This window comes from Rhea pennata, chromosome 3 (assembly GCF_028389875.1).
Source record: "Rhea pennata isolate bPtePen1 chromosome 3, bPtePen1.pri, whole genome shotgun sequence".
Taxonomy (NCBI): Eukaryota; Metazoa; Chordata; class Aves; order Rheiformes; family Rheidae; genus Rhea; species Rhea pennata.
The window spans coordinates 11,952,875-12,076,528 of NC_084665.1; the positions used below are offsets into that span (position 1 = coordinate 11,952,875).

The window sequence follows — 123,654 nt, forward strand, 5'->3', positions numbered from 1 at the left end:
ATCCTTCTGAAGCTTTGCAGTTCCACAGCAAATACGTACCTTATACTATTTATTTACAGGAAGAAAGATAGGGGGATGCACAAAATCCTACACTAAATCAAAGAGCTTTTGCTTTTGAACTGAAGCGACAAACGCCCACAGAGGAAAGACAATTCTTTAACCTGCTCCACAAAATCTTTCCATCCATCCTTCTAACTTCAGCAGCGACAGAAGAACCAGAAAAATCTGGCGAGTTTGAGCAAAAAAAGCCCCAGATCTCTGAGACTTGAATGCTGGACAGACTGCACAAGGCAACAGAAGGAATGACATTAGGTCAAAAGCCACAAAATACCAGGAACTAGAGGAACGGGAAACCTTTCAGCAATAGGTCTTTTACAGTAAAGTTGCAATCAAAATGTAGCTACTCAGCTAAGTACAAAACTAAACTAAAAAAAAAAAAAAAAAAAGTTTTGTCCCCTTACTCCTCATGCTTTTGCTGATAGCCAGAGTCTGTCATCAGACGCAGATGAGTAGTAGGCCTTATAAACAGCTTTTTCACTATTCCACTGGTTACTTCCCCTTGTACCATTGTAGGGTAAAATATTGACCGCCGCTGATACAGTGGCTGATGGAACAGAATAAGAAGGGCTTTTAAAAACCTCACAGAAATACTAGTAATTTTAGCTCCTGACACCACTGTATGGGAGTTGTTGAGCATTTCAGGAAGTGTCTGACCAGTAATAACTATCCTACGGCAGAGTGGCCGATCTTAATTGACAGGCCTCCATGCATCTTGTAATCAAAGTTTCTTGACCTCACTTTGAGTTCACATCTTTGACTGTGAGAAATTGCCTATTTTTCAACCAGAATGATACTCCCCAGAAAACATACTTAGAAAGAGTTGAGTTTGTACTCATTTTATATGAAAACAGCAACTTCCAAAACAAAGGTATGGGACAAAAAAAAAAACCACACTGTGACTTCGAGAAAAATCCTGCCCTGCATATGCTTACTGATGTTCCCCATTTGGAAAAACTTGTATTTTTAACACCGCTCAATTAGCACCGGGTAGTGAGCTGTAAGCTGTCATTAGAGGTTGCCAAATGAGCCAATGTCTCTTGTGTAAGTAAGTAAATAGGGGTATGAGTGTTGAACAAACAAACAAATAGAGCGTGCAGGGATATCTTTTGGCCTCCAGAGCAGTGCTGGTCAGTGGAGTGGGAGTTGAAAGAAACTTGTTATTTTCTGCCTGTTTTTGCACCAGACATCAGTACTGTTTCAGCCAGGGTGCCTCAGTTCCCTATCTAGAATAGTGAAATTGGTTTAATTACCTGTTTCCTCAGACACTGGGAGATGATTCTGCTGGTAGAATAGTCTCTTGTAGTAATATTCAAGAAACACAGCATGAAGGAAATTCAGCCTCCAAACGAATTACTCTAGTTAGGGAGACTCCCATACATTTCAGGCAAACATTGACCCATGCAAAGTTGAGAGGTGTATAAACAAAGCACTGGTGAGTAAGCAGACAGTCAACCAGAGTAGGAGAGAAGAAGAAACAGAGTTATAATTGTGGTCATATTGCGAGGGGAGGGGTCCTTGTGTTATAAGAGGTGATATTTGGTATATGACCAACAGATATTAAGAATATATTAGCAAGTTTGCTGATGACACAAACCTGGGAGGAGTGGCTGATACCCCAGAGGGCTGTGCTGCCATTCAGAGGGACCTCAACAAGCTGAGGAAATGGGCAGAGGAGAACTTCATGAAGTTCAACAAGGGCAAGTGCAGGGTCCTGCAGCTGGGGGAGAATAACCCCATGCACCAGGATAGGCTGGGGGCTGACCTGCTGGAGAGCAGCTCTGCGGAGAAGGACCTGGGAGTGCTGGTGGACAACAAGTTAACCATGAGCCAGCAACGTGCCCTTGTGGCCAAGAACACCAGTGGTGTGGTGGGCTGTGTTAGAAAGAACGCTGTTCAGCCTGGAGAGGAGAAGGCTTGGGGAGGGAGGGGGAATATCTTGTCGATGTGTATAAGCATCCGAAGGGAGGGTGCAAAGGGGACAGGGCCAGACTCTTCTCAGTGGTGCCCACTGACAGGGTGAGAGGCAAAGGGTGCAAAGTGAAAGACAGAAAGGTCTGTCTGACTCTAAGGAGAAACTTGTTTCCTGGGAGGGTGACCGAGCACTGGAGCAGGTTGCCCGGAGAGACTGTGCCGTCACCATCCTTGGAGATATTAAAAGGCTGTCTGCACACGGTCCTGGGCAGTCTGCTCTGGGTGACCTTCCCAGAGCAGGGTGGTTGGACTAGATGATCTCTGACAGTCCCTTTCTGCGTCAAGCATGTTGTGCACGTGACATCAACAGGCAGGGAACCTCTTAGGTGATGTCACCTCTTATCAGTGTCCTTGACCTTTACCCAAAGAGCCAGGCAGTCCTATCTGGTCCTTTCCAGGTCTGCCCTGCTAGTATCATTAGTGTTCACTTGCAAGAGGAGTAGTGAGTAGTATTCAGAGGGCCCAGCCAGGCTTGGCAATCCCTCCTCAACACGCTGAATGCGAGACCCCAGCAAGCAGCAAACCCCCTTTGACAGCAAGGGAGGGCAGCAGATAGACTATGCCCCCTGCAGCAAGGGGTTTCCCGCTGCTAATGCTCACCCTTTCCTCTTACCCAGCTCCAGAGGCTGCGGAGTCTCAGAGAGTATCCAGCAGATACCTTTCTCATGCTGCTCTGTCTGTTGACCTCCTCTCACACATCTCCTTGACTTGGCAACACGCTTCCTGCTAGCAGGGAGACCCTCAGCCCCAGTGAGAGGCCCCGGACACCCCTGCAGCCCGAGACCTGCAGAGCTGTGTCTCTTCCTTGTGAAGCTCCACCTGAGACGAAGCTTCAGATGCTGCCAGGACAGCTGCATGGCCCTGACGTGTGGTAGCGTGTCACCACTATAACTGAGGACAGAAATCAATGGTATCGATGTCAAGAGGTATCAATGCCTACCGCGAACAAAATCAGTCTTGAGACTGCCTCAGTATTAATCCTTATAGGTAGGCACCAATACCTTTCAATGTCAGCAGGCAGCTATATCTATTGGCCTCTAGACTGATTTTGATACCGGTATCAAGAGGCATTGACGCTTATCAATTTCCGTATGTATTGATAGGTAATGAGAGCAGTAGGTATCAATACCTATCAATAACTATGGATATTGATACCCATTGATAGGCATTGATACTTTCCAATCTCAATATCTATATCTATATATATATGTATATGTATATGTATATACATACATATATATGTGTAGGTATGTATATAAGTGTATACATGTATAGGTATTTATATATATATGTACATACACATTCTCATGATATCAGCAGTTTAGAAGTAAATACACATATATGTTTAGTACTGCCAGTCCGTGGATTCAAGACTATGAATATGGCAATAATAGTCCTGCCAGCATGGGTAGCAGGGTGGATCATAGGTTTCCAAATTTTTCCTAGCAGATTTGGAAAGAGTGAGGGTACAAGGAGAGTAAATGCTTGCAGGAATATGGGCTGGGTGGTCTGGATTGTTAAAATAGGTTTGCAAATTCTTTTTTTTTTTTTTAAACAGTGTGATTGTTTTACCTGTGCAAACTATACAAATTATTGGCCAGCCCGTGCACACTGATGTCAAATATCCGCTCTGCAATGAAGCCCTGGAAGGCTGAATGAAAAGTAGACTTGCAACACCTGTTGGATGGTGGCCATCACCAGTGGAGCTCAGATGAACTTCCCAGCACTTGTATACAACAACAAAAATACCCGGTTCTCCCTCACTCCCCTCCTCCAAACTGCCCACAAAAGCCTACCAGAATTTCTTCTAAAATTAAAATCTTACTCATACACAAAGGGCAAAAAAAGGATGTTTAGGAAAGTACACAACATTATGATGTACACAGTATTGGGAAGAACTCGTACTTGTTTCTGTGTGGGCAATAGGACAGTTCAGCCAGGGGTATGTTCCTTGCTGGTCTCTGGGACCTGTTACAGCTGAACAGCTACTTATGGTAGCTGAGTCTGCTGAAAAAATTCACCCAAAAAAAGCTTCCCATTCTTGCAGCCTTCCTCACCTTCTTACCTGATCTTCACCCCAAATCTGAAATGGTCAATTTAATTTTAAGTTTGATCACAAGCTCTTCTTGGCTGAGCTAGTTCTGTTAAGAAAGAATAGAACTTTAAATATTGAATTTTAATAAATTTAATTTTATGTTCACTATGGAGTGAAGAGAGAATTTAAAGCTTTCTCTTTCTTTTCTTTCTTTTTTCAATATAAAAGCAGTATTACATTAAACATCCATCAAAAGAGATACTGCTTTCATTAGTGTATTGTTACCATAAAATCTCTCTTAATGAGATTTTCTCTTATTCTCTCTTAATGAAGCTCTACAGAGCTTCTTACTGTGATTCTTGATTAGGCAGCAAGGGTGAAGAATATAAGAGATGTATAAGGTTTTTTTTTAAGTTATGATCTAACAGTAGAAATTAAGTAACAAACTATCCATTCCCTAACGAAATCCTCACTGCTGTGCCCTACTCTAAGAGACTCGTGCCTCAGAAGAAGGCTGTGAGGTTTCCTCCCCCCGAAGGATGCTTCTCCACGTAAAATGAATAGGCTCCTTCAAGCACAAAGCGGATCCTCAGGCAAGAACTGGATACAGGATTTATATTCCCTCCTGTTTGCAGAGGCTGTTGCCTTTCAGAGGTGAGACATTTACTTTCCATGGAGAGGAAGTTTCCCACCCCATGGGTAGATACCAGCTGGCCTCCAGGCTGCGTAAGCAGCAGCCCAGCAGGCCATCACGCATCTCCTCCGTCACTGGACCCCTCGTAACTGCTGCAAATTGCATGCAACCTGAGGACGGTTGGCCTGGTGTGACTCCGTAGCTCTGCTGACCAGCCCAGATGGGCACAGGTTTTGCCACGCAGCAAGGAGCCCAGTCTGGAAGCAGTCTCCCTGCATGAGCCAAAGTCATCATTCAAACAGAGTTTAACACTCACCCTCTCTATCCTCCTGAAAACTCTTCCTGCTTCTGCACCAGGGGCACGCTTTCGTTTAGCTAACCCAGGTTTCGCTTCTTGTCATAAGCTCCCAAAGGTCTCGTGCTTCGCAGAGGAGGCTGCTGCAATTAAAATACAGGAGCTGCACAACCAAGTGAGGGGTGGGTTTGTGTTGCCCCCTGGGGACCCTTGACAGCCCCTCATGTTTCCTGCTCTTTTCTGCACCCCAGGAGGGTACACAGCTCCATACTCCAACATGTTCACAAGTTAGTGACATTTCTGCAGGAGAGCACACAGAGCAATAGGCTGCCGTGGTTTAGCTGGTGAGGAAGCAATGATTTATAATAACATTTGAAACAGGTCATTAAATATGACCTCCTCATTGCAAACCCCATGCTGAGCAAGATATTTTCTTGTAAATGATTTACCAGTGAGCTTTTCATATGCCTGCCTAGTAGCTTTTCCATAACCAAAATCAGACTCTCAGACAGTTCCCAAGCTCCTTGTAGTGTCTCGGGAGTTTTTTCAAAATGGGAAGACACCCTAAGGCTGCTGAAATTTGGTTTGGGCAGCTAAGCAAAAAGGCAGGAATTGGGGCTTGTTCATTTTTTATTTACAGTAGAAGTAAACAAAGGACACAAATGACAAGAGGTTCTCTGATCTGAACTTCATGTGATTAGAAATACATGCCCAAAGCTTCTGAGGTGGAAGCAATTCAGTTGCAGTTTTCCTCTTTCCTCGTCTACAAGACACTGTTAACGTCATCTCCTCATTCTTCTCAAGTTGCCAGCACGTACTGTCTAGAAACTCACCCACTGATGTGGTTGACATTTGTCTCCTCACATTTCCCCAGTTCCTTTAGAAGCGTTAGTCCCGGTTCCCCGTAGCCTCAGCCATCTCCAGCTGCAGAAGAGCAGAGAATCCCCCAGGAGGCTGGAAATTACATGGCAGCATTAACCAGTTGGGAAATTATCCAGCAAACCTACCGTAGTTTTGCTGCAGGGAGCAGAACGCCCTCACCATCGGAGAGGCCGCGGTGAGGACCAGGGCAAGTGATTTCCCCAGTCCCTCCCTTTCCTTTTATTCCCAGAAGGAGTCCTGCTCCAGCAGAGAGACAAAATCATTAGGCTGCCACCTCAGTAAGTACTGATGAGCCTGCTGCGGTGTATTGCCAAACGCAGGATGGCTCCAGTGCTGTGACAATGGATATCTGGAAAAACGAGTTTGCTCTTCGGGAATTCAGTTGCCTTCTACATCATTTTCTCTGTCTGACCATTGCTAAACAACCCAAATCTCCAACTCCCCTCTGCCACAGGGGTGACACTGTTCTTCTCCTAACTTCCATCTGTAGGGTCAGCAGATTGCTGGTGCCACGGGGTGAGCCCTGTGCTTGCAGGACAGCCTCCAACTTCAGTGCCAGCTCCACATCCACGATTCTCCATCGCCTCTGAGGAGCAAGCCATGCTGGGCAGGTTTCTGCTGAGGCTGGCCTTCCTCATGGGGCGCTGGGAACTGCAGCCGAGGACATCTGAAATGAGGCAACGCAAGCCACGCTGAAGAATAAGAACAGGGCTGCCCAAGGGGGTTGGCACTCGCAAGGAAACCTCAGGTGCGGATGGCCTCTCCTCCTCTGCAATGAACCTTCTCTACCACAAGTCTATGGATGCACCTTTCCAGGATGGAGGTGGTGGAAGTCTGGAAGTCTGAAGTAATCACAGTGTTCGTATTTTGCCCATCGGGGTAGAGACCCTCTTCCTGCACCAGCGAGCAGAGCTCTCTTTCAACCTTCCTGTCCCCAGTTGTCCTGTCAAACTCCGGCCAATAAAAGAGAGGAAGTTCAGCACAGTGAAGATAAACAGCACATCTCCTCCACGTGCCAGCTGGTGAAGGCGGCGGTCCGTGCTGTGCAGGATACCAGCCTCACTAGGACCCTAAGCACTCCTCGCAGCGCCTGCCACTGGTGGGGCCCGCGTGCAACCACGGAGAGCCGTCGGTCCCCTGCTGCAGTTCCCTTCACCCCTCGGATATTCTGCTTCCGTGCAACTGGGCATCCAGCTGTTCGGAGACCCGTTCCTGTACTGACAAAGCGAGTCTCACGACAGCGAGACGGGACTGTCACCAGCTGGAATTTGCAGAAGGAAAAAAAAGAAGCTTTTGATTTTTGGCTAGGTGACAAGGTGAGTTCACCTGTACGGCATTTAGTAATGCTATGAGCATTTGAAAGGCCAGTGATTCTAATTCTGTTTTAGTGATGAGCATGATATTCATATTACGATAGGAAACTCTTAAGTATTTAGATTTTCTAAAAAATCATCCACACAGTATAACTCAGCAGTTTGGTTTCTTAGTCAACAGGAGGAGGTATTTCTGAAGACAAAAAAAATAGTTTAGAAAATCCATGAGTTATTCTAGTTTTTATATTCCATTTTTCCACTGTAAAGTCTACTTCATACATAAGTTATACTTAAGCCTATTTTAGAGGCACTTACAGTTTTACAACATCATATAGACCAATCCAAACTCCTGCTTAAGTCAATGGAAGCAATCTATTTTGAGTTATGTCAGCTCTGGGACAGCCCAAATTCTCCAAAGGATAAATAAAACCAGAGATAAGCAAACAAGCTACACAGTTCTGTTTTACTCTGTTTTTAAAGTATCGGTTTTTTATCTGTGTAACTAGAACTTTTCCTTCACAAATGAGGCTAGCTTATATTACATGCTGCATCTGATAGCATGAGAGACAAAATATTTGCATTCATTTATTTAGCAGAGTTCCTTTGCCTTTTTGCTTTTTCTGAAGGCAAAAAGAAAGGCCTCTGTCAAAAATCAGAAAATTTATTGTCATCATAAAGAGATGTCAGATGTCCCACAGGGAAGAGGACTTTTAAAGAATAAAGATTAAACATGTACAAAAAAATACAGCTTCATTCTTGCTTTAGGATCAAGCCACAAATAAAAAGTATCAATACTGGAAGCATCTAATATTTGATATCAAGTACTGGACACTCTCCAAGCCTGCCAACATCAACACAACGGCTGGAATAAGGCAACTTTTTCAAGAAGGTAGATAATTATTTCTTTGAAGTACAACATAGCATAAACTGTACAAGGGAAAAGTATTTGCTTGTAAGTGTGTTTGTAATCTTTTTTTTTTTTAACTAGGTCCAAAACAGAATAGTTACAGGTAACTGAAGCTGTCACTGTTGATGCCAACCTTATTCACCACGACCGAAAGCCGTGCTGCTCCACATACAGCTACAAATTTGAGCCCAAGACTATCAAACCACCAGGGAGATGACTGAATTTACTGGTGCTCAGTATTAGGTTCTCATTCAGGCTTTGCCCTGAACCTTAGATAAACAGCTCTAAAGTTGATCCAGACTCAAATGATACACAATCTTATCACAAATAAAAAAGTAATCTATTTTTTTTCTTAAAGAAAGATGTTTGTGTTGAACTCTAACCTCTCCATGCAATACAGAATTTGCGAAGACACTTTACCATCAGCATTTCCCATGCTTTGTAGCTAGCTAAGCTCCTTCATGAAGCCAGCTGAGGAGGCAGCCACACTCTCCACCCTGCGCATGCAGGGAACTTGCACAGCTGTCCCAGATCTTTTTTAATACATTGAGCAGGATATAAAGGTCTAATCCTGAGTATGCATTCCCAGTATCCCGGGAGAGATAACATAACGAGTCTTTGTATGAAGGTGTAACAGACTGATGCTCTGCCCAACTCCTGCGTGAGCCTTACTCACACCTCCATGCACAGGTGCACTTGCGACGAAGGGACAGGAAGGAAATACGGAGTAGCAAGATGTGATGTTACCAGATAACTTAGTTCCAAATACTGAAAGTTTGTCAAAATGTCTGTGTCACTGTCTGTAGTACCCCCCTGTGGCCAGGTCGGACATAGCAATCTCTGTGCTGCCCAAGGTACTTCATCCGTAGGGATATCCTTGCCACCCATGATGCTTCTTCATCCAGAGCCATCTTCATGTTGCCCATGGCATTTCTTCCTCCACAGCAATATCCCTGCTGCCCTGGACACATCTTCATTTATAGCAATCTCCATGTTGCCCATGGCACTTCTTCATCCACAGCAATCTCCGTGCCACCTCTAACACTTCTTCATGCGTAACAATCTCCATGCCACCCATAGTGCTTCATATGCAGCAATATGATTGCTGCTTGTGATACTTCTTCATTCATAGCAGTCTCCATGCTGCTTGCAACATTTCTCCATCCACAGCAATCTCCCTGCATGGCACTTTATCCCTAGCAATTTCCATGCCACTGGCAGCACATCATCACCATGGTTTCTGAGCACTCTTCTTGGTGGAGCACAGAGCTTTCCTCACACTGTGGGGATTCTGGAGTTACCTACAAGGGCCAGTTCCCCAGCGTGGGCCACATCAGCCCTTGGCTCCTCTGCTTCGTGCTGGAGAAAACCCACAGAAACCAGGGCCACCTCTCCTGCCAGCTCCCAGCCTGGTAGACTAGTAGGGATAGGTCCTGCCTGTCCCAGCATCTCCCTGGCTGCTCTGGCAGCTCCTCTCCAGCCCTCCCTGGACAGCAGGCAGGGCCCACAGGCTCTTCTCGGCTGCCCCACATGGCGGTGGCAGCTGTTTCCAGGGAGCCACCTTCTCAGAGGTAGGGTAGATGAGCAAAATCCCTATCAGCCCTTTGCAGGTTGTTGCTGGCTGCACACAGTATGGCAAGTCTGTGCTGTGAAACAGAAGGGAACTATATGAGGATACAAGATACCTTGGATTTCCCTCCCTGTTTCTGCCCACATATGAACAGTGGGACATGTGGTGCACTCAGCAGACACCTGCATTTCCAGCTTTCGTGAACCCTGAAGACACTGGTGAGCTCTGGGGTGCAAAAGATTTAGACAGTGGTTTTCAGAAGAGGGTCGCTGGTGCACCAAGACCTGTGTCAAATACACCATTCTCTTCATACTCCAAGTAGAAAAATCTCTTTGCTGTTGTTGCTGCTTCTGGATTTTGTGAAGAGATTTTTAATTTTTATTATTATTTTTTTTTTTGGCACAACGGTGAGGCAAGCAGAAGAAAAGCATGTAATTCTAATTAACAAACATAATGAGAGATGAATCATCTCCAGGCAGGAGACATTGTCTATTTACTATAGTAAAGCGAAAAATAAGTCTGTCAGCAAAGCTATATCCCAGAAAAAGGGGATCCTGGGGATTCTCCTTCTCTGAGTGTAAGAGTATTCTGTCCCAGAAGAGAAAAGTAAATCACTCTTTGACAGCACCTTAAGCACAGTAGGTTGGAGTCTCACAGGCTGTATTAACACTGCTGTCGTTGCAACTCAGTGTAAGGACTATGCACAGTTACCCCCACCCTGCTCCATAGGTGCCTGCGACGCTTCCCGACTAACCAGCTACATCCGTAACGTGCTCAGCACAGGGCACGTTTCAGCATGAGACCAAATCTCACACCTCCAGCTCAGCGATGACACAAAACTGGGAGGAGTGGCTGATACCCCAGAGGGCTGTGCTGCCATTCAGAGGGACCTCAACAAGCTGAGGAAATGGGCAGAGGAGAACTTCATGAAGTTCAACAAGCGCAAGTGCAGAGAAGTGCATGGGGGAGAATAACCCCATGCACCAGGACAGGCTGGAGGCTGACCCGCTGGAGAGCAGCTCTGCAGAGAAGGACCTGGGAGTGCTGGTGGATGACCAGTTAACCATGAGCCAGTAATGAAACCTGGGGGGCTGCATTAGGAAGAGCATTGCCAGGAGGTTGAGGTAGGTGATCCTCCCCCTCTATTCAGCCCTGGTGAGGCCACACCTGGAGTACTGGGTCCAGTTCTGGATTCCTAATACAGGAGGGACATGGAGCTCTGGGAGCAACTAAGATGATGGAGGGACTGGAGCATCTCTTGCATGAGAAAAGGAGAAGAGAGGTGAAACTGTTCAACCTGGAGAGGAGAAGGCTCGGGGAGGGAGGGGGAATATCTTGTCGATGTGTATAAGCAAAGAGGACAGGGCCAAACTCTTCTCAGTGGTGCCCACTGACAGGGTGAGAGGCAAAGGGTGCAAAGTGAAAGACAGAAAGGTCTGTCTGACTCTAAGGAGAAACTTGTTTCCTGGGAGGGTGACCGAGCACTGGAGCAGGTTGCCCGGAGAGACTGTGCCGTCACCATCCTTGGAGATATTAAAAGGCTGTCTGCACACGGTCCTGGGCAGTCTGCTCTGGGTGACCTTCCCAGAGCAGGGTGGTTGGACTAGATGATCTCTGACAGTCCCTTTCTGCGTCAAGCATGTTGTGCACGTGACATCAACAGGCAGGGAACCTCTTAGGTGATGTCACCTCTTATCAGTGTCCTTGACCTTTACCCAAAGAGCCAGGCAGTCCTATCTGGTCCTTTCCATTCAGTTGCCTTCTGCCCCTTGAATATTGCTCTTAACAGTAAACGTCATGCTTGGTTTCTGTTTGTCATTTATAGTTGGGATGTTCCTTATTTTTCAGTTCTCTGCTAATTTAGGTAACTTTTTTATGTTGACCAAGATTCTTGACGCTTATCTGAGAATAACTCCTTGATATGGAAAGAGAACACTCAAAATGGTGCGTTTCCTGCCCGTTCCTGTTCCTTTTCTCTGAGGAATCAACTGGATTGCAGTTCTTAATTTCAGTTGTAACATTTTCAAATCATCTATCATAAGGCAGTTTCTACTGTGCCATGGCGCTGTCTGTCTCTTGGTTTGCTTTCCTTCAGAGAAACTACATGACACGTTAATACAATAAACATGTGGTTTGAAACAATTTCCCTTCCCTCCTCAAACACAGTACTAGTTTCAAAGACCATCATGTCACAATGTTGACCATTAATTACCTCAAACCTTGGCATGCTTTTATCTCCCTAGAGGAGTTCACAGCCTTTTGAAAGGACTGGCCTCCAAACTTTAGAAACTATTTCTTCATCATATTGAGAACTGCACTTAATTAGACTTTATTCCTGTAAAATTAAACACAGAATGCTATTTTATAGATGTATCAAATTTTCCTCAAAAAATATGCACCATGCATTGTAGAAGTTACTTCCAAAGATGCATTGGAACAGAATAAGAGCAATATAAAACAGGAATAAGCACAGTGAGCACAACAAGGTGCAGTTTCATTTCATACCAGATCTGATTACCCGCAGACACCAGCCAAAAGGGGTTCTCCCAGTCCGTCCTCTCTGCTTTCAGCCATGTGCCCCCATGTTTCCTTCAGGTCAGATCTAACAGTCATGCAGCTGCAGGGCCCAAAAATTTGGTTCACTGATCCAAGAGAAAACTAACCTATGACAAAAAGGTATTTCTCTGCAAAATTTGACTTTCGGGTTTATTTTTGAAGCTAGTTCTAGGTGTAATTCATACAAGAGACAAGAGAGCTTGCTTTTAGCCACAGAAGGTAAAGGAGTGTATTTTTTAAATACAGAGAATTTGAATTCAACTTTAAATTTAATCATCTCCTCCGGTCTGTGGGTAGTGTGGCCTAGAGAGTTCTGGTATGGTATCATAGTATCTAGCTGCACAGGTAGAAGGACACAGCAAGTATTTTAAAGAAACCGTTCTAAAAATTGTAGCAATCCAAAATCAATGCTAACATTTGTACTACACAACATTATGTATCCCATATAATTTAAATGCATATATTCAAAGTGAAAAAATAGTTGTATAAATCATCACCTTGAGAAAATATATTTCAATCACAGAGTTCATTTTAGAACAAAATCAAAGCCTATTTTCATCAAATTATTTCCACAGAATATTCTTCAGTTTCAATCATCCACTTGACTCTTCAGTCCCCTTTTATCCCCAAGATATTTCTGAAAGTCAGCTAGTCAGTACCAACGCACAGTAGAGAACTTGCTGGTTTTCCCTCCTTGAAATGTCTTATTCAAACAGAAAGCATACCATTGCAACACTACAGAACCAACCGAGTCTCCACTACCTTTTCTTGTAAATCCAAAAATAACCGTTAGTCATCAAAACATCTTGCACAATCTATTTCGGAAGTCTCCAGTGTTGACTTTAAGTGACTAGTCATGTTTGACTCTCTAAAGATAAATACCTCCAACAGCGATGCCTTGGCTCCAATGAAGCTAATGGCTGAGCTCTTAGTGACTTCAGGGGAACGGTATCGCACTTCAAACATTTGCGTTGATGCAACGCTTTCTGAAAAATGCATTTTAATGACCTTGAAAGGCTTTTTGTTTTGGAAAGAGCGGTTTAGTGGTCTTTTTCTTTTATGTGTATGTGCATACTTATATCAGTGCAAATTAGGCTAAAAAACTGGGCAACTTTAGTGTAACAGATCATAGAATCATAGAATCAGTAAGGTTGGAAGGGACCTCTGGAGATCATCTAGTCCAACCTCCCTGCTCAGCAGGGTCACCTACAGCATGGTAGACAGGGTTGCATCCAGGCGGGCCTTGAAGATCTCCAGAGAAGGAGACTCCACAACCTCTCTGGGCAACCTCTTCCAGAGCTCTGTCCCTCTCACAGGGAAGAAATTCCCCCTCACGGTCAGGTAGAACTTCCTGTGCTTCAATTTCTGCCCATTGCCTCTTGTCCTGTTGCATGGGACAGCTGAAAAGAGTTTGTCCCTGTCCCGTTGACACCCTCCCTTCAGGTACTTGTACACATTGATCAGATCCCCCCTCAGTCTGCTCTTCCCCAGGCTGAACAGGCCCAGCTCTCGCAGCCGTTCCTCGCAGGGCAGGTGCTCCAGCCCTCCGGTCACCTTTGTAGCCCTACACTGGACTCTCTCGAGTAGCTCCATGTCTCTCTTGTAGTGGGGAGCCCAGAACTGGACACAGTACTTGAGGTGAGGCCTCCCCAGGGCTGAGGAGAGGGGCAGGATCACCTCCCTCGACCTACTGGCAACACTCTTCCTAATGCACCCCAGGAGACCATTGGCCTTCCTGGCCACAAGGGCACATTGCTGGCTCATGGTCAACTTGTCATCCACCAGCACTCCCAGGTCCTTCTCTGCAGAGCTGCTCTCCAGCAGGTCAGCCCCCAGATTGTACTGGTGCCTAGGGTTATTTCTCCCTAAGTGCAGGACTCTGCACTCGCCCTTGTTGAACCTCATGAGGTTCCTCTCCGCCCAGCTCTCCAGCCTGTCCAGGTCTCTCTGAATGGCACCACAGCCCTCTGGTGTGTCAGCCACTCCTCCCAGTTTGGTATCATCAGCAAACTTGCTGAGGAGGCACTCTGATCCCTCATCCAGGTCACTGATGAATAAGTTGAACAGGATGGGACCCAGCACTGAGCCTTGGGGGACCCCACTAGCCACAGGCCTCCAACTAGACTCCATGCCACTGATGACAACCCTCTGAGCTCTGCCTTTCAGCTAGTTCTCAATCCACCTCACTGTCCACTCGTCTAACCCACACTTCCTGACCTTCTCTGGGAGGATGTTACGGGAGACAGTGTCAAAAGCCTTGCTGAAGTCAAGGTCCGCAATGTCCACTGCTCTCCCCTCATCTACCCAGCCAGTCATTCCATCAGAGAAGGCTCTCAGATTGGGTAAGCAGGCTTTCCCCTTGGTGAATCCCTGCTGGCTACTCCTGATCACCTTCTTCTCCTCCATATGTCTGGAGATGACATCCAGAAGGAGCTGTTCCATCCCCTTTCCAGGGATGGAGGTGAGGCTGACTGGCCAATAGTTGCCTGGGTCCTCCTGCTTGCCCTTCTTGAAGACTGGAGTGACATTGGCTTTCTTCCAGTCCTCAGGCACCTCTCCGGTTCTCCAGGACCTTTCAAAGATGATGGAGAGCGGCCTGGCAACAACATCCACCAGCTGCCTCAGTACCTGTGGGTGCATCCCATCCGGGCCCATGGATTTGTGGATGTCTAGCCTGCCCAGAAGGCCTCTAATCCTATCCTCCTCAACCAAAGGAAAGTCTTCCCTTCTCCAGACTTTCTCCCTCACGTCCAGGCTGCAGGATTCCTGGGGGTTGCCCTTAGCAGTGAAGACTGAAGCAAAGAAGGCATTCAGTAATTCTGCCTTCTCTGTATCCCTTGTCACCAGGGCCCCTGCCCCATTCATAGTGGGCCCACGTTTTCCCCAGTCCTCCTCTTGCTGCTGATGTAGTTGAAAAAGCCCTTCCTGTTGTCCTTGACATCCCTTGCCAGACTCAATTCCAACTGGGCCTTGGCCTTCATCGCCGCATCTCTACACACTCTGGCTGCATTCCTGTAATCCTCCCAAGCAGCCTGTCCCCTCTTGCACATTCTGTGTACTTTCTTCTTCTGTCTGAATTTGGCCAGGAGCTCCTTGCTCACCCATGCAGGTCTCCTGCCCCTTTTGCTGCACTTCTTACTCATAGGGATGCACCACTCTTGAGCTTGGAGGAAGTGATGTTTGAATGCTAGCCAGCTCTCCTGGACCCCCCTTCCTTCTAGGGCCTTAACTCGTGGGATTCCTCCAATTAGGTCTCTGAAGAGCCCAAAGTCCGCTCTCCTGAAGTCCAGGGTTGCAATCCTGCTTGTTGCCTTACTTCTTTCCTGCAGGATCCTGACCTCCACCATCTCATGATCACTGCAGCCAAGGCTGCCCCCAGCCTTCACATCTCCAACCAATTCCTCTCTGTTGGTAAGAACAAGGTCCAGCAGGGCACCCTTTTTCGTAGGCTCCTCCACCATTTGTGACAAGAAATTATCATCAATGCACTGCAGGAGCCTCCTGGACTGCTTGTGCCTTGCTGTGTAGTCCCTCCAGGTGTCAGGGTGGTTGAAGTCCCCCATGAGAACCAGGTCCTGGGATCGTGAGGCTACCTCCAGCTGCCTATAGAAGGCCTCATCAACTCTCTCTTCCTGGTCAGGTGGCCTGGAGTAGACACCCACAGCAGTATCCCCTGTGTTAGCCTGCCCTTTGACCTTTACCCATAAGCTCTCAGCTGCCTCCTCCTCCTCCCTGCCTAGGCAGAGCTCTATGCCTTCCAGTTGCTCTCTCACACAAAGAGCAACTCCACCACCTCGCCTCCCTGGCCTGTCTTTCCTAAAAAGCACATATCCATCCATGGCAGCATTCCAGTCATGAGAGCTACCCCACCATGTCTCCGTGACTGCAATGAGATCATGGCCCTGCGACTGCACACAGATCTCCAGCTCCTCCTGTTTGTTCCCCATGCTGCATGCATTGCTGTACAGGCATTTCAGAGAGGTGGTCATGCCTGCAGGTTTCCCAGGGAGGGTGCACGAGGGTCGCTCATAGCCATGTCCCAAATGCACATCCCCAGCTGCATGCACCTGTTGGAGGCCCCCCAACCCAACTTGTGTTTTGTTGACTACCTTCTCTCTATGACACCCCCCCTCCTACCTAGTTTAAAGCCCTCTTTACTAGGCTGGCCAACCTGTTTGCAAAGGCAAATGTGCCCACTTGGTGAGGTGAATTCCCGTCTCTCCCTACCAGTTGTTGGTCTTCAAACCATGTTCCATGGTCATAAAATTCAAAACCCTGTTGCCAACACCAGCGGTGTAGCCAGTTGTTGATTTGGGAAATCTTCCTACTCCTCCTCCCATGCCTCCTCCAATCGGCAGGACCAATGAGAAGACCACCTGGGCTCCCAGACCCTTGACCACCATGCCCAAGGCCTTCAAAAAAGTCTTTGATTGTTTCCAGTTTGTTCTCTGTATTGTTAGCACCCACGTGAAAGAGCAGCAGAGGGTAGTAGTCTAATGAGTGGACAAGCCTTGGTAGCCGTTCAGACGCATCTTGTATCCTCGGCCCCAGCAGGCAGCAAACCTCTCTAGAGGAGGGGTCAGGTCAGCAGATAGGCACCTCTGCCCCCCTCAGCATGGAATCACCCACTACAACCCCTCGTTGCCTCTTCCAAGTGGTCACACAAGGCACAGGGTCAGACAGCTCAGTTGCTTCCCTTGAGGCCAGGTCCGGGTTCTCCTCATCCTGGAGTGCACTAAACATGTTCTTCAACTGTAGCTCCAAGTCTACAGGAGGACTAGGGGCCTTTCTTCTCTTTGTTCGAGAAGCAACTAGCTTCCAGCCTTCTTCGACAGTGCTGTGCTGTATTATTTCACCCTTCACAGAGTCCTCCAGCAGCTCCCCTGCTGCAGGGGACTGGGACTCCGGGAGCAGTACGGTCTCTGGGAACACCCTGTCTATCTCCTGCTCACGTTCTTCTATGCTTCGCAGCCTACTGACTTCATCCTGCAACTCTTTCACTTGAGGACACAAATCCTCAACAACAGCAGCACACCTCTTGCAGGAGGGCAGACCATCAGTCCAGGCCTTCTGGAGATGCTCCAAGCACTCCCTGCAGCCTGGGACCTGTAGGGCAGCATCTGCTGCAAGAGGCTCTGTCTGGGTTGAAGCTTCTGACACAGCTGATGTAGCAATTCCCACAGCTACAGGCAAATATGCTTTACGATGAGTTACAACCATGTTAGCAAAAGTGGGTGCTACTGGCACTGGAAGATGTCCTCTTGCACCTAACTGTGCTCCTCCTGTGCAAACTGCTGCGTCTGTCCACTGAGCTCTAGGAGCTGTGCTCCAGGCCTGGCTCTTAAATAGATCTCTCCCTACTATCAACCCCCAGGGTACTTGATCCACCCTAAACAAGGGCTACCTGTGTCAAAAGCCCCAACTCCTTCTATTCAGGGGCAAGGGGAGACTGCTCGTTAGTGGTAGCTACAGCCAGCTAGAGTGGGGGATGAGTGCTGGGCCTTCTTCCAGGAGAGATAATGGCTTCCTGTAGTTGCCCTTGCCCAGCTTCCCTTACCAGAGTCACTCTCTAGTCCCCTCATCCCACAAGGGTCAGCAGACCACAATGATGTCCAACACAGGCCCCAGAGGTTCAAGACAGAGCTGAGACAGTGCTGTGCAAATTGTAACATACTCTAGCTAATAGGCTGCAAGAGGGATTTTGAGATAAATTATGGGGGCTCCTACTCTGTCAGTGCCCCAGAAGTCTGACGGAAGAAGTACACCTGGGCAGCTTGCACAGCACCAGCCATGCCTATGGGCTGGCGTGGTCTAACACCTACCTTCCATCCTTCGCAGGCTCATACACACTACAGGGCGAGGACCGACACGGTAGCTTCACAGCCAGCTCCTGGCTGATTACAGCAGAGCAGGTCAGAGCCACCAGCCTTGCCACGGCTGCGGCGCTCGGCGCCAGCGCAGGCACGCCTGGAGCACTTCGCAAACACAGCCCTCTTACTTAGGGTATCGTGGTTAGGACACAAAGCCACAGGAAAGCAGATTTCACCGTATCTGTTCCTCATGTGTTTGCTAACTTATTTGGTTTGTTAGATACACGGAAGTCGGTAACGGGCAGACATTTACAATGTTCAAATCACTGTTAAGAGATCCTGAACATCTTTAAGGGACCTGTTCCCTAGGATACGAGGAAGATAAATGCTGAGTTACTCTAGGACCTTAAACAACACAACTCGGAGACCAAGCGCTCCCACGTGCTGGGATACTTTGCAATAGCACGAACAGTCAATAGCATGGCTGTTACAGCTGCTCCTGCAAGAACTCCCGTAAAAGATGAGCAGGAGGAAATAGGTAAGTTTTTATTAATCAATAGCTATGATCCGACACACTTTAGGAGTCCTTTACCACGAGCTATCAGTGATGTGAGTTTCCATGGAAAATCTCAACGCAGCTTCCTGCAAGCTGTAGGGTCTCGGCATCCCTGGGATTTTGGCCCTTAGCTGAAGTTTGAACTTGACTGAATATTATGGCAGATCTGGACTCTGAAAGGAGGCAACGACGCTTTTGTAACTCACCCACAAACCTTCTACCAAAGCACCTGCTATGTCTGGCAAAGGCATGTTCTCCTTCCTATCCAGTGGAGAAATTCTACTTTTGGCCTGACTTTCAAGTGCACAGCTTAGTAAACCAACACCTATAAATCCTGGCCAGGTAGAATATAACAGTTTATATTTGTTTTGTCTCTTCAAACATGCCTTGGAAGATGAACTTTATTCATATTGTGAATTATACACCAATTCTTAGCCAGATTTCTTTGAAGTTCTTTGAACAATTTCCTTTCTATTCTTTCCTTACAGACCACTTGGTTTCCCCTCTCTCCACTCTACTTTGATTCTTGTTCTCCCTTGACAGAGATATTCTTGGTTTACTCTGCTTTCTAAAAGGAGCCTTTATTTCCTTACACATTATAAACTTTCCCTCCAACTCTCCCCGTCCTCTCCTAGGCCTCTGCCTCCCAATCAAGCTGACCTTAAAAAAGAGGTTATTTCCTCAGTTATAGTTTACTTTGAAAGGTGCCTCTCTGCTGAATTAGAGGATGGGATTGCAGCCCTCTACACAGGTTCAAATATTGTTAGACAAATCTTTTGGAAGTGAAGAGACATTTTTGAAACAGGGCTGCATACAGACTGTAGATGCAGCTATTCTGCCCTCCTAAAGGAACAAGTCCAGTCATTTTCCTTACAGTAGCTCTGTGTTTGGTCGCAATGAACCACTTCTGGCTTTCTTTTTACAGCCTTTTTTACTGTAAATATTGAATCCTTCCTTCTCCTACAGATTTTACCACTAAGTGGTATTTTTTGCTCAACTCCTGCATGGCAGCCTCGGGGTCTTTCTCGCAAACCTCTGCAGTTTAACTGCATCCTTGAAAAAATTAGGAAAGAAACTATGTAAGATACGTGAGCATCAAAAATCTGTTCTAAAACTGTTAAGAAAAACAGATTTATACAACTTAAACAGCTACTTTGACAAATCATGGGGTAAAGAATGTAACCACTGCTTTTCAGTTAATAAGTCTCAAACAATTGCGCCATTATCTTATATGAACAAATATATTTACCTTGCTGTATCAAGTAATTGTAATTTAGGAATAGCTGTTATAAATTTAAAATGCATGTCAGTTCTGAAGTTCATTAGCAAACTTAGCAAGCCAAAAGAATTATGTTCATTTATGTATGCATTGCCTGAATGCATGCTGAAAAATAAACCCAAATATATTCTGAATTATATTTTTCCATAAGCTTATATAGAAGATACTTGTATATTACTCCAAACAGACTGTACTATGATGTAACTGCCTAAGAGAATTGATTTATAGATAAATCATCAAAATTGAAAAAATAAAAAATTTAATGCTGAATATTGAACTATGCAAGATGAATGTAGTATTAGCCTTTTTGTCTTAGCACTTACTTATTTGATGCTAAAGAAAGAAAAAAAAATTAAGGGTAGACAAAGCTAATCTGCCAAAGAGCTAAAAAAACATGTAGATAATATGTAAAGATAGCAAGGGCCAAGGGCGTTATCAAAAAACTTATTTGGGAAACTAAACAAATAGCTGGTCACTGTGTCGGGATCACTCACATATTTAAGTGTTTTGTCAAGTGGATCCACATAAACATTTCCATACATACAAGTGCTCAGCTTAAAAAGGCAACGGATCCACTCTTGTCACAAACTACGTGTTTTAACCAAACTATCTTCTATCGTATTTAAACAGAGCCAAGTTCCTCTTTTGAAGGGCTCTTGAAAGAAACTACAAAATAGAAAGAAAATTGAATAGTAAAGTTTGGCATACTCTACTGCTGTCTCTGAGCAGTTTTTAAATGCTCAGGCAATATACATTTTCAGATTCTTTTTTAACGGGGAAATCTATACCTACAAAGTATATTCACCTTGTTAAAAGGCAGAGTCCTGCAACATTTCGCAGTCTGAAGGTTTTCCTCGTTAGTGAAGATGACAGAAGCACCTCTTTAAAAAATGAAGGTTTGGAGGGAGGGAAAAAAAAAAAGAAAAGAAAAGAAAAAAGTGGATCTCAGAATTATACTCTTGCAATGTATTACAAACTGGCTACCTGTGAGACCTTTATATAGTACTAAACCCTGCTGCCAACGATTCTTCAGCATGTTGAGGTTGGACTATTTCATGTTTTAGGCAACACTCATCTCTGCTCCACAACTTCCCATCATTAATTCTGCACCTTCCTGCTCAAAACTGAGGTACAAAAATTGTCTGATCATATCATTATTATGCTCCACTGTGAAATATTGCACCTGTTTCAGCTATACTAAACAAAAACTTGGGTTTCTCTTTCTACTATTGCTGAGTCTTAACCTGCATTTTAGGTAGCAATAGCAGTTAACATAGCCTTGCTAATCACCCTGTGATTTAGCTTGGTTTCATCTTTCTCCGATGACTTCACCTACACCTCACCCACAAAAGCAGGTGTTGCATTAATTACAGATTGCATATACACTTAATTGTATATAATTATGACAATTATAGACTATTATAGATTAAAATATTTTTTCCAAGATACATATTACTTACTGTTAATGTTACATATTCTGAAGACTAGAAAAAGTATTTATTTGTCCATTTTTCAGAGGACATAAGTATGTAAAACTTGTGATATGAAGTGGAATATATAAGAGGTGGAAACACAGAGTATATTAAACTGCATAGACATGTGCAGTACTCCATGATTTTACAGTATTACAAACTGTTAGCTGTGACATGTACTGTGGTAGAAGACCAGCTACTCTGTTACCAACCTGTCTGCTATAAAATAACCTAGGCCATGTAATTACGTGTTTGAGTACAAAATCAAAAGCATTTCTAGTGTTTGTATTTGTGTGCATTTCATCTGGTTCCCCTTCCTTTACAATTTTAGCTGGCTCTTGCTGTAAACTGTATAATTACTTCTCAGACAGTATGTGCTTATGCTGGGGAAAAGGTTACTCATCACGTACAGGAGTTTCAGCTCCCTTCATTGCAAGGCATATCCATCTTCACCACTTTTGCTAGCCCTTCAAGCTCAAAATAGAACTTGCAGCAAGAACTTGCTTGTTAAAGCAGTGCAAGATTTTCCACTGGCTTAAGCAGGAAGTTGTGTTCCTGCCAGTCTACGTTACTACTAGTGCAGAAATCCAGGTATGCCAACACCATGCTCTTCTCAGGAGTACCCTAGGTAGAAAGTCACCACTGTACTTTGGTTGTGCTCTGTATCTTGCTTGTGATTCTGAGGACGGTAAGGTAGTAGAGCTCCTTTTCTTGTTTTTTCCCTCACCCAGACAGGAGGAGGAGAAGCTGGACAGTTAAGAGAGACACTGATGAAGTTCAAAAAGATGCAAAACACTTGGCTTCTTTAGGAAGGTATATAGTACCTAGTGGTAATTTAGTAATTATCAAGTAGCTGAGCAGGGTATTATATAGACATGGAAGCCAAGTAAAAGCAAAACATAGTATTTACTTTTTTATAATATACTGCAATATAAAAGTCATTTTGAGATAGTGTGGAAAGAATCATGCTGGAATCCAAATCTCCATAAGCACTGTATTCTGTACCATCAAGTTCTGAGCTACTGTCCATCAGTAGAGTTTCTCTTCACTTCATCAGACCAGCTTCTGGGTATAACTGCTAAGGATCCTGTCCAATATCTGAACACATTTTAGACAGATGCTTTCTATTCTTTTTTTTTTTTTTTCTGCATCCTGAAAAGCCCCCGTTATTGTTATCTACAAGAATTTATAGAAAAATCTTTGATTATAAAACAGTCTTCAAACACAAATTTTATCCTGAACCCATCTCAAAACAAAAAAGGAATCTTGAAATCTCCCACGGACTGTTATAGAGTATCTAAGTTACAAAATCAACATTTAAAAAAGACTATTTAAATGCTGAAGCTAGATTAACATTTTAAGTGACCTTTCCTGCTTAATCTACTTTTTGCTGCAGTGCCATACAGCTCCCAAACTTCTAAGAACAGAAATTAAATGAACTGCTATTTCAGATAATAGCAGTACGAACTCAGCCATACTTCAAAAAAATTCAAAAGGCTTCTATGCAGCTGCACTAGTCTAGGTTAGAAAACATTTCTTTCCACAGACAAGCTTGTACTGATGTCATTATTAGGAAAACAAAAAACAAACCAAAAAGCCCACCCCCCAAACACACACTTATGCACAAAGACAACATCTTAATGTATGCTGCAACAGTGAAAAGGGACTCAGTCTTTTAAAAAAAAAATTTATTAAGATTTTTATCCATGAAAGATTGGTACTACAATCAATGTAACCATTTAATCAGTCAAGTATGTCTGTTATAGGCAGGCACAACATTACAAAAAAGGCAAGTACAATGCCCAGTTAAGCAAATACAGTCTGAATATCTATTCATCCACTACTTCTGAAAACAGAATTATCAAATATCCACCAGGAAAAAAGATGAACTATTTTAGTTTCTCTTTGGCATACTTATCAGAACAATGGATTAATTACAAGAGTCTTCTATTGCTGCCAATGCTGTGAAGGAAAAAAAAAAAAAAAAAAAAAAGCATTGAACGGAAGATCGTCTGTCCGAATACCCTTTTAGGACTCAAGTGCTCTGGCGAACACGTCAGAACTGGTGAAAAAAGACGGTTCCACTGCCAGTGTTTTACAAGGCAGAGAAGGATTACATTGTCCTATAATGCAGTTTTGTTGAAGGTATAAAAAGAATTACAGTAAATTTATGCACAGTACATACATATTACACACAGTTATATAAATACCCATGCTGTGGCTGGACTTTAGGAAGTTGCTTTATCAATAAGAAAGCTAGTATCAGACCTCCCAACATCCATTTCATACACATTGCACTTCGCATCCAGTAATATGTTCATTTCTGTACCTCTCTCTCTCTCTCTCTCAAAAATAGATTTAAAACAGAAGCGAAGAATAATATCGAATCTTTCCATAAACTTTTCTTATTTACACCGTAGTATTCCATTATACATAAAGACTACATTACGATACATTATCTTCATATAGCTTTTTGTAATACATACAGCTTGAAGCTATTAACATCTTAGTTTGAAAACAGAGATATGACCTATAAGACTATTTAAAACAATTCTAGCTTTAATTTTGCTCTAGTTTGTTTCACTGAAACCATTCTTTGACCAAAAAAAAAAAAAAATCCTCCTTATTGGGGAGGAAAAAAACAACCCATGTTTAAACCACTATTGGATTTCCTTAAACCACGAAGAAGCTTAGAAACCATAATCGTTTTTGCATAATTATATAGCCACTTCAAAGGCCTGTTACTTTTAAATTTAGAACATGAATGACAATTGTGACCACATCTTTAAATTAATTGTTTTTCAATCTTCAGATATTTTTCAAAAACAGAACAATAAAAACATAATCATTAACCATACATGATCTTTGCAGAACTGGGAAGAGTTCCTGTTTTATTGGGGGAAAAAAATGAACACGCACACCCGCCCATTCGCAGAGCGAGAACATAAACTACAGCAGCACTTGTCTCATGGTGCACATGGTTGCAATACGGGGTATAAAACAAAGTAGAATTTCCAACAGCTGCTAAAACACAAAAGAATTTTGTACAAAAAAGTCATTCACATTCTCTACAGTGAAGTGAGGAATCAGCTGTTCGGCTCTCCGGGCTTTCCAGACGGCAAACGCCTCCTTCTATTGCCACGGACTGTCCTGCCACGGCCCCGGGAGGAAGTCTTGAGATGTGAGTCTGTGGCAAAATCAAGAGTATTATTGAGTGAGAAGAGTGGCAAAAATCACACAGGGCACAAAGCAAGCCCGCAAGTACGGAACAATTAAGTTGGTCCACGACAGAAGTCTGAGAGCAAATTACAAAGCAGTTTGAAAAGCTGCAAACAACTGGAAATCTTTTATTTTGCGTGCGTTAATGTTTAACACATGAAGAGAAGGGCCATGACAAATTTGTAGAAAAGATAAACCGGATGACCCAGTTCACTGAAACTAGAAGAAAGGGATATTCAGTGTGAAAACAAAAGCAAAATAACTGCGGAATTCCAAGGCCTGTCCCTGAGAGAGATTCAAGAAAGTTTAGTACTCCACACAGAAACAGAGCTTATAGAAACCCTAGACAGAAAAAAATACTTGACAGAGATGAACTCACACCTCAAAGCATAAGGCGATCTCAAAGCATAAGGCAATCACAGTGATCAGAATGCAAAGAAGAAATTTCTCTATACAGACTACCTAGCTGTGAACCTAAAAAAAAATCCAAAGGTTTCCACTAGGATATTTGTTGCCAAATGTCAAATAAATGAATACAAACAGCAACTGTGTTTCTCTTAATAGGTTTCTTTTCCATGGAGGACTGAGCTGTAAAAAGCAAGTTTTAAAAGCAAGCATTTGAGATGGCTCTGCAATATTTAGATCAGAAAACAAAAGCGTGTGTGTCTGCACACACACAGAAGTTCAGTTTGTTACTCTATTACACTCAGTGACACCAAAAAAAATCTGCAAAGAAATCTTCTATATTCTATGGTATGTTCAGTTGCTGCTGGGCAAAAGCATTCTCATAGTAAAAGATATTTTGGCTTACTGTTAAAAGTAATGATTTTTCCCCCCTACATGCAGCATTTTTATACTGTGAAAATTGCTTATGTTTTCTTCTGCACTGTTGATACGGAAATAGCGCAGTGCCATTTACAGATATATTGACTGTTCTCATACAGGGCCAAACGGCTAACGCGGTGTTTAGACAGAACAACAAAAGGAGTCAGAAGCAAGTTTCCACAAAGCGTTTCCAACTTTCAGAGCTGCTGAGTGGGCTCTGGCAACACTTAAAACAGCTTTAGGGCTACTCGAAAATGGAACAGGGCTGACAACTGCATTTCCAAGGGCTCGAGGCAGAAAGCGTCCGTGGCAGGGAACCACCAGCTCAGGCTATGCTCCAGCCACTGCTCCCACTGAAATAGGACGCTGGTCTGCGCTCCCCCCACCAGCTACACACTTCATCGAGTAACTCATTAACGCTTAGGCAATTCAATGCTTCAACCATTATTACATTAGAAACCGGGAATGACTCCCACTATGATACAGAACCCGCAGCAGTTAAGTTGCTGGCATGAAAAATTACAGCTTCCTCTAAGCGCAGCCAACTATATATTTAAGTTTTTGCATGTGCGTTATCCCATTTATAAGATTTAAGTGCTATGAAAGGTATAACTTCCAATAAATGGTGACAAAAACTGTGGATGTGAAAGTTCAGTGGGAATAGCTTGTATCAACTGAGTCGAAAGTTATTTGAGGCTGTAACCATAATTCACTGCATTTTGTATTTCAGAGAGCGAGTGTCTTTTAATTCCTTTCTTGATAAGGGTATCCTGGTGTCTGCTCTTAGGTGGTCTTGTTTTCAGTTGAGTTATAGAATGAGATTTAATTAAAAACATTTAAAGGTTTTAATTTTACTGGTAGAACTTTGATCTTTAGCTTTGCTGCTTGATACATGAACATCTTCCTACTTTTAGAACAATTTTGGTTACAATTGTGATTTACCACTTCAAGAAGAAAAGATTCCTTTCAAATCTGTTACAGTTCCCCTCAAATGTAGCTGACAATTTTTGGAGCTGTTATTTCATAGGTTGAAAAACAGACAGAGAGAGAAACAAGTGGAAGGGTGTTTCTCATTTTTAAGACAAAAAGTCTCAAGATATTTTTCCAGGCCCATGAAAATTTTGAAACGAAAAGTGGGATGGCATGACAGCGTAAAAGCATTGCAAAGGGGACAGAAACAACCTTTTCTCAGTAGAACAACGCCATTGACTGTTTAGTGAGATACCCCAGTCAGAGCAAATCAGTCTAATCTGAATCAGGCATCGCTTATAAGCGGGATCAGGCAGGCGGGGTTAATAACAGACCACAGTAGCAATACAATAAAAAGCACTGAAGCCCAAAGACTCCGCTCAGTAGCCCAAGACAGGAAACTTGTTACTCAGACAGAAGAAATCTTAGCACTATCTTGATTATCATTAATCTTTTTTTTTTTTTTTTTTTTTTTTTTTTTTTTTGTTATAACTACAACAGACATGATTTGTGCAAATTGGTTTTCTGGTCCAAGTTATGAATTAACTTTTTAACTTTTTACAGAAGTTTGGCTTATCCCATAACCAAGCAAATTCAAATGCCTAGCACATCCTGAAGTAATTGCTGGAGCAAAATAGAAGCAGTTATTGAATCCACATTAAACTTAAAAATTGTTATTTTAAATATTAGTTAAATATAATATCCCAATAAGATCTTGTGCAAGAAATGGAAAAAAATAATAATATAAGCAGGAGATAAGGAGATAGTCAAATATTTGTAATTTAAGCACAGCTTACTTGGCTATCTATTTATCTATGTATATCATACACACATTTATACATACGCAGATGAAGAAGTATGCATACTGCATACTTTGTATCATGGAGCAAATACTGTTGCTGTTCTACATTGACTACTTGATATTACTTTCACCAATAAATGCCTGTTATATAACAGGTAAGATGAAAAGATAAAATTGTCATGCCTTCATATAAATTCGCAAGTGAACTCTTATATCATCCTTATTCTTAGCCACAAGAATGAATTCTAGCAATTAATAACAAAGAACACGACATTTTTAAATGCAACCACAGAACTTATTTGTACAGTTTGTTACATTTTTATATTCCAACATCATATTTTACATTAAGTCTAGAATGTTCAGTAAATTATGAAAAACATAAAAAACAAACAAACAAACAACAACACTGGATGGCTTTTAATTGAATTATATTAGTCTGTCAGCTTCACAAGCTGAATGGACCCACATATGGGGGAAATCGTGCCTAGGAGCACAAAAACAGGAAAAGAAAAAATTTTCTTGAATTAATTCTTGACTCAGTTCCATGGAACTTTTTGGCAAACTTTATACTTTGGGCAAATTTTGTTCTTCTGGGGAAAGCTGTATACTAAGTGAAGATAGTTTGGGAATGAATGTCCAGATATCCGTAAAAATAAATCTTATCCATTCTGTCATAAATAGTGTCCCTGAAAAAAAATATGAGGTTGGTAAGGGGCCAGCAGAAGCATCGGTCCTGAGAGAATGGACTAGGAAAGAACCTAGTTACCCCAGATCTCTGCCTGTACATCAGAGGGGAAATCCCATGCCCAGTTTACAAGAGGAGAAAGATAAATGTTACACGAAATACTTGATTTTATTTTTTTCCTTTCTCCTTAAAAGCACAGTCAAGCTAACCACCCCTCAGCCACTGGTTCCTGCTCTATGTACCTGCCATCAGAAAGATTCCCCAACCCTCCTTTCCCCCTCACCGAATTAAAACCACACAGCAACCCAATGCTACAGACATTGCCCATGCAACACAAAACATCTCAGACTCCTATGTGCCCTGGAAAGCTTCCCACCACTCTGCAAGTCCAAAACAAATAGGTCACGCTGCCCTGGAACAGGTATTAACTACTACAGGGACAACATATGATTTCATCTTTTCACCAACTACATTTGATACACTTTTAAGTTACACATTTTTAGTATTACCTTCTTTTTAATATTACAAGTTGTGTCAAGACTTACTTTACTTCATGTCTCTTTGATAAAGATTCCAAAACAACCTCGAGGTAAACTAACATCAAGAATGAAGAACTCCTTTTCTTTTTTAAAAAATAAAGAAGTCTGTAAAGAGCTAGTCACCTCCTTTTATTCATATAAGAATATTAGTATGTCACGATAGCTTCATTTTTTTTTATTAAAAGCATAAATACTGTGTACAATGAATACCATGTTTAAGCCAAAAAACAGCGCTGCATGAGGAAATTGAAGTCTATCAACCACTGCCAAAAGGACAGAGTACAACTACCAGATGGCAGCACATTTAGTTCTTAAGCAAATCTAGGGAGTACTTCATGAGTTTTGGGTTTTCTTTCCTTTTTTTTTTTCCCCCTTTTTTTTCTTTCTTTCTTTTTTTTTATTATTACATTCTCAAGATGTCCCTTGGACAGGATAATTTATAAAACAACCTTTTTCCATTCATTATACTGCTGAGATGAAATATAATGAAACAGAGACCAAGGACATCATGTACTTAATTAAATTTGCTTTCTAGAACCTTACTTCTTAAAGAAAAAAAAAAAAAAAAAAAAAAAAAAAGAACACCATCCCCATATGATCTTTGGAAATTTGGTATCACTCAGAAGAGTACAAACTTTATAGATGGGTACACGCTCCCATCATGAGAACCATCTGTCCACTTACTCTCAACCTCTTTTCCAGGCAGCAATAGCCTGTTCTGGCAGCAACAGCCATCCTCTGCTGATCCCTCTCCTGGAAAGCTCTCCTCCATCACAGCTTGAACATGCACATGCCACATGACAGCAGAAGGTGCCTCGCAAAATAGCGGCAACTGGAAGCAGGCTGCTGCTATCAGAATAATTTACCCTACGTGCAATTCACTTTTGGAAGAACTTTCAAAAAAAGAGGGGTGCCAGACTGATTGCCCGTGTTGGCACAGGGCAGACATGCACACGGAACGTATCCAGCTCCCAGGTGGGGAGAATAGGGATTTTCAATACAAGTTGTTGAAGAAGCCAACAGTTTTCCAAGCTCAAATTCATTCTGTGGGTTAAATAAATTACTAAACACTATTTCTGTACCTAAAAACAATAGTATAATGCATTAGAAAGAAACAATTTTTAAGAAAGTCAAAAACTAAAGCATTTTCAAATAAATCATTCATATATAAAATGAAACATCTAAAACGATGCACCAACCAATATTCAGCTCTTTACTCCAGGTTTCTGTAGGGGTATTCTAAAATACTACCACATATTTTAAAATGTGATTTTTACTACTCAGAGTTGCAAATGTTAAGTCAGGTACTTGCATTTACATTCATATACCTAGATATGCAATCTCGTCCACTCTGTCCTAAGGTACAATAGTCAAATATGAGGAAAGTTTCAGAACTGGGGTTTATATAAGAACTCGGCCCCAGAACTTGAACTTGTTTTCCCATCTTCATTTCTGTGAAGATCTATGAGCCAAATATTTTAACTGGTATCTCAGCACTGAAGGTTATTTCCAGGTAGTATAAATACTGTATCTTTTATGAGAGAACCTGGTACTCTACTGTATGCAGAGTTCTTTTCAAGTAAGAATTTCTGAATTATTCCCTAATCTCCAGACAAGAGTGCAGATTAAAAGCAGAAGTATGTGACATATTCTTTTCCTGTCTTATGAACTTAAAAGAGCGTCTCTGTAGTGTGAAATGAATAAGTTATTTGACTTAGTGTTGCTGTTAACTAAAGCGACTCAGTAAGTTTTTCCACTAATTTTCAAAATAGAATTAGAAGTAAGATCCTTCCAAGATGTATTTCTTCACCCAGCAAGCACTGGGGGGTTGCCCTTCTCTTGACAAGGGATTTTCACAAACCTTACTACTCACAAGGTGAAATACAGAAGCTTGTTACCAGAAAATCCAACAGTGACCACTGTAATCAGTTTGTCATAATACCACTTTAGACATAGAGGAAAGTAATTTTGCTATATTGTCCAGTTAGTAAAGTTGATTAAAATCTCTCTGATAACAATACTTAACATCTCAACAGAAAGAGTGAACTGTAAATGGTCTCACTGTCCACTATATTTCTAAAAACTGGAAAATGAGATTTGTTTTGAAAGATGAAGTTTCGGTTTGCAATCACGACTCTCGGTGTAGAGACTGCAGTTGTCATTGATGGATGTTTGCAAACACAGCAACACGCAACAAAACACGTTCCACTACCGGCTCTCCCGATCTTGCAAAGCAACCAGAGTTTGGTTCATCAAAAAATGGAAAGAATGGTATATTGAGTTTGCAAAAAACTGCCATAAGATAAAGCTTAGTAATTTATGTTGTAAGGACAGAGTATAGGGCAAGTCAAAAAGACTTAAAATGGCAACCAAATCCTTGGTTTCCTTGGGTTAGCAAGGCTTTAAACACACATATTTAAACATTCCTGTTTAAAACAGTTTAGAAATGCAATATTGATCTGGAAACTGCCTTTTTTTAAAAAATCACAATTGATGAAAAAATATTATCGTTTCCAGGATAAAAATTGTTATGAAACTAATTTCAATCTTTCATTGTAGTAAATACTGAAGGAAAAGACAGCTAATTATGGTGAATTTTATTTACAACAGAAAACTTTTTTAAAATTTTCAGCTTAAGTTATAAATACATTTAGTACAATTTTGATATGTAAGAGTTAATCAGTGGGTGCAATAGCACTAATTTGCATCTAGTAAATATTCTGTTACCTTTTTTTTAAAGCACTGCTTCAATATATAGCACACACCGCTACAGAATTATGCCAGATTTATAAACGTATTAAGATAACAAACATGCATTAATTTAAATTGGAATTAAACAGCTAAATATTTTGCAAAACCTTGTTGCAAGGCAAAAAGGACTCCGTCAGGGTTAAAAAAAATTATATCAAATATGAAATTATTTTCTTGAGAACCCCACTTTAAATTTAGTATTTTCTACACGTTACCATAATTGATACTTCACATTTGTGTCCTGACCCTAACTCACACCTGCAGTTACAACATACCACAGGTACTTCCTGCAGGTTCCCAATGGTTTTCATTTCTGTATTGCAGACTCAGTCGTTGGTGGTCATGTGCTGTTTGGGGGGGGGGGGGGGGGGATTTTGCTTTTTACAACTTTATTTTGTTTCAGCTTCATATTACATATGATAAGAATACAGCGTCAATGGAAGACAACATCAAAAAAATACCAGAAACTGTGTGAACAACTGCAAGGTCCAAGTAGTTAACTGAGAGCACTAAAAGAACAGCTCAGACAAGCAGACTGTTTCCTCCCTACCAGTCTTTTCCCATCCTCCTCAAAAGCATATTTTTAAAATAAAATAAATAAATCTGCTGAGGAATACATGGAAGAGTGAAGCTGGTTATAAAAGCATGAAGAATTAAGTTTTATTTGAAAGCCTAATCAAAAACTAAATGGAGGAAAATTGCCAGCAGAAGTAAGAACCATGAACTGTCTATCCAGAAATCTATTAGTGACTAAACTGGGCTTAGTCAACATAACTTAGTAATAATTTAACTATTTTATTTTGGGAAAATAGACATGCAAGGCAATCAAGTAAGTTGTACCAGGTACAACCAGAGCATGTGTATGCTCACAAGTTAGCCTATGAAACTCCATTATAGTTCCCTAATTAAACAGGAGTTACACAGTAAATGTGTAACTACTGCCTTCATAAGAATCATACTATGCTGAAAAATTATTTCAAATACATACAGATAATGCAGGACTAAAAATGCATAGTGTTAATATTGAGTTTTGATTTTTTTTTTTCCTCTTGGAAGGAAGCGATCAGGCTTCAAAAACCACTGAAAACACATCTATTTTTAAGGAAAAATGTTATTCCTCATCACCAATTCTATGTTATTAAGGTAACAGCAGCAAGTGGAGATTCAGGAAAAAAGAAGTCCTATGGCACATCCTGCCAACCTATACTCCACGCACAACGTCAAGGGCAATGAGTGAGCAAATACTCTGCAGGTGCTGCTAGCGCTAAAAGGGCTCCAGCTTGAACGATCATGCAGATACACAACACTAAACATGCACAACAGCAGCACTTCTCAAAGGAAGATTGCCTTTGCCCTTAGCCAGGCTTTTCAAGAGGTGCCATTTGGACGTACACTGCAGGTGAACACTGCACTGTCACTTGAGAACGAAGAACTCCTTTTAGTGCCTCAGAGGGGAAAAGCAGACAGGGAACAAGGAGATGTGAGCATTGTGTAATTCAGAGGAGTCGAGTCACTTGTGACCTACCTGCTAACCTCCTTTCCTTCCAGCTCTCCATTTACACCTAAAATTCACAGTATGGCTGAACTCAAGGAGTCAGCTTTCCCCCTCTCAAATTATGTGGCAGAAAGTCTCAAAGCCCCTCATGCAAATTGACACTGTGAGACTGCTCTACCAAATGCTCTACCAAACTTTGTACATCACCAGTGAAGGTACGGATGGAGCTCCAGGAAGCAACACCACAGTCATTAGGCCAGAGATGTTTTCCCAGTGGCAACAACAAAATTACTTAAGCTCTCAAGGCATGACCTAGCTGCAACAGGAGGCTCTGCTGTGTCCAGAGAAAATGAAGACACCATACGAACCATGATGGACATTCAGAAGATCTTAACATAGCTAGGAAACCTGGGTTCCTTCAGCTCAGGCAGATAGTTTAGGAAAATTGGAACTGATTAATCGAAAGTTGTCAAAATATTCTTAAACAGGCCTGACCTCTGGTAACAGAGTGACCTTCTTACTTGATGATCTTAGCTAAGATCAGCTGCTGGATCTGTTATGGATTCATAAACAACATCTGGAAGGCTATTCTGTATCTCAGAAAAGGAAGAAAATTTGGGCAGGAGATCTAAAAGGGCTAAGAACTTGTCGAAGATCTTGAATTTATATCACGTAATTCATGAGTCAACATCACAGTGAGACAAAGGAACAAACAAACTTCCTCAGTTCATTAAGACATTTAACTTTCCAGTCCTTCAGTCTAGAAAACTTAACCTTTCCTGACACAATAGTTACCAGTACAAAAGGAGCAGGATAAGTGCAGGGGAAGTCCAAAGAGCAATATTTTCTATTGATTTTCACAACTGTAGGCAGAAACTTGCACAGAAGACTAGAATATTTAACAACTACCCCAATGGTTAGAAATGCTTGTATGTCAGACTACGTGACAACTGCACCATATACAGAAGGTAACGCAAGAGCATCCTTCAGGGGATCTTGGGAGGTTCATTCACCTCCCTGTGGAACAGGCCTGATGTGGAAGCAACGTAGACCAGACACCTTTGTGGAAAGCGTACCTTGACCCAAACAATTATTAGTCACAATGCAAACCTGTCCTCCGCCTCTTGCTGGCTCAGCCATTTTCTGCATTTAGGCTGGCAAGTGCGCTCTCAGGCCGCCCCATTCGTAGGTGAAACGGCAGCCTGTAGAACTCAGTCTTCTCGCAGCGTCTCCTAAATCTGTATGAAATAAGCCCTCATTGCAAGGCTTGTGCCAGATCAGTACTTGGAGAGCTCACAGTACAAAAAGCTAGAAGCACCATAGGACAGGATGTACATACCACTTCAAGTCTCTGGTCCCACTTTCCTGTTTCCCTTTTCTTTTTTTTCTTTTTTTTTTTTTTCAATGAGTTGCTGACAGTTAATTAGTTGAGTATGTTTCCGCCTCTCAAGCATGCAGTTTTTCTAGGCAAGCTGGTATCCAGCTTATAAGAGTCTAAGTGCCTTGGAAGAAAGGCCTCCAATATCGCCACAATCTTAGTGTGGGATTCAGGACCACCACTGACTATGTCCTAGTTTGAAAATGAATTAACTTCCAAAACACAAAGAATCACACTAAGATTACAAAGCAGGACCGTTTTGAACGTAGTGTGCATCTCTTTTCATAATTATGGTTCAAATATTAGAACGGTCTAATTCACAATACTACACACTTCAAAAACTTCTCACTCTAAAAATATTGCTGCAAATATATCCACTATTTTCTTCTTTATTAATACTAACCAGCTCAAAATCAGCCACTGTGACCATCCCCTGGTTTAAGAATAAAACTTGAGTCCTGAACTGGTGGAAGAAAAAAAACTGAAACTCTTTACCAATGCAGATGGAACAGAAAAACAAGATGCTTCTCTATAAGTTGCCTGACCATAAGTTTGCTATATATGCACCCATATACAAGTGATATTTTATATTTTATGAATCCTTACACAATTATTCTTTCATGGTAAGTACTCAAATTTAACTGCACCAAAACTGTTATTCTGAGGATTGTTCTTCTTTTTTCATTTCTTTTTTTTTCTTGAAATACATTGTGTTCTATTTCAAGCTCAGTTTTCCATCTATAACTGAGCACTAGTTGTAACAGAATAAAATTCCAGCTTTTATGACAGAAGACTTTTTGATCAATAGAAGTCAGCAGCATTTGTGGTTTTTCTCTGGAAAGCATTTGTGGCCACAGACTCAAAGGAGGAAGAAAGGGAGGGGGATTAACTCTTCAATGAAGGTCAAAAACATAATTTAAAAGTGAACCAGGCAGAGCAGCTGTTTCTGTCAGCACAATCAAAATTACCAGCTGAAGTATTTACCAGCAGTATGAAAACAATGTACACCAGATGTCAAATGTTGCAACTGTGAGTAGGAAAACATCTCTGGGCACGGCACTGTCATGCTAGTAGTCATTACCAGACAGATTTCATATTTACTAATTAGAGAGACACTATCAGGAGAAAAACAATAATATTTCCTCAGAAACAGCTTTTGAGCCTTACCATATAAGCCAGATGCAGGTGTACACATAATAATCATTTAACATTTCACATCCTAATAATTCTCCCTATTTCACTGTAAAGATAATATAATGAATTTTAAGTTGATTAATTAAGACCAGAACATCTGCAGCTGAGCTTGCTATAGTTTCACTGAGTTCAACCCGAGCTTTTAGGTTGGACCCTTTTCTAATAAAATCTAAAATAAATATTAAAAAAAATCCAAGTAATAACACACCTTATTCCACAAACAATTAACTAGAAAGAACTCTCTATATGTCAGGAAAGAGTACATCACTAATACCTCTACAAGCACTTCTTTCGCCAGCTGCTTTCTATCCTCCTTTTCCTTCTGAGGCATTCTTGTCTTTCCTTCTATCCATATTCACTCCTCAGATGAACTCAGCAGTTCCCAGTGCTTGGCCAGCATGTTATTCTGGTTTTGGTGTGTAAAATTATCTGATGCTGATTTCTTTCTTCTGTACATTCTTTCACTTATCTCATACACACCCTCTTTTATATTTGTGTCTCTAATGAAATCCAGTAAAAACAACAAAGCAAAACAAACCCAAATCCTTCTCTTTTCCAGTCCTCCACCCCTCCCACTGCTAATGACTGAAACTTCTTTCGCCGTTGAGACACAAGCAGCCATTTCTGTAGGCAGTCAGTAAATCAGGATCCTCACAAAAATTCTTTCTCTTTTCAGGGTTTAAAATTCACCCTTCTATAAACTCTGCCATCAAAACACTGGAAGTCTTCCTCTTATCTGCCAGGATCTCCTTGGTTGTCATCTCCTCCTGTAGTTCATGCAGAGTATTCCCGTAAATCCTTCCTTCCCATTATTTTAACGATATCAGTGAATCTTCCTCTTAATTAGTTCATTTTCCATTTTTTGTCACTTTCTGCAACAAGTTGTGACTAATCACTTTGTCCTGAATATACACAGCTGTACATTTATAAACATCTACAGAAGTTATTCTCTGCTTGCATTTCAACTTCTCCCATGATCTTATTGCCCAAATACCTTCCCTGAATGCAACAGTTGCTGAATCACACCACCTTCAGTACTATACTCCTGAGAACAGGTGGTTCCTCTCTTCCTTTTGGTTACTCATCACTATTTCATGTTAAGGTTTTTTTCCGGTTTCCACTGCTAAACTCAATTTTAACATTACATTATTTCTCTCATTCCCAATACAATTTTAATTAAACCCCAAGAAAATGAAAACATGGATGTCAATATCCGATCTGCTTATGATAGATGCTGTTCTAGGAACTAGCCCGAAGTTTTTATTTTATATCCACTCCTTTCTTCCTTGCTAATGCAACTGCTTTAGCCAAAAGAAGATATATCCACAGAGAAATACTGCATCACTCTAAATGGTCAACATAACTGAATCAAGCTGGACAAATTTATTCAAATACAGTAACTGTCAGGGAAGGCAATGGAAGTACATTAGTGTGTGGCATGTTTTCCTGATGTATTATGTATATTAGTGTAGGTTTATTAACTGCTACAATTGAAAAAATGGACAAGGCATTAGAAATGCTCTATCCATTTAATGGCTTATGCACTTTCTCCCTTCTCTTAAAAATTGGCATTCAATATATATTACACTCTATAAATTACCCTTAGCTTCTGCACTAATTCTCACGTATTCCAACCTATCCAGGGCTTACCTTAGCTTTGCCATCCTGTGCAGACATATATCCTACACACATGCTCTCAGTTGTATGGCTCCACAGAAATTCCACTAGAAAGAAAAATGCAACAAGTCACAAATAAATGAATTTGTTTCCAGAATAAGATGCAGTTTAACAAGATTGGAATCTTGAGGAACAATTAAACTTAGCTTAAAATATGGTCCGGGAAAGAAAAGAAAAAAAAAAAAACCACAACAAGATCTCACAAGACTTAAGAAGAATTACTCATTAGTATAATTTAATCTAAAAAAGAAACAGCTATCAAACAATCAACAATTTTTTTCTGTTATGTTTGCAGTCACATATTGTAAAATTATTACTCAGAAAGTGAAAGTTACTGAAGTAATATTGAGCCTTCAAGATGAGAAATCTATAAACTGCAATTATAGTTAAAATGTAGAGCAGACATTTAAAGAAGAGACCTGTTCCGCCCATAAAGGAAAAGCGGATACGATCAGCATTACTTGCTTTGAACCCAGACAAAAGCACACTACAACAGCGTAACCACCGACTGTGTATAAGCCTTCTGTCACATTGTAACACTACCTACAGCACAACCAGCCACAAGCAATTTGTCACACAGCTAAACAAAGTGTGTTATACGTGACCACAAAAGGGAGATTGGTGGTATAGCTGCACAAATGAGGCACAGAAAAACATGCCTAAGTAATAAAATCTGTAAGGTAAGACCCAAAGACACAGAGTAAGCAGGAAAGAGATCCGATGAAACCAAAATAATCCCAGAACAAGCAGGAGAGTTGTCTGATGGATCTAGAAAAATCCTGCACAATAAGCAAGAGAAATGTCTGGAGAACACAGAGCAAGTCCTGATCCCAAAAGTACAATAAATTATGTCAAGAACAGATGCAATCTCCTCCTTTCTTTCGGGAAGCAGAGGAAGAGCATGGAATATGATTATTGCTAGCTGTTAAAAGTAATACAAGAAACTAAATTACATAATTATTTTTCTGAAGATATTTCATCAAATTTTTATATATATTTTATATATAAATAATATATATATAATATTTAACATATATATATTCCTGCAATAAAGGCAGTTAGTTATTCTATATATAGCCAGACTCCTTCAGTACTGCATAACTTATCTTCAGTCAAAGCTACACAAACACTACATATGTAAAGTTGTACATTTACTCATTATATGCTATAGTGTAGTAAATTTCTGAGCTACATAAAAAATGTCTTTAAAAATATCTATGCTGTAAGAATCTTACTTCCATGGAAAGAAAACCAGAATCAACAAAAAACAGTCTTTACTTAGAAAAATCAATCAATGATATTCCATCAAATCAATGTACTGGGGTTTTCTTTGTTGGGTTTGAGGAAACAATACTGAACCTTCTCAACAGGAAAGTGTTTCCTTACATCAATGTCAAATATTAGATGAATACTAGATATTACTCTCACTTCCAAAGACAAGACATTGAAAGTTAAGCAGATCTTCTTTGCTCTTGTTTAATCCAACTTGCATTTTCATTTTCTTAACTCCTCTCTAGAGATAGGATTTATGCTGCAGGATACTCTCTCCTACATCAATAACATCACAGTTATTCCATTCCTGAATGTGAAAATAGTAAATCAAACTTGCAGCATTCTCTGCTGAGCAACCCTGTTTCCCGACTCAGGAGTCGGCACCATTTATTAGACAGTGTTGGCTTCCAAATAGTTGAAAGAAACACAAAGATGATTGTCAAAGGCTTCTAGAGGCAGTCAACTTCCTCAGAAATATTATTTTTTTTAATTAAAAACATTAATAACAGCATGAAATCTTCTCACCTGTAGCTTTTTTTTTTTTTTTTTTTTTTTTTTTTTAAAGAAAAGCTATTGGATTGCTAACTCCAAAAAATGTAACACACAAAAGCTATTTCTACATCCTTTTCCCAATCAAGCCTTCCAAAACCCCCAAGTCATCTGTCACTATTACCCTAGAATCACCAACAGAAGTGTTAAGGATTCACATCTCAAATCTCTGGTTCTTTGTAGCCATATAAACAAAACACTACAAAGAGGATGTATTGCTCTAGTATAAAAAGAAAGGCACCTTTGGGCAAATTTTTTTAAAAAAATACCTTTCTTCTACAGCTTGGCTCAACCAAATATGCAGTAGCTATAGAAGGCTGGAAGGGAACCGGGGATCCACTCACAACACACCACAGGGGATTCAAATTCTGTAGTAAGACTTTAATATTACGCTCAGTTACAAATCTAAGTAGTGCAGCATGAAAACTGCTCCTGACACTTTATCGTTTCAAAATAACTATTCTTATCCTATCCAGGGCTGACTATCACTTTAGGGAAGATCTTGGTAATCTCATTTTAGAATTCACATCACTCCCAACAGCTTGCACAGGAACTATTTGTGGAGCAAGACTTGAAACACTATGAATATTTAAATGTAGTTCTTCCTAGTATAAACACTTGCATTAAAAAAGTAATGGGTAGTTTATACTAGTTTACATTTTATTTAGGCAGAGTACTTAAAACAAGCAAACAAACAAAACCCCCAAAACATGCCCCCGACTCCACTTCCCACAAAAGACAATAGTGCATTTCTAGAGTTCTATTTTAAGAATTTTATCTTTCAAGTAATTTGTAATTCATGTTTATGACAGAAAAAAATAATTAAAATAGCTTAATGAACAGTAATAAAAATAGTTTAATTATAAAAATGTTCAAAAGGTAGCTAAAAACTGATCTTGTAATATTTAAGAGCACTTATCTACATCTTTTCTTCTACTACTCACATCATTTCCTAAGGAATTTGACTTTCAGTACTCACAAACATTTTAGCACCATTGAATGACAGATTTTTCTCACGATTTTTTGTATTTCATTTCATTGTACTTCAAATGATATTCACAAGACAGAAACAGGATCTAGCCTAACAGACACGAATACCTGAGGAGAATAAAGCTCAATCAACAAATAAAACTGATTCTGAAAATTTGATCATACAGATGCTACCAAAAAAAAGGGGGGGGGTGCAAACTGCCATAGCACCAAGAAGGAGGAATGGTATCAACACATATTTATTTTTCCCTAACCACAGCAGAATTTTCTCTTCAACTGTGTTAGCCCCAGATGCTGTTAAGAGAATTTTATTAATAAAAAGTATTATCCTTCAGACAGCTAGTACAGTCACAGTCTAGGTCTTAAGTCCACTGTTTCACTTGTGGGAAGCATTAGTGAACGCTGATTTTTTCAGGTCTTTATCAGCATGTTTCATGCTATATGAAAACATTACGGAACAGATATCGATCAAAAGCATAAAGCCCACATAAATTGGATTGCCAGGTACAGAAACATTAATTTTTTACTAACCATACTGAGCAAAATTATTGGCTAGAGTAGATCACATGACGGGAGGAATTAGACTCAAGTTGACAAACACAGAATTGTACACGAAATTTAAAGAAAATGTAAGTCAGTAAGGTGTAATATGGGAAAAAAAAAACCCAAAAGATAACATATACCTTATTGTGTGCAACTGCAATAATTTGACCCTAACCTCCTGATTAAGGAAGACAGGAATAAATACTGGAGTTTGTGTGGGTTAACCAATCACTAAGAATGTATCTACTGGCTCATCTTCAGCACTCACTACTGCAGGCTGCCTGTGAGCAGGCAAACTCGGACGACGCAGTGCTAGGATTTACTGGGACAAAAGCATTAATGAATTAAGAAAAGACGAGATACCTTTCTAAACAATAGCTCCTAAATTTAAAAGAAATTATCCAATTCAAAAATTACCAGGTGAGATTCTACAACCTGCCTTAATACACGGTCAGATTAGGCGATCAAATTTGCCACGTCAGATCTGAAAAAGATATAAAACCTACAACACCTTAAACTGAAAATTCATACGTCAAATCTGCAACGCTGTTGGCAGCTATTCATGAAACACTAGAGGAAACAATAACAGAACAGCGGTTTATGCAAAAGGACAACATTTCTAACTGGCAGCACAGAGAATTACATATATAATTCACAGTTCCATGTGACCCAATAGATAAGCAGAGAGCACTGACCAGACACGTGTGCCCACATTTGAGAAACCCCTCGGTAAAAGCCGTGGTACAAGTGGAATGCCAAAATAATTCACATGTCCCCAGTTCTCATTCCCTGCCTTGAAAGGGGAGGACTGTGTTTCCACCCACCTCTGCTAGCAGCCTACAGAGCTCAGTTTCCTCGCTGTTCGTTAACTAAGAAAAAACACGTGCCAGTTTACTACAACATGCTTGTTCTGCTGTAAATCAGTGAGGCTGATGACCACCTATTTTTCCTAGGACACAGACAGTGCTGAAAGGCTGTAAATCTCATACCCTTTTAAACCAGATAGCTATAGAGTCAAAAATCAGGTTTTTTGGTAGTCTCAATATAAAGAAGTACTCTGGTTGTGTACATACGCGAATAAAATTTGCGGCTTATCTGAACAGATTTTCCTGGGTATAACAAAAAACTTCTAACCATAAAACAACTTTCCTTCCAAATTTCAAGCCTATCTACCAAATATTCACATTTTGTCCCTCAGCAATGAGAAATAAAAAAATTTAGACAGCATTTTTGACACATAGGCCACTGAAAAGCAGTAAACAGTCATACAAATTTTTCTCAGCCAAAAATGTGATCCTTTGTATGAAGAACAAAACCCCTCCCATATCCCCCTACCAAACAACCATTACTTCTACATCGTGTTTTCAGAAAGACTCCACACATCCCTCAAAATCACATTTCTGCTCAGAAACAGCAACTTAGAAGGAATGGTCTTTCCACAGTTTTAACAAACAAGGCTAAAACTACTATTTCACTTTCTAAAGTTTTATTATTTCAAATGTTTTAAATTTATTTTTATTCTCTCAGTGGCTTTTAAACAATGGTAAACACATACATCTAATTTTTATTTCATCTTCTGCTTTGAGCTAGCATTTAGCCTAAAACAAAAATACATTAAAAATCCTTACCTAGTAAAGTTGGTTTTTCTTGTGAGGAGTCAGGCTCTGCTGCACATCTGCAAGACCGAAGAACGATCACACCTCCGAGCACACCATCTTCATTGGCTAGAAAAGGCGAACCTGGGCAAAATTATTGGGGAGAATCATTTGAAGAAAGGAATAGTTTTGGGGGAATTCTTTTTCTTATTTGACTTTCCTATCCTTCTCTTTGTCAGTAAGGGTTGAAAAGACTGTCAGATCACCTAGTGGTTTTACAGAAACCCTTTATTTCCCTATTGTTTCTAGTAAGTAATTTTCTAAAGAGATCTCATGGTTCATGAAAATTTAGACTTTCCTTGTATGACTGGCAAAGATAACACTGAAAATTGCCAAGACAGCTTTAAAATGGAAAACTGAATATTCATTATTTTGTTCAAAATAGAAAGGAAAACACCAGACTAAAGCAGGAAAAGTATTTAAACATAAAAATATTTAAACTTAGCAAGTGACATGTTGTGATCATCTTCACATCTTTTCTGGAGAAGTAACACAAAATTCTGAATTGGAAAATTTTAGAATCACATGATGTGAACCTTCTGTGCTTTATTTCTGTGGAAAACAGATATCTGAACATCTCAAACTCGAAACTCGGAACTGTCTGGATTTTAGCATGACTCAAATTCCCAGCACATTAATACCAGATCAAATATCACTCACACTGCAGGAAATGGCAAAACCCGGCCAGCTGGAGCCATTGCACTCCGATTTGAAACTGCTCTAGGAGACCTAGTGAACCTCAAGAGGCTACACACCAGTGAAACCCCTCTTCTGAAACAGACAGTAGATACACTGTATCAAAATTATCCTTTAGGCAAACCAGTCTAATGCAAATTAGAATTTTTTGTGAAATTTTGCTTTAGCATACAGTTCAAGTGAAAATAAAATACTTTTTTTCATGCTCTGTTCACAGCAGTCTGTGACATTTAATAACAATATTTGGAAATTAAATTTGTGAGTGCATAACCATTTGTTATTGGATCAAGAAAGATATAACCATGAAAAGAGGACTGTCAAGTTAAAAAGAACAAGGGGCTCTTAATATTTAGTTTCTTCTCTATTATAATTAATATAAAGATGGTCACATACGAAACAAATTAAGCAAAATTGGGTCACTTTAATAGTTTGCTCATTTTTCCCAAAGAGCACTTTGTATAGAGAATGAACAAACTGCTATGATAGCCTTCCTTGCTGTTTTATGAATATTGACAGAAAAGCCAAAGATATCCTACTTCTAAGTAGTTTTTTATTGTTAATTTAAGAATACAATCTGTCAGAAGCTGGAAAAGTTTTAAAGCTGTTGAATCAAGCTGAAGCATTCTTTTTCTTGTTTGTAATCTGAAATCAGATTCCTATAGTTTTAAATATAAGAAGAATAGTATGATTTAAATATGACTTAAAATGTCTTGAGCCACAAAGTTAAGTCTGTTCTTACACTTAAGTCCAAGTAGATTCTAGCTGCACATTTGTAACAAAACTGAAATACAATTACAAGCATTTCATATATTTCTTTTTTATTCTTTTAAATAAATTAATACACTACACCTAACACAGACACTGTGAAAGGCATTTCTAGCTACAAGAAGTTTAAAGCATATCTACAGCCCAGTCCGCCAATATTCCTTTGATTAGCCCACAGCTATTCCCATGACTCAAACTACTCCTTTAATACAAATTGTCACAACTAACAATAAAACTAACTTGAAGTCTTACTGTAAGAAAAACTACAAGTATTACCATGTTCTCTCTGAAGGTAACAGCAGTCATGTTCACAAGCAAAGCAAGGTGGTCATTACAGTAGAAGTCCATATTGTAGTCCAAACAAATCTAGCATGCTTAACAAACAATATTATTTGACCTAATATAAATAGAGATATCATCATTTAAGTGCTATTTGCTTTGCCCAAGAACTCTTACTAGGTGCTGATCACACCTCTTGAGTTACCACTCATCTACGGCAACCAAAGCCCTGTGAACCTAGAATACAGCTAATCATAGCACACGAGATAATAAAACAGAAAAATATATGTTACAGATGTCAGGCTTGGGAAGTTGGTAAGTTTTACCATTCAAATCTAAGTCTCCTACTTCAGCCTTTCCAAGACGTTAAATGTACCTTTTGTGCTTTTACTGCCTTAACCAAACACCAGCTAAGCGTGCGTTCAGATTCCCACAAGCAATTTGGGTGGGGGGGGGGGGAGTGCTTAGTAGCAGACATCCTTTAATCTCCATTTCAGAAACTTAGGTCCTTCAAAGACAACATCTTAACTGAAACTTGATCTGTCAACTTTACCTTATATTGAATTGCATAAATTATCCAGGCTATGAGCTATGCTGTGGTAAAAAATCACTGCAGAGAGACAAAAAAAAGTTACGATTTTTTTCTAGGCAGTATTTCTCCTCCTCTTTCTAGGGCTTGTCAATGATCATTTTATTGTGCTCACAAAAATACTAATAATCTCTTTAATTAGAATGGTTAAACACATTCTAATTCATAACACAGCAAATGAACCAGACAGCACATTTTAGGCCATACTCAAACACTAAGACTGTAGTAATGTGCAGAGAAAACAAAGAGTAACTACTGGATTACAGACTTCATGCCATTAATTTCTGGTTCCAGAAATGCTTACGTGGCCTTAATCTTTTTTTTTTTTTTTTTTTTTTTTTTTTTTTTTTTTTTTTTTTTAAGAGGTTTTCTTCCTTCCACACTCAGGAAAGAGGGCATGAAAGGAAAGTCTGTAAATAAACCAATCCCAAATCTCTTAATTTCTCTAATATTTTGGTCTGCTATGTCTCACCAACAACTGATCAAATTTTCAGTAACCTGAGCAACTTGCATATGCTATTCTATCTCTATTTAAGCTTCAAGAAAAGACATAGCTGTATACTTCTTGTGTGAAGAGCGGCAAAACATTTACTGTTACATTTTTATTAGATTCTTTTAATTTTTAGAGAATTTCTTTGCAATAAATTAACTTGAATTCTTAGGCAGAGTCTTAACACATTCTTCTATGCAATATTCCTATCCTACACATAGTAGAGGAGGGGGAAAAAAAGAAAAAAGGAAGAAACACTACATACTTCTTTCTAGAATAGCCTGCCATAATCTATAACTGTTTCCATTAGGCTGGCATTCTGCTATACCACTCTGATATGGTAACTTTGACCTTGTGTTTTTCCTGGCCAGTCTATGTCCAGAAACATTATTAATCTATTTTTCAGGTTTAAAAGAGAAAAATAAAACAAAACATGAATTCTTTTCAGTCAAATTCAGAATGAGAAAAGCAATCAGTCAGATTATGTACTGTACGAGCTTTTTTAAAAAAAAAAGTTTTAAAAATAATTTTTAAAGCATGAAAAGAGAAATTCTTAAGCTTTTAATTTCATCCCAAGAGATATACTACCTAAGAGACGTACACTCATGCTAAGAGGTGTACTACATGCAGAACTAAGACCATGAAAATCCAAATTCTGCAAATATTTATAGAATTTTGTACTTCAAACACACTCTTGGTCATATTGCCTTAAATGTATACGCAAGTGTGTGCCGAATCAAGTTAATGACTACATTATGTGGAAGCTTCACTTGCAAAACCCAAAGGCTTCGAATTCTGTGCTACAGACTAAATACCTAGAAGACTAATTCAGCCTCTCCTGAAACTAACGGTCACTCTAATGTAATTTCAACTAAGAAATTCAAAATCAGGATTAATTTAACAGTGTGAATAATAAAAGCATGGAAAAGTATACTTTCATCTTTAGTAATCATAAAACACACCAGATAAGCAAAGCAGACTAGCATCCTTGAGAATAACACAAGTTTAGCCAAACTTATTTTTGTTTTTTTTTAAAAAAACTTCTTGTAATAATGCACAGAGCCCCAAACTAGACCAGGCCCTACTGTACCAACTTTGTAAGGATCACACATAACCATAGTACTTGGCTCATACAGAAACAAACAACATGCCTTAGGGTAACTAGTAGTGGGGAATTAACATCTAAATGGTGGCAGTAAAAAACGGTTGCTTACAATAGTAATACTACAGTCACTATAGTAAATTCAGAGAGGCTGTTTCTCTCCCCTTAAAAATCAAAATTAAATAAACCAAACTCTAAACCAAATTAAATACATGCTAAATGGCACATTCTTTAAAACAAGTGAAAGCTTTTTATTCACCCAATCAAAGCAATTAAAAAAAAATAAAAGAAGGATTCAAAATTTTAAATGTTTTTTTAAAACAAAGATTTTTTTGACTATGCAGACTTATTACTGGGAATTACAGTTATGCTAAAGAATATATTTTAACACAGAATGCAGTGTAAACAAATAGTTCTGCATTAAGCAGAACACTACACAGCTGAATAGCATGCATCCATTATTAAACCTGTCAAAACAAAGGCACACACAAAAAAAAAATACTATGCTTCATTTTTAAACTAAATCCATGCAACATACACAGGATCTAATTTGAGTATTCTCAAAACGTCATGAATTCAAAGTTTAGGAACATATTTCATTAAATTTGTTCTAAAAATCCTTTTGTTATAGCCATGTCATCGAGAAGAAAGAGTAGCACAGACTTCTATACAAGATAACACTGTTAAGTACTGGTATTTTTTCATATACATTATATTTAATTACATTCAAACCGAAAGCAAAAGGTGTACCTGAAATTTTGCTATGTATACTAACATCATAATGGTTTCTCATTAGAAGGAGAAAATAATTTGGCTTCTCTGCTCCTGCATCATTTTTGCTTGCTGTCTTCCTAAAAGTGATCTTGCTATATAATTAAGAATTCAGCAAAAATTAAAATATATCTTCTAGTTGTACTTTTTTTACTGTAATAAAATATAATTGCCAGACAAAACTTTGAGCTAACAGCTTGCTAATGATAAAACTACAAAAATCTGGGCTATTAATAATGCCGGTTTAAGTCTCAGGAAATTCATTGTTCCTCCCTATTTACATAATGTGGAAGAATTTGGCATGAAAAAAGCCAAACCTGACAAACTATGGCATTAGCTAATAATATTAGCACTGACTGTTGGTCCGCATCGGAGAGAAGGAAGAGGAAAAAAAACCTCCAAGCTTTCAGTCTTAGTCCTCACCCCTCCCTAGTAACAAAGATTGCGTTCTACAAAACAAATTTGTTTTAGAAACACATTTCCCTCTGTTACTGTTATCTGACATGTGGAAAGTATTATCAAGTTTGTGTTTACGTATTTTGTTCCTTATTAATCTATAATAATCGTCTCTTAAAAACAAGCAGACGTATCCTCACGGCAACGCCACATCCACCGATCCGATCGAATTCTGCGCGAGCAGCCGTAGCTGAGCCCCACGGCTCAGCTTCAGCCTCAGAGCAGGGACACAGCACACGGATTTCACAAACGTTAAGGCAAGTACTTGCCTCAACGTTTAGCCTTGTTCCGGAGGAGCTACACCTACACGTAAAGAACAATTTTTGCTCTACATCTCTTCCAAGTTAAACTGCTCCCACGATTCAGAGTCCTCTAGAGCGTGGGAGCACGATGAATTGTTCATTTCCCATTCCCATACTTTTTTTTTTCCTCATTTGTTTGAAAGGACGGATCCAGCCTTGCACAGATTTGACACTAAACTGCAAAAGAAGTCTTTTATTTACACTTAACCAGCTGTTCATCAGATGTTTCACATTCATACACTTCCATAGCAGAAAAATCATTACCGGCTTCGCTGTCTATATTCATTTTCAAAGTCTTCAGAACTTTGGTCTAAACATTTCCTGTGGAGTGGTGTAAGCAATTACGTGTTTTACCAACTCCTAGTTTTAAGAAAGTGCAACTAAACAGTTCTGATTTTTATTGTGCTGTATTGAGTGAAATTCAGATCTTTTCTGTTCGGTAATCTGCAGTTCACCTACGCCACTGGACTTTGTCAGCTTTTGTACAGAATGTGTTGAAGTGAAGCCATTTGCTACTCCCTGCTTCTGTTATAAATCAGGTCCGGTTATAAACTTCAAATTAACATTTTAAATAAATATTAGAAGAATATATAAGCAATAAATGCAAGATTGTTGGTTAAATGTTTTAAGCAGAAGTATCTGAAATCAGACATTTCATTGTCTGATTATATTTTATTGTATGTCTATACTATAGACATTTATATTTTATGATAAATAAATTATTTGAAACATCTGTTTAGAGTAAGGTTGACTTTTAAAGAAGTTGCAAAAAGAACACCTGTACTTTCAAACTTTATAGATAAGATTTTAAGAAATTAAACAACTGAGGACAGTGAATCCCAATGTCCTTGTAAGGAGAAGCACAGGCAGGACTGAGACAAATCCTGGTATATTATCAACATGTTGTGTCATTTTTTCAGTTGCTTTTTAACTTACAAATAATGAAGAGGCACGTTCAACTCTGTCTACCACCAGATACAAATTTCTGAAAACTTAAAAGGGTGGTCTCATCAAATTCTTACTTAATATAGACGAAATACATTCTATGAAACTTTGGGATCACTTCATTCTTTTGTCAACTCTGTCTTCTGCGGGGAAAAAAAAAAAAAAAAGAGAGAGAGAGAGAGAAGCATGCTTCCCTCATGGTTCCCTCACCCTCAAACCACCAAGGACATTACAAAGCTTAGAGTTATACAGCACCTCAGTAGAGAAAGCAACACACCTCGTAACGGCAGTTGCTGGCAGTCTTAAAGCTCCTTAAGTATGAGGCCACCAACAAGCATAACCCATAATTGGGAATTTCATGTTCTATGATTCCTGATTGTCCAAACTCCTCCCAAGATACGTATTTGGCATGATATTTCTACAAGAAAATGTTTCAGTTTCATCACTCTATTATAAACTAGCCTTTTGCAACAATCTGCAGAGAAAGAAATCTCAGCAGAGGAAGTTGCAGAAATTTTGCTTTTTTTTCAAACATCAAAAAATAATAGAAAATTTTCATTTGAGCTATCAGTTAAGTTACACTTGAAACGTTCAAAAAACATGTTTAAATCTTTATTTTTCAAATTGCTAACAGCTACTCTATTTCATGCTGTTAACACAAAAATAATTACAAAGAAAGAATTCCCACACAGATGTGTTTTTTAGAACAACAAATATATTTGCTAGAATTATGTTCACTAGCTTTTGATAGAAACCAGAATAATACTTTGCTTATGGTGTTATGTATTATGATAAATGAGTAATAAATAATAAATGAATAATAATAAAGCACATTTCACACCTACTGTACAGAACAGATATCCTTACGACTACAGGGGTGGATAAAAATATTTTTTATATATTTGATTAGCAACTGTAAAAAATACGACTGTTAATACTATGGATATACCTTTAACCAGCATTCATAAGAAAGAAAAATGGATTTCAAATGTGATTGCCTATACGGTAAAGTTATTTTTCTTTTTTCCTGAATGTGCAAGACACATATGTATGTACATTTATGCCCATGCACATGCACTGGTATGTATGTGTGTAACACATAGTACTATAGGGTACATAGTACTAATGGCTGTGAAGTTACTACTGTGTAGCTTCCCATTCACGCAAGAGGTATGTTAGTAAAAGAAAGGACAAAGAAATGCAAGTTGCATTTTCAGCAATGTAATACAACTGATAATCTTACACCACTCTTTCCTCCTAGTAAAGTTTTTTCTGGCACAGGATAACATCATCTTTTGGCTACATAAATTCCGAAGAAATTAGAGCTAACTAGGTTCTTCATTTCAGAGTTTAACGTCATTTTAGGCCAATCTTCCTCAAATTACATGATTTCTTGAAAATTAAGATCCTTCATGTGCCCAGTATCATACCCAAGGGACACAGAAAACGGGTTTCAAGTGATTTCTTTCTACATTGATTTCTAAGGGAAATTAAATTCCTGCACTGTGTGTCCACTAGGCAGCCTCCTCATCCCAAATAACCTTTTTAACCTATTGGCGGAGGGAGGCTTCAAAAAAACCTAGACTTATGCATATTCAGTGAGGATTAGTAACTGGGTAGAGAAGAAAAATCCAAGTTATTATTTCCACTAAAGGAAAGTAGGTAGCACACAGTTGTTACATGTAGTATCACAAGAAGAGAGACGATCAATCAGCATACATTTCCTGGTAAACCATGTAGGGCATAAATAGCATTGCAGCACCATTGTATCACAGCACTTGTTCAGTATGACAGGACACACTGGGGAAAGCCTGATGCTTCTCAAGACATCTGTCTTCACAACGTTGGTAGGCAAGTCGTTGCATGCTTCAGCATTTCTATTTGCAATGATCATCCACAAATCGATGGGCCATAATGGGATGCACCCACGGGTACTGAGGGAGCTGGCGGATGTTGCTGCCAGGCTGCTCTCCATCATCTTTGAAAGGTCCTGGAGAACCGGAGAGGTGCCTGAGGACTGGAAGAAAGCCAATGTCACTCCAGTCTTCAAAAAGGGCAAGCAGGAGGACCCAGGCAACTATTGGCCAGTCAGCCTCACCTCCATCCCTGGAAAGGGGATGGAACAGCTCCTTCTGGATGTCATCTCCAGGCATATGGAGGAGAAGAAGGTGATCAGGAGTAGCCAGCAGGGATTCACCAAGGGGAAAGCCTGCTTAACCAATCTGAGAGCCTTCTATGATGGCATGACTGGCTGGGTAGATGAGGGGAGAGCAGTGGACATTGTGGACCTTGACTTCAGCAAGGCTTTTGACACTGTCTCCCATAACATCCTCCCAGAGAAGGTCAGGAAGTGTGGGTTAGATGAGTGGACCATGAGGTGGATTGAGAACTGGCTGAAAGGAAGAGCTCAGAGTGTCGCCATCAGCAGCAGAGTCTAGTTGGAGGTCTGGAGCTAGTGGGGTCCCCAAGGCTCAGTACTGGGTCCCATCCTGTTCAACTTATTCCTCAATGACCTAGATGAAGGTACAGAGTGGTGCCTCCTCAGCAAGTTTGTTGATGATACTAAACTAGGAGTGGCTGATACCCTAGAAGGCTGAGCTGCCATTCAGCCAGCAATGTGCCCTTGTAGCCAAGGAGGCCAATGGTCTCCTGGGGTGCATTAGGAAGAGTGTTGCCAGCAGGTCAACAGAGGTGATCCTGCCCCTCTACTCAGCTCTGGTGAGGTCACATCAAGTACTGTGTCTAATTCTGGGCTCCCCAGTACAAGAGAGACATGGAGCTACTGCAGAGAGTCCAGCAATGGGCTACAAAGATGATCAGAGGGCTGGAGCACCTGCCCTATGAGGAACGGCTGCGAGAGCTGGGCCTGTTCAGCCTGGGGAAGAGAAGACTGAGGGGGGGGGGTCTTATCAATGCCTAAAAATACCTTAAGGGCAGGGTCAAGAGGATGGGGCTGGACTCTTTTGAGTGATGCCAAGTAACAGGACACAGGCAAAGGGAATGAACTGAACCACAGGCAGTTCCGCCTGAATATGAGGAGGAATTTCTTTACTGTGAGAGGGACAGAGCACTGGAACAGGTTGCCCAGAGAGGTTATGGAGTCTCCTTCTCCGGAGATATTCAAAACCTGCCTGGATGTGATCCTGTCTAACACACTCTAGGTGACCCTGTTGGAGCAGGGAGGTTGAACCAGATGATCTCCAGAGGTCCCTTCCAACCTCAACCATTCTGTGATTCTGAATCCATGAACAACATTGGAACAAAAAACTGATCTTAGCAGACTCTACTTTCAAAATCAGGTGAGTGCCTCCAAGGAGTTATAAATATTTTTAGAACTACTCTCTCAACTACTGTCACATCTCTCAAATGAAATGACAATAACATAACAAAAGGCTAAGCAATAAATAAATAAATAAAAGTGCTGAATATCTGCCTTCTCTGAGAGATTATCCATTGCATTCTTTTTCCTACATCCTGGAAAGAATCTAAATCTTGCAAGAACTTAAGACTTTGTCTTCAGCTAGAACCCACCTTTAAATTTAGTTTTGTTTTCTACTAATTTCCCCAAAACTAACAGAAAATGGTTTTCTAGTATTAGAAAATTATCTTATTGTTATAAGCAGTAGTATACCTTGTTCATATGTAAATTGAAGTACAATTAAAAAAACAAGAATATAGAAAGATTTAAAAATATTTTTCTTCTGAAGGATAGAATATCAGATTCCATCCATGTTTTTCAGATCCTTATTTTAATGCTTTACAAGAAATTTTAAACTACAATTCATAACACAGCCATTGTTAATAGCCTAGATTTCCTGCCAGTGAGATGACACAGACATTTACTCTAAGTCTACATTCCACAAACTTGGCTACATTTTAAAGGAACGATGAGTAATAAAATCCTCTGTTCTTGTGTATGAAAGGTGTGTTTACCGAGTACCATTCTTGCACTGTGTACCAAGCTTCAGCATTCTTCTTCTGAAGATAACAATCCCAATTTGCAAAAGTCTAAACTTAATTTCTTTCACCTCCAATTCAATCATCAACCGTGCATTATCCATAATAAATTGACTCTCAGAAAGGATGAGAGAAGCACATCTGCCATTGGTTTTCTCACCACCTGCTGTTTAAACAGCTCTCACTCTTTAAGCCAGGCATTCCTTAGCAGGAAAGATTTTGAGGGCTCTGTGGATATACGAAGAGTTCTGTAAACAGGAAGCACCAATCTGATAGCAAAAGCCATCAAAATCAGATGTTTATCCCTCCAATACAAGTCAGTTACACTTTGACTTCTGACCAGCCACTTAAGCTCTCCTTTGTTAAAACTTTATTATTATTATTATTGGCTTGGTCTATTGTAACTCTAGCAAAAATTTAACTTGACTAAATTTAAGAAAGAGTATCAAGGATATAATCCATACCATTAGCAAGCCAGGCCCTTGCTATCCAGTTGTTTCACAACGTATCATACCATATATCCTAAGATACCAACTAACATATCAACTTTTACAAAAATTCACAGAAAAAAACCTACTTAGTATAAGCCTAACAGTGTAATGCATTTTTCAACTCTTTGCTTACATTAGCAAGAACTAAGTTTGCATTCTGTCTTCAGAATTTCCAAGATCTCCCAAAGTTACACTAATGGCTATAAATTTTCTAGTAGCAAGTCACATGTAAGCAGCAACATTTATCTTGATTTTGAGGTTTCCTCAACCAGTCTTCAATTAAGGGCAACTAAGGACAAACTAGAGTTTAGCTTTTCTAATCAAGACACAGAATTTAAGCAGTTCATCTACACAAAATGGGTGGGTGTATCTTTCCTCTTCCTTCGCCATTGCTCCAAAATACTCCTGGGAAAGGGTAATACGTATCTTAACTGTTAGATATGAAAAACCTGCAGTAGTAAATTTTTAAAAATATGAGTAAGATATATCACTAACTAAAACATGAAATTATAAAAGGGAATTATAAAACAATTTTCTTCATATTTTCTTAACATTAAGACAACCATTTTGATATTACCTCTCTCATCTCTTTCCATTTTCATCTTTGCAAGTTTTAAAAGATCCTTAGTAATTTCCAGTTTTCTCACTTAGCCTCCACTACCCCACAACTGATAGTTCCAGGTATATTCCAGGTATAACACAAAAAGCGTAGCAACATTCAGTATGTTATTCGCAAGCATTTTAAGTAAAAAAAAAAAATATATATATATATATATATATATGTATGTATGTATATACACACACACATATATATACACACACACACATATAAATATATATATATGCCACATTTAAAACATCTGCTACACCAACTTGTAGCAAAACGTATTCAATCTAAAAAAAAAATTTAAAGCAGCTTAAATAGTTCTTAACCTATTAACTACTTAACTTAAATAGTTAAATATGAAGTATAATTAAAGAATTATTTTAGCAGTAGCTTTCTCCTTTTTTTTGTCTGTGTTAATGTGAAATCCGATAAGAATATGTAAAATTTGTATTTTCTTTAGTATTCCTACAGCGATAGACTGTACTATAGATTTAGAGAGGATAAACTAAAAGAACTGATCTTCCCGAATTTAGGTCACATTCACACAACTTCAAAGTAGTACTACAAATCAGTGACGCTCTCACATGCATAAATCTTTCCTAAAGGCTCCTCTTGGGTATATAGTCCCTGATGTCATGCCACTATGCACTGCAGTAAGTGATTAAGTATGCAAAGTTACAACGGTGCAACGTAGATTATAATCTCTTTGGGGAAGATGCTGCAATTATTTTGTTCTGCATTTTTACAGCACCTATAAATGGCTAAAGTATAGTAGTAGATTATCAGGTACAGCCTTCTAACACAAAGGTGGCTTCTCCTCAAATGTTCAAATACAATGCTGTCAGAAACAGATGGATTCAACAATATAAATTGAAATAAATACATTGCAAAGTATTGGTTGACAAGACAGTGGTTCCTACACCAAGGCCCAAAAAAGCGAGCATATGTCCCTCTCAATTCTAATTAAAACACCATAAAAATATAGTTTGACAAAACAGCATGCAAGAAATGTTTCTGTTGTCCACACGAAATTTTGAAGGTCAAAGGTGTCTGTGAATATTAAAGCTTCAGGTAAACAACCAAAATATTTCCTGCTTCATCTGACTTTTGGGCATGCTGAAAAGTCCACCTTTTCTCTTATTTAAATAAGAAGAAAAGTATCTGAAGGGGTAAGCCTTGCCTTAGCAACGTTTATTAATGATTTTATTTTCATAGTTAACATATGCCCTCACAGTTAAGAGTATGCACATAACATTGTGAATGAAAGCACTATTCTAACTAATTTGAGATGGAACAAGTATGTACCTCTTGAAATAACAGTTTCACAAATCAGCAAACAAATAATGTGAAAATGGTACTAATTTTTTAACTGAAATCATTTTAACCCATTTTATTCCACTAGGATTGTTCTAAACATTTAGTTAGCATTTCAGAACACTTTGGTGATGATTTGATGCAATTCTACTACATTTCTCCTACCAAAAAAGTCATTAGATAGCATAAAAAATTAGTTTCAACAACTCCATAACAACTGCTGATAATCTGTTAATATATGAAGTTTCTAAAGACAATATATAAACCCAAGAGACTACAAGAACAATTATTTAGCTTTCAGTACTTGTTCATTTCACATTCTCCCTATGTCTCATTTACAATTTTTCTTAACTTTAAGTTCACCAAAACTGCAAAACCTGTTCCACAGCAAAAAGAGAAAAAGACTACAAACTATTCTGTAACGAAACACAAGTTTCATTAGTATATTTTCACCTGTTTAAACAAGAAGCCCAAACCATGCTCTTCTTTGTGCTAATTTCAGTTTGTCTGCATTTAAGAAAGCTGATTACTGCATGCTTTCCTTCAGGGCTAGTTTCTTCTAGTGAGTTAGCTAGAGGTCTGGTCCCAGACAGATTAGCTAATTTATCAGCTTTTCCAGGACCCTCTACAACTTTGAATTCCTAGACAGAACACACATCTCTACTGAATCTTATTGTCAAGTAATACTAGGCTGAGATTTAGACAGGCAATTCATTATAATAAAGAATTTTTTTAGAACAGCACTTTCAGAGGCTATACCACAAAGCAGCAATGAACACAAAGACACAGTCACAGCAAAACGCATATTCACGCTACACTCAACCAAGTGAAAGCTTTAAACTGTGCTTCAAAAATGTTAGACATTTTTGTCCAATAAATCAATGCAGGTCAACATATATTCCAGAAATCTCATTGGAATCTATGCTTCCAAATTTTATATTAATACAGGTATTATAAAACTTCATATACACATTTTGATTATAACTTAAAGGAAGAAAACAAAAAACTACTTTTACAAAAAAATAAATAAGCATAACAGGCATATAAACACTTATGTGTAATCCTTTCAAATTAAGAAAAAAATCCAGCATTTATCTTGTAATAATCTTCAGTGAAGACTAATTTCATCACACAAATAGCAATTCAGAATTTGTCTGTCCAAAGCACTCTAGAACATGAAGTGGGTTTTGATGTCTATTATATTTAAAATGGTTATATGATGAATAATTTTTGTTAATGCTGCTAAACCACCAATTCTAAAACATGCAACTGCACAACACAGCCAGGGATTCAGCCAGGAAATTCTTCCTTCAAACCCTTCTGAGTACTACATGACTCACATATGAAGTGAGACAGTTCCACAGGTTTTCCTTTAGATTTCTTACAATATTCTTCTGTAGTTTGATTTAACACTCCTTCAATGTAACACAATACTTAATCGAACTCCAGCTTACAACATAAGACTTTAAGAGTAATCACAGATGTAAGTATCTTCATTTTATTTAATATAGTTACTTGCATTTTAAATAATGTTTTATACTGTTTAGGTAACTTGGATCGTATACTTACCAATAAATTTGTTTTGCATAGTCTCTAGGAGAGCTTGGTGGGCATCTTCTGTTTGCAAAGCACATGAACATTCTCTGGCAAGTATGGTTCGTACAAGGTGCTCTCCACAACCTACAGAAATATTAGGACTAATCAAAATACAGATATCACTATGAAGCCAGTAACTATTTTGCAACGTCACAGGCAAAAAGAAAGCTGTATGACAGACATACGCAATATTTTTTTAAGAGAGCAATATTAAGTCATCTGAAAGTTCAACTATGCCAGCAGTTTCTCTCAGAACTTTACTGGAAGTTCTGCTGCACAGTCATAAACCAAAAGGTAAAAAGAGAAGAAACGGAGCAAAAGAGCAAGAAGAAACAATAAGACTGTCTCTGACTCTTTATCCAGACCCTGTAATTTTCTCTCAAATAATCCACTTACTAGTCATTCTCACAGGAACGATCCTTGGAAGCATTTCTTATTGTGAGTTATTGGCTCACAAAGCATATGACCAATGCACGCATTCACAGTTCACTATAGAAAATACTGTATCTTTTTAACAGCTTAATTTTATAAAAATCATATATTTAAATCAAGAATATCTAGAGATAGTGCCCCAGTAACTCCTTTGCGTGATGCCATCTACTATTTAATCCACCTGATTCAGCTTTTCATCAACGACAGAGTAATTGAATTTACCATGCAACTATGCTTTTTTGACAGAGTGCCTACTTGCCTGCTCTTGGGATTCCTGAGAAAAATTCCTATAATTTTTAAATGTTTGTCTTTAAGAAATCAAAAAAAACTTAAGCAAAACAACTACTTATTGCCTCAGAGCTTTCTGTAACTATCCCCTTACACCTGTCAATGACCAAGACAAAAAGGATATCATTTTTTTAGTGTTTTACTCTGCAGGAATACCTTTACACCTGCCATTTTTCTCCTGCACTCTTTTCCATTCCCATAACATTCTTTGGGGACATACAGCTGCAGTAAGACAGTAAGGTATATGTTTATCTGCTCAAAGTTCTCTTGGATAGGAAAATACATTGGTGATACCTTCTGGATGTATATAAAAGTCATTATGCTAGTAGGTCTTCCATTTGTTGACATTTTTGCTCAATTGCATATAAGCAAGCCAGAGAGAGGAGGTCTACCTGAGCACCAGTCTAGCTGAAATGTGTTATCTAGTTAGGAAAAACAAAAAAAAGATCAATGATTTTAATTACCTACATTTAGGTAATTGCAGTTTGGTCAGACTTGTAATTTAATAATATACCAGGGCCTAAAACTGCCTTAAACTCCAGAATATATAGAGAAAAGTCATATACCATCAACTCCCAATTATCTATATATTTCTCATTAACCAAAACAAAGATGCACTATGCTGGCTCCATACAGAAATCAGTTATAATCCAGCTGAATTTAGCTCAATTGCAGAGTTGCATAAATACATCTTTGCAGCTTCCAGAGACAGTTTACGACTGGAAACCCTCTAGCTGCTTTAATATGGCAAAGAGCTGGAGTTCGTAGGACATCAGACCTCAGCTGGCTTCAGACAAAGGCAGCTCAGTCACCATGGATAACTTTTACTTTACTGGAATTACTTGCAAGCCAGAACAGAGAGAACTGAGTGACTCTGGATGAAGCCAGTCTAGAGCTGGCACAAAGAAACAGCTAATAAATAAACCCAACTCAAACTGGCTCCAGTGTAGCCTGCTGCGTGTCTCTTCTCAGGGCTTCCCAATATTCCGAGTTTAGAGAACTTATTGGTTTGGACACAACATTGCACAAATACATGCAGGCAACTCAGGTTTAGTACTGGGTCTTTGAGCTCATCATAGACTTGCTTCTTGTTCTTGCCACCACTTTTAACTCCTAATTCATACAGTAACCTACTCCAGGAATCTATTTTTGGATTACTTATCACACAATGATACCCCTTCCCTCACAGGCAAAATGGTTTTAAAAACACTGTTCTTCCAAGATTGCCAAAACATCAGAAAAAAGAGATTCTATTCAACCTCCGCACCCCATTTCCATGATTAAAAAACAACAAAAATGCACTCATTAGAAGACAAAGAATAAGCACAAGAATTAGACTACTGAAAAATTGTGAACACTTGTCCCAAAAGCTCGCTATCTTCAATCACCAAAACTACATCTTAGTCTTCAGCTATGCACTCCTTCTGAGGGGCATTAATACAATTTAGTTAAACCGAAGCATTTGAAGCAGGCTACTTCAGCACTGAATCTACATACTGCTGGCAAAACAAAAAGACAGGAAGTTTCTTGTAGAGCAAGCCGATTGAGTAAAACACAGTTGTAAATTTAGAGGAAATAAAAGACCTAAATATTACAACAATTACATGGCAAAGGGAAGCACTCCTTGAGAACACAAGAAGTGTTTTTGTACAGACTGTCAACCTCTCAAACTACTGAGAAAAGTCTCCTGGTTAGAAGGATATTATCTTCTACAAGATCATGCAATACAATGCCTTCAACAGCTGCTTGCAAGAAGGTCTATTTTTTGCCTCATTGCTTCCATGCTAGAAAGCTTCTGGTCCCAATGTAATCGACAAATATCTAGTATTTACACAAGACAAAAATAATGCAAAAAAATGCAAAAACCACAAAGACTGCAAAATGCAGTTTGACGATAGACCACAATATGGCTATCACTTTTTTACTACGAGAATTTCATCATTATGAAATTTAGCTATAAAGAATAAAACTAAAAAAAGAATATGCTCTAGTAAAAAATTAGGAAGTTGATCTGTTCTTGAACAAAACCTGTAACATCTTTAAAGGTAAAATGCATACTCTGTGAGGTAAGAAGCACTGAGTTTATAATGTAAGTCAAGCAAATTAATAACAAAAATCAGAGTGAGCCTATGCATCTCTAAGTTGTAATAAAAAGAGACATTCAGAAATTTTAAGTAATTCCTAAACTGGCATCAAAAAGACAATAGGCATTTTTAGCATGATGTGGAATCTTATTTTCCCCCAGAGAATGATTTTATTGAACAGTTCCCATAACATCAAGTCTGCTAAAAAGAAAAAAAAAGAGAGAGAGAGAGAGAGAGAAAGGGGGAACAAACTTAAAATGGGCTCAGAGCAGGTGCAGCTCACTGATCTGATCCACGATGCACCACAAGAAAAACAGCCTTCAATTCTACTAACACATCACACATCTCTACATCCCCACAAAGTCATTTCTTTTTGTCATATTTATGTCAACCTATAAGGCTTACTGACTGCTGCTGGCAGTGCATGTAAAAATCTTTCAGCACATCATATGCCAGCTATCTGCAGGGACATATAACTAATAAACATAATCTCCCCTTGCACCCCCACTCCTCCTTCACCCTTCTCCTCTTCCCCCGTCTTGAAAAGAAAAATTTGTTACATCAGTTTTCAATGTAGGAATACCCATTTTTCAAAAAGACAGACAACTACGTAGTTTCACATTCTTTGCCCAGATTAAGACTGGGGAAAAGAATCACCATAATTATTCCGACAGACTTACTTTTCCTACTATCTCCAGTTAGAGCCAAATCCTAGAGTGTAAGCTGTCTGCAGGCTTAGCTATGGTCTCTATAGTCTCAAATTGAGAAAATGCTGTAGATAATACTAGGGCTAGACACAAAATAAGTGCATACAGAATCACCATAATTAAACCTGATTTATAACTTATGATATCAAGTTGCGAGTTCAAACTTATAGTTTCATTTACTTTTAACCTAACCGTCGGCATTAGCCAGTTTCTGAAAAATTTGAATTAACATGAATGAAAACAGTAACAATGAAAGATACTTTAGCAGATTTCCAAATCAGGCACATAAGCTAAAGAAAATGTAATTCCTATTCATTTGCTTAATTATCTTACATTATGCTCTGTTTAGCTATATGTATTATGATACTTTGCATCTTCTCACTGTAAAATAGTTAAACCAAACCAAAACGGACTCCTAGCAAGAATTCTCAATTCCACAAGTCCAACTAAGCTTGTTTTAGTAACCTTACTGTAAACAGAGTTTAATTCATTTTACTTTCCTTTCCCAGTTAGGATGACAATTTCTTCGGTAACCTAAATTTGTTATATCTCAGAGACAAACACTCTGCAGTGACAGACCAAACCTTCCACAAACCTTCACGCAAGAGTGAGCCAAATGGAGATCACTGCCTGGAACAGAAAAATTTGCTGGGTTAACCTCATGCTTCCTACAGAGGAAGCATGTTTCATCTATACAACAAAATTATTTTCCTAGCATAGTAACATCGTGCAACATAGTCTTGCCTACTCATAACCCACCATCTGACAAAAATATTATCTGACAAAAATATTTCAGCTGTAACTGCTGTCGCCCATGTCTGCAGGAGCAAGTGATTCTTCTTTAGGATCACTACATCACTGCTGGTAAAGTGAGTAATGTTTCTATGGGAAAAGAATATTCTATTTTGATAAATGAAAGAAAAAATTGAAAGATCTAACACAAGCAATCCAAGCATCTCTCTAAGGAGAGGAGTCATTCCCTCATAATTCTGGTTCCTGACTTCATGGGATTAGGCAAGAGTCTCTGTTTTCATTTTGAAAAGTAAACTTCTAGCATTCTAATAAGGAAATATGCTTAAAACCCAGATTCATAAAGGCTCCAGAGGCACATGGTAGGAACAGGCTCCTATGACAAGGGAATTCAACAGGGATGAGGCTTGATAGTCACTAATAAAGCTATACTTTCTTCAACTAGAAGTTTCTTATCCTACCTGAAAACCACTTTTTTCCTGCAGATCATACAGAAAGCATCAAAATTGGTTGTCAGAGACACAAATCATCTTGGATCAGGCCATAGTACTACTTCTAATATAGTTTCTTTCAAAATGTAAAGCTGACTAGTAGTAAAATAACTTCTCTCCCTCTATGGGTATTCAAACATATAATTCCTGAGAGTAATACCACTTTTTCTACTCCAAGCTCTGACACACCTCCTTGATTCAAACATGGCCCCCACAATAAATATCCAGGAAGATACAACCTCTTTTTTATTTTGTAGTCTCTTTTTCTTCTGTTATCCTATTACAACTAAACATTTATGTACCTATGAGTAGTCCTCTCCAGTTACCTCTTGGTCCAAAAACAGCACAGAAAAGCACAAAGCCCCATGACAGGCATTTTTGAGTTTTGAGCATAGCACAGTGCTCCTTCCTCCACTCCATGCCCCGTGCACCAGACACTGTCGATCAGTGAATCCCAGAGTGGGCAAAGCAGAACTACCTGTAAGGTGGAACAGTGCTGTAAACTAGGGAGACTCATGCCTTACCATACAGTTATGAAAGCTAGGAGCTAATCACAGAAACCTGCTTCTGTGCTGACAAATGAAAATAATTTTCCCATTGTCATTCAATATTCCAATATTGGGCAAATATTCTATAATGTAACTCTTCTGTACCTAAATGTCAATACCTACACAAGATGTGTATCAAGGCTGTATATAATTACTTTAAGAGATGTAAATTTGAACGATGCACCTTTCCCATCCATTTAAATTTTTTAAAAAATATATTTTTTGTTACAGTTCATAAACCTATCTAAGTACATCCTCTGATTCACATTTTTAGCATTTTCTGCATATCATATTAGCAATGAACAAAGCTTAGAAAACTCAGTTTTTATGAATATATGAACTGCTAGTAGAACCAGGCCAACTCTTTGCACTTCAAGTACTATTTAACTGCACACATACCATGGTTTTAAACCTTACAGTCTTTTTGAAAGTTTTGTTCCATTTCACTCCTCAGTAAGTGAAATAAGTAATTCTATAGCATACCAAGGGATAGGTACATACTGGAGCACAGTAGCTATGCAGAACAATCACGATGCTACCCGCGGAAATGTCTGTTTTCTCAGCTCAGCACCTGACAAGTCAGTAAAACAAAAGCTAGAGCTTCAAAATTTGCATTTTTGCTTCTTTATTGTTCTTCTATAGTTAATAGCTACTTGTTCTGTAGCAAATCATTTACTGGCTAGCACGTACCCAACTTTCACATCAACCTAATCATCAGTTTTCAAGATTGTAACACCTTTGATTTTCAGCTATTAAACTGGATACTGTTTTACACCGCACACCTGAGAAGTTAGAAACATGAGTTAGAATATTTAAATTTGAATAATCAACTTTCTGTATCAAAGAGTAACCGATATTCTGCTTAGTTCATAGGTTATGCAAACCTTAACCTGCTACAGATTTTGGTCCTTAATTTGAGCTTCACCTAAGAAGCCAAGGACTACATCACTGTCTTTCCTCAACACAGTGACTTCTCTAGTAGATTTCTAAGGGTTAAATAACTGTATCAAGAGGGGAAAGAACCCAGCACAGTATAGACTGAACATCCCATACAATGTGTGCTCTGCATCTTATAAAGCTCTACCAATGGAACCAAGATGGCAAGCGAAAGGAAGGCCTTCCCAAAGCACGGGCCTCTGAGCAGCGTGTCAGAAAGAAATTGTTTTTCTGCTCCTTTTGATGGGAGATGCTTTCAAGTCAGGAAATTAGAAACAGGTGCGCCAGAGGGCACACACACATCCATGCACCACACTGAAAAACACACGTTTTCAATTTTCAGACATGAAAGAAACTCCTGCTGAATGGAAGGAGAAATGAAAATCTAGCTTTCTTTCTGCAAGCCATAAGCGGAGAGCTTACGGGGGTTTTGACAAGCTGCCGGAGCCTGTCTAGCTATGGAAATGTACAGTACCTCAGCGTAAAGTGTTGGAACTTGTTCTAAAGGAGTACGAAATGGAAACTTGTATTACTCACATTCATTCGAGAATGGAAAAATTAATCTGTTTACTCCACTGCCAAAGTATGACTCTTCTCTTTTCAGAAGCTAACGACAGAAATTACAGGTTATCTGTATTTCATTATCTATTTCATGCAGCAAAGTCTAAACCTGGCCACATTAAGTTGTTTTGATTCTGATATCACTTTTAGTTGAACACAATGCCTAGAAAAAAGTATCAACTAACAAATTACAAGACCATAGCACTTCTACTTTGTTTCCTCAAGTAGCTTCTAGCTGTGCCTAATGGAAACAGAATGACAGCCTGTATTTTAGTAAGCTCTGGTTATCATTACCAGCATCTATAGAAAGAGCTAACTGAAAACTAGCAAGTCAATGATATTAAAAAATAAAGTAAAATAAAAATATTTGGGTGGTAAGATACTGATCCAGTTAGTTACATACCAGAACAAAAATTTAAAGAACACTTCTGGTTGTAAATTCTACTATTGATGAAAAGACAAAATGCTGAAGCATAATGCACTACAGTACTGAATGAAAGTTGTGTAATTTTTAGCTTTTTTCACTCCTATCAGCTGCTGTTTTCCCCTTCACCTTGCCTACAAACCAGCAGGAGAAATTTTTAATCTACTGACCTGCTACCAGGAAGAAATCCGGAAATAAAGTCCTACACAATTCATAAAGATGGATCAACAGAAAATTCTTGTTATAAACAGAAAATTCTTGGATGATTTAACTTCCAAGCTAACAAATACATCCTAAGAATGTGCAAACTAGCATTTTTCAGAAGGTCAGAAGGCAGTAGGTTTCACAAAGACAACAAAAGATATATTCAAAATCAGGACAAACTCTTGTACAAACCATCTTCTCTGAGAAAAGGTGGGAAAACAGCTTCTCTGACAAACAGCTTTAAAATATTTAATACAGGTAAAATAAACTAATATCATTCTGAAGAGCAACAGGTCCAGCATTTCTATAATTTTACAGACAGAAAAAAAAGATTAAATAGTTAAAATTTGACGTCAAATCACTGATTCATTCACTTTCAAATAATGAGAAATGTCAGATAAATTCAACTATTGAAAAAACTACTTGTATCTATTATCATGAACATGGATTTAAGATGTGCCTCTAAGAAGAAATAGTCAGAATAAAGAAGAATTGTAGTTCCATTAAAATTGACGTTTGTATTTTACATTGTTCTTCATATTTAGTATAATCTGAAAGATTAATTTTGGCTAAATGGAAAAGAGGAAAAAAATCTACTTTTTAACATAGGCTTTCAGGAAAGCTTTTGTTGCTATTGATTTCTTTGCAGAAATATTATATCTTTCCAAACTATATCACTTATCATACAAAATTTACAACATCAAGGAAATTAGATGGCAGCTTATGTACTAGCTAACTGAATGTACACAATCATTTTCTTCCAATCACAGACAAATGTTTAAGATCTAGAGTTCAGTTTGCCACAATCTTGATTTCATTTTAAACCCTTGCACCCAGTTAAAGCTATTACAAGGTATATTACAAGCTTTGCAAGGTATTACAAAAGGAGCGGGACTATTTAGAGAAGGAGACAGCAGTGCATTTTCTCCTAGCATGGTTGACTAGTGCCCCAGGTTATGAACACACACACACACAGTTGTGCAAGCAGTGCACCTAATGCAAAAAAGTATTAATTTTAAAAGTCAGTGCAGCTTCATGCTCACAATATATTATTAAGTCCAAATAAAATCTCAAGAAACAATAAGCATTTTTTGACTCTTGGCATCCAGTTCTGCTTCAGAACAAGCCTTCTGAAGGCAACTCAAACAAGCATTCTGACTGTTTTGTACTCAAGCCCTCAGCTTTGAACATTGTTGTACTTATTTAATTGACTGTTTTCCACAGTTCTTAACGCTACCAGTCCCGCAAGTCATCCCCACCTGCTGCTTCCTCTCTTCACTCAGGCTTGTGGTGACAGTAAGTTCAGACACCACATGCTACAGTACTGAAGCTTCCAAAAGGCATCTGGACCCAGAACCTGAATTCTTGGCAGCGTTTGCTTCAGAGGTAAAAGCTCATCTGTCTGCAGATAGACATCTTTCTTCCTTTACTCTCTGGTTCGCTGTAACAATGACATATGTCTTTTCCACAGGCAGCTGCTTCCTCTGTGATACCTTAAATTACCTATTAATTCCCAAATCCAAGGAACAGACTGCTTTTGATGGATAATACATATTTCTACAAAGAGATTAACTGTATTGTAATATCTCTCTCACATAGTTTAGCTCAAACAATCTACGCAGGATAAAAGATTTGCCTGTGAAATTAAGGCAGATCTTTGGAACATGCAGCCAGATCAGAGCAAGCAAGAAAGCCTCATTGTGCACCTGCCCAGACACCAGCAGTCACTGGATTCCAGCACAGCCACTACTGCCCTCCATGCATGGGGATCAAAAAAACAAGGTCCCACACCAAAAGGCAATTTACTGAGATTAAAGTTTTACTGAGATTAAAGCTTCCTTGAGAAATAGTTACTCCACAGATTTGGAAGTCATTGTGGTTATTGCTGAAAATTGTTTTTCAGCTAGGATTCTACGGTCCAGAAACATCCCTAAAAACACAAGGGAACGCTGGCTGAAGGCACAGCTCAACAACTAATTTAACAAGCATAAGCTTCTTAGAGGTATATCTTAGGTGTCGTTTCCTAGTCCACACTACTTTTTCTGTTTTGCCAGCAAAAGCATCCATGAGGCGCACACACAATGGACTGGAAAGAACTGATCCGGAAAAAAAGTGAAAGTTTGAGGGGGGCGGAAAGGCATGGGAAGGAAGAGTAAACACACTCATTTCCTTATTAACACACACTCTGAAAACATAACAGAGAACACAGACAACAGTAACCGCCGTGAACAAAGGCCTGGAAGACCAGATTTCATTAAGTTAATCTATTAAACAAACTTGATTTATCCAAGAGAAATTCCACAACTTGACTGAAAAGTCAGTCATACCTATCCCTCTTCAGGAGAAAGGAAACAGGATTAGTTTGCAAGACTCACTCCACAGCCCCAGGACCATTCATTCCTGCTGGCAAAGAAAGGGCCTGGAACACATGCCAAGTCAACCCCAACCCACTGGGAAACAGCTCTTCTTAGTTTTACAGTGTTACTGTAAAGATTTTCACATGGGCAACTAGAAAAGGATTCTCTGCAATATTAAGTTTTCTATTTTTCACTTCATGGAATGATGTATGAGAAGTGTATCCAACGTAACTTTTCAAAGAGCGTTAATACAATCACTAAAATGCCTTCATTATAACAGAGGCTCCTTTTTGACTTTTGATCACAGAGCACAGCAACCCTTTGGATCTCGCTGAATTCATCAGCGCAAGAAATAAGTAATGAAGCCAGGCATATTTTCTTTATTTACACTTATTTTGTCAACATTTCCTAGAATATTACTATTATCTGTATCTGATTTTCACTCAGTCAAGAATAACTACTAGGTGAGGGGGGTGGAAAGAAAACGAAGAGCAAGAGAGATCACCGAAAGACTTCTCACAGACCGACTCCTCTCCTATCTCTCACTTCGAGCCCAGAAATCTGACAGGTCTGCTACCTTCTCAGCAAACACACAGATTTGGACTCAGGCCTGAAGCCCAACTGTATTCTATAACATGCTTAATTTTTCTAAAAGAAGTCAACATATTTAAAGATTCTACTCTTCTTGCTTGGCTTATTTATGACATTAAATCACCGTACTTTTCTCGTATCAAACGCTGTCCTCATGCGTATTCTGGCAAAAGCTTGAGATTTTTTAGCTTTCTGTCTGAGAATTTCTGCATTTTCTAAATAATCCAAAACCTTGTCTATCTTCAGAAATGCAGTATTATAAAGTTAGCTGGTTTCATTAGCTCATACATATACACAAAGCACAATAGCTGTGCACGGAGAACGTGCAAGTATGCTTCTACAGCAGTAGCTAGTAGAAAAAGAAAGAAAAGTGTTAAAAAGGAACAAGACACATTACTCTCAGTCTCTTCATTTCTACTCACAAGTGACAACCTGCTGAATTCCTAAACACATTTGAAAGTTTTCTACTATTCCATCAGATATTGCACAGGTCCAAACAGTGCAAGCATGGAATATTTCTAGAATCAGGCAATTACTGAAATACTTCATTGTTTACATGCAAAACAGTTAATTGTTAAAATTATTCAGAAACTCTGATACTACCACAACTTGAGCTAATATTGATTAGTAGACTCTCCTAGAATGTATTGTATTTTCTTTCCCAAATATATAAAAGCTAACAATGACCATATTTTGCATTCTTCAGCTATATTAAAAATGCTCAAGCTGAATTTCAGAGAGCTTACTAGCTCAAGCTCAGCAATATGTGAAGAGATAGACTTGTAAAAGTCCTGGACACTGTGGGCATTGAGAGAACCTTAACTTCAGAATTAATTTCTTGAGCATGATGTGCAGACAGTGCCAGTTCTGTAGACAGTACTCAAGGAAGTTTCCTCTCACAAATCATACTCCCATTTTACTTCAAGGTCTGCTGTTATCTTAGTCAATCACAGGTCATTTAAGTCCTTTATGTAAGTCAAAATTGCAAGTTTCACTTACAGTCATATTCTCAAAGCCTCCTACAGAAGCTGTCACTGTAAATTTTCTATTCATCGTCTAAGTTCTGTAAATTCAAAATGAATTTGAACTTTCAACTATCTCCCATGAAAAACAGACTCTGCCTATTACTCCAATAGCATTACTTTGGCACAGTTGGCAGACCAACACTGCCATTGTTCCAACCGGGGAGAAGATTCAATGACACACTTGACATTACCTTGAATGAAAAGAATATACATAATGTCTTTGATTATGTTCAGGAAAAAATAGGAAATGGTTTCTCAAAGTACAGCCAAAAAACATGACTATTGTTTCTTCTGCGGTTGGCTCTCGTTCAAATACTCTCTTGCCAAACAATACCCATCTTCCTGTGTTTACATTCACACCCCAACAAAGACAATTTACTAAAATGTTCTAATTGGGCTTGTGTGGAGTTGGCTTTTTTTTTTTTTTCCCCTGGTTGGGGGGATGGGAGCACGCTTAAAGAGGAGGCATGACGGTGTGCATGCGTGCACGTGTTTGTGTGTTCGCACACACATGTGTTTTTAACAACAAATGTTTTAATTTCTACTGCTTTCATCCAAAAACCTGCTTAACTGTAGCTTATATTTAATGTCAGATAAAGACAACCAGTCTTTATTCGGCCATCTCATCTAACAAGCTTTCACTCAGTCTCCACAGTCACTCTTGCATGTTATGGTTCTTGCATTATGTTGTCAAATGTCACAGTTAAGGTTGCCTAGGTATCTTAGCTATGCCTGTAACTGCAATGCATTAGATTTAAAATAAATCTATATTACCATCTCCGATTTTTTTTAAATAAATACTGGCTTTCTGATATGTAGAGTATTCCTATAATGTTTATCCTTAAGTTGTCAATAAAGTTCCTCAACCTTATTTTTTTCAAAGATCATTGCATTTTAATATATTTCAGAGTTGACGCTTTAAAATGTCTCCAAGAAAAATAACACAAAAATTGGAAAGATTTTACTTGTTTATACAGAAACTGAATTTTAGACTAACATAGTTACAGTCTTGAAGTCTTTACATTCAAAGTCATTCCTAAGTTCCACCATCTCCCCCGTTTTGTCTTTAGAAAGTCCTCATCTTTTGATATCAGTAGTCCCTCCTCCATTAAACTGTTTTATATGTATACATAAAAATGAGTTTTCTGATATTCTGCATATTACAAATCAATAAGTATTTTCTGAAAATTCAAAAATAAATAAATAGTAAAGCCAAAGATAGTGTGGCTAAGCAACAATGCCAAGAGACTTTTAGAGGCAAGAAAATATCTTTCAAAAAGTTGAAGTCATGCCCAGACAGAACAAGATTAGACCACTGCTTTTGGCACATTCAATATAAAAATCATAATAAAATACCTGAAAGTTTTGAGAAAGAGCTTGCTAAATGCATAAGAACTAACACCAAATCATTTTCAAACACGTCAAAAGGAGGAAGCCTGCCAGCATCCGCAGAGCCAACAGGTGATCAAGCTGTACAAGCTAATCTTCAAATAAGACATGACTATTTAAAAAAGCTAAATGAATTTGGAAGGATTTAAGAAAGTACTTCTACGGGAACTTTTTATGAGGAAGGCAATGAAAGATATGCCTCAAATTAAATCTTCAATAGAAGGATTTTAGAACAAAATTAATAAAAACTCAAGCATGAAACTACTGAATTATTAGCTATTATAATTATTACTGAATTACAGCATTATATAAATTCTGTAAGCCACACTTAAACTAACGCTGCTCTTTACCAAAGTAAGCTTCAACAAAAGTGATACAAACCTAAGTCATCACATAGTAAGAAAGAATTTTCTCTCAAGGATTAAGTAACTGGGCTCCTAAATACAAATAAAAATGAGATGATTTGTGAGAAAGTTGTCCTGAGCTATTAAAGACAAAGTCCCCCAGTCTTAGATTGCTAGAAGCTTGTATAATGCAGTGGAGATGCTTGTCCTATTCCTCTACTCTTCCCTGGATACCTGCAACCGTCTGCTACTCAAGACAGAACATCAGCTTCACTGGAGCTCTGTCTTGACCCCATGTGTCCATTTTTACATTCCTATCAATTCTGCACAGATTTCAATATGCAGAAATTGTGCTCTATATCCTTTGAATTACTATTTCTAACTCACTTTACCCCATACCCAAGTTTTTCCCCAACCTGTTCAATCTTTTCATCATCATAGGCTCCAAAACTCAAATATGAAAGCCATTTCATAAGTATGAGCTTAACAATTTACAAAATCTAGCCCTTAAAAAAATGCTTATATGAAACTGATGTCAAAGAATATCTTTTTTTCAGGATTGTATATAGGGCTTAAAATAACAAACTCTCAGTGCTTCAATTTTTCTCCCTAGCTATCACTAAAATAAATTGTTCGTCTAAATTGTCACAAATGCTAAACCTTTAATTTCCCCCAAAAGAGTCATAATTATTGGGTTTAGCATATATTGATATTTAATAATTTACAGTATATTTTTGATAAAGTTAAGAGAAATATAGTTAAATTCTTCTCTTTATTCAAGAATTTTTTAAAAATTCCAAGGGCTATTTGATGAATTAGTTATTCTGTGAAGTCATAATCAAATTATAAGTCTATAAATACACCACTAAACACACAGCAAGCAAAACCCAGTTTTCATTTTTTGCATACAAGGGAGTTTGAGAAAAAACTTTAGAATAATTTACAACTTTATAACTTTTTATTCTTTTCAAGTGTTTTCACTTGTATTTTTGTGATATGTTGAGCAAAGCCACAGAAATATCTAAAAATTGGTTATCCAAATTTCCATTGAAAAATAAATAAATAAATACATAAAAATCAGGCCAGGATGAGCTGTGGAGAAGAGAATGGATGAAGCTGGTTTACATGCAGTTTATCTGTGGCAAGGGCATGGCTTGAAATATCAGCAGAGCTCTGGCAAGAACATCTTTTTTGAGGAAGAAGCTTAGCAGGAGCCATCACAGCTGCTTCAGGGCTGATCCAGGAAACATTTTGTCTCTTACCAATTTAGACATCCCACTGACCTAGCTGACTGTTCAACAGCCACATTCAAGTACTCTCTCAAAAACAGAAAATAATATACAACAGACTTAAATAAATAAAATATAAACCACCACAGTATTCAGCCCAGTAGCACAATAAGAAATGTACAATAGCTTTATTTCAGATGCTCAGAGCCAGAGTCGATGCACAGAAACAAGTCAACTGCCAGAGATGGTAGGTTTCTTTCCTAAAGAACAAAACATCACAGGAATCTATTGACTGCAGCATTCAGAACCAGATACAAAATCCTTCTTCTCTAGGTCACGCACCTGAGTCCAATTTAAATGTCCAACAAAAATCAATCAGTAAGCTGTTTCCAGAATGATTCTTCAGTGACTGAAGCACAGTTACTCAGTCTCAAAGTGAAAAATCTGTTTCCCTGTAATTAGGTACCTGTCAATCCACAACTTAGATGAAGGTTCTCTGCTTTCACACACAAAATGGGAAAAGATCACTTCACCTCTGTGATCTGCTTCTAGACAGAAAGCTCTCTGGTAGAATATATTCTCCATATATTCAGTTTCTAGTTTCCAGTGCTCATACTTGAAATAGAGATTAAATTCTGGGTATTTACTTTCAGTTCTAAGTGATTTATCTAGTCTCATCTTTGGTCCCCAATAACCCATTATGTTCTTCCCTCCTTTCTTCCTTTCTCCCCGCACACCCTTCAAAAGAAAACTAACTTCCCCTGTAAAACAATGTTTTGCTCTGACATACAAAGTAAAAGTTTGGTGAGGAAAAATTCTTTCTGAACAAGATTTTGTTCTTTTCATTATTTAACAAAATTATGAACCTGAACAGTGAAGAGATGCACGTTTCTATGCGATAATTAACTTAGTAAATTAATGTTCCCCACACAACTTAATACAAAGTCACATGCAAGATGCCAGTCTTCCAAATACCACAATAGCAAACAATTTGGCTTAATCCATATTATTGTAAAATTTCATTTCTAGTACTGCCTTTTACACCATTAAAAAACAGACTTCAAGAACTGAGTTGAATGAACTATTGAGGGAGATTTGGACTTTCCTATCAGTCAGGATCACTATTACAAACATAGTCTAGTCTAATATTAGGTATATCTCAAATAACAATACAGCTTCTCTTAAGAAGCACTGGCAATCTCAGAGCTCTCTAGAGGAAGGCATCTTCTGGAGTTCAGGCAGCATCTTTTTTTTGTTGTTGTTGTTTTTTAAATTTCATCCAACAATGATACATGTTAGCACGTTACTTTCTTCCTCAGCCTCGGCAACTTCACCTTTTGAATATTTGCAGATGTTTATGCACCCATTCCCACCTCCTGTTGTGGTCCAGCCAAACTATAAATTTCATTTTTCAACCTTTCTTATAATTTAATTTTTCCATCCCTCTACCCCTTAACTAACCGCATGGTTCACATTGTTGGATGCTCATATTTTAAACAAGAGTCAAGCATCAATATATTTTAAAACTGCAGTAAACATAAGTTACATTATAAAACAAAACATTATGAGCTTCTGAAAATGGAAAAAAGAATGGTATTGATTATGGAAGAGTTCTGACTTCCTGTAAACATTTCTATCTCTCTCTCTCCCCCTCACACACTTTAAAGAAAAGCCAGAAACAAGAGTTTAATTAAACACCACTAGTCTGAATTTCAAATAACCAAATAAACAGATGGCCATGCTTCATAGACCACCAGCAGTCTATTTCAGTTAACTAGGATTGGTATTAATGTAATGTCATGCAAGCTAGAAGATTTGAACAAAAGAAATATATATATATATATATATATATATATATATATATATATATGATAGTTATAAATAGTATAACATCATAGTATTTACCACTATACAAAATTGATACCAGCAAAAAGAAACGAGACTTCTATTTAAGGCCATCATTAAATGCAGACATCTCCTTTAAGTGCTTGTCTGTACTTGTATAGACTTCAAATCCTGCTGACTTTGTAAAGAACAGTTTGAGAAAATTAAATAAAGGTGTCCTGAACTTTTCATCAAGCAACCTCCAATATCAAGCTTATGCTTACTAATTATTAGAGACCCAATACTGTAATATTTAAATATATTTGCTTACGTGGATAAGCATTTATTACACTAAAATCAGTATGCTACTCCTTGAATAGAAAGATCTTCCAGTGCTTTTGCACTCAACAAGACTTTCCTTTGCACAAATACTAAAAAAGACACACACTATCACCAAGAAACTTCTGGTGAATATCCACACAAATTTTCAACAGCACAAGGCAAACTTAAAAATAGAGGAAGTTAAAAAGGTACATGACTTGAAAAGCAGCATAGGGGATTTCTGATGCTCTTCAATCTGTTAAGTTTTAGTTGCACACCCTGCTACATTCCTTCTCCCATCATTTCTGTAAGAGGGCTCTTCTACGATATTTTTTGAATATAGCTTGCTCACTCACCTAAAGACTTGATCTGGGATATATATATACACACAGAAATTATAGTGTTTAGTAAGTAGTTTAGTATGTATTCCTCAATGTCTACATTTGAGTGGTTTTAATTTTTTATTGCTCCAACTACACATGCCAAGTGTAAGAATTTGTACCTGTCCTTTGTCTGATAATTGTCAAGAATGCGAACATTGAACTATGAGAGCAAGCGCAGGCTGTGCAACTTTCCTATTATATAGATGAAAATCTTAAAGACATAACAGGTAATATAAAGCTGTCTACCAGTAAAGTGAGAACAGATAAGCAAACTCCACATTCAGTTGAGAAGGTCAGACTACAGGTCCATCAGACTCCCCTGAACAGTAGATACCATTTTGCATCATCTCTATGTAAATAGGTTGTTTACTCTCCCCTTCTGCACCTCAAATCTAGCAGTCAGAATGACAGTAGTGCACAATCAATTGGGAGGGAGTTTGCCCCAGTTCTTTCTATTACCACTGCCTTTCATCTGCACACATTTCTTATCAACTTCCACAATTTCCTACCCCAATGGACTTAATTCAGCTAGAATAAGCCCAGAGTACTAAGAACAGTACAAGAAGCAATGAGTACAAACTGAACCACAGGCAGTTCCGCCTGAACGTGAGGGGGAATTTCTCCACTGTGAGAGTGGCAAAGCACTGGAGCAAGTTGCCCAGAGAGGTTGTGGAGTCTCCTTCTCTGGAGATCTTCAAGGCCTGCCTGGATGCAACCCTGTCTAACACGCTCTGGGTGACCCTGCTGAATGGGGAGGTTGGACTAGATGATCTCCAGAGGTCCCTTCCAACCTTACCGATTCTATGACTCTATGAATAGACTTACAATAGAAGGAAATGAGACTCCCTCCCACTCCCCTTTTCCTATCCTGTTCCTAATCTTAGAAACAGTATCAAACAGAAAAAGTACTTTCAACATTTTTTTCATCAATGCTTATGTCAATTTATGATTTGGAATACTACTGAATGGTCAAAGTTATCAACATTCACTATAGGAAGAGAGGAAAAACCATCTCCTCAAACTGCAGAGTTGAGATACACGTAATGCAAGCTATATCCCCGAAATATCTACAGGTTAACCAATCAAGTCAGGCACAGTAAGCCCAGGAACAGCACAGAGCAGGAGAAAGAGACCAGACACACTCTCCACTTCAGGGAACTGCTGCTCCTAGCATTAATCTCCACTTCCATCTGTCTCTCCCATACATATTCTTCATTCACAGAGGGAGAGACGTTTAATGTTCCTCCTCAGTGTATGCAGGATGAGGGTTCAGAGGAAGAAACAAGGGAGAAAATGAACTATCGGTACACCTTTCCATTTGTACAGATGCACAGGACAAGATAACTTAAAGGTGAACTATGAAGGGAAGTAGAAAACAGAGCATCAAAGCAAAATCTGTACCACAGATTTATCTCAACCAGTGTCTGACATCTTCCCAAATCAGTTAAGTGTTCAATAAGTAGTAAAATTAAAACCATCAAATAATGTCATTATTTGAATGACTTTCAGCTGTAAGTTCAAATTATTCACCTATGACCTGGATAAAGAGACAGAGTGCACCCTCAGCAAGTTCACTAATAATACAAAAGCGGGAGGAGTGGCTGATCCACCAGAGGGCCGTGTTGCCATTCAGATGGACAATCACAGGCTGGAAAGATGGACAAAGAGGAACCCAATGCTGTTCAACGACAGGAAGCGCAAGGTCCTGCACTTGGGGAAGAATAACCCTATGCACCAGGACAGCCTAAGGGCTGATCTGCTGGAAAGCAGCTCTGCAGAGAAGGACCTAGGAGTCCTGGTGGACAAGTTGACAATGAGCCAGCAATGTGCCCTCATGGCCAAGAAGGCCAATGTTATCCTGGGCTACATTAAGAGGAGCACCACCAGCAGGTCAAGGAAGGTGAACCTTCCCCTCTACTCAGCCCTGGTGAGGCTGCTTCTGGAGTAATGTGATCAGTGCTGGGCTCTGCAGTGTGAAAGAGAGAGAGATGGAGCTACTGGAGTGAGTTCAGTGAAGGGCTACTAAGATGAAGACAACATTGGAACATCTCTTGCATGAGAAAAAAGACGAAGAGACCTGGGACTGTTCAGCCTGGAGAATAAAAGGTCCAAGGGAGATCTAATCAATGTGTATAAATATCTGAAGAGAAGGTGTAGAGAGGATAGGTCCAGGCTCTTTTCAGTGTGATAGAACAAAACGATACAGATAGCACAAAATGAAACAGAGGAAGGTCCATCTGTACGTAAGCAAAAACTTTACTGCAAGTGTAACAGAGCACTGGAACGGGTTGCCCAGACAGGTTGTGGAATCTCCATCCTTGGAGATGTTCAAAGGCTATCAGAACATTGTCCTGAGCAACGTGCTCTGGGTGATCCTGTTTGAGCAAGGGTGATGATCTCTAGAGGTCCCTTCTCAACCATCATGTGATTCTGTGAGGTAAAGAGATCCAATTATTCCAAAACCTGTTTTTTAATGTATATCAAAACTAACAAATAGGAATCACTAAATTTACAAGGAATCACTAAAAATAGAAACCAGAATATGAAAGGGTATATCAGACTTGTGACAGGAAACCATAGCAGATTACTACAAGAAAAACTTAAACTGTACCTTTAAAAATTACAATAAAGTAGTTCATACTATTTCACTCAGTTACTTAAAAAGATAAAAACCTGTATGTGTATGCCTGTACACATAGGTACACAAACACAAACTAGTACTAGAAATAATAGGCAGGAATAAGCACTTAAAATATTTTGCAGGGAAAATAATGCAATTTCTAGCAATTTTGTACCCAAGGGATCCTCTTAACTTGAGGACCCTCCAATTATCTTAGCCCTCTATAAAACGCTTCCATTTGGAGAAGCATTCTGGGTTTAACACAGTATTAGATCTGTAACAGCTATAGTTTACAAGACTACAGATCCCTTAAGATGTAACAGACAGAGCACACCCTTTCAGTGTAATAAGAGGTGTTACAAATGAGATAAAAGTTCACACGGTTGTTAATTTGGCTTTTTAAGTACAATTACCAATATAAGCAACAAATGCAGATGAATTCATGGATTTCAAGATAACACACACTCTCACACACAATATGTCACCTGTTAATAATGTTTTTTAATTCACCATTCATAAAAATATCCTACTTGGGATTTTTAAACTAATTACAGTAAAGGATAACAACATTTTGAAATATTTATAAAAGTAGCAAATACCTGAAGTACTCACAGCTGTGGAGTAAGGGTTATGAGTTCCCGTATTTTCAGCCCAGCAGCCACAACCATAAAGAGCTGCCTAAGGAAAGAAGTGTATCTTACATAAATTTAAGCATCTGAAGCTCTTGGTTTGTTCTCTTTCCTTCTCCCTGTCCCCTCACCCTCCTCCCCCCAAAAAAACAAATAAAAATAAAAATCAAAACAGTCCAAATGGCAATTCCTATTAATTTTGTTGTATCTTTCAATAGTACTGTTCAAAACTGAGTGGTTATCACAGAGGTAAGATATTCTAACCTAAATTGACAGAAGAAGAGGATCCAATACTTCAATTTAAGCTAAAATAAATCCAGATACCAAGAGACAGTATAATGCAACTATTCTCTATTTATACAAAGTCCTTTTTATTCTGCTATTGCAAAAAGAATTCTTAAATACATTCGGAGAGTGTTGTTTATAGGACAGTGGAAGAAGTGGAACAAAAATGCAGCTCTATGACAAAAGCATAATGTAAGACATCAAGATTTCTCGAAATTCCTGTGTCTAATAACAATGAAGAAAGCCTATGTTTTATTTATTCTTTTAATACCTTTGCCACTTCAAAGCCTTCTACCTGTACAAAAGAATACTTACAAATTAAATTATTAGTACAACTTACCTAAGTATTTATGAAAATCTTATTTTAAAACACTCTAAAAGAGAGATTTTTAGGAGATTATTACAGAAGTATTTAATCTTGAGAAATTAAATACTAACAGCCCTGGCAAAAGCTAACTAACTGTAGAAGAACAAATTCTTGCCTGTCCATGTTTTATAACACTGATGGTGTTTCAAAACTTGCATTCCAATATGATGATAAAGCCTTCAGATTTTAATGGGAAGGGAGAGAAAACATCAGTTTACTATCACAGCTCTAGCATAATGTCCATTCAGAGGGTTTAACAACGACAATTAATTCCTTGTAACACTGAACAGTCATTCCCACCTGACCAACTCTCCCAGGATGCTTTAATGCTAAACCTCCACTGGAGACAGCAGCAGCAACATTTCCTTCTTGGTCAACAACAACTGCACCAACTGTATCCAGTGTTCCTGAGTCATTCTCCTGCAGGACACACAAACAGAAACAACAACTAAAGCAGCAGATCAAAGTCACATCGCACTTCTTAAAGAGTGTGCAAACTAATGTTTACAAAACCAGACAAGCTATGCTATAGAACATAGTACTTAATTACCATGCATATTATACTGATTTGGTGCTGCCATAAATCTTCTCAAAACGCTCTCTTGCCTAAGACAGTACTACTTTCTGAAGAAAACTTCTCTGGAAACAAGAAGGTGATAAACATCTCATAATTCATCCAATGCTTAAATTGCCTGCTTTTACTCACAAAGATGTCAAATAATGCTGTTATCTTAGTGGTGGATACTTGTCCACTATGAAATGATTCATCAACTCATTCCACAGATACCATATCACAAGACCTCTCCCTGAAAAGCTTTGAGGCTTTTTTTTTTTTTAAAAAAAAAAAAAAAAAAAAAAAAAAAAAGAGGTAAGGCAACACAGGGGCTTCCAATCTTTAAAGCTATGTGTTATTAAAAAATAAAAATAAAACACAAAAAACAAGAAAAGCTTACCCTATAAAGAGAAAATTCAGATATGCTGAGGGAGACATAAGAACAAGTCTTGAAAAGAAGTCTCCCCCACGCTGACTTTGTCCTTAATAGGACAGCAGCTCCTTTCTCCCAGGCTGGTTTTCAGTTCAGTCATCTTTAGTGGCATACTGGCTTGAAATAAATTTTTCTCAGCTCCCTCTGGGTTGCTGAACAAGTCTCCTCCTCCTTCACTTCTGAGGCACACCTGCTCCACTAAGAGTGGCAGTCTTTCAATATATATTCCTGATGCAAGCTCTCTGCTTGCTGCCTCACACATACTCCAACTGTTTCACCTCTCATTCCCGATTTTTCCTTTCTTTCCCCACTACCCTAACACACCATGTTCAGTCACTCTAAGGGAAGAAGCAGTTTTCCCCCTCTCCTTAGGCTTGCCCCAGATTCCCCCCACAGCAGAACCTGTGGCAGGGCACTCTACTAGATGCTCAGTTACACTCTCTTAATGGGACACAGCATGCAGTGTACAAAAAAAAATATATATATATTTGAACAAGTAAAACTGATACCATCCACCACATACCCACAAAGAGGAAAGCTGCTTTTGCACAAGTCCCCAGGATTTAAACTGATCAAGATTTTCTGTATAAAACATTTGTATGCATAAAAAAATCCTACAAGAACTTATCAAGGTAAATAATCTTAAAGGATATTAAGCTATTTGTATAAATGCTCACAAACTAGGATCCAGGGGGAAAAAAAAAAAAAAAAAAAAAAAAAAAAAAAAAAAAACATTCTATCCAACTATTAAACTTTAACTGATGAAGAGACTTGATAATTTGAAGTTTACTTGGTAATTCAGAATGTCAACTTTGTCAACTAGGATTCTGACAAGACCCAAACTCATGATACTCTGGCCAGACTTCAGTTACAAATACTAGATAATACTTGAGTTGATCCTGCATCAGAATTGATACTGTACCAGCATTGATAGGAAAAACAGGCAACTCAGCACTACAGTGTTCTACAGCGTATGTATTTTTCATGCAACTGAAACACCATTCCTCCACTTTTAACCCAGAGTAGTATTAAGCTTCTTTTTTCCTCTATATCTAGTTATTTCTGAACAAGTTTCTACACTCATAAGCTTGCACTAATCATATTCAATATTAGAATCAGACTGATGTCCTAACAATAAAGTAGAGGACCTGGCGAGAAGAAGAAAGATGAAAAATTATATATTTGAAGTGTCAACTGGTGTGTAGAGAGAGAGTGAACTGAAAAGTACAGAAAGGTAAAACAGAATGAGGGAAGGTTGGAGAAGGAGAAGCAAAAGGAATTCGAGAGGACAGAGCAAAAGGAAAAGTGAAGTGAAAGGAAAAAAAAATAAAATATATAAAAAAAAAAGCTCTCTTCCAAGCTGTAAGGAGAAAGGGAAATTAGGGAATCCATCTCTGCACTACCATCTACAAAACAAACAAACAATCCCCCCCACACACACACCTCATGGGCAAATATATTTCACACATCCCAGGACTGACGGTCACAATCTAATACAGATATTAGTCCATTAGGACAATATTATTCAGTGGATTGAAGAGATCGTGAAGATTAGGTTAAGCAGTGGAACAGGCTGCCCAGTTAAGTTGCACAATCTTTATCCTTAGAAGTTTTCAAAACCAGATGGGATAACACTCTTCCAACATGAATTTTCCTATGATCCTAAGACTTCTATTCAGAGAAGAAACACAAGTATTATGCAGGTCCTTTCACTACAGGAGATTGTATATGCAAAAAAAACCCTGTATTAATAGACAATTATAGATGTGAAAAATTATGCCTATCAAATTCAAAAAATGCTAGAATTAAGGCCACCTATGTAATCTTAAGTCATATTAAATGGAATACTTGAGGTTCCCATGATGAACAAAAATAAATTTTAAAAGGATGAGGCTCAGAATAGAGTTTTCTATATTATCCAATAGCAAAGTGGTTGCAGCCCACTCTGCAGTATCTGGAAAACTATTTGCTGAATCTGCCATCCACATTCAGTTTTAAGTCTCTCTTACATAAAAAGTTTACTTAAGAGCTACATAAATCATCTTTTTAAAGATATTTTAATCAAAAAACTACAATCATTTACTAGTATATATTGCATAAAAACATTCTTCGCCATTATTTTCTTTAAAAGAAGGCTTATTTCTCGCAGAGTATTTGTTGTCAATCCTGTGATACAGTTTGCTTGCTTTCATTTAATTTTTAGATTGGAAGGCTTTTCAGCCTATCTTAAGGGAAGCACATTAACCTGGCCAAAGTAACCTTCTCAAGAAAATCCATATCACCAAAGTACAGCAATTCTGCATCTTCTTTCTCATTAATATCAGTTTCTGATTACAAAAAAAAAAAAAAAATCACTATTGATGCTGTGTGATCAATAGAAATACATTAAACACTACAATTCATGAAGTTTATCAATTTTAAAATTTGAAAAAAGTAAGCAAGCTTAATAGACTGACAAAAACACTAAGCAAGTGCAACTCTAAAGGGGTCCAATAGGGACTAAAAAGAGATCCAGCTTACCCCCTTAGCTTTTCATATATTCAACTTATGAATTTAACATCTTAGATTTCAAAATCCTGTAAGTTCCAAAGGAACAGGAAACAAATCCCATATCTGACTTTAACTAATAAGTTATATTAAGAAGTCAATTGTGAAAGGAGGCTTTAGGTTTTAAAAAATGTAGTAGTACAATCTAATACTGATTATATTAACTATAATATAGTTAATATTTTGCATGGAAATAGATAAAGGTCACTGTCAAAAGTAAGATTTCATGTTAGTTAATTTGCATCTTGTGACAGCAAAAAAAGTCAATTTTGTGTAATCATGGACCAAATGTTCTAACTAAGAACACACACAGTGCAGGAAGGTATTCATTCCCTCAAATACAGAGTTCCATCAAGTAGTTCAGAAATCCCATCCTTCCCCTCTTTTTCACATAAGATAAAAATGTAAATAGTCATCATTTTATCTAACTCCTCAGAGCTGTTCACAAAAAGCATACAAACTCCTTTTGAAAGGATTAATATTTTAGAAGAGATTTACCCAGTGCCTGCTGGAAAATATCTACACAGAGGAACTTTTCCCTCTTGACTTGGTATGCAATTTTTCTTTTTGGTTTTCTAATACAAAATAAGTATGAAAAATTTGTTCTGGTGCTCTGTGGAAGGAATTACTATTAACTTCTCAAGAAGTCACTAAATATTCATTTTAGTCAACACAATTTCTATATGAAGCCCATGTCAAGAACACAGGGAAAAGGGCTAGAGAAGTTGCTTTCAATACTTTACTCTTGCTCTGTCTCAGAGCATCATAACTGACAAAACACAAAACGAATCCGATTCAAGCAATTACTGTCTATATGTCATTACCTAAATAGCCACACAAGTAAACAGAATTTGACATATAATGCTAATGAGATCAAGTAAAATCCCCTTAAAAATGCTTTTTAGAGTGCCCTCCCATTCAGAACAGAAGACCACAGCAATAGACAAATCTTCAAGTATGTCCAGTGATGGCCCTTACAGACCAAGCGGGAACACAGAAGAGCAGAATAGTGGAGAGCGTAATACGCATCTAGAAAGTAATATACCAGCAATTCATACATTTTTGTCTTTAAAAATCTCACACTTAAGATGTCCTAGACAAAGTATTGCTGATGATTACAGCTTTAGCAGTATTTAACCGGAGAGAAGGAATCTTTTAAGCAAGATTTTATTTACTAAAGTATTTTAAGAAAGACTTACATATCCATCTACGTCAAGGAAAAATGTAACTACTCTCTGAGCATCAGGACCCACTGATCAATTTCTAGAGAAATTTCCCTCTAAGGCAGCTTATAACATAGCACCATGCACACTCACAACAATCTAATCTGGACAGAGTATGGACCATTGCTGCAACGTTCGCACTTTAGACATTGAGTAGGGACATTCTAAACACACAAAGTGATTTTGTTACATACAAAGTAACTTTACAGTTTAATAACTGCTTGATATTTAAACAGAACACCTTGTCTGACCTTCCATGTTCAAGATGAGAGAATTATTTCATACTGTACTCCACAGATATACAGTGGAATAAAAACTGGATCTTTTAAAAACTGGAATAGATAAAAATCATTTTGGTCTCTTTTCCCATGTTAAATGGGCTTTGAAATCTACTTTAAAACTTTAAAAAGTATTATTAATGAGGAGCATTTCATATTACGTGGGACAGAAAATGAATTTCTTCTTTAAGTAAAAACTTCCTTTCATACTGCAAGAATAACTAGGACAGTAGCGTTGCTTACAGTTGACTGCTACATTTAATTATTTTCACAGAGCTATAAAAAATTTGATTCACGGATAAAAAATTAAGTGGCTAAATTGACTAGTTATAATTTAAAAAAACAAAGAGAGAGAGAGAGAAATTCATAATGGTGTCTGCCTGAATTAATATATCATATCAAGACCTTTAGCAGTTTGTTCAATGAATTCACGTTGACACAAGAGCAATTTCTTAAAACTATGTAAATCAATATATAAATCACTACAACTTAAAATATTTTTCAATTTTCATACCTTCAAAATTCAGTGACTTACTAAAATCTTTCTACATGCTGTTGCATAACCTTCTACAAATCCTACACTGGATTAAACAACGAAAAATATAGCAAAAAAACATCCCATTTATTTACTACAATAAAACTCCTTTGGTAAGTTACAGTGTCTAGTTTTCCAAAATAGTTTTTATTAAATTCACATAGTCTTTAATTCTTTTAAACTTGGTATAATTTAATTTTTAAATGAAAATTAATTTTTAAAGCTGTATGTAAAGCAGTTAATTTCAGCCTATCCCTTCGGTCTGCAGTACCACCTCTTCATACAGGCCTTTCAATTATCATTTCCATTCAACTTTAACATTGTTAACATCCTTTCTACCTTGCTCTTCTCCCAGCTTCTCAAATTTCAGAGACTAAAACTGATCAGAAGTTATAACAGCTGTGCAGTATCAGGAACAGAGGCATATAGGCTATGCTGCAGCATAAGGCTGCAGCAACAGAAAGGCTGAAACTAGACAAAAAACAGCCAGCAAGTCCTGCTGAAAGATTTGCAACTCTACAGCAAATAAATAAATAAATTCAGTATTTATCAATTAAAGCTCAACCTTGACAAGAAGATTAATTTTTAATTTGTAGAAATTTTAAAATGATTACAAAATAATCATTTTTAAACCTCTTACGACATCTCAACTGTTGAGAGCACAACTTTAGGAATCACAGTTAAGGTGCCTCTTCTTTGTTAAATGGCCATTTTCTAATAGCTCAGAGAGAATTGCTCTTAAATATTTCCTCACAGAATTCGCTCTTGCAGAATTTGATTTTTCATTTCTATCATGTTTTGAAGAATTAAAATTTCCCATAAGAACGCAATTACCTTGCATAACACAAGCTGTCCACTTTGTCATTCTAGCAGTGGTATGGTTTGCTTGTTCGTTGTTCCCCCCTCCAAAGATAGGATGCACCAAGCATGTTGACAAATCCGGTGTGTTACTACTTACCAGCGAGTAGAGTTCTATTTGATCACCTCCATTACCTACCATCTTTGGTCTTTGGGAGTCTCCCACAAGCGCTGCACATGACTCTGGAGCCCTTGAAATTTCAAATTGCAGGTCGGTAAGCTCATGCATTGGCATATGTTTCAAGCATTGACTTGCCCCTTATTACATGAATGTCAATACAAAGACCCCTCCTCCCTCAGTTACATTTTAACACTAGAGAAGATGGAAGTTTCACAAGGAGGTGCAAGAAATCCTGTAAACAGGACAAGCTCCAAGACCAATAAACACCTTGCTTTCCCCCCTCTCTACTCTTACTTTCTTTTAGAGATCTTATCTCCTTGCAAACTGAGAATTAGAACCCCACTAGGCAAAAGTCCTGATCTACAAATACAGAAGAAATAAGCCTAATTTATCATTGGTTTGAACTTGGATGGACTACGGAGAATACCACCTTTTTGGCCAGTTCTCTGGAGTTTATACGTTATTCTCATAAACCTACGCCAATTACACAGGCAGTGAACACTTAGGCTACCAAAGCTAACAGAACTGGCTGATCCTAATGGCATAAAACCCAAATAAAGAACATATATTTAAATTTTTAAGCTATACATTGATATTTAGCAATAAACACAAACACTGCAATGGACATTCTCAAATGATAACAAAGGCTCTAATTCAAACTAACAGAGTGAGGGGAATAGAGAGAATCTTAACAGTTTTGTAGCAAAGGAGAACAAGTAATATGGGCCAGGTCAATGCTAGATGCATGCACAGATGCACATGTTTACCTACCGGATATTTCAAATTTCACCAATTCCAGGTCCATTATGCAGCGCACTCAGGAAACATTGAAAAGTGGGAAACAAAGATCCCAAGCTAAACAAAACGTTTCAGTAAATATTTGAGTTTACATTTGCCACATTTCCCTTTCAACATGAGCAAAATACATTTTAGCACAAACAAGATATAAAGTCAGAGTTTGGTTTTCAAATAGCAAGGCAGAAAGTCAATTGCACTAGGAAAGTTATCATTACATCATCTAGACATTAAGGTGGTCAAGAAGTGCCTTTTGATTCCATATTAGTCTCATCATAGATACAATATGAAATTTATCAGTAGTCAGTTGTAAGTTTAGGATGACAAAAATATTTGAAACATGGACTTACCTTTTCATTTGATTGTCTTCTTTTCTTTAGTTGAATGAGATCCGTTTCCACCTTTTCAGCCAACTCCAGCTTCCTCTTGTTCCTCTTAAAAGCTGCTAAACTAAACCCTATAAAGATATTTCAAAGGCATTTAACTAACTAAAATTTACTTCATTTAAACAAATATTGATTAATTGTATATTTTGGAAATCTCTTCCTCCCCATGCTCAGCAAAGGGCATCAATAAAAATGCCTAACATAGAGTATTTGAAGCATCAGTAAGAGACATTTATACCTTTTCTGAAATGAAAAGGGAGTTCTACTATTGTTCAGCTACAAGGATGGTTAAAATTTCAAGTAGAAACAAGCTGCTGAACAAATATAGAAGCTATGTTCATCTAAATCTCTCTGGCCAAGAAGCAGCTCTATACAGAGGAGAATAGAATAAGTAGCTTTTGTTAAAATTATTGTTTTTGACTGCTGACAAGTAAATAGATACCATATGAGCTCATTCTGATATCCATAAAGTTAGGCTACTACTTTATTACCTTAACTGCATATCTGTGCATTCACCCATATATTTAAAGCCACACAATAGTCAACCAATATTTTTATGTTCCATAATCCAACACAGTCTAAAGACCACCTAGGTCTTGAAAATAAAAACATGTATTTTCCACATCTAAGTCCCACATTCAGAAACAAAGTGTTCTCTAAAGTGGAATAAAAAAATTGTTATACTTAACAGACCAAAATTATATGTTCCCATTTTAGAAGTTTCAGCTCATGAAAAAATTGTAGATACTGCCATATTTTTGGTTTAAATTAGTTTTGACCTAACATTATCCAGATTGTCATAACACTCTTTGAGGTACACACAGGTTACAGAAGTTAAAAAAGCACAAGTTCCCTATCTAAGCTATGAGCTTTTAAAATGATATTTTAAATGTTTGAAATTCAGAAAACAGCAATATCACCATTTTTCAGAAGACTAGAACAGCTGTAAGAACAGTCTATGAATAAAATCAATATGGCAGAGCCAACAGAACACAAAATTCTTGTTTACAATTCTCACAAAGTATACAGAGTGAGCATTTCACTTCTTTCAAACTTCCCCAGTGAGGCACCAAAAATCACCTAGTTCACCTCTTTCACTCTCCTTTAAACCTGTTTTAAAGTACATAAAGCTGGCGCTAAGCTACCACAGTCATTCAAGTATATTACCTAAAAGCAATTGAGAAAACTGGCATTTCTCTCCAAAATCCTAATAAATACCAAACAGTTTCTTAAAACTGTAAACACAAACTAATCTGCCTTCACAAAGAAAAGAACAGTTTCTATGATAGAAAGTTGATTAACACAGCTACTTTGGACAACACATTTCTGTGATTAAAATGAGATCTAAGAGGTAAAACCTAAACACTTGATAGAATGGGGAGGGGCAGATAGAAACACTATACTTGAGGACTAATGGGAGTGCAGGGGACAGATCAATAACAGAATTTATTAAACACAAGTTAACAAAGAACACCTCAAAATAAACCAAGCCAGCACACTTTTTAACAGATTTTTTTGAACAGAAAAATCTACAAGTTGACGTGATCTCAATACAGCAAATACCTGTGGGCAGAGCTACAAGCTGGGTGAGTAAGAATGATACCTGGCTTTGCTACTCATCAAAAGCAAGCATTACATTGGGATAAATATGCCTCTGCTGCTACCACTGGCTCCTGAAAATTCAGAAGCAGCGGCTGCATATTGAAGCAAAACATGTATGAGGAAGCAGAGGACCACACATGAAAACCTGAGCAAAACTATTACCCTACAAACCCTCTGTAAGATTTGCATGTCCACCAGGTCAAATACGTGCATGGATTGTGACAAAACTAGAGACCACATGGACTAGTTCCCATCCTGCTCTGCAAGCTATACAAAGAGCTGCTATATGGCAGAGTAAGGGCTCCTCAACTTCGTCACCCCAACTACTCCTGCAATACAGGAATAATCTTCAAGGACCTGACAACATCTTTCCAGTCCTCCACATTCTCCTTGCAACCCCACAAGGCAGTAAGGGAAAACCATCCATGCGTAATCCGCACTTACAGGCGCTGTGCTTTGGGTGCAACTCTGTTACGCGCTTGAAGCGCTGGATGGAATACTTAGTCACAGCCCAACCACATAAGCTCAGAAAAGCAGAGCAGTTTTTCTGCAGGGAGGCTAAGAGACTGAGTGCAAAACAAGTGGAAGCAGATCCTCCTCAACACCGCTCATCTATATGAGAGGTTGGTATTAGTAGAGATGGTGTCAGAATAGTGACTTAATAATATGATGCATTACCGATAAAGGTAAAATAAAAGTAAAAATAAAAATTACAGGCACATCTTGCTCAGAGTTGAGAACTCTGTGCATCTCTCCATTTTCAAAAGGTTGTAGTTTTACTCTGCATACTGATGACAAAGGACCTCAAGATCTGCATTACATAATTCACTGGCACAAGATCTTCATCTTGTACACACATTATCAGGGATAGGTAATAAATGAAACTTTTATGTAGGCTTTTTTTCATCATTATTGCCTTTCTACAGAAAGAGATAAACAAGCAATAGTCAGTATACAGGTCACTGGAAGAGAAAGAAACAGAGCACTAGTCTCTGTTAGTTCAGTGATCTCACAGGCATGGCACTTGCTTGCCATAAAACTTCCAAGTCATTTACTCACCTCTTGGTCATCGTATAACATGGTGAAAGGAATTATGGACACTATCAGACTACCATAGTACCAGCAGGATTAATACAAGTAAAAATCTATAACCTCATATCTTGACTATTCCATTATTTAATAGTAAAGCACTTAGGTAAATAACAGAGACGTTCTCCCCAAACTGTCTAACTTTTCAATGATAACTCCTCCTCACCACTGAGCTAAATTATTAGCACTTAAAAGTTACTCCTTGCTACACAACACTGCAAACTCTTCAGTAAAGTTCTATTTATAATATCCAATTAGTCCGCTAAAACCACCTTAGTCAAGTCTTCTGATCACATGCATCCCAGCATGTGTTTCAGAGCAGGGAACTGACAGCAGTCCTTCCTTCTGGTCAGCTTCCACAGACCTCTATCTCCCTTTTTGCCTGACCTAGTTTACCTTTCTTATTCACAAGAGCAAACTTCACAAACAATTTACTGTACTTCAGATGTACATACGTACACTGACAAATTCTCAGTGGGGCAGAAGTTACAAGTACTATCTGGAATGAACACCAAGAAACTGAGATCTTGTGGATATGGAGAAGGCCCATGATCATTGCTAGATCTGCACAAAAATTAAAATCTATTGGTTATAAAAATGGTGTTTCTTGTCTGTTCAATTCAGCCAAATTTGGATGACTAGCTTTGAGCTATAGTGCTTATAGTGAAAGAACAGGGCAAAGAAACCACAACTATGTACACTTGTGGACTTCAAATTACCCAGAGTGAACCGGCAAACAGAACGGGAGTTATTAAACTTAAAAGAAAAGCAAACTTGATCATTACAAAATGGGATACTGTACAACTGAGCAACCATTAGTTGAGACTTGGTAATCACTAGGTTGACAGCAACTTCTGGACTAGTAACTTCCACCTATTTTGCATATCTAGACTTCTACAAAATTTTACAGTAGAATTATAGATGTTCTTAGAAGTGTCATATATACAGACATCACACACAACTTTGTTTTTCTTAAGTCACCCTTCAGAGACCCAATAGACACAGTCCATGAAACACGGATAAAACAAAAATTACAGAGAAAATTAGAATTGTATTCATGGACTCCTTGAAAACACTGAATCATACATATAGAGCAAAATGCAAGACTAAAGGCACTTTGCTTTTACTCTCTCTTTTTTTTTTTATTTAAGCAAAATTCATACATATCTTTTTGTTAATTCCAGTTCTGTAGACTTTAAACAGACTGTCAACCACTGGCCTATTTATTACAGCACACTAACATTTCTTGCCCAAAGTTAATGCAAAAAGTTTTTACTAAAAGGTCCATATTTCCACTTTTCCTAAAACCTCTCCTCTTATTAGCTAAACTTATTCCCCCCTGAAGTATTTTCAGGCTACGTTAAAAATTCAGAAAACATTTAAGTGAACAATTCAGTTCTCATATAAGACTAACAAATATGAATTTCTAGCACCATTAAATCACAAATCAAGTTCAAGGCAATACTGAAATCTTCATATTATGGTGGTAGAACAGCAAGTCAGAAATACAAACACAAGCATCACTCTTTTTATTACAACCATTACAAATTATTATGTAACAACACATTATGCAACATACGCATGCTCAACAATCCTTGTGAATTGCAAGCTGTGAATTGAAAATACTAAGAAAAATCAATTTTTTTTCCATCTTTGGTGCACAGATCAAGCTCTGACCAATCATATAGCACCCCCTGGCAGACATTTCATACAGTCCACTGAAATAACCAGATAGGAAAGTTTTCTGCATTTTATCTTTTTATTCCATATTAAAAGAAAATGTAACTATTGGAGGGAAAAGAATTAAAAAGAAATATACTAGCAAATTAGTTAATTCACAGGAATTAAAATGATGTAGTAAAGAGTTTTGTTGAGCAGTTGCTAAAATAAAAGGCACACGAAAACACACAGATAAAAATAAATTTCATTTTAATAAAGCTATTTTTAAATGACAAATTAACACCACTTGTTAACTATGCTTGTGTTGAGAGTACTAGTGTTACTTCTCACGTTATCCTACTTTGACAGTGACAGCAGCATGAAAGAAAAAAAAAACAAAAAAACCACACACACAACATAGAAGCGTATTAAAAAATAGTTTATATTTTTAAAGCACTACTCCACAGAGCTGTTCTTCACTGTAAGAACTCAACGTAAACTGTTGCTGGACTTATTTCCTACTAAGATATATCATTTCCTACTACTTCTTGGAAGAAATTCCTGTCTATTCCATCAAGCACCCTATCTTGCTTCCTGAAAGAAGATTTTCATTCAAAGCATCTTCTGGATTCTCCAGCTCCAATTTTTTCTTGGCCAATTTATAGCCACCATTAAAGCTGCACTTTGCTGTTCAGATTTCTGAATTGCAAGTGAACTTGCACTATTATGTCTGATTCCAAGGAGGATTTACATCATGACTGGGCTTTTTTTTTTCTGCCATGAGTTTCATGCACTTAGAGGAGCAGAGCACATTTACTTGGCATATTACTGAAGAGGGGAACAACTCCTACTGTTAAGATTAAGCATCTTCTATTTGAGAGACATTTCCTTTTAGTTTCCCAAAACCCAGATATACTCAGTTTCTTGAAAACACAAGGCAGATAAACCCAACTAAATTTCCTAATTAAATCCCCCAAACTCCTGAGATTCTCTTCAGATCTCACCCTAAACACAAAGAAACAAAACAAAGTAAGTGACAGCCCTGAACTACTGGCTAAACCTTATAGCACATTGCCAGCAGTATGGCAAATGCTATTCTTCCTGCAAGAACAGTGAAGCAGAGGAAGGAAAGAAGGGGCTGGGGGAGGCAGGCTGGCAGTACTGGTGGACTGGGAGACATGAGGTAGCCAAAAGTATAACAACCTGCATGACACGGATTTAGAAAAGGCTCTCCTTCATTAAAGGAACCAAGCAAGCTTACAGGAAAAAAAAAAAAAAAAAGAGAGAGAGAGAGAGAGAGAAAGAAAAAAAAAAAAGAAATATCTTGCGTACAAAAGATTGGTTCTAAACAAACAAAACAAATTAGAAATAAACAATGGACAGTTCTCACAAACATCAAGTCGAATTCCAAACACACCTATAGTAGCACTACTCTGGTCAACAAGATGTTCACTGATGACACTAAGTTATTCAAGGCAATAAAGACGAGGACTGACTAAAGAACTGAAGAATCCTGAGTCAGTGACTGGACACTAAAAAAAAAAAGTAGATTTTATTCAGCAGATTTCTTCTAATAAGATAATTAAGCTAGCATCCGACCAGTTCAAAATGAATAAAAAGAAACAGTTCTTCATATAACCCATACTTAAGATATACGGTTTTTGCAGGATGTTAGAAATTAACCTGACAATTTCATGGCAAAAAAGCCATTGGTTACCTCTATATATACCGAAACTACCTTTGATTCAGGAGTTTGGAGTCAGTTATAGCAAATGGGGTAGGGAAAAGGAAGTATGTACTTGCTCTGTTCTTAAACTGTTCTTTAAGCATTCCTTTTGGCTGTTCTTGGATGCTGGTTACTGAGCTGGGTGGACCCTGTGCAGCTGCTCTTAAGTTATACAACTTACTTCTATGTACATACTTATGTATGTGGGCTTATGGTCATGCCCACATTATTACAGCTAGGAGTGCAATCAAGCTGCATGATACTTCCCTCTTAAGGCTTTAAATTGAAAGCAACTCTATGTTCAGCAAAGTTGGAAGATAGTACTGAGTAGTATTAGCTGTGAATTAATTACTGTCTTTTTGGCAACAAATGCTAGATCATCTGCTACAGCTCCAGTTATAATGCTGGCAATCAAACTAAAGCACTCTGTGATAACTCAATCAGAGTTTATGTGAGGTGACACAACCACTGTTTGTAGAAACAAAATGTCTTAAGTCTGTTAGCTTAACATCCAGTTTGATGCCAGAGTCTGTTCCACAGAATTTAGAGGTCATCAGCTTTTTAGAGCTGCAAGATTTAACTCTCCCTTCCAAACATAATTGCTTTCAAAGTGCATCCACCTTCACTTTATAGGCATAGTATAGACCTTTCTATATCAGCCAAAGTAGTGTAACTGTAAGACGTTCTCTTATACGATGTTATCTTTGTCAAATTAACCATTTAATCCCTACTTTTGGCTGAAATGAAAGTTTCGGACAAGAATTATGCAGCTATTTCTGAAAGAGACACAAATATATACAGTTGAAGTTATCCTTCAAATTTATATTGCCAATTTTGAGGGAAGCATACTTTTAACATTTTGAAGAGGTTACATAACAGAGTAACTTCACCTACGGAAAAATAATCCTAGGCACCAGTACAAGCTGGGGGCCAACCTTCTGGAGAGCAGCTCTGCAGAGAAGGACCTGGGAGTGCTGGTGGATGACAAGTTGACCATGAGCCAGCAATGTGCCCTTGTGGCCAGGAAGGCCAATGGTCTCCTGGGGTGCATTAGGAAGAGTGTTGCCAGCAGGTGGAGGGAGGTGATCCTGCCCCTCTACTCAGCCCTGGAGAGGCCTCACCTCAAGTACTGTGTCCAGTTCTGGGCTCCCCACTACAAGAGAGACATGGAGCTACTCGAGAGAGTCCAGTGTAGGGCTACAAAGATGACCAGAGGGCTGGAGCACCTGCCCTGTGAGGAACGGCTGCGAGAGCTGGGCCTCTTCAGCCTGGGGAAGAGAAGACTGAGGGGGGATCTTATCCATGTGTACAAGTACCTGAAGGGAAGGTGTCAAGAGGATGGGGACAAACTCTTTTCAGTTGTCCCTTGTGTCAGGACAAGAGGCAATGGGCAGAAATTGAAGCACAGGAAGTTCCACCTGAATGTGAGGGGGAATTTCTTCCCTGTGAGAGTGACGGAGCACTGGCACAGGTTGCCCAGAGAGGTTGTGGAGTCTCCTTCTCTGGAGATCTTCAAGGCCCACCTGGATGCAACCCTGCCTAACATGCTCTAGGTGACCCTGCTGAGCAGGGAGGTTGGACTAGATGATCTCCAGAGGTCTCTTCCAACCTTACTGATTCTATGATTCTAATTATCATTTCTAAAATGTAATTACACACTCAAAACTTCAATCACACATTCAAAGCAACCTCTCTTGCATATTATACTGAAGCTCTGTATGCTTGTTAGCAAACTAACTGTGTATTCACAATCCTAAGTGTTTAGGATATATGGCACCGTTCATGTTAGGAAACTCTAGGACAAAAAGCCTCAAAACCTAATCCAATTCTGATCCTACTTTCGGAGGAATAACTTCACATAGCTCATAAAAAACAAATCTAATTTTCACAGACCAATAACGATGGCAGTCAAGCTGCATTATTTATCACTGTGAAATGTTAGCTTAAAAGACTAACACTGCTAAGGGCTGGTGTGGAAATCAACATATTACTGAAACTGATTTTTCGGGATTTTTCTTTTCCTGTTTTGTTGTTTTTAATCAAGAAATAGCAAATATACAAACTACCACTGATGATTATACGATAAATACAGTATTCAAGTTGGTCTTGCAATTTTTCCCAAATGCCTCTTAAAATGGGCATAATAATATAGTCTGCAGGTAAGCTAGCTTCCCCCCCCCCCACCATGTATTCATACTAGGCACTTAAATAGCAGATACTGCCATCTCATTTTTTTGATAAGGAAACTGAAGCACAAGACAAAACTATTCTAACACCTGTTTCATAAATCCAATTAGGCACAAACTGTAGTTTTGCTTGCCTTCAGAGTAAATTAGAAAATATCCATGAAAAAATTAGTTTAAGTGATTTGCTCAATATTACAAAGGATCTCTGATTCTCAGTCCATGCCACATTTTTTCAAGTAGCCTTCAATTACCCTAATCTGAAACCATTCTTCCAGTAAAACCTTCACATAGTCTACATTTGAGTACTAACAGCTACAGCCTGCTTCACAGCATTAGTTCATTCCCAGAACAAGCCCATCCTACGCAATGATTTAAGCATATAAGCCCATACATGAACACTGTAAAGATGAGTAGGTGGGAGAGGGGAAATTTTTGGCAACCATAATACCACCATTTCTTCAATGACACCACAAGCAGAAATTGCATTTCTTCATTGACTTTGCAAAAGGTTTGATTTCACAAATCTGTTGCGTTAATAAAAATTTTTGCTAAATAGAAACACATTCTGGAAACTGAGGAAGCAAATCACCATCATTTTGGAGTAAGTTTGTGAAAATACATCAGCTAGGGTTATTTTTCTTATGTTTATCCAGTGTACCTTCAGTTCTGGGCCATGTAAAACAAAGTAGCAGCAATCACCGATGCTTTCGGGTCATATCATATGTATTTGCTTTGACCCCAGGACATTTTATTGACAGAGACACCATCTGGCAATCAATGTTACAATCTAATCATCTCCATCACAACAGAAACTCATTGGTACTAGAAATATAGCAAATTTTTTTGCATGAGAACAAAATCAGTTGAAAAACCTTCTGGGTTATCTACTATACATAGGTAATGACTGCTTTCTAAACAAGTCCTTTAAGTGTTTTCACTCTTTCTAAAGTTACTGAAGTAAAGGTGTTTTGCTTAACTGAGCCTAAAAGCTGTTCTGCAAAAGCGGTCTTGGACAGCAGACGGACAGGACCAAAAGTTTCAGTCATGTAGGACTAGATATCAAAACAGTCTGTTCAAAACGAAATGTGTCATGAGTATGTATGAAAGTTGGCATGATCAAGCATAATGGTGCCACTGTTTCAGAGATTATATTTGACCATTTGGTCTTAGGAGCTTTGAACTGCTAACTTCTGAATATTTACCTACATTTAGAGATAGATTCAATGCAGCCTTGGGTTTCAATCCCTGGTTTAGGCACTACTCAGGTATTCTACATAGTAATATTGTTTACTGTTAAATATAGAAACATTGTATAACCTTGAGTGCTTTTTCTTCCTTGGGCAAGGAATTATTTCTTTCCTGTACTGCTCCAGCAGGAAGAGGGGGTATGCCCCCTCCCATAACAAGCTACAGACTACTTGTAAGGGCACTTTCCAAAGGCAGGGGACTGAGGAAGAGAAGAGGAAAACACGTCCTCCTTTGCATGGGTAAGCACACAAAGTTTTAGCCTAACTTACAGATGGTGCATGAATATATCATAATCACTTCTTTTATTCAAAAAGAAAAAAAAAGTTTTTGTAACACATCCGACAAATGTTAATACATAGTATATTCAGAGTCCACATGCTGGATCAGGTTATTAACCATCTTGGATAAAGTAGAGCCTAGCTAAGCTTGAAGAAAAACAAAGGCAAAGGAAGGTGACAGTTTGTTTAGACTAGAGCAATTCTGGACAGACTAATCAGAACTGAGGGTCAAACTGGCACATATTGAATTTAGGTATATGGCTAGTTGGTGCTTTTAGGATCAAAGATTGGTCACAATTTGAGACCTGTAGAACTGAGTTATTAAAGAAACTACATTTTGATAACAAAGTCCTTCACTGGATTTAGAAATTCACTTAAATTAGATGTTGCTAAAATGTCACTGAAGTAATAGCTTTTAAATTTTGCTATTTAGATACTTAACAGAAAATGATTAAACTTAAACCATTCTTATATACCACAATACCATAAGCTAGTTGAATGTTAAGAACAGTGAAGTGATGTACACCTCAAAATATGAGGCACCATTTTAAATTACTCTGTCCTGATCTTCCTACTCACACCACCAGTTTACTCACTTGTAGCCATGATACCTGGAGGACATGCTGGTATCCCGTGATCAACTGCCCATCTGTAAGCTCCTTCACCAACTAAAAAGCTAGGAGACACAGAAGAGGGAGTTTAAACAAAACCAAATAACAAATCCCCCTTTTCTTGCAATTATTTTTCTATTTGGTTTGGTCATTTTAAAATTCTAAGCTGTCTACATGTCACAGAAATGTCAGCTATTATTATGGTCGGCAAGCTTAGTAATTCCATTAAAAGACTATGCAGCTGTGACATTAAGTTTACTATTGAATAAAAACCATGTTCTATTAAATTTGAAATCAATTACCAGATAGTACCAGCTTTTAACTGCAACTAGAACAGAGCAAAACCACCTACAGTCTTCCCTACAGCCTATAACGACTGAGATTCTAAAGATCAGATTCTGAAGACTAACAATATGGATGAATGAGGCGAGAATGATAAGACATTTCCAATAAAGTCAGCCAATATCTTAGGAACATTAAGAAGTATTATAATAAATATGGCAAGCTAAAAATAAATATTATTTAGAAAGTTAAACATCTATTTCATTGATTTTCATCAACCATTTGCAAATCTACATAATTTTTAGAATATCTGCAAAAAACAAAAAACCCAAGAAGTTGTCTTGTAGTCAGTACTGAACATCCTACAGTAGTGAAACAGTAAGCACTGCTACAACAATGAATGATAGCAAAAGCTACATACACGTTACTTTTAGAAAAAAACAAAATGGAACTTTGATTATGTATACTTTTAATCCTCTTTCACCTTAAATAAATTAATTTGATTCCCTGAAAAGGGGAACATAGTAGTTCAAACGTATACATTCCTAAAGGCTGACGCACAACAATATAAACGACAGCAACACAGGAAAGAGAGATCCTTAACAACAGCTACTTCATCTCTCCTTTCTTAAACAAGAATACAACTGCCTCACAGACACAAGAAGTGAAGATGAAGAGTTTACAGTGATTTCAAAAAGCTTTACAGAAATACCAGTATTATGAGTATTATGGAGGCTAAACAAGTTACTTCAGCTCCATAGAACGCCTCAGGGGCCATATATTACTATCAATCTGTGACCGCATTATTGATATAGCAAATTTGTTACCATTGCTGCTAAGTTTTCTTGATACATATACCTGATTTTAGTATGAAGTATTTTGAAGTGCTACATTCTAACTTCTCTCTGACTTCACTAATGCAACAGGTATATTCAGTTTTTCCTCACAAAAGTCCCACTAAAACAGTTCATTTACATGAGAATTTGAATTATTAATTGCTTATACGTCTTATCATTGTTAATGTAGGTCCAGATAAATACAGTTCATGTTGATGAGTATAGAGTAAGTCACTGAGTACTTAGGGAGAACTCAAGTGTTTCCTATACTATAAACTAACATTCAAGAAACAACCTGCTCCTGCTACTCATATTAACATAAAAGACAAATGTAAACTTTCACACTTGCCATAGTCAAACCTAATTAAAAAAAAATACTCTGCAATAACTAAAATAAGAGTTTTTTTTTTTTTTTTTTATCTTTAAAAAAAAAGGGGGGGGGAAGAAAGTTTTCCACCAACTATACATCCACAAGAAGTGAATGAGCACATCCCGTTCTACAAAACGATTCACACAGAGAAGCGGCGTAGGAGGAGAAAGTATTACGCCCAAATATTAGGACCTGTATATGTGATAATTTGAGTAGTCCAAGTCAGTCAGAAACACTACATTTTATTGACATTTCGGAATTGCTTGTTTATACTTAAAGCACAGTAATCACTACTATTTACAAAGGGTGCAAAAATAGTACTCAAAAATGTTCACAAGGCATCAAAACTGAAGTAACGTGACTTTTAATTTGCTCCAGCTTGTATCCTTAATTCTTGGATTCTTCTCCCTCATGCAAGATAGGCACAGGCAAAATACTTTCCAGTTTTAATCCCTAAGAATAGATAGATTAGTTGAAGCAGACATCTTCTATCTAACTGAGGCCCCATACCACCACAGAATTCATCCACTATTTTTAAAATTCTCATTTCCTGATGGCTTGGAAGGAAAGTATAATTGAAAAAAAAAATCCATCTATGAGTTTGTGAAAAAAAATAAGATCTCAGTTCGTACTACTTATATGGCCTCTCCTTTAAACTCATATAGAGGTAGATGGTAAGAGAATCCTACAGGACATACAGCATGAAACCAGTTCTACAGACAGTCAGGTATGTGTTATGTAAAGATAATCTTCACTCCATCCCCAAAAACAAGTTCTGTGATCCGGACGTGCACACAGCCACACAATCGTACCAGCAACAACTGGTGGTGATAGGGTGGTGAGTCAGGTACTAGGGACCACTTTAGTTGCCATGAAAAACAACCAAATACCCACAGGTAGAAAAGCTGCAGCAGGCAAGAATGAACCGGGCAATACTTTACGGTGAAATTAAAAAGAAAAAAAAAACACCCTATAACAAAGCATGATGAACTAGGGGAGAGAGAAAATAGAGAATAAATTCAATGGCCTATAGAAAGCAGCCAAGGCCCCACTATGTCTCAAAAGCCTTTAGGCCAAATCAAAACACAGTATCCCAAGGTGAGGGGACAAGGAGGAGAGAGAATGAGATTGTTCTCTGCTACTCTGAAAGTTGTTTCTGCAGAAACAAGATCTATCCTTCCTGCATGTGCATCATATGAAGAGTACTCCATAGCTGTTACAGAATCAGAACACACAGATGAAAACTTCCTCATGGCAAGGAGGTAATGCTTAGATGGGTTTCCAGTTCCAGGAAACTAGATTATATTAACAGAAAACGCAAGCAGAAGATTCAAAAAATAGTCTTTTTAAGCAGTTTTTCCACAAGAACATTGTTACCCTTGTGTTATTTGCTCTGAAGAGGATCGCTTAATATAAGCCATATATAGGCTACATTATGCTAAATAGAAGGGACAGAAGATGGTCAGGTCAGTTAAAGTCAAATGCCAAGGTGATCCTGAATGCAACAAACTGACTTTGTAACATTTACCATAAAATGCAGCAGTCACCCTGAAATCACTCTTAGAAAGAATAAGTTGTTCTGAAGAAATATAGAACAGAGATAGAGGTTGATGCACATCTTAAATCTAGGCACCTTCTTGACTACAAGTTAGACAAAATATATATCTTGCCTTCAGCATTGTATATCCCAGAAGTAAAACATTTATAAAACTCTGTGTCCAGTTGGGGGGGGAGGGTAGGGGAGAACTTGGATGGAATTCTTTTCCCATATTAATCCTGAAAAAGGGATACAAACATGAACTTGAAATCCATAGTACCAAGCAGTTCTAAAAAAAATATGTTCAGTACTATTTGCACCGCCCTGCAACTCTTATGTATCTGAAGTTTAATATTAAACAGATACAAGTAATCCTCTTCCCTTAGGAAGCTCAGGTATCCCTTGTTTCAGCACATGGACACACGTAAAAAAGGAAAAAATTAAAAGCAGTTACTACAAAGACCTAACCCATTATCTTGGAACCAAAGACCATTCTCAAAGATCCATCCAATATGCAACTCCCCAGCCACAATTGTTCTTTTTTTTTTTTTTTTTGTAAAGTTATATAAATGATCAAGAATGTCTTATAGGACAATATATAAGAGGTAGAGAGTTCAGTATTTTACCTTCTTGCTTACATAGGCAGAGAATATTCTGAGTGTATTAAGCTAAGCATCATATGAGAGAAAGGTGTAAAGACTATTTTTTTTTTTAAGGCCTCACACGTTCAGGAGTTCTCTATTTAAACTTTAAACTTTTTAAACCTTAGTTTGGATAGCAAAATTCTATGTTTTGAACAAGACAACAAGATACTGATCCAGAATCACCCCCTCTCCAGAGCAATTTACAGCAAACTTCATCCATCAGTTAGGGTACTTGAACACTCCTTCTCAAAAAACTTACCATCTCAGAATAAGTTAATTAATACTCATTAGAAATATTCAATTTTTAATTGCTTTTAAACTGTCACTATACAAATGGGTGCTGAATGACAGGGATAAACAGGCCAAATTGCTCCAAATGTTCTTTTATAAACAAGACTCTCCATAATGCTACTTTCACTAATCTTGGTTCTTGAATTTCTTGAATGTGGTCCTGTACCAAATGTTCTGGCCAGAAAACATTAAGCTGTCTTAGATTGTGCTATAGAAAGTCCCTATGCCAGGTTTCTTTACTAAGACAGGTTCTCAAACTGAGCAGTATCTGTAAGATTCCCCAACATACTATTTGCCCACAAGAAACAAGATTAAACTTCCTCATCATTATAAATAAAAATCACTTACTAGAAACTTAACACTTGGGAGGATGCCAAAAATACACTTGGTTTCTTGTTATTTGACTATACATATTCCTTCACCAGTTGGGAATGTATTTCATTCACACAACAAAGATGTGCCACGTCAACTGTGTCAGAAAGGCAAGGCATGAAGCTGTCAACACTCATCACCTATAAAGAACGTGAGCTATCATTCAGAGAACTTGAGATATCCTGCGTGTAGGGGAGAGCATCTATCAAATCTAAATCATACTCCAATACTTCAGACTGTTCCCTGGGTAATTAATTTGTTCTGATAAAATACATGTTTGAAATCCATTATGGGGAAGACGAAATGAAAATACATACTAGGTAACGAAGGTCCACAACTTTTGCACAAGAAACTATGTGTTGGCTCTGAAGACTGTTCACCTCTAGCCTCCAGAGTTTGAACTCCCTTGTCATCAAAAACGTCAGTTAGCCAAGATCTTGCATGGTGTTTGAAAGACTTAGTTTTGTCCTTTGAGGAAAAGCAGATATAGTTTCTTTTCCATTCAGTTTATGTTGCTATTATTTTAAAAATAGCTAGCTCATGAAGTTGCAGCAAACACACTAAAATAGGATGTGGACTATTCCAAGTGCTCTGCCTTATGAGTATCAGAGAAAACACTGTGACTGTATAGACAAGATGAAGTCACAAATGCTTGTTCCTATAGCTGACTGCAGAACTCTTAGCTCTGGAACACCAGAAAAACTCCACTTCATTTGACACTTTCTTCAGCGTAACTCAGCTAAGCCCAGGTTTTCCCCTGACTTCAGGAGAAATGAACCAAAGTAATTGAAATTCAAGTTCCTATTCCTTAGTAAAGTTTTCCTTTATTAAAGAAAAGAATTTTAAATGTGAAATTTGTATGTTCATGGGTTGTTTGGGGAATTCCTTTGTTGTTGTTGTTTTATTTTATATATATAAAACCTACCTTTTTACCATTAAAGAAAACTGAAACAGTGTTTTTCCTCAATCATTAAACTGGAATACCATACTGGCTCGATACAGACTGACTATTTAGATAGTTTTACAGGAAAAGTAATGTAGTAAAGGAATTAAAATTTCTGAATCTAAATATACATATTTCAAACTATGTAACTGCTTTAATATATCTGCAAATATGACAGCCCCATACTTAGCAAATGGTGCCAAATTTCTACAAAAGGTATATTAATTGAGGATAGCAGCCACTTAATATGAACAAATCATTCTTTGGCAACATAGCCCAAGTGTAATACAAAGTGAAAGTTAACCATTTAAGATCAAGGTCTCTGCCTGTCAAATTAAATTACTGATCACAGTAGGACTGTTTTAAGATGAAACAATTCTGACATATTCTAGGAGTCTGTCCAATACAATAATACTCAAAGTTGTTAGGCACTTAATAGTTTCCTCCTCTATCATTATAGCATACAAATCTCAATAAGAGGGTGTATGTTTTCACTGTGTTGTAAATGCTATCAAGTTTATCTTTAAAGTAACTTCCCTTTGGTCAACATTAGAGGAAGTTAAAAACTACTGCAAATTTCCACATTACATCTAGAAAATAAAGCTACCCACAAACACAAACAGTAAAGTAGGGTTCTTATATATCCTGTATATATACAATATATATATATTTATATGTATATATTCTTTATACGCTTTTTCAAAAGTACACAGTGTTTTTTTAAAAAGGTAGAAGGAGATGAAGGCAGTAGAATTTCATTTCAATCTTGATAAATTTACAGATTTTTCAAAAAAAAGAGTTAAAAAAAGAGAAAGAATTCAGTAACAAACGTGGCAATAATCACACAGAAATTTTCACAGTGTAATATCACCTTTTATTCACAGTATTTCACTCTACTCACAGCTGCATCAAGTGTATAAGATGTTCCAAGATCAGAGAACAAAACTAATCTCTTTTTTAACATCACCCCACTGCTGATATATAAAACAGCACCAGCCTCCTTTGGATAAGGACAACCTTCAATTACTGCATGCAGCAGAGACCAAAGACTAAAGTAAAGTCAAGCAGAACAAAGCAATTACCAAGGTGGAATTCTGCCAGCAGAGAGTTTTCCCTTCTGCCCTTCACACAACAATCTATTTGCAACTGAAACTGGATTCTTGATACCTGGGGAAAAAAAAAAAAAAAAAAAAAAAAAAAAGGCAAGAAAATGGAAATAAAACATTAAGATATTTTTTCCATGTAGCACTGTAGTGGTCATTTTGGCAATGGAACTCAGCTTCCTTTAATTTCCATGACTTTGGCAATTCATAAAGATACAACTTGTGGTATTGTATTTCAATTTAATAATAACTTTATCAGTTTTTCCTTTATAAGTCCTATCAATGTTGCAAATACCTTCTAATTAACTCTTTCTTTTTTAAAGAAAGAAGCATGTTAAAATAATAGGAATACTTCCTTAATGCATAAATCTATTAATAAAAACTGTGGCATTCTACAGGCCAAAGTAGTGTTACGAATATTTATTGCTCAAGGTAAAAAGAGCTTTCATTTAGATCTATTTGATCAGAACAGGGATATGGGATTCAGGCTTAGCTTCCTCTTGCTCGCTTGTTCCCTTCTTCCCCACCTTTGGAAGTACACATTTTGTAACAACTGAGCCTTGAACACTTAATTTTAGTGCTTATTTTGGATTCAAATCTACATGAGGAAATAATTTCCACATTGTAGAACTATTCTATGATAAAAAACAAAGCTTGAAATGTCAAAAAAATAAATCTATTCAATAGTAATGTTAGAATGAAGTAAGTCCCATAAGCAAATTCATCAAACCTTATAACATACCCCCTCCAAAAAAAAGAAATGTAACGTATCATGTGAGAGAGATTATAACAAAAAAAAAATCTATACTATGTAGATCTTTTTTTTCCTCAATCAAAAAGTTTGACTGATGAACAGCTGAGCCCATTCTCAAGAAGAACTCTCAAGTTTGGAAGCCGGTCACCCATACAGCCTTCTTATAGTGTAAAGAGAATGTCAGTACCTTCAGATACTAATTGAGCAACTTAACTAAGCAATTAGATATCAGCTCACCTTACGACTGCATTATATAAAAGTAAATTCTTCAAGGAGACAGACAATGAAAACAAATTTAAAGTCTAATTCAAATGCTTTTTTTTAAAAAAAAATGTAACAGTCTACAAAGCCATCTGTGTAAACTTGCTCCCACTGAATACTTTACAGCATTACATGATTGCTCTGGGTTACAGGATCATCTGTGAACTGATGGCAGGAGCGGGAGGCAGGAGAAAGTTAGTCTCCACACCTTGAAAACTTAACAACAAGAACAAAATTGATCTTTGCATCTAAATTAGTAGTAGCTTTATAACATACAGTTAACATACCACTCAGTGCTCCAACTGCTCCAAAATTTAGTGACTTTCCATCCATTATACTGGCATCACATTCTATTTCACCCAGAAGGTTTAGGTTAGATCCCATTCCTGCATTTGTAAAAGGAGAATCCTAAAAACAAGAAGAAAACACAGTAAGGCCCTATCCATGACAGACTGTATCAAAAAAACTTTTCTATAATAGACTTTGATACAATGCACTTCTGGATTCTAAAGGTTCACTCTCCAAAAACAAAAACAACGTGCACAGATCATCTTAAATTATTATAACAGATACTTTACAAACTATACCGAGAGTAATATGACAAGTGAAATGTGCTAACATAAGTAACAACCACGTAACAATTCTGGATGATCATTTACACGCAGGCAAAAGCCTTAGAATAAAAATAAAAAAAAAAATCTCTTCCTCCCTCCAACAAAATGCATACTTAATTTGGTCCCTAACGATTCAATCATTTTAATTAAAGTCTAATAATCACAACATCTACCTTTGAAACTCAAAAGCATGACACAGCATCAAACCAAAACTGTATCTTTCCTGAAGGCTCCAAGCCTACGGTTCAACTTTGCACACAGGAACAAATACTTAGCACCACCACCACCAATTCCCTTTGCAGAATTTCTATGTGGTTATTAGCATAAAGACAGTCATTACTATGATCTGGCAGTTTCTTGAATAACCGCCAAGACATATTTCATACAAAGTATGGAACAATTTTTACTTTAAAGTTAATTTTTAATTAATTAATGTTTATTAAAATTTAATACTTTACTAGTATTATTAAAATTTAATATTTTACTTGTATTATTAGTATTATTTTGCAAACCTCACGTTTTCAAACAAGCTGTATTACATGCCAAATTTAAAAACATTTATTCCTGCCTAACTATCTTCTTGTAACATCCACATAACTTTACAGACACAGTTTTAAAGTAGCACTGCTCAGAAGTCCCACTGCCAGCTTAATGTAAGTCTTTATTCATAGGCACAGGTACAAAACTGAGTACAGGACAAAGAGATCAGACTAGGAGAGCCAAAGAGTAAAGTTCCAGACATATTGTGCATGCCTTCAAAGTTTCATGCCTGTTTTTATTACAGTAGCCTAACAACCTTGGGCAACAAAAAAATAGTACAGCTATCACTCTTCATTACAACGGGAAGAAAACGCTACTCCCAGTAAAAGCAAGAAGAAACTTGAGTAAAACAAATAATTTGTTTCATTGTTTCACATCTCCTCATAGAAACTCTGTAAGGGGAAAGGACTCGCTTAGTATAAAAATGAAGGCGAAGTTATCACTAGAATAAAGAAAGTTAAGTAGATAAGGTCTGGGAAATACATAAATATCAAGCGTAGAAGCATGGTGAACTATGTGTCATAATTACTCATATGTCTGTGCAAAGAGAGAGCACATGGGAAAGTGTCATTCTCGTTAGATGGTCATACCATTATGCTACAGGTAAGCTAAATCAAGAAATAAATCCGTTTGAAACAGCTCTAAGTCCCATCTTAAATATTAAATAAACCATTTTCTTCTTTGTACATGTAATTTATAAGGAATACAAAGGAAAAGAAAGAAAAGAAGGAAGGAACACACAGAAATGAAAAACAGAGTTAGTTAGTAATGCAGTATTCTTTTGTTAATTTTTAAATGACCAGTGAGGACTAAATTCCAAATTTATTTTTCAATATATTGATCCTAATTTACAGAGATAAGACATTTAAAGTGCTCTTAGTGTTCAGAAGAGTTATTATAAATGCATCTTTAAATTTTACAGTTAAAGAGAACATGGAGGGATCTTAGTCTGTTTCATATATTAATGAATCTTCAAACAGATTTATTTTACATTACCCATGGTTATTTTCTGCTTTTTCCTCTGCATTTGAGGAATTGCAAATAATTTTATATACAGCTTTTCCCACATCATAATAGATCTTGGAATTCACTGTGTACATTTAACACTGAAAACTGAATTATAGTAAGAAGTGAAACAAACTTTAGCATAATGAAACATTTGCAACTTAGTGCACAGTGAAAAAACTTCCCTGGAAAAGGCTGGGGGGGCAGGAGGGACACTACTGAGATGACAGCCTTGAAAAGGCAGAAGACTGCAGAGCGGCAGCTGGCTTAGCCAACTTCACTGTTCACCAGGCAAACTCAGCCAGTGAAGTTCCAGGATGAAAAAGAAGAGTGCCTGAAGGAAGGGATCCGAACACGAATGGCGGAAAGTATGTGAAGGAAAAAAGAAAAACAGGAATGCATCAGGATCAACAATGCTTATTTCTAGAGCTGTCCAGGTTCTTTGCTCATGAGTAATCAGAGCGCATAGACCTGAAAGCCAGGAGATATGCTCTGTTCCAAAAACATTCGTTCAATACATTGTACTCAAAAGCATTAGCAAAGGGTAAACATTTTGTGGTCTACAGGTCTGCCACAGCCACAAAGCTGAGACAGCTGATCTCTTAAGAACAGATGTCATGGCCAAATAAATGAGTAGGAAGGACTCAACATCAAAGCAGAAGTCTTAGTTACACTGTCCAGAGTCCTTGTGTAAGCAAGGCACAACGCTCTCTATTGCCTGATGAATATAATAATCAAGAGCACTGAGGATGCACGAACAGATCACCTATTCAGAGGATTCCAGGACAAGGAATGCCACCTGTATTCCTATTCTGTAGGGAGAAACTGAGAAGATCCCTAAACCATTAAAACCGTAAATGCCTCTTTGATGGCATAGCTCTTTCATTTTAGGATGGTAAAGGAATCTTACTAGTATAGTCAGTTCAACATAAATAAGTTTTCCAGGAAAAAGCAACAAAGACCCAATCCCAAGCATGTGTTCAGAATGCCTGTGAAGCTTTACCTAGCTTTACAATCCCAGGCTGCAGCCAGCTGAGAAGATGGTCTCAGAACTGCCAAGAGAAAGATGCCCTGCTCTAACTTCACAGATACGATAGTTGATCTGATAACAATTTTAGACACTTCAGGAACTAGGTGTGAACAGGATAGAATTTCTGATACCTACCAGAGTTTCTTGGAGAACGATATAAAGCCTTTGAAATGAGGTAGGAAAAAGCATTTACAATAAATGGAAACAGAAATTCACACTTTCTTCTAGAAAAATGCAAGGACATGAAACATGTCACATAAATACATCTTTTTTTTTTTGAAAACACAAATCACTGCAAAGTCTGACCAAAAGATTTGAAGACTCTGATAATAAATGATGCAATATAATTAAGGAAAATTAAGAAGAATTTTAAAATGAAAATATAAAACCTTTTAAGCATGCAGATAAATTATTAAAACAGAAATTCTGTGTGTTTTCAAAGGGGAAAAAAATAAGCTGAGCTAACTGAAGCAGTCTCTTTATATCCTGAACTACAGAAGTGTAGTACTGCATAAACAACTACATGACTATCATGGGGCAAGGGAGAACACAATCAAAGCATGTATCCAAGTTGGGGAGGAAGGGAAAGGAGAGAAGAGGTTATAATACAGAAGGCATCTTTAAGAATGTCTTTTATTTAAAAGATGCAAGCAGAAATCAGCCTTTGTATTTCTAAGCACATTGAAGGAGTGAGATAAGCAAGTAAAACAGGCATGGGTTTTGCAGGTTAACAGTATACCCTGCCACCATGTAGCAGTAAAAAAGAGTGGGGGGAAGCCAATCAAAGCATTCTAACAAAGCAGAAGCTTTCAAATATGTGAAAGCTACTGTACTACCTGGCAACTACTCCATTACTGAAGAATCTCTAACTTAACATTAAGTCTGCAGCAAAGGAGATAATGGAAAGCTTTAAGACGTAAAATAACGGTTTCATTTTCCAAAGTTTTATCCCATTTTGTAAAAAATTCTTAAGCTACTGAAGGTATCATTTTCATTTTTAGAATCCTTTTTACTTCAAGCTGTATTTACAAATGCCCTGGCAGCAATTGCAGGGACGCTGAAGTTTCTAGCTGCGGTCAAAGCTGGAATGCTTGAAGAAGTTACTCAACACTAATAGTCCCAAATCACGTCTAGCCAAATTGTTACAATGCTCCACTTTCAACATTCCATCCATCTTTGATGCAGTTTTGGCCAAGGTTTGTTCACAACTTTTAAAAAGGATTCAAAGTCTACAAGCATTTCTTTTAACACACTGCAATTTTAAGATTTATTTTTGTGTGGGAACTTAGTGACAAGAAATAGTAGTCTGTAAGGATGAATCCCTTTAGAAACATTTTAGCTGATCTAATCGAAAGAACATTTTTGTCACAGATTACTGCTAGTCACTCTACTACAATAACACTGTTGGCACTGTGCTTTTATCTTTAAAGAAAAGTCCTTGGAGAAAAGATTGTATATTCCAAAATAGTCTTAATTATTATAAAATAAATAAAAAGATAAAAATCAATAACCTAATTCAACAAGAGTTGAATTACTTCACTGCAAAACTTTATTGAAAGATGCTGCTCAAGTACATTAAGAGGTTAAAAATATTCTTTGTTTTCCAATCACAAAAAAGTAAATGGATCAATTATAGTAGCAAGCTGATCATAAAACAAAGGGTGACACCCACTTCTCCAGTCAGTTTAAATTCCAATTTAAATCATGTTCACACAGAACATTCTACTGAAAACAGATTTAAAAACAAGATAAATACTGAGTAATAAACTCAGACTAATGAAGAAGTTTGAAATTTTAAGCATTCTCTACAGTTGATATTCTTGTTTCCAATACCTGAACAGCAGACTCTGAAGTGGTCTACATGTACAAAAGCTTAAAATTAGACCTCATCCACCCAGCTAACCATAAACGCAGTCAGTAAGAAGTTTTGCTGAAAACTGCAGGTTCAAAAAAAAAAAAAGAAAGAAAAAGAAAAAAGCTGTTTGTTTCAAGAGAAATTCAGTCTTCATATGGCAGTTGATAGCAAGAATGCAAAAATAAACAGTTCAGTGATCATGTCTTTGTACAGGCATACATTGTAAACGAGGAATCTTACAAAGCACCTTGTCCAAATCTTTCTGTTATCAAAAAAGTGCAGTAAGTAACATACTCATTTGTTTCTCTACAGTGACAGTTCACAAACTAGAAAACATAACAACTTTCCTCTAATCAGCTTATCAAATACAGCTGATGCTTACGAAGACCAGCACAGTTATTTCAGCAGTATTCTGGATCAGCTGCTCTTGCTAGTTTGCAAAATAATCTATCTTTTCTCTAATAACTATTAGTCTTATACCTTAATCACAGAACACTGTTTCACTCAAGATTCATAAAGCCCAACAAAGAATGGCTGTTTCTTCTCCATTTAGAGTCTGCAAATATAAAACAAAAAACAGACAGCATACCACAAGCAAACTGTCAGCTTGCTCATAAAAGATCAAGAGCAAGCTTTGAGACTCAACAAGTCTTTGAAGTGATGCCTCTTGGATTAGCTGAAATTCTGTGTAATAGGAGTTGTGTAATTGAGCAGAACTGAGGGGGAAAAAAATCATCTTTTGTGACACTTCCATGAAAAGACAGTTGTGTCTTGCAAAGACTACAGATTTTTGGAATACAGAATTAAAGAGAACTTTAGAGAACTTTAACAGTGACTAAATATTTTGGATAAACTCACTGAAATGTGTTCTACAGCAGCCAAGATGTAAGTTAGAAACAGTACTCCACATCAGAACCTCTTACTGCTGCTACTGCTGTTATCTGTCATGCTATACAAAATTTTGTTATTTTTCTTAATCTGCATTACAGTGACAGATGTAAAGAAGCAAGCTCAGGTTTTCATACAAATTTTCCACTATGTATTTGTGAATTCAAAATGCTAAAATACTTCAAGAAAAAGTCAGTATTTTTTCTGCTTAATGAAAAAGGAAAAGTGATAGCTCACTAGAGGGACAGTCAGGAAACAAATGTTTTTTACCCACAAAGCTCTATAATTGACAAGAAAAAATATTCTGTTTGCTTTGTTGATCTGCCACATGCAATTATGTTGGACATACGCACAAAACAGAAGATACAGCTCCAGAAATTATAGAGATCTCAGAAGAGAGTGTTTAGAATGAGATACAAGCAGACACAAGCCTTTCAGCATTTTGAAAGTTGACAGTCTAACATTTTGGAATTACTCATACAGGATCCAAAAACTGTCACTCTGAACCACACCATTTTCTGTTTCAAGTATACCTTTGATTTTTCTTCAATGTAACTGTGTACATAAGTATTTAAAAAGAAGGCTAGATCCCAAACCCAATATACTTCATCCTAGGAAGAAAGAGAACGACCCCATATTTAAGAGGCTATATAAGTCACTTAATGAATAAATGAAAGCCAATAATTACATTAATGATAGTAATATAACAATATGAACAAATCAAAAACAAGAGGAAAAAGGTTTTAATGATACGCATAAAAATATCACCTGAGACAATTACAAAATAATAAAATGGAACAGAGAGAGGCATCATCAAAACAGCAGCAAGACAAAAGGAGAAGGTGGTTGTTAACTGAAGTAACTCCATAAACAAGTTTCAGTTTAATCTTAAAGCTGTAACTTCTTACACAGATGACATTTCAGAGTTTTTAATTTTATTAAGCAAAAGAAGTCTCTTGGGGACACCAAACCCAGATAAAATATTTACCCTAAGCACAGCTGCAAGATGTATAGTTATTAAGTTAAACTTCTTAAAATACATCTTCCTATCTGTAGCTCAGGAACACACTGAAAAAATCGTAAAACAAACTACATATTATACTGAGGAGAGAACTAGCATAGAGAACAATCTTGTGATATACTACTATAACTACTAGGTATTGTTATAACTGAATGTAGTATACTGACTGCATTCAGTAGTAACTAGCAGTCAATTCATAAAAGCACATTATAAATAATTCCATTATAATGATAGCATTTGTGTTCACCTAGATATATTTTAACATGTAAGATACCATATGAAAGCATATTTAAACAGTTCAGTGATGACCAAAAGTACTGTTTAACAGCAGTGAAGCCTGCCAACACTAAAATACGACTGAAGTCTTGGCAGTAAGTCAGTATGTCTAGCACGTACTAAAGTATGTACTGCCTGCTTTACACTAATCCCACAAAGTATGTTAATTAACACTTTCTGAACATATGTGTAAGTAAATCCACTGCTAATTCTCTGTGAATACTACAATAAATTCACAAACGAGGAAATTATTTTTACAGCACAACACTTACCTCGCTTTCTTCCTCTACTAACCAAGAGAGAGGAGAAGAATCAATTACTACTTAGAGAAGAGGAATTCCTGTTTCAATTATTACTGCCATAAGGAGCTGGGACCAAGTTTAGATCCTCTCTGTTACCTTAATTACGGGCAACCTTCACTTAACACAGATGCTGCAAGACCTCACCACTCCTAAAAGACACCTTTCCAAATGCCTCACAAGCAACTGCTGGTCTCCTCATGATTATTAAGACATTCTTATCACATACCACTCTGAAACAGAAACAGCACTTATTCTATTCTTCTACATAGCTGGCCATAAAATTCAGGGAAAAAAAAAAGCATTATCTTCTACTGAAGTCAAATTTCTCTGAACAGCTTGCTTCTAGACTCCTATCCTATCAGAGATCATACAGAAAACTAAATAAAAGCCTAAGAAAAAAAACAGCCTTTTAAAAAAATACATTACATTATGCACATAGCATAAGTGTTGTAAAGTTTTTATTCATCTCACATTCTTTATTTTCATAAAGTCCCTTAACTGGTACAAGAGACAATTAGCCTTATGTTTATGCAATCACTTTTCTAGAATTAAGCTGAAGAATTGAAGAGATATGAATAATATAATCCAAGACAACATACTCAGAGACAGCTACATCAATATAACTATTACGCAAGAATGTTAACAGGATTACTAGAGACTAACTATAACTAATTTGTTTGGATTATAATTTCAAGAAACGAAATATAACTCAGTGTGAAGTACTAGTACAAACAAAGGACTGAACATGTCATAGAATTTCTAGTTAAAATATGTGACCAGTAGCACATGATTTTTTTTCCCCATCTAAGAAGTGAAGTTAGTGCAGTCTATCCATAGGTTCGCAAGTCAGAGAGAAATTAAAGAATGTTCCATATAGACTGTTAGCCTTTAACCTACAAGAATAATAATTATTAAATACTCATCTATCTAAGACATACCTAAGATGACAAGAGAATTGCGCCAAGTAAACAATTTTTATTTAGTTTATATTTTTAGAAAAATCTTTAAGTACATTTACTGCAAACCTTTATGAAAAGGCAAAATATAAATTACAGAATAGCTTCCATGTCTGCACAAATAGTAAATTTACGACACCAAAATGGAACACTCAGTACACTTCCCATACAAATTATCATCTTCCTACAGAAAAACCTGGCAATGAACCTGAGCAATACATTTACTGCTAGTCAGAAATACATACCTCTAATTCTATAAGTGCTGCGGTCACTGCATCTGTTGCAAGAGCACCAGCCTGTAGCTTTTCAATTGCCTGTAAAATAGAATTTTTGCTTGATGACTAGGGATTTCTAATATATGGCTAAGCCCTACATTTACCTGAAGACAGGGTCTTCACCAAACTGTTTTTATGTCATTTTAAATTATTGCACTGGCAATAGTAGGCAAACGCTAGATAAAGAGATGGGGGAACCAAAAGCATGATTTTATTACTCAGTCATTCTGACACTGCATTTAATATCAGGTTTCTGCACGATCAAATTTATAGCAATACAAATTCTTATATCTGGTGTCCCCAAATACTCACTGTTTCAGTCAAAAAAATACTATTTTTCCTTCCAAGATTCGACAACAATCCCTAATATTGTGCAGGACAATTGTCATCAATTGAACTGAATCAATAAGCAAGCTTATCTAAAAGCCAATACATGAAAACAAATAAGAGAATATTATCTTTAAATTATACACACACACACAAAGAAATTTCTCAGATCCATACTGGACAAGACCTTATAGCCAAGTTCTCTCAGGGAATCCCAAGAAAACAGCTATGGCTGCATCTTCAGTTGCGAGACAAATCTGGTATTATTTGTTCTTAATAAAAGATATTTATGTTGGCTACCTAGCTTAAGGAACCAAACGGAATCACAAATTAGACATTAATTCAACAGCAACAACCTTTTTTAACACATAATTATCTGGAAAACGAACATCAACTGGACCAATACTCAGATGTAATGAGGCTGATGTTGAGTTTGGATGATTTTAGGTTGCTGATTACAAAATTAGACTGGTATTAGGATTGAGCAACAGAACTGTAAAATTAAGTGTTAATTATCAAAGGCCAAGTCTGAGACTCTTCTAAACAGCCAGTCAGGCTCCCCAGCTCCTCCCTGGAGAAAGCACAAGCATTACAGATTTTGGAGATCAGCCTTCCAGCTTCTCAACAGACACTTAGTAGATGAAACTTGCCAGCTACAAAGTCTCTGGAGGAGATCAAAAATTTAATTTCAAGGGAAATTAAAGTCTTGCTATTTTCCCTTTCCAGATTTGGAAAGGGTTTTTTGTTGTTGTTGTTGTTGTTTCCATCTCCCCTGCCATTAAGAAGTTAGATCTATCAAGAAAGGAATTCTAGAAATGCCTGTACTCATAGGGCACTCTGAATACTAGAGCTCAAGTAAGTTCCCAAAAAAGCAGGCACAGATGAAGAAAAAATCCAAAGACACCACAAAAGGCTCCAGAAAGCCCAAAGCCACAGGATCTGAGTAAGAAGCCTTCTGTGAGGGTCCCAGTGTGAACCTGCCCTGTTCCCTCATTGTTCCCTTGGTGTCTGCTATTTGTCCCTGCTGAAAACAGAATACTGCTACACCTTATGCGCCTGTTCTCTGTCGATTCAGCATGGCCATTATGTCAACTGTTGCTGCTGCTACTGCATTTTCCCTATAGAAATTCATGCAGTCTAAGTAGCTACAACCAGATATGCCTATTCATACTGAAGGGACAGTGCTACCGAGTATCTGCAAGAAATACAGTTTTTATATACCCATGGTAAGACTGTGGAACTGGAAGACGTACCTTCTGACAGGCTCTTTTGCATACATGCTTGTATTCTTTAGCTTTGGATTCAGAATGATAACCAGCACCTACAATTAAGGCATAAGGAAGAGAGATTACATTGCCTATCAAAGTGGTGCCTTTAGTTCACATCAACACCACAGGCAGACAAAACCTAAACTTACCCTGGACAACAATGGCAATTCCTTTTTTTCAAAATCAGGGGTTGACACCTTTATGCAACATTATTTCAAAAACATGTAGTAATATATGGAACACACAGCACACATGTAGAAGCATACAGGTATAAATCTCAGCATCATATATTCTGTTCATATAAACACTCTCCAGAAGACTCCAATTTTGCTCATTCCTGCAGAAATTCCAGCACAGTTATTTTATTTACCTTCTGCAATTTGGGGAGGGGGGGGGGGAAGGAGTCTCTAGTTTTAAGTCAAACTCTATTTTTCCTTTTTACCTCCGATTTTCAAGTTGATCCATTATCATTTTGCTCATTTTTTCATGTTTATACTAAGCTACTAGAGCTCAATGCTTCTGCTTCAAAACTAGAAGAGTTCCTTGATGTAGAGATCATACCGTGTTTCATCTCTCCCTCCCATTTTCAGTCACAGTAACTATCCTGCTGCTTTTAACCACTACCTGCTCTGGTTTTTTTGGCTGCAGTGCCCTATTTCCATAACTGAAAAAGTTTTCAATGACCACTAGATGACTGAATAAAAATAACAAACATGGTAAAAAGACTGATATTTAAGTTCAACTCAAAAAAATTTTTTTTTAATTGGGAAATGTATTATATCTTGTGTTCCATTTCTTGATTTATCACAATATTTGTCTTGATAAATTCTAACAATCAGCTCTAACACTCTGAAAAGAGTAAAGTCATCAGTAAAGAGCAACATATTGATAAACTCAAAAAAAACTTTCAAAGAGTAAAAACAGTAAAGTTCTGCTACAAATCCACAGATTTCAAGAGGTCTCAGCTAGATTGTCCTCAATGACAAACTAGATAAGGAACTGTCAGTAATAAAAGGGCTATATTTGATCCTGCAAAGGGTCAGAGGGTAAAGAAATAGACTGGGAGATCTCTCACATTGTGTAGGGCTCCTAACTTTAGCAGAAATAACTGCAGAACTGAACATTTTAAACTGTTTAAGTTAAGGATTTGGGTTTTTTCTTTTTTCCCCAAAGAGGGGGGGAAAAAAAACACACACACACACACATCTTTCCAAACAACTGCACAACCCGGTAAAGTTACCTATATCTTATTACCAGCTTCCAAGATCCTCCAGCCAGTGCTAGAGTCAAATTCTCCACTCCCACATTTACATCCAAAGCTCATGTCACTTCATTAATGTACTAGTAGCTCCAAACCCAATATAAAATTTTAGTTGATATTTAAGTCTGCATATGCTGTGCATCTGTTCCAATAGTTATGCTTCTGCATCTTACCTGCATGGACAAGCACAAATCCCACTCGTTTCCCTCTTTGGGTTTGCTTTGTGTCGGGCTCTTTGACCACCACTTTTACTGCTGTAACCTGAGATGATTTGGAAGGTAACACTTCTACTGAACTTATCCCCTTCTCCATGATCATACATTAAGATCACCATCTTCTACTGGAAAAGAGCACGCTTCCATTCAAAAATAAACTCCGCGGAGGAATCATCCTAAAACCAAATCACATGCATATGTTAGATACTGATTTCTAAGAGATGTATTCCATATAATATTCTTTCTAAAGTTGATTTACAACAAGAGGTCTGAAGCAAGGAGAGTCTTTCTGTTGAAAGAAGGGCTTCTAAGTTCTTCCTCTTCCATAGCTAACAATACTAACATGACCTAAGACAATCAATTCAGTTGGAAAACTATGCTAGAACTAGAACCTAGTAACTTTTCCAGACATTTTAATGAACTGCTGACCTAAGACTTGTCCATGTCTAAAAGAAAGCTGCTTTCCATGTTGTGTTTTTATTTGACAGTATTACATACTTCAGCACTCATGCCTAGCTAGTTTGTACCAGGATGATGCTCCACAGTCAAAATCTTAACTTTTTAAAAGCAGTGTTCCCTGTTGGCGTGACAAGTTCTAAGTAGTCTTATGACAAGGCTGACAAAAGCAGAGACAGTACACATGCTTGCACGACAGAACCTCCTACGCTCAAATCACTTGCTGGCATCTGCCTGCATGATTTTGTGCGGATGTTTCATGCATGCCTTAAAACAAATTCCATTGCCATAAAAGAAGTTAGGAAAATGTGCTCCAGAGAACTGTAGCATACAAAACACACTTAATAATGCCATACCTTCTCCTTTCTTTTGCTAAGCTACAACTTCTTAAAAATAACTGTTTAAGATCCTACACTCCATACGCTTTCACCCCTTACACCCTTATTATTCTCCATTAGTCTCCAGGGGAAAAAAAAGAAGAGTAACTTTTATTGCAAAATACTTCTAAAACAAATAAAATGCCAAATAAGCCCAAGAAAGTCAGAGGAAGTTTATCTAGAGAAACAAATAGCTACCACAATTATTAATGAACAACAGCATGTTTAAGTTGAATTCAAATAATTTATTAATCCCTTTCATTTTAGATAGACGACTATTTTCCATTCCTAAGGGTTAAGATCAAAAAACTATCAGAAGTGTATGAAAAAACTGACAGTGTTTTCCAGTACACAAAACAAGATTTCTCAAATGAAAGCACCAAAAGATGTATTTTTCAGAAGTCAAAAAACAAATACTCCGCAACTACTACTTCTCTTACTACAGCCTAATGCACATTAATCCTGACACAATACCGTTTCTCTAGTTCAACGTGTAAAATTCAAAAGAAAGACAATCAACATGTTGAAATATTTCAGGAAGTATATAGACACATAACTTTGCCACTTGAACGGAGAAAACCTCTCTAACAAATTAGGATATTCCAATATGGTACATATCAGTCCTATTCACCTTGAAAGGGACTATTTGTGACCTAAGAATATTAGAATGTGAAGAGAAGTGTAAAAAGAAGCTGTTTATGTATATGTAGGATTTAAATCATCAGATTTGCAAATGTTATATTGCTCATTCTAAAAATTAACTACTACTAGATTTGAACTGCCAAAACAATGCAAAGAATGTTTGGCAAGATTCCTCACTGGTACAGAACAGGCAAACTTACTGATTCACCAGAATTGTCTATTCAGTAATAGGAACCAGGCCAGCATTTTAGAAAGTTATTTATTTTCATTTTTTCCAAAAAAAAATATAATGTTACATAATATTGTATTTCCTTTTAAATTTGTAAATATATAAGAATTACAAATATAATAAAAATATATGTATATAAAACAAAAGACATTTAAAATACACATAAATAGAAAAAACATTAATGGGCTACATCCAACTATAAATGTTCTCTTCCATCAACTTGGAAGTTAAAATTAAAGTCATAATCACTACAACTTACTTCCTTTTTGCAACAATAATTAAGAAAGCTCCAACAGTAACTGGTAAAGGCAGTAATATACAGCATAAACTGAAATACAGAGTCTGTTTGCTAGAACCCCCACTTCCCTGTATCTTGTTATACTACACATAATACATCACATGCATAGGGATATGACAAAAGACTTGAGCAAAATGACAGAGAAGCAAATGTGGAACATACATTTTTGCAGAAATTGAAAGAAATAATATGGGGTACGAAGAGTAACAAAGATGGTAGTAAAATCATTTTTTTAAAAAAAAAAGATAAGATACAGATGCTGCTTAAAATCTGACTAATGTAACGCTCAGCCTGAAAACTCTGAGTTACAGAAACAGTTAGGCTTTACATACACTTAGGTTTGACAATACGTTGATTTGTACTAACAAGGCAATCATAGAATTTGCACGCAGAAGTCAAAAGACAATGTGTATAAACATCCTTCGCTTCATAATACTTCCTCCACATCAAACCAATCTTGTCGAATACCTTCCATTCCAACCCTTTCTTCAAGTCCTTTCAAATGTCATTCGCAAACTTGCTGCTTCCATTTCTTAAGTTTCCATTGGACCTAACCTTTCTCTTTAGGGTTTATTTTAGGATTTATCTAGCTTCTTTCCTGGCTGTCACATATCCATCAGTTCAGATCTCATCCTTCCTCCTCACGTGGTTCAGTGTTGGACATCTGCACAGCTACAGAAACAGTGGGGGAGTATAACTGAGTTAGGGTTCTTCGGGAATCTAACTATTAGGAGTTTACAGAAGTAGCCCAAAATACTACACACACTGAAAAAAGTAACAGCCGAAATCTTACACAGGCACTCAGAAAAAGTAAATAAATGTTAAGTGTCACGTCCAACATGGAAAGATTAACTGAGCCTATTATTCAAGTGCACTCCTTTGGCATAGGTGCTACAGATACAGTCAGCCAAGTAAGGGGTGACACTCGCCATTTCCACACACAATTTTATAGCTCTGTGTAATTAATATTGATAGCACAGCAAAAAGCTCTACTTGGGCAAACGTGCAAATGCTATAGACAGATGAAGGAAGAGAGAGATAAACTTATGTGCACATATTGATAACACCATCACAATATTTCTACTTCCTACTGGCAACAAAGTTCACTTTTAAGTTTTTTGATTTTGCAGAGATCATTTGCCAACATGAAATGAGATTACTCGGGGCATAGTAACAGCTCAAGCACTTATTTGTTTCTGTATTACCAGAAACATCTCTTTTGTATAAACAAAACACTCCAAGCCTGGGATCAACATCATGTTGAAGGACCAGGGCAAGCACTTGTGGAGGGCACAGGCTGTAAGGCCACAGATTTCCACAGCACACAGAGCGGGCACAAGAGGCCTGGGGAAGATCAACAACGAGCAACACGAACTGAATGGCAAGAAAGAACTGACCTCATGAGCAAGCATCGGAACAGCTGCAAGAGAACTACTAGAGAACTAAGGAGGAAACAGGAACAAGTAAGAAACCGGTAAGGAAATAAATAACCAAGAGACACAAAAAAAATTAGAAAAAAACTTTTATTTGGAAAAAGTTATCAGCAAAATTAAATAAGCGTACTGACATAAGAAGCACATTTGCTGTTATCAAAGCCATTAGTACCTCTGAGGGAAACTTCTTCAAAATCGGAGGGATACCCTTTACCGACGAGGCTTTGAAAGACCAAAAGCAAAGACACACGCCTGGCACTTCAGCAAAGGAGCCAGAACGGCCGAACCCGAGGAAAGGGATTAAGCTCCGGCCCACACAAACCACGCGCGCCCCTTCCGCGCGCTACAGGCCACGCCGCCACCCTCCCGCCGCGCCAGGCCGCCGGGGCCCTGCAGCGCCTCCCCCAACCCGCGCCATCGCCATGACAACAGGCGGGTGCGGGGTGACGTCACCGTGACGTCACCGCGACGCCACGAGGGAGGGCCCCCCCCCCGCCGGAGCGCTCGCGCCAAGCGCGGCCCGCTGCGGCCCGTTACACGCCGCCGCCGCCCGGCCAAGCCCCGGTGGGGGGACACGAGGGAGGCCGCGGCCGGGAAGGCGGGGCGGAGCGGGACCGGGATCAGCCGGCTAAGGCGGGGCAGGGCAGGGCGGAACCAGGCGCGCAGCACTCACCCGCCACAACCGTCCGCCTCGCGCACACCCGGAACCGTCCGCCCGCCGGTTGCCTCGGTGAGCATGAGGCGTCCCGCCCACCGGCCCTCCTCTATTGGGCAGAGCGCGCCGGGCGACCGGAAATGGCGTGGCGGCACCAGCGCGCCGATTGGCGGTGCGGACGCGAGCGGCCCGCCAGCGCGCCAATCACAGCGCGAGCGGCCGCAGTCGGGAGCGGGGCGAGCGGGTGGAGTTAAAGGGGCAGGCGCGCCCGCCGCGGGGGCCGGTTGGCCTGGCCGGGGTCGCCTTTCGGGCCGCTCGCAGCGGGCGCGCGGGCTGCGGGCGCCGCTCCTGTGCCGGAGCGGTGGTTGCTAGTGAAGCCGATCCGCTGCGGAGGAGGCCTGCTCGCGCCGCCCGCCCCTTTCCCAGGCCTCCTCGCGCGGTTGGCGCGGTCGGTTCTGGGAGCCTCCCGCGCGCGTGCGCGGCGCCTCGTGTGGAGCCCGCGGCTGTGGAGCGGCGTGCGGTGTCTCCTGCGGGCTTGCCCGCGTGGCTGCGTGTGTGTAGCTGAAGCCCCAGCGTCTCCCGACCCTTCCAGAGGAAACATTTCCACTCCTCCCCGCCTTCGAGTAAAAATAGCACCACAGCATCTGGCTGTTAAAATGGTTTCTGCCATGGTAGACAGGGTCGTTGGTTCTCTGCAAATCAGGGGTCAAAAAATGATTCGCTTTAGCCAAACTACACCTTGAAAGGGATTTTTTTACAAATTAAGTTTCTACAGTACCTCCTCTGATGATCACTTCATTTACAAGCCATAATGCAATTCAAATCTCTTAAAACCCTATCTAGTTATTTAATTGCTTATGCTTCTTATCATCATCCCCATTAAAAAAGAAAAAGAAAAAAACCATAATCTGCTCTCCCCAGCACATGTAGTGAGTACATTTTAGCCTGTGGTCATTATATTGACCATAAGCCATATAATATATTAAAGAATAATAGGAATTTGGGAATTGTATTGCCAAGACCCAAACAACAACAACAACAAAGGAAACTATCCTTTTTACCTCCAGCTTTTTTTCACCCAAAAAGTAAATATGTGCTCCATTAATTTTTGTAGTATTGTATTTCTTTTCAGAAACCTGCCTTAAATTTTGTAATGATGCTGAAATGCCATGAACAAATAAAAGCCTGCTTTTTCAATACGCATTTTTGGCAACATATATAGGGCTTATGGAGATCAGGTTTTGTCTTCCACATTACCAGGTGCTTCCTCTTACGTGGGATAAAACTACAAGAAATCATGTGAAGTCTACAACCCTTTAGAAGTTCTTTGGCCTCCTTTCACAGATTTTTAACATGTAATCCAAATCCCAGTTGCAAATTGCTACATTGCCAGTTTTTTCTTAAAGCCCTTGTTATCCTCAACAGTGATGCTGAAGTGAACCAAGTAAATTTTACAAAATACTTTCTGCCTCCCAGATGGCCAGAGTTATACTTGAACTTGGGCAATCTGATTTTTCCTTCCAAACTATCAGTTAATTAGAAATGGTCTAAAACCAGATTGTTTCTTGAAGAGTGGAATTAAAGAGACCCTATTTCCAGTGGCTCCCTGTGCGTATCCCTATGCACTTCAGCCCCAGCTCCGTGTGTCGCAGACAGCTGGGGCTGGGCAGGCTGTTTGGTGAAAGTGCCGCGACACACTTGCCCTGTGCTTACAGCCTTTCTTAGGCGTACACCCATCAGCCGCTGTTAAAAATGGGCTTCTGGGCTAAACAGGCCTTCAGTTTGACCTGATGCGATCATCCATATGTCTTACGTAATGTGCCATGTAGCTTCTGCCTCCAGTTTTCTCTGCCTCCCCAGTCCATCAGCTAGGAAAGAGGCAGCACAACATATGGCTGGGTCAGAGCTACACATATTTCGACTGACCCTGCAGTTTGCTACCTGTCTGTCAAATCTCGAAGTTGGCCAACAGGCCCATAAAACTAGGGTAGGCTGACAGACTGATGCATGGACAGACAGCATTAGCACATAGCCCTTCTTTCTTTAAAGGGGAAGCTGAAAATATTGTCAATGTTCAGTCCTACCCAGTTCTCTAGGAGACTCGGTTTCACATCCCAGTGTCTGTTTTCACCTGGTTTATGATGCTTACATTTAATTTGTCCCCTGTCTATAGTGACGGTTTCCAAATAGGCCAAATATTTCTGTTTTTTTCCCCCTGTTTTCTGACTCTCACTGATCTCCAGGCTTCCAGAAGCTACTCCAACAAACAGGTTATCTCATTCTGTAAATCATTCCTCACCCTACAGGTTTGAAGTTAGAGTCTTCCTTTATTCCTTTTATAAAGTTTCCAACTCTGTTTTAATGCCTGTTTCTGGTTTTGCTGTATTTTTTGTTGATTATCTTACATTTCTTCTTCCATTTTGTGTTACAAACAGTGGACCCTACTGGTCCTACTCCCTAAGTTGTAAAAGAGTTTGTCTACTGCTTTAATTTATTCAGAATAAAAGTGGCTATCAAGCCCACAGGCTTCATCTAACTTGCCATACTATAATGAAGTCAATAATTAAGTAAAATCTGAGGTAATAACATAGTACTTCAGATGCATGCACTTTGGCTTAATTACTTCTCAGAACTTAAAGCAATCGTTTGTTTTAATACTGCAGCCCTCCATTTTCTGAAATAGAAGTTTAGAGAGCTTTTCTTTTGAGAGATAGTAAGTGTTGAGTGGTAACCCCATACATTCAAAAAGAAGTATTTAAATATGTTGCAAACAAGCAGAATTACACACATTCATACTAGTATGAGAATAACCCTACAAGAAGCACTTTAACACAGCATGTTGGAAACTTTTCCTGTGATAATTATTTTGAGAAGTGTCCTTCAGATTTCTGAGCTACTCTCAGTTAGGAGCCATGGTGAGGATGTATGCATTTGCTATTATATAACATCATGCCAAGCAAAGTCGTTCGCCTCAGCTCAAGGAAATAGTCTGAAGACCAACCTCTCTGTGCTGCCTCAACTCCATTTCAGTTCCAGCTCTTGTCTGACGAGGTTAGAGTGAATGCCCTCTGCACGTCATGTATTTCCTCCAATGAAGAAATTCCTTGCAGAGATTTGTTGGTAAATTTTGGAGTTTCTTTGAGCAAGTCAAAGCAACACAGACTTCCTATGTGACTATCTACGAGGTTCTCTCAATTCAGGCCCTCATATCCAAAAACATATATTCAGGTATCATACTAGTTTGTTATGATGATGTGGACAGAAGTCTGACAAAAGGGAAAAAATGTTTGATATCTCTGATAGTTACAGCCCATTTAGAACTGATTGTTTTATTAGTAGGATCCCATAACTTCATTAACAAATCAATTTAGCTGTTTCACTTGATGGCAGACTAGAATTCAGAGTTGAAAATGTTAAGCTTCAGCCCACAAGAGCAATGAAGCAGAAGAGGAGAACAGGATCTTCAGATTAGTTCTGATCTCCTTTCTAACCATTTTTTAGCTTTTCTTGTTAGGCAATTGGAGAGCTTCTTTACATAAAGAGATCCTGATGTAACAAAATCACTTTATCCTCACACAATAAAAAGAAGCATTCCAGGCAAAGAAAAGCTGAACCTTAGATTCAGCAGGTGTCAGTGCTTTTGGACACTTGTCAAAGGACAGAGGAGCTGAGAAAAAGCAGTAGAAGAGGAGAAGACGGATCCCTCTCTGTGCCATTCAGCCTCCTCAAACAACCAATTTAAGGCAACTAACACTTCAACTAAGAGTTTTTTTTCTGAGAAGTGGACAGTGAAAACAAGCAAGAATGTAAAAACAGTCTTTTGTCAACCATCCCAATTTAGGTTAAGATCTTTACAAATCAGTTCTACAGTCAACAGAAAGAAAAGCTGAATACACTGACAAATACAAACAGAAACTGTTATTTCAGCGATTGCATGCGAGAGGAGAATGGCATCTGAATGCAGTTGTAAAGACTGGAACCAATCCATTCAGATACTGAATTATTAATCCCCCTGAAAGACTGACTAATCTTTGCAGGTAGCATATATAAGCCTGCAGTCTTTTCCAGGCATGCTTGTTGTTTCCTCCGCATATGAAGAGGCCCCTTTGACATTCAGCCAGTAAAATAATGTTTTTCCCAGATAATGAGCAACTTTACATGAGGAGAATACTCTAGCATCTTGGATCTGTCTACATAGCATTCCCTGTACTCCTGGCTGCTCAACACCCACACATATTTATTTCCAAGGCTTGTTCCGTAGCATCTCAAAAAATTCCAATGCAGAATGATTGCACTCCTCTTTCCGCCAGCTTTCACAGTTGTAACTAGAGGGGGGCCAAATCACAAGGCAGAAGACTTTTGAGAAATGAAACTTCAAATATGTATTCGTCCAATGTTGCCAAAACAACCAGAGTTTTGACTTCATGCCTCAAAGATGGAAAATGAGTTATAGGCATACTGGGTATATACTGGCGATTGTAGCAGGGTAGTCATCTCCTCATCAACCGTTGTGGGAAGTCAATAAGCCAGGACTCTCAGAACAGTGGTTTTCAGAGTCAGACATCATCTCTTTTCATGCTTATAGAAAAGCTTGGTGCAGATTTAATTATGACAGTTTGAAAGTACATATTTTGGCAAAACGGACCAAGTTGGTGACTAAGTAAAACTTGGACTAGATTTTTCTCCACAGGTTTTATCATCTCGTTATTTTTATGGCTTTTGACCTGCATGGTTGCTTTCTGCAGCTTGCCATGGGTAATGATTTTGTCCAAAACAAAGTAGTTTTATTGCATTCAAGGTGTGATACAGTTTCAGTCGGGCACTCTTCACAACATCCTTGTCTTTAAATTCTGTGACACTGATCCAACTGCAACAAAGAGAAAGAGTTCAAGATATTTATGTTTGCTGTGAAGCTTTAAGAATATTGCCAAGATAATTTTCATATTGGGGGAGTTCTCATAATCAGGGTGTAAAATGAGGGGAAAAATTCCATTCTCATCCCTCAGTCTAGTTTGTGAGCTTTGTCAGCACACTCACTTTTCAAAGTGTTTGAGGCTGATACAAAAATCTGTGTGAGTGTATTTCAGAAAAGAATTTGCACTTCTAATCTCTAGCTTTTTTAATGTATACACTTAAGTTCATTATTGTTATGCTTCTTCTGTATCTTATTCCTCTACC

General features: G+C 38.1%; 1 protein-coding gene across 4 annotated transcripts; it reads right to left on the reverse strand.

Moving 5' to 3' along the window:
* Positions 1 to 23,049: 23,049 nt before the first annotated feature.
* On the reverse strand, positions 23,050 to 118,542 carry TASP1 (taspase 1). 4 transcript variants are annotated; one of them, XM_062573508.1, is made up of 14 exons: positions 118,495 to 118,542; positions 114,345 to 114,562; positions 112,896 to 112,963; positions 111,286 to 111,354; positions 102,841 to 102,961; positions 101,518 to 101,602; positions 95,146 to 95,225; positions 84,726 to 84,832; positions 77,333 to 77,452; positions 76,351 to 76,429; positions 56,217 to 56,327; positions 41,857 to 41,967; positions 36,848 to 36,921; positions 23,050 to 24,527 (listed from the first exon to the last, which is right to left on the reverse strand). In XM_062573508.1, the coding sequence occupies exons 2-14, from the start codon at positions 114,487 to 114,489 to the stop codon at positions 24,396 to 24,398; spliced, it is 1,302 nt and encodes a 433-aa protein (XP_062429492.1). In that variant the 5' UTR covers positions 114,490 to 114,562; positions 118,495 to 118,542; the 3' UTR covers positions 23,050 to 24,395. The 4 variants fall into 4 exon arrangements, with proteins under 4 accessions (XP_062429492.1, XP_062429493.1, XP_062429494.1 ...); XM_062573509.1 differs by lacking the exon at positions 111,286 to 111,354; XM_062573510.1 differs by lacking the exon at positions 36,848 to 36,921.
* Positions 118,543 to 123,654: the final 5,112 nt, after the last annotated feature.

Coding starts and splice junctions, on each gene's coding strand:
- TASP1 (XM_062573508.1), bottom strand. CDS start 114,489: ATGATCATGGAGAAGGGGATAAGTTCAGTAGAAGTGTTACCTTCCAAA. Junction 95,226..101,517: donor GCTGGCAGAATTCCACCTTG/GTAATTGCTTTG, acceptor TGTGTCTCCTAG/CTTTTTAGTTGGTGAAGGAG. Junction 41,968..56,216: donor TATGCAAAACAAATTTATTG/GTAAGTATACGA, acceptor AATTTTGCCCAG/GTTCGCCTTTTCTAGCCAAT.